The sequence below is a fragment of the Hyperoodon ampullatus genome (genome assembly GCF_949752795.1).
Source record: "Hyperoodon ampullatus genome assembly, chromosome: 3".
NCBI lineage: Eukaryota > Metazoa > Chordata > Mammalia > Artiodactyla > Ziphiidae > Hyperoodon > Hyperoodon ampullatus.
In genome coordinates, this window is record NC_136916.1 from 58,506,797 (window position 1) to 58,650,975 (window position 144,179).

The 144,179-nt window shown below is 47.2% G+C and overlaps 1 protein-coding gene across 1 annotated transcript; it reads left to right on the top strand.

Moving 5' to 3' along the window:
• Positions 1-33,664: 33,664 nt before the first annotated feature.
• Positions 33,665-102,629, top strand: CORO2B (coronin 2B; the record flags this gene model as incomplete). Its single annotated transcript, XM_079700843.1, has 11 exons — positions 33,665-33,865; positions 77,451-77,567; positions 90,084-90,233; positions 90,914-91,078; positions 92,980-93,096; positions 93,228-93,332; positions 93,869-93,965; positions 97,416-97,528; positions 97,857-97,947; positions 98,154-98,293; positions 102,498-102,629. 11 exons carry the CDS (start codon positions 33,665-33,667, stop codon positions 102,627-102,629), a joined length of 1,428 nt encoding a protein of 475 aa, XP_079556969.1.
• Positions 102,630-144,179: the final 41,550 nt, after the last annotated feature.

A 144,179-nucleotide genomic window follows, 5' to 3' on the forward strand; every position in this document is an offset into this window, starting at 1 on the left:
GGAGGGGTCCTGGATGACTCTCCACGGGCCACAGGGAGAAACAGCCAAGCCCAGGAGTCAAGGATGTGGCTGGAGGCTGCACTGGAAAGTGGCTGGGAGGATTTCAGGACAACCCCGGGGCCCTCTGAGGACAGCCTTCTTCTCCACCCCTGCACTGTGTGCTGGGGTGGGGCTGGTTCCAGGGCCCCAGTGAGCCCTTTATCCACTGCCCTCAGCTCTGACTGGAGCACATTGTGTCCTGGCTGCGCCCCTCACAGCCTCTTAGTGACGGGCCTGTTGTCCAAGATGGGCCCGCGGCTGGTCCAGGCCTGTGCCCATGTATTATGCATCAGCAGCTCAGACAAAGCTTCTGTGTGTGGGAGCCGGTGGGATGGGGGCTTGCCCCCTACAGAGTCCTGTTTACCAGGCACTGCATGCCCAGAGGATGGGACGGTGGGCGTGCTGCATGCAGGAGATGGGCTCTGCAGCGGGGACTCTGAGCGGAGAGAGAGGTGAGGCGTCGTGGACACCACGGCCGGCCTTCCTGGCTGAAGCAGGATCGATGGCTCACTGCAAGTTCAGGGCAGTCAGGGAAACGGTCCCCCCTCCCTCCACCGCCCAGCGCTCCCAGATCTGCTCAGAACGCACTGTTTGGTCATTAACAGAGGCTCTCTGGCTAACCCTGGCTCCAGTCAGCCAGTAATTCCCTGGGGCACCTGTGGTGTGGCCTGAGCGCCTCAGGCACCCAAGCGACGGGACTAATGGGGACCTTCCTAACCAGGGTGGACAGAAAGTTGGTCATTCCCCCGGACGGGGAGCCTCTTGAGGGGTGCAGGCGGGTCTTGCTCCTCTGGAGCCCCTAACTTGGGGACCTGGTATGGGGCAACCATACAGTAGATGTTTGTGGAATGAGAAAGGGTCACAAAGTAGATGTTTGTGGAATGAGAAAGGGTTTTCGAGCCTTTGTAATGGGTCCATTCCTGAGCCAGAGGCTGTGGTCCGGCTCAGAGGAACAGGAGAAGGAAGATGGATAGCCTTCCCTCCTAGATGCTTCCTGCCTGATGGAAGACAGACTTCCCCCAGAGGAGGAGGGCGGAGGAGGCTGCCATTTATAGAGCCCCTTCTGCAGGCCAGACCTGCCAGTGGTTGTCACGCAGGCTCACTCCCTCCACCCAGTGGCCCTGGCCAGCAAACCCTTTTCTCCCTTCTGTGCTGGAAGAACCCTTTTTCCACTGCCCTGCACTCTGCCTGGAGCGCATTGTGTCCTGCCTTGGGTCGGTTGAGCGTCGTGCCCTGGTGTAGATTGCGCAAGGGCTGACTCTACAGCTTGTGCTTCAGTACCGAACAGTATAATTGTGGGTCTAACTGGGTTGCTGTTGGGGATATGACTAATCAGAATTATCTCAGGGGCCTTTCAAAATAATATTCATGCCTCTTCTCTACCATCCCAGATTCTGATATACATTTATTAGGAGGAGGACAGTTAAGAACCTTGGGCAGGATGCGTGTAGCTTGAAAAAGCTCTCAGTTGCCCTAGTTCCTTCTCAGACAGGCATGTAGCCTTATTTTCAGTGTTATTTATAGGTTTCAGAATTTTACTGTGACTCCTACAGAAGGGAAGTCTTTGCTCAAGGTCACCCAGCCCCCACCAGGGTCTCTTGCTGCCTGGCCTGCTGGCCTTTCTGCCATGCCACACTCCCTTGAAAGCCGGTGGCTGCCCTGGATCCAGATTCAAATGCCTGCTGGATGCTGTGAGCAATTGTGCACATCTTCCAGGCCATAGCCCGAGTGATTCTGACAGGCTGTGAGTGCAGCTGTTGGCACGTGGGCCCCAACACGCACAGGGAGTCCTGCACCGCAGTCTTCACTGAGAGCCCTGGGTGCCTGGACCCAGTGTCACCCAGCGGCCCAAGATCAGGGTCTTACCTCCTGGGCGCTCATGGTCTCTGGGGAAAGATAGGCCGGCACGCAAGGAGTGATGACACGGTGTGCTGAAGTGCACTCAGTTCTGGAACTAAAGTCACACAGGCAGACTAATTCCAACCGTGTGGATCTGAGAAGGCTTTGGAATTGGGGTTTTGAAGGGAGGATGTGAGGAAAGCAAGTCTGAGGGGAGAGCGCTGTGTGTGTGTGTGTGTGCGCACACGTGTGTGCACGCACACACACATGTATGCATGAAAGTGTGTGCTTACGTGTGTGTGTGTGTGTGTTCATTCTCAGCAAACCCTGTGGTCCCAGGTGACGGGATGGACAAAACGGATGTCTCCGTTGATGGACAAAAGGGTTAACGAGGTAAAGAAACAGAATCCAATCCATGAAGGATTTTGAGTGTTTTGCGGGGCTTGGACTTTCTTCTCTTGGTGTAGGACATTGAAGGTGTTAGAGCAGGAGAAGATATGGTCAGAGGTGTTTTGTTTTTGTTTGGAAGAAATCTCTGAGGACAGAATAAAGGGTTTCGAGGAAGAGGGAAGAAGGGCAAGAACTAAAGTTTATACGCACTTACCAGGTTCTTAACTTACCTCGTCTCCTTTCATTCTCCCAAGAATCATGGAAGTGGAGCAGTAATTGTGGTTACCAGATGAGAATCCACAGCCCTGAGGGGTTAAGAAAATGGCCCAGGAATTGTTGGGATTGAGTAACAGCCGGGTCTGTTTGCCTCCAAGTCCATGCTTTCCAAAGACATCGGCTCTCTCTGGCTCTACAGAGCAGGACAGGGTGCTGTCCTGGCACAGGTGGCCCTAGGGGACTGGCAGCTGGGGATGGGCCGCAACGCAGGGGCAGCGCGGGAGGAGAGGGGCATGTCGGCCACTGCAGCCTCTTGCCTCTGCAGATCATGCAGTTGGGCCTGACATCGCCTCTCACTCTTGAAAGGGACCTTCTGTGTTTTTCCAAACATCTTTCTGTTGAATACATCATTTGTCCTCTCTTCGTTCTTGGTCTGGGAACCAAGGGACTTGGCTAGTCCCAGCTCTGCCCCTAGTCTGCTGTGTGACTTTGAGAAAGTCACTTGCCCTCACTGGGCCTCCATGCTCCCACCTGTGAAATGTATGTGCATGTGCATGTCTGTAACTGTGTGTGTGTGTGTGTGTGCATGTGAGTATGTGCATGCATGTGTATGTGGATAAGCATGTGCTTGTGTGTGTTCTTTCTCAGCAAACTTGATGTGAAGAGCAGGACCAGATCAACTCTAGGCCTTTCCTCACTGTGTTCTCTCCCTGTGGGATGGGTGCTGCTGGCATCATCACTCCCATCTTATAGAAGATGAAAATGGAGTCTTGTGAGGGGGTCCTGGGTAAGCAGGGACTAAGCCACACTGTTCTTTTCCCAGCATCCTTGATTTTGAAATCCCCACTGGGTAACTGCAATCCTGCTGGATGGACCCTGTGCCTGAATGGGGCCCCCAGAAATTGTGACTGAACATGGGGGTTTACAGTTGAATCTCGGGCACCTGGAATACCCTAGTAAACACACTGTTCTGGATTACTAGATTTTCAGTTCACTTCAGTTGGTGTTTACTGAGTACCTACTATGTGCCAGGCTCTGTGCTAACTGCTGGGGACACAGAGGTGAACCTGACTTGGTTCCTGCCCTCCACGAACCCACAGATAGTGCTGCGGCTTCCAGACATTTTTTGGCTGTGACTTCTAGTAAGAAAATCATTTTGTGTTGTGACCAAGCACATACACACATATATATGTTATATATACAAAACTAAATACAAAGTCATGCCATGCATGCTGATATTTTCTAGTCTTTTCTTCCCTTCTCTTTTCTTTTTCTGTGACAGTAGCAATCTACCACTTGGTTTCTATAACCTACTAGTAGGAGGTAACCCTCCAGGGTGAGAAACACAGCTGAGTGTTGCACATAATGCATGTATTGTATTGCATATAAATTATGTGCTGTGGGAAAAGAGAGCAAGGAATGGGTTCTTTTGATTGGGAAGATCAGGGGAAGCCCCTGGTTCAAGTGGCACTTGAGCTGCATCTGGATGAATGATAGGATTTCAGTCAACAAAGAAAGGGGAAAGGCAGCCAGAGCGAAGCCACAGCAAGAGCACAGGCCAGGAGATACGAGAGGGCCCTGCAGAAGAGCTAACGGCATGTGAGCAGTGCCTTTCCAGGGTCATCACACTCGGTTCTCAGAATTACCCCATGAGACAGCTCTTTATGTCTTCATGTTAAGGATGAGGAAATTGAGTCTGAGGGAAGTTATGTGTCTTGTCTGGGGTTACATGGCTTCTAAGTGGTAGAGCCAAGATTTGACTCAGGCAGTTTCACTGAGATCCAAATGTGAGGTTCCCAGAGGTTTGACCCTAAAGATACTTTGGGGCTAGTTCATGATGGTGCATGAATACAAGCCTGAAAGTTTTAAATTTCATTCTGGAGGTAAGAGGAAAACATTATACATTTTTGAGAAAGGGAAGTGATCTGATCAAAGTTGTATTTGGGGGAAGAGCACAGTGGCATCAGCACAGGAGCTGGGCTCAAAGAGAGGCAAGGACACCTGTCAGGAGAAGGGAGCAGCATCTTTCTGCCGAGGTCAGCAGCCTCAGAGACCAGCACATCATATTTATCTCAGGGATACAGATGAGGACATTGCTTATATATACCATGCTTATAAGAATGAAAGGAGAATGAATCATGTTTCCATTTTTACCTTGGCTTCTAGGAAGCTCAGAGCTCCAATCTGTGGTACTCTTCCAGGGACCATTCAAGAATTCCAGTAAGCCTTTTATGTATTCATTTTGCCTTGCCTTAGTTCTCCTACCCTGACTTTCCTATAATCTGAATTTTGTCACCTACTTAATTTTTAATCCCACTATAATATATACATATAGGTATAATGCCTTAGAGCAAACTTTAAATAAAATACAAGTAAAGCACACTGAAGCAACTGGAAAACAGTTTTTCACAAACAAGATTGGAATCTTCTGGAAAGTGGGTATTATCTTACCATCTCCTAGGGCTTCTGTTCCAGGGCTGGGTGCCAGGTGGGTGCATCACACAGATGTAAACCTTGGGCTGTTGGGGCTGGAAAGAGCCTGAAGGATCCTCTCTCTGTGTTTCTTAAAGAATGGACATGGACCACTAGTGATGCACAAGATGGTTTCAGTGGGACCTGGATGAACATGGTTTGGTTTAATTGTCACATATTTATGTAATGTGTATTAGAAACAAATGTAGTTAACACATCAAACCAGTTTTTTTTTTAAAGAAACTGCTTTTTATTTATTTGTTTGTTTGTTTTTGGTTGTGTTGGGTCTTCGTTTCTGTGCAAGGGCCTTCTCTAGTTGCGGCAAGCAGGGGCCACTCTTCATCGCAGTGCGCGGGCCTTTCACTGTCGCGACCTCTCTTGTTGTGGAGCGCAGGCCCCAGACGCGCAGGCTCAGTAGTTGTGGCTCACGGGCCTAGTTGCTCCGCAACATGTGGGATCTTCCCAGACCAGGGCTCGAACCCGTGTCCCCTGCATTGGCAGGCAGAGTCTCAACCACTACACCACCAGGGAAGCCCCAAACCAGTTTTGTCATGTATGAAATTGCTTAGAATGAGGCTCAAGCAGATGCTCAAATTTTAGAAAGAGTCAATTTAAACAAAATTTTGTTTTGTTTAACCAAACAAAATATGGTTCAGGTGATTTGTAGAGATGGTGAAAACGTGTTGACAGGGGTTCACAAATTATGAAGTTTGGAAAGCACTGATTCAGCTGAACCCCCCCATCTGACAAGTGATGAAGCCGAGGCCCAGATAGGACCTTGCCTGTGGGTCTTGTAGGAGATTAGAAGCCACAGGAGTGAAGAGAGCCTTCCTCTTCCAACCTCATCTGGCCCCGCATCTTGGTTTTAAATAATTTTCGTATTTCCAAAGTGCCTGCTGTCTTTTACTCACTCATCCCCTTTTACCCCAGCCCTGTAGGGCAGATGAACCCGGGGTTGTTTCTCCTGGTTTGCAGATGAGCAAACTGAGGCCCAGAGATGGGGTGGGCCTGCCATCACCCAGCCAGCTGTGGCAGGACCAGGGTTAGAGGATTTCTAGGTCATCCTGCCGTGTGTGTCAGGCAAGGTTGGGTGGGGAGCCAGTGTCTGTGATGAAATCCCCCAACAAATGGTAGAAAGTCGGCTGGGTGAAAGCAAGGCAGTCTACTGGCCGGACTCCACTTAGGAGCCGTGTGAACGGTACATCCCGATGCCACGCCATCCACTTCTGGGAAGTTACTGCTTTCTGAACGAGCCGCAGATGTTCTCCTCGCCTGCTCACTAATGGGCTTGTTACTCAGCTCCATGTGGGTGGATTATATCAGCAGTGAAAAGTCTCCACTGTATGACCACTGCTAACCCTGCCAGTGCCCTGTGTGGGGACCTTCCTGGCCATTAGTAATGAAACCACAGTGTTGACTGGGCATCTTTGCAGTGCCAGGCCCTGCGCTCACAGATGGACTTGCACTGTGAATCAGACACTGCCCCGGCCCCAAGGCACTCACAGTCTGGCAAGGGAGGCAGACATGTAAACAACGAGCCAGAGAACACTGCAGTAAGTACTGGAATGGAGGACTGGAACAAGTGTTATAGAGGGAGCACGGAGGAGGGATGATCAGAGAGGGATCAAAGAGGCTTTGCTGAGCAGGAGAATAGGGTTTGCCAGGAGAAGAGAAAGCATTCCTGATAAGGCAGAGGCCCAGAGGTGACCAGGAAGGGTCCAGTTTGTGATGTACGGTTGAGGAAGGCAGTAATAGAGATGAATTGCAAAGGTGGGTTGGAACCATTCGCAAGCTGGGGTCCATGTGCTGCTCATGCCCCAGCAGGAGTCCACTGCTGGCTGGGGTTCCACACTTGCATGAACCTGGAGACCAGTGCATGTGCACTTGAGTTGAAAATGTGCCTTTGGGCTCATGACCTACCTTCCCAATGGGCAGGTTTGCTCAGTTGGCTCTGCCATCAAGGTTGGGATGTCAGCTGCGCTGGAATCAGCCTTGTGAGAACCAGTTGAGTTTGCTTTGGTTTGGTTGTTGTTTTGTGTTAGGAAGGCAGTGTGGCTCAAGAGGACAGGTTTTGGAGCAAGACAGAGCTGAGCTTTGCACCCAGCTCCCACCAACCATGTGACCTTGGGCAAGTCATTTTACTTTCTGATTCTTGGTTTTTCATCTTTAAAATGGGGATAATGAGCCCTTCCTCTTAGGAGTGAGAATTGAATGAGACCAGGTCGGCGGCGGACTTGGCCAAAGCCTGGTTTTCAGTGAGCGCTCAGTACTTCAGCTGCTGCCGTTGTTAGTGGTGATGGTGACAACTGCTCGGTGAGTGGCTGTGTGTGCCAAGTGGAGTAAGTGTGTGTGGACATGAGTGTGGTTTGAGGCCGTGCATCTGGGTGGAGTCTGTAACCACAGCATGAGGATGCCAGGGCTGGTTTTACATTCACTTGAATGTGAATTGGCTAGAGAAGGCAGGTGGTGGCTGAAGGATTTGGGATGGAATTCATGAACATAAGTTGGAAGGACTCTCGAGGTGTCATCCAGTTCAACCTGAACCTGATGTGTGAGTCTCATCTCTTACACCTGTGCCAGGTGACCTTCCAGTTTAATTGCCTCCAGTGATGGGGAACTCCGCACTTCCCAACATGACCCATTCTGTCATTGGACATCACTGACTACTCATTAGGAACAAAAGCAGCTCGTCCCTATGGAGTACCTTCAGAGTCACAGGATACATCCCCACACTTCATTCATTCATTCATATTTGCTAAGCACCTAATATTTCCAGGCACTATTCTAAATCCTGGGGATGCCTCAGGGGAACAAAGCAGACTCAGTCTCTGTCCTCATGGAATTTTCAGTTTTACCTTACCTCACAATACCCCTGTGAGGCTGGCAGGGCAGGGTTTAGAATTATTCCCATTTCACAGACTGAGAAACTGAGGATGGTGGTGGTAATGGTGACAGTTAAAATTTATAGAGGCCTAGAACGTGTCAGGTGCTTTTTATATTTTATGGAATCTAATCTTCACATCAACTCTATGAGGTAAACACTATTAATGACATCCCCATTTTATAGATGAGGAAACTGAGGCTCAGAGAAGTGATGTTACTTGCTTAGGGTCATGCAGCAAGGATATGGCTCTATTCTTTTCACCTTCACCCCATGCCTCTGGAATTGAGGCCCCAAGACTTTCCAGAGTGGCAGAGCTGGGGTGAGAACTGAAGCAGCTAGACAGAGACTGTGGGCCCTTTGCAGCACTGTTGGAAGGTCACGTGGGAATGCTGGCAGTATCCAACATGTGCAAGCTGCCAGGAATGACCTCCAGCCTTTCCCACTAATTGCCCTGTTTATCCCGCCTCCTCAGTTCCACCCCGTCCCCCGCTAAAGAAACAGAAGTGGGTGAGGCCATCTTGGACAATGTCCAGGAGTCATCTTGGGCATCCTGGTGGGAGAGGCCAAGGGCAGCCTTCAGCTTCCTTTGCTCTGGAGATCCTGCAGGGCTTCTCCATGCCAGCACCTAGGCTCCTGATGCTCCTGGGAGCAGCAGATACAGGCAGCTAGGGCCGGGTGCAATCACTGCTTGCTGGATCACAGCTCCTGGGTAACTCCGGTTCGTGCCACTTGCTAGGAATGAGATGGGAGATGGGCACCTTGAGCAGTCCACCCCCTCAGCATGATTTCAGCAGCTGCTCTGAGCCTGGGCACAGGGAACACAGACAGGTTTATTGACAGCTGGATTGAGAGGAAACCCTTTCTGATTACTCCCTCTCTGCTCAGCCCTCCTCAGTTCATCCTCCAGTGGGAAGGAGGATTTCGAGCCAGAAGGACAGAGGGATGGAAAGAGAGGAGAGCTGGACTCAAAGCACCAGGGTCACAGGTCCTGCCCCTGCCCCATCTTGGCAGGCAACCTAACCTCTCTGTTTCCTCATCTAATAAATGGGGATAAATCAAGCCAGCCAGCTGCCTGGATTAGATGAGGTCATCCATGTCAGGGCGTTCTGTAAGCTTGAAGCATCCTGCCGAGGTTGGATATTAGAATCAACAGAGAACACAGTTACTAACACAAATAATAATGATGCGCAGAGCATCAGTGTCTTTGAAAGGTACCATTCATTGTTTTCCCCAGCCTGGAACTCCTATTGGGAACTACTGTCTGTAGGGCCTAAAACCAATATATCATGTATCTCAAATATTATATGCTGAACACACCTGAGGGACTTTCTAAACATCAGAGTGGCAGGTTCCTGGGGTCTGACTTCAGAGATTCTAATTCAGTGGCTCTTAGTTTGGGCCAAGAGTCTCTTGTTTTTAGCTCCAGTGCTAGCGGCTGAAAGCTACACCTGTCCAAAGTGGGGACATTATAGGACAAGTGGGGACAAGCAGCAGCATTCCCAGGGACCCTTTCTTCATGCTACACTACAAGGCTCCTTGCAGTGAGTATGCAGAGAACGTCACCGCAGGGGCAAAGGGACCCAGGTCTGCTCCGTCCACCAAACAGGGCTTAGGGATCTCTCACTGGAAGCTTTCTTTTTTTGCAAGTTTCTGTATTGAGAACTAGGACAAAAATTCCTTTCGGTAATTTTTTTAAAGGCCAGGTTTGTTGAGGTATAATTTACAGCAGTAATAGTCATCCTTTTTAGTGTACAGTTCCGTGCGTTTCAACAGCTGCATACAGCATGTAACCACCATCAAAATCATGATATAGCATGTTGCCGTCACCCCCCTACAAAATTCCCTTCCGCCCTTTTGTAGTCAACTCCTCCTAGGACCCAGCACCTGGCCATGCCACCAATCTGTTTTCTGTCTTTATAGTTTTGTCTTTTCTAGAATATCATATACATGCATACCTTGGAGATATTGCTGTTCTAGAACACTGCAATAAAACAAATATCACAGTAAAGCGAGCCACACAAAGTTTTGGGTTTCTCAGTGCATACAAAAGTTATGTCTACACTATAATGTAGTCTATACACACTTAATAGTGTGTAATATAGCATTATGTCTAAAAAACAATGTACATATCTTAATTGAAAAATACAAAACAAAAAAATTACAATAGTAACATCAAAGATCACTGATCACAGGGACTTCCCTGGTGGTCCAGTGGTTAAAACTCTGCACTTCCAATGCAGGGAGCAAGGGTTCGATCCCTGGTCGGGGACCTAGGATCCCACATGCTGCACAGCACAGCCAGAAAATAAAAAATTTTTAAAAAGGGTCACTGATCACAGACCACCGAATACAATAATAATGAAAAAGTTTGAAATACTGTGAGAATTACCAAAATGGGACACAGAGACACAAAGTGAGCAAATGCTGTTGGAACACTGGTGCCAATAGACCTGCTTGATGCAGGCTTGCCACAGACCTTCAATTTGTAAAAAATGTAACATCTGCGAAGCACAGTAAAATGAGGTCTGCCCACAAGTGGAATCACTCAGGCAGCCTTGTGTCTGGCTTGTTTCACACAACGTAATGTATTTGAGATTCATCCATGGCATTGGGGGTGTCAGTAGTTCTTTCCTTTTTATTGCTGAGTAGTAGTCCATCGTGTGGAGGTGCCACAGTGTATCCTCTTGGTAATTTAATTGTCCCCAGCTATTGTCCAAAAATGCTGTCTAACAAGAAATGCAGTTTGTTTGATTCACATATAGATCTTTCAGAACTGGCTGCTTCGAAAGTCAAAGTAGACTCATTCTTCAGCAATTTTCTTTTAACTTTATTTATTTTTTGGCTGCACCGGGTAGCATGCGGGATCCCAATTCCCCGACCAGGGATCAAACCCATGTCCCCTGCAGTGGAAGCATGGAGCCCTAACCTCTGGACTGCCAGGGAATTCCCAGCAATATTTTTTTAATTACCTACAGCATACCTCTACCAGAGCTCAGCGTTTAAGTGTCTACAAGATGCAGACAAGAACCATGATGAAGGAGGTGGCTTGGGCAGGACTGGAACAACCCACTTAGCCCCTGAAGGAGCAACAGTGGAAATGTGGGCCCAGAGGGACCAGATCTTCTGATTTCTGGTGTTTCAAGAAAAGCAAGAAATCCAGATTTTTTATGGGACATATCCTGATTTTTTTAATGTTGGCAACCAATTCAGAACATTTTGAATCACTGCGCTGGCCCTTGAGCCTCACATCTGTGGGCCAGCTTGAGTCTGTGGATCTTGTGGCTTGTGCTAGCTAAGTGCTGGGGTTGCAGAGAGGAAGGGTTCTTGCCCCAAGGTCATATACTAGTGGGAGAAACCAGACTTGTAGACCTACAAGTGTAGAAACTACACACTGGGGTAAGGGCTTCATGAGCCATGTGAAAAGATGTTTTGAGAAGACAGTACTGTACCTAGTCCCTGGGACTATGAGGAAAGGCTCCCCAGATGAGGTGACCTTGAATGAGTAAGAGTTTGCCTACCAGGAGGGACAGACCATTCGGAAGGCTGAGCATGGGTAGGGGGTGTGGCATGGAAGAGGCTGGACCCTGCAGAGAATGGCTGGTCAGCGGGTCTGGGCAGGCACTGTGGGCACAGGAGTTGATTCATGGTCCATTCCTTTCAAGGACTTGACCCTGAGATGCTGTATTTTCAAACCAGGAAGTTGGCACTGCCCCTGGATTGTTTTGCTCTTGGAACATACTCTACCAAAGGCCTAACTGGCCATTGTCCTGGAAGTCTGGCTGCACCCTTTGGAGGACAAGCTGTGGCCTCATTTCCGGCAGCTTACCCCTTTCCCTGGGAGGCCCAGGGCTCTAGGGCCCTCCGCCCTTCCCCACCAGATATGCTCGGCGGATCAAAGGTACACAAGGGCCCTGCAAGTTATACCATCAAAGCCCGTTCCTAGGAAGGGTGAAGACCAAATTGTACAAACATGTAAATAATGGGAAAAAAATAGCACCAATCCCCAGGGGGTTGGAATTAATGTCATTATGCCTTAAGGATGGAAACACTGAGGGGGGAAGTTTCAGTGCCCCAGAGAAAGTCGAAAAACCTCTCGAGACTACTCCAGACTCATTCATATCCCAGCGCCTTCTCTGGCTGCAGGTAGGGGGCCTGGTGCCATGACTGGGTTGAGTTTTGCTCTTTTGCCTCCCCTGGGCCCTTTGGGGAGGAGTGATGTGGACAAAAAGAAGACAGCGGCCTGGAAGATACAGATACAGGACTGCCGGCCTTTGAGTGAGAGGACGAGGTAGCGAGATCTAGCCAGGGCCCCCGTGAGAATCACTGCCTTTACAGCAGCGGCTCTTAGTTCTCACTGAGGGGGCCTCTTAAAAATACAGATGCCCAGATCCCATCATCAACATTCCGTCTCCTTGGCTGGGGTGGCCCAGGCATCAATACTTATGAAAAAAAGACCTCCTCAGGTGAATTTAAGGTGCTGCAAGGGCTGAGAACCACTGCTTCAGAGAGTGGCCTGGAGGTCTGACCAGAGGCTGGGGCCGTATCCCTAGCTTCCCAGCTGCCAGTCTCGCTGTGGAAGTTCAGATTTGAAGAGCAGGTAAGAGGTGCGTATCATCGAGCCCCTCAGCAATTACTCATGAGAGTGGTGAGGGCTCTGAGCACCGACCCTGGAGCCAGACTCCTGGGTCTAACCTCTAGTCCCACCACTGCTGACTGTGGGACCTTAGCAAGCGACTTGCCTTCTCTCTGCCTCCATTCCTGCATCTGCAAAATGGGTACAATAATGTCAGCCTAAAAAGGATAATACTAAGTTAATTCGTGTAAATTTCTTCTCACAGTGCCTGGCACATAATAAGCACTGAATAAATGTTATTTGTTAAGTTACTTATTACTTATTAATTTTTATTTTTGCTTATTTGTTTTACTTTCATTTTGTATATTCATTATTATTTTTGCCCTGTGTGGGTTTCATATGGGAGATCTGGAGATGACTAAGGCACCATCCTAACCCTCAGGGAATTAATTTAGAGGCAAGATCTGAACACAGGAAAGGCAGTGCACCAGGGTGGAGCACCTTGCTCTAAGCGCTGCGAAGGGACCTGCAGTGTGGACAGACCCTAAGAAGAAAGAGCATGTTGGTGGGGAGGGCACAGGAACTGTGTGGGAGAGATGGGTGGGACTCCAGGACACAGAGAGAAGAAGCCAGGAGGCCCCTTGGGCCGTCTTGGGGTTGGGAGGGGCGGTAACCACGTGCCTGGGACGAGATGAGTCTGGCTGTAGCAGTTAGTGGGAGGGGAGACCCAGAGTGATGGTTTGGTGAGAGGCACCGGGGCAGGTCTGGTCATTGTCTTCAGGGCGGGATGGGATGACGTGAGGAGGAAGTGTGCAGGAGGTAGAGGGGCCTGGACAGACCCCCAGCCCGAGGGGATGACTGGGTGCTGGCCGAAGCCAGGGCGGGGAAGGAAAGGCGGCCCAGGGTGACACTGCCCTCCTCCCGGTGAGGCCGAGCCCTTGTTGTTGGGAACAGAGGCCGTCATCCCCCATGTCCCCCCAACATTCCCCCAGGCCCTCATGTTTTTCACTTCTCAGGCCAACTCGGGGTCTCAACAACCACACAGTTAGTTGCTCTGCAATGATGAGGCCACAGGAGAGAAAGGCCCCAAGCGGGCAGGAGCTGTGTCTTATTCATTCACTATTCAATTAACAAGCATTCATTAAGCCTCTACTGTACAGAAGGCCCTGTGGGGGATACAGATATTACAGACCTGGTCCCTGCTCTCCAGAATCCTATAGTCAAAAAGACATTTGGCCTCTGTGCTGTGAATCTAAAACAGTAGGCAAAATATGGGTGGGGCTGGGTTAGAAATATAAAGTGATACAGGAGCAGAGAGGAAAGGGGTTGATCCGACTGGGAGATCTAGATAGGCTTCCTGGAGGAAGGGGCATTTGCACTGGGCCTCAGAGATGGTCTTAGGCGTCTTAGTTATCATTTGCTGAGTTGGATCTTGCAGGGGCAGCTTGGTCTCCCTCCATCTGCTTCCCTATCCCACAGGCCCCTGGGTGCCCCCTGCTTACCCACACCACCCAGCCTCCCCCTGTTGGAGGCAACTTGATTTGCTGTGTGTCTGAGGTACCACCAGTTCGATGAGGCTTGGTGCCGAGGGAGTTTATTCATCCTCTCCTTTGTACCCCAGATCTTCTCTCCCTGCCCCCAAACTGGAAACCCAGCAGGAAACCTTCTCCAAAGAGTGCCAAGAATCCCACCCACCACCAAAACACAGCAACATCAGCGCTAGGGGGAGGGAGAAGAAGAAAGGGCTGCTTGATTTTGGTGGGCACTTTGCATATATTAGTAATAATGATGATGAACATTCAACAATAATGCTACATTAGCATAATGACCGTATATTGAGTGCCTTCTGTGTGCCAAGCACTCTGCATGTGTTTTCTCATTTAGTTCCCACAATAGGCATCGATGCCCCACAGCCTACTTGTTAAGCACACACCCAGTGGAGCCAGAAGGCCTGGGTTTGAATCCCTGCTGTACCTCTTCCTGAGGTGACCTTGGGCAAGTTACTGAACCCCTGTACCTCAGTTTCCTCTCCTGCAATTAGGGGAAGATACTAGTACCTACCTCACTGGGGTGTTCTGAGGATGAATTAATATTGTGATATGCTTAGAACTACAGTACCTGGCACACAGCAAGTCCTACACATTGTCCAAAACATTAAAACCTGCAACATATCGCTTTACCCATGTTATAGACAAAGAAACAGGAACTGCTGAGTCAAAGGATTTTACAGTAGCTGCATGTATTGATCACATAGTATGTGTCAGGTGATGATGTAAGCATTTTACATGCATTTTCTCAGTTAATCCTCACATCAAACCCATGAGGAAGCACCACTATTATCTCCACTTGACCTGCAGACAAGGCCCTGAGAAGTAAAGCAACTTATCCGTGACAGTAGCTTGTTAGTGGTAGAGAAGGGCCTCTAACCAGGGTGGGATGCTAACACAAGGACCCCTGTGTCTCCAGCGACAGCTGTGTGATTCACCTCCAGACAGGACAGGGAGGAATGAATTGGAACTGGGTGGCAGAGGTGCTATGACTTTAACTTGTGTTAGCAGAGGGGAGCCCTGCAGGGAGTGCTGAGTGAGCCACGGGATTGTGCTGGGGAGTACTGCACAATCTTGGTCTTGGTGTTCTGTAAAGTTATTGCCCCTGGAACTGGGACGCTCCATAACGAAAAGTTCTAGGGTGGTCAGTGTCCGAGAATAGCATTTAGGTCAGAAACACAGGAGGCTGATTGGAGAGGCTCCATGCATGACCGCCACAGACAGTTGTGTGTGTTGTGCCCGGCACAAGGGCACCCGGCAAAGGAGCACCTGGGGCTGCAGTCCAGCCCGTGTTCCACTTATCATGCTATGGGCTCTAGCCTGGAGCTGTGTCTGCCCAGAAAAAGAGACATCTTTGTCTATTCTCACCAAAGCACCATACAGACTGGGGTGGTCCTGACTTCATGGATTTTGTCAGTATAGAGAAACTGTATCTGCAGAGGTGAGACTTCAGAGGCCAGATGCTGCCAGTGGGTTGGCACTCAGGGAACCGGAGTGACCTGGGAGGCCTGAAGCAGAGAACCCATCCTGGGCCAGGACTGGGATGCAATGATGTGTGTGAAAAGGTTGAGCACCCAGCAACTTCAAGGGCTTTGTGATGTGCTCATGAAGTGGACGGGGGACCAGCAGAAGGGTCAGTGATGGGAGCATCCTCGGTGGGATCGGATCAGGCACATTGGGATGGGGCTGAAGAAGATGCTAATTGAGAACCCTGACCCTGTGACCGTGACCCCAACTCACAGTGGAATCAAGGAGATTGGGCTCTTGAACCAGCTGTGTGTGTGTGTGTGTGTGTGTGTGTGTGTGTGTGTGTAACATGAGAGAAAGCAGAAGGTACTTCAGAAACCAAGAACCCCATAAGGATAATGGGAGGGTCCCCTGCCAAAGGCACCCCCGCCCTTTAGGAGCTGCTCGGCATCTTTGTTTTGTCACCGCGTTGCCATCATGTTGGAAGGGAAAGGCAGGGTGCTGGTGTTTGCTCATTACCCCCCAGGCACTGTGCCAGATGTTTAACATACATAACCTCATTTTCATCTTCACCCCTCTTCCTCATGGTTTCTGTAGTAATGACAGCATTCAGTGGAATAAAGAAAAAGAGGGGGGATGGGGGAAACCTCTTTTCAAGCCTTAACGGTGTTGCTGGGGAGGTGCCGTGTGTTGTGGTTGTGTAGCAACGGGCAGTATGAATCTGATTATCGCTTTTTTCCCCCAGCGGTCGTCATTATTAACCCCTGAGCTGTGCAACTTTTCCCACAAGTGCACAGAAGACAGAGGGGGCTGCATCAGACCACCCGGAGGAACTCCACTGGGAGAGGAGAGAAAACCTGGAAAGGGAATGGAGGGACCTTGGTTTCCTTTGCCTTCTGGCAGGGGTGGGCGTGCCAGGCATGAGTGGGGCTGTGTGGTATCCAGGTCTCCTCATAATCTCTAGGTTCTTGGCTGTGGGAGCAAGAGCCTCTGAGACATGGAGACCTCATGGAGGCAGGTCACGGGCAATGGCCAAAGACCGAGACATCTGCTACCCCTGCCCTTTGCTTCATCTCCATCAGTGGGGATGCTTTTGGCTGTAAGTAACAAAAGTCAATCAAGAATGACTCAAGCTGTAGGCATATTTATGATTTATTGAACAAGAGGCGTGGAGGGAGGAGGTCTAGGGTTGGTTTTGTGGCTCAGCAGTGTCATTAAGAACTCAGGCTTTTTCTATTCTTCTGGTCTGCCTCTTCATCATGTTAGCTTTTGATCATGGGCTTGTCACCTCATGGGCCCAAGATGGCTGCCACAGCTCCAGGCTTTACATTCTCAATGCAAACAAAGGCTGGGAGCAGTGTATCAGCCAGTTTGTCAAGAAAGAGTTTTTTCTTATGTCTCTCTTCTTTTATTAATGAGAAAATAACTTTCCCATAAGTCCCCCACAAAACTGGGTCATAGGTTCTCTCCTAAGTGTGAGGGATGCTGGGACAGTGAGTATCCCTCCTGTAGTGGAGGTGGGTGGAAAGGGGTGGGGATGGCTGGTATGTAGCCAGTCAGGACATCTGCCACACCTCCCTTTTCCAAGCACTTGTCCCATTGCTCCCAGGGAACACCCAGATGGCAGAGTCACGGAACGGTTAAAGTTGTGCTTGGCTCCCTCCCTCCAACCCCTCAAAAGCCAGTCACTTACCCGACAATTGGCTATTGGCTATATGTGCATGACACTCTGAAAGAGACCAAGAGGCTGGAAACTGCCCAGAGAAGTAGGTATTGTTTTTCTCCATTTTTACAGTTGGGAATGCAAGTTCTGAAAAGCTAATGAACTTGTCCAAAGTATGGTACGTCCCTAGTAAGCAGTGGTACTAGGATTTAAACCCAGGTCTGTCTGATTTTAGAGTTCCTGCTCTTTCCAGGCTTCAAAGCTGGCATGGGGGCCCAGCTTACAGCCTTCTTGAGCCTTCTTTTTGCATGTAAAGAGAACAGATCAGACCATGAAGTGTACACCGAGTGCCCACTGGGAGCTGCAGCTAGGAGATGCTGCAGGTGCTTAGGAAGGGCGAGTCCCCAGGGACAGGGTGGTCAGAGACCCACTGGAGCCAATTCATTAGCCTCTTGACACCACCAACCACACCAGAGAAAGTCCTGACACACCCTTGCAAGGGGAGTCACTTCTCTTGAGCTGCCAGGGAAAAGACGCTTCCACTTGCCAGTGTAGACACTCGTCAGTGTAGACTGGTGGCTGGAATGGCCGAGCGCAGCTGCCCTAGGAGGGCCACATGTTGTCCCTCTGCATTGATGGAGTGAGATCTCTGTTGGTTGCTAGAAACAGACTCTCTCTGTTGACCATTACTAATGGAAGACAAGAGAGTGACCAGCAGGCAGGCTCCCCAGCTCCCAGGGCAGCCACAAGACATGGCATCAGAAGCCTGGGGTGACGTTTCAGAGCTACAAGTGCACGGGATCCCCCTGGTTATCTTGTTGTCTGCTCAAGCGTGGCCTCTGTGGTTGTGATGGGAGCTCTCTCACCCTGCCTCCTGCTTCTGAGGCCACTTTTTCATTGTGAAGGGACTCGCAGGCAACCCCGCCCCCGCATTGCATAACTCCAGGGGGCGCCATTCACTTGGTCAAGCTGTGCAGTGCACAGCCTTCATGGCTTTACGTGGCGGCCCTGACAACTTGGGTGTGCAAAGAATATACAGTCTTTTTTTTTTTTAATTGAGGCATGGTTGATTTACAATGTGTTAGTTTCAGGTGTACAGCAAAGTGATTCAGTTACACACAAACACACACACACACACACACACACACACACACATACACATATTCTTTTTCAGATTCTTTTCCATTATAGGTTATTATAAGATACTGAATATAGTTCCCTGTGCTATGTAGTAGGTACTCGTTGTTTATTTTATATGTAGTAGTGTGTAAGAAGGTACAGCTTCTTTATTTTCTCTAAAGCTGATCTGATCTCATTTAGGAGCCCTACCTCGAAGGGTCACAGTGATAAAACACATTCATTCCTGTCCAGTGGAGTTGATCTGATTCAGTGATTTACACAGTCTTGTGATGTAAAGACTCAGCCACTTTGGGCTAATTTGGCTTCTGCTTGAGTGACTCCAAAGGCTCATCTTTCAGAGCTCCTCCTCTTCCGGCTCTTTTGTAAACTGGCATCTGGGGATGTAGACAGCCAGGGTGTCGGGGGAGGGAGACCTCTGGCTCTGTGCCGGTCCTCAGACATGTCCTAGCTGATGTCCACTGAGGTGTGGCTGGTCTGTCCCATCCCAGGGCGTTCTTTGCCACTGAAGTCTGCTGTGGACAAACTCATGGTCCATTTTCCCTTGGCCCTGATGGCAGGGTCCATCCCCCGCTGGGCCTTTGTCTCACTATTCATCTTGCCCCAGGCCTGTCTTCCCCACAGCCTCTGCTACAGCGCGCTTGCCTCTCACCGTGGCAGACTCCTGGTGGCCTGTGGCTCTTAGATCTTCCATGTCCTCCTCTGGGATGTGTCGGGCCTGACTGCTGGGTTCTCTCCACCAGCCAAGAGCTGAAGGAGGCTCAAGAGTGCGTGCCCGGTCCTCTCTGTCTGACCATTCCCCTTGGCCATCTTAATTCTGAGAGGCCACCTCTTATTTGGCCCAGGGCCATCTTGGAGTAGTGGTCTCTCTCCTTCTAGAATCCCAGTCAAGAAGTTGGAGAGAAATGCCTCTACCCTTTGCCCTCGGCACCACCCTCAACCTACGGAGCACCACCCCGCTGAGATTCTGGCCCAGAGTATGGAAAACCAGGGCACACGTCTGAACCTGCACTTCCCTCTCTGTTTCCTTCCCATTCTCAGTCTTTCCGTCAGCAAGGAGTGGGCTTTCCCCTCCCTCTGGTGTCTGACCAGGACTTCTCTGCTATCTGGTCAGCCAGGTGACATCCTTCATTTGCTATCAGGGGGAGATGGGAGTCAAGAAGAGCCTCTTAAGTCTTGACTCTTAAGACTGCTGTGTAGCTCAAATCCCATACTGGATGTCAGAACCTGAATTGTTCATATTCCTGCTTGAACAGTCCTAACCCTTTCTGGGTGAACAGGTGCCATTAAGAGGAAGAGAGGGAAGGTCCACGGTTAGAAAGTGCTAAAGAGTAAAAAGCACAGCGACATATCTAGAAAGTAAAAATGATGCTCTTCACACTTCTCTCTGCCCTCCTCTCCATGCCCTTCTCTCTGTTACCAACCACAGCCTCACATAGCTCACATTTAAACCCCAAGCCAGTCACCACTGAGTGTGGGTCCCTCCTACTGGGCAGAGCTCTGGAGCTGAGCTGGAGGTCCCCTGGGAACACAACACAGCCACCTAGAAGGAGCTGTGTCCCTTGTGAGTTTGGGGAACAGAGGCTGTGCTAGGGGAATTGGCCAAAGATCCAGGAAGAGTCCGCTTTCCTTGCCGGGTCCTAAATTAACTAGTAGATTCTTTTCATAATGCAGTCAGTGAAAGGTAGAACATCGTGAGACAGTCATCGGTCAGAGGGTTTTTCAAACAAAAGCCACACACACACACACACACACACACGCATCCCTTGCGGACAGTGCAGAGTAATCAATGCAGAGTTTGTCCTTGAATAAGCTTTGTGCATGTGGCCTGGTGTCTGCTCACTGCCCCTTCTTGTACCCAAGATGATTGACAGTAACATAAAGGTTTTCAACCTTTCCTTTCTCATTTGAGCACTGAGAGATGGGCTGGCTTCCTCTGTTCTCTACAGAGATACTGCAGCCCTCCCCTGTTGCAATTTAGATAAGTTATCTCTTGGGAAGGAGAAGGCCCAAGCCACATTACACATTCCCCCAGGGACTGTTTAGCAGCCCATCTTTCCTGCATTTCCAGGCAACAGGGAGCCAAGTTCCTGGTCCATGAGGTGGATGGTCTGAGGGTCCCCTGCGTACAGGGACCAACAAGTAGGAGGGCTCCTCTGCAGTGCCCTGGGGAGGCCCATGGGATTCCACCTGTGGGCAGCTCCAATCACCCTCTTTCCTGGGGAGCACACTTGGCACATCGTTTTAGGAGATTTCATTGACACGGAGTAGCATCAGCCCATTCTAGGCCTGACCGTAAACGTACAAGCCCTGCAGTGCCCCAGCTCGGGGATTCCCAGGTGATCTGATCCCGTTGTGGGAAGGACCCCTGCATGGAGGTTGCACCCACCATGTGCCAGGGGCTGGGCCAGGTGCTGTCAATATGGGATCCCAGCTCATCCTGAGAGTCAGGCAGGGCGTTTCACGGGGGAGGAGCCTGAGGGGTGGCAGCTGGGGCTGGTGTGTCCCCAGCTCGCCCTTTAGCCTCAACTATCAAACAACCGTTTTTTAAAAAAAGTTGCTTAGCTTCGCCTACCAAGGGACCAGAGGGCCTTGAAGGAGGATGTGAGAAGTAGAGACTGCAGTGGAAAGAGAGTGGACCTGGGAATCAGCCATCTTGGGCTGAATTCCGCCAGCCCTTATTCATCAGTTACTCCAGGCCTGGTCTTGTGCTGGACAGTCCAGGAACGCAGAATAAAGCCCTCTAGGAATGCGTAGCTCTTTGACTGGCTTGCTGTACGGCAGGGCGGCTGTCAAGGGCCAATGATAGGGCCTATACCACTTTGTAAGGTACAAATTGATTTATATAATAATTTTTATAATAACAATAGTAGTTCACAAAGCACTTTCACACACGTTATTATTTCATTGGCGCCTCACAACTGCCCTAGGAAAAAGGTGTGAATTATATCCATTTTACAGATGGGCAAACTGAAACTCAGAGAGGTAAAGGGACTTCTGAAAGGTGAGAGCACTAGGGCTTCAAAGGATACAGTGCCCCTTGCAGTACAGCTCAGGGACTTAGCTTCACATCACCTGGCGACTTGTTAGAAACGCATGTTCCCAGGCCCGCAGACTTCCTGAATCAGAAACTCTGGAGGTGAGGCCTAGCGATCTGTGTTTTAACAAGCCCATGGGGTGATTCTGGTGCACGCAGATTCTGCAGGTTCTCCTTCAGTCCTGGGTGGGGCCTGGGATTCTGCATTTCTAACCAGCTCCCAGATGATGCCAGTGCTACTGGTCCACAGACAGTACACTGAATAACAGGGATCACCTGGGGAGCTTGGTTCAAATGCAGAGTCCCCAGCCCACTCCCAGAGAGTGTGATCCTGCAGGCCTGAAGTGGGGCCCAGGAACCTGAATTTGCACAAACACCCCAGATCATGCCTGGGGCTCACACTCTGAGGATCCCTGCTCTGGAGTTCAAGCTTGCAGGCATCCACCCCAGCCTCATTTTCAAAGGTTTTCCTCCTCCACTCCCCACCTCCACTGGCCCTGAACCACCCATCTGATCTCCTGCCAAACTGTGGGTTAAGGGGTGCGAGTGGGAGGCCATCCCTGAGCCAGTGGGGCCCTCAGTTCCTCAAAATAGGTCAGGAGTCTGGCACAGACCAGGCGCAGTGGCTGCAAATAGAAACCATCTGTTGGGCCTGTGCTTTGGGCTCCACCGCCCCCTCCCTCTCTGGGCAGAGGAGTACAGAACTCAGAATCCCAGTAGAAGGCGGGTACTTCCCTGGGTGGGGCCTGCCCACCCCAGACAGTCCCCCCAGGTCTACCTGCAGAGGAGAGGTGGCAGCATCATGTCCTGTCCCCTCACCCCCCATCCCTTTATCCCCCGCCCTCCCACAAGGAGGCTTGCAGGGTGGCTTGGTCATCAGGTGACCTTCCTGTGTGACCTTGGACAAGTCACTTCCTCTTTCTGGGCCTAAGTCTGTGAAATGAAAGGCTAGATTTTAGTGGACCCAAGGGTCCTCTTCTGCGCTGGCAGGCTATGGTTCTATGAAAGCCTTTTTGTGTTAGGACCACATGTAAGAAAAGTTGGGCCCATAGGGAGGCAGATATTTCCTTCTCCTTGCTTTCTGCCCAGGTGGGATCTTACAAATTGGGATCTGGTCCTGCAGATCCCTATAAGGGGATGAGCGAGGTTTATGATGTGGGAAGACCAAGGGAGTTTTTAGAGGCTTTAAGGGGAAGTGACAGGGTCACTCTCCTTCTTCCTGTCCTCTTATTCCTTTACTCATTCACATATTTAGTAAACATTCATCAATACTATATTAAGCCTAATGGTAAGGCCTGGAAAAATGGAGAAGAATGAGACATAGTTGCTGCCCTCACTAACATCCAGTGCGATTGGGGAGCAAACATGTAAAGTAAGAGACCCTGGTGTCAGGTCGGAGTTCAGATCCCGGTTACTCCACTTAAGTGACTTTGAACAAGCCCAGTTTCATCTGTAAATGGGGATAATAGTTGTATCTTTACCTCGGGGTTATTATAAGGATTACAGGATGTAATGAATGTAAAACGTTTGGGTCACAGTAAGCGCTTAATAAATGTAGGCTATCATTAGTGTGATGAGCCAGAAAAAGGGAACACAGGACAGAATCTGGGGACTTCAGAATCTGGCAACTGCCCAGCTCAGGAGCCATCTCAGGGGAGATGGGAAGCTCTCCTGAAGAGCTTGGAGCGGAGGAGGCTGGCAGCCTTCTCCTCACGTGTCCAGTCCTGCTCAGTAGAACAGGAAAGGCTGCAGGGATTCAGGGCAGAAGCCTGCTCCAGGAATAGACTCCATATCTGGCTGGACTTGCGTCGGGTGATGGGCAGAGTGCAGCATCCATGGGTGCCAGATCTGAATCCTCCATCTGCAGTCTGTTGAGAAGGTGCCATCCCAACCGTGTTCATTTGCGCTTGACTTTGATCTACTCCCTGATGGTGTAAGGGAGGCAAGATGGAACATGACAAAGGGGAGGAATCCCCATTTCATGGTTGAGAAGACTGAGGGGCTTGCCCAAGAGACTCTGTGAGTTGGCGTGGAACCTAAGAATTCCACATCTGCTAAGGATGGAGAGAAAGTCAGTGGGGTGACTCCAGATCCTGACCTTCTGTGGTCCCTGTGCATCCCAGCCAGGAGCTCCCAGGTGTGGACGTTGAGTTGGATTCTTTTCCTCTAGGATGTGACTTTGGGGGGCTAATTGATATTCTACCAGCACCATGCAATAGAACTGTCTGCAATGATGGGAATGATTTGTAATCTGTGCTGTTCAATATGGTAGTGGGTCAGTGGGTCAGCTTCCTCCATCCTGTGTCCCTGCTGAGATCAGCTATGCCACGGGGTACAGGGACTTCAGAGGAAGACCCTCGAGGGACTCCTGGATCCCTGGAGGCCCAAACCCAGCGGATTCTGCAGTCAGAGAGCATTTAAGCGAGAACACTTGCGGTCCAGCTTCTTCATGCTGGGTATTTCTTGAATGGCTACAAGATCTTCTCAGAAGTCCTGGTAGCCGCTGAGAACTCAGTAAGACCATTACATGGCAGAGCTAGAGGGTGGGCCATCTGGCCCAAATACCTCCTGTGAGAGAAGAAGGAGGGATCTGCCTGAGGGTCCCTAGTGAGTTAGTGGCTGAGCCAGCTGGAACGTGGGTTTCTGGCCCCTTTCCTCCCACCAGAGGTTCTCAAATTGGGTTCCACGGTGCAGTCCCAGGACCATTGCTTGAAGGTACTCCCAGTTTCCTGCTAGATTTGAATGCAAACATCTCCAACTTTGCCCATTTTACATTTTGGAGTTATGAGTAATATTTTATTTAGAGAAAGTGGTCTGCTAAAAAGATCCTAGCCTTTCATTTCACAGAGGAGGAAACTGAAGTGAAGAGTCCATTAGTAATTACTGCCTGACCTGACGCGCTTCTCAAGACCCCGGGCTGATCCACTTCTGCTCCCTTCAGTTTGGGAACATGCGCTGTATCCCTCCCATGTGTCCAGCCCTGGGCTCTGGAAAGCAGGGCTGCCTAAGAGTTGGAGGAGGACCAGTTGACTAGCGATCGCTCATGAACCCAGAATGTTGTGGGAGAATTCACTGGAGATACTGATGATAGTATCTGTCGTTCAGCACACTTTTTGCAAAGCCCCTGTCCCCAGTGTTCTCTTGTCCCATCCTGATAGGGATTCTAAGGCGTAGGTGTGGCTGATACCCACATTTCACCAAAAAGGACACCAAGCCTAGAGAAAGAAGATGCCTTATCCCAGGTCACACAGGTAGTGAACCAAACAAGACTAAAAATGTCAGCCTTTCTCTGATAGCACGTGGACAGGGAATGGCTCTCTCACAGATCCTGGCAGGCTGCCCCATGAGAACAAGTGTCCAGTATCCACCAGGGCAGATCCTGAGGCCTCCTGCGCTCCCCAGCTGACAGCTCTCCCCAAGGATGTAGCCATGAGCTCCCCGCATCACCTGAGTCAGAGACGGGAACAAAAACTGCCCTCATACATTTTTTTGTGTTCCGGTTACAGGACTGAGTTTTAGCCATCGTCATCTAGAAAGTGCACCCGCTGGCCACAATAAATCATTTTTAGGATTGGAGGACAGGATGCAATTTGTCTCCACCTGGAGTGTACACAGAGATTATCTCAGAGAAGAAAAAAGCCTGCTTCCATTTCTTAAGAGGCTATAAGGGCCGTTCAGCTGCAAAATGAACACTTCCTCCTTCCGGGCCCTCCCCCTCTCAGAGGGAGACCAGGATGGCCCTGGGCCCAGGGAGAGGCCGCCAGGGAGCAGGCCCAGCAGCCACGCACATCTGGAGGCCAGAGCCTTTCCCTCCCTCTTCCTGACCCTCGGCCCAGCTCAGCCCCCTCCTTCTCCTGCCAGAGCTTGGCCCTCCCCTAGTAAACACTTAATTGAGGTCAGAGTCTCTCCCTTACAGGAGAAGAGGGGAGGGTAGAACTAGTGTGTGATGAGCACGCCCTCCCCACCCCACCTCCGTGCCAGATACCTTGCCAGGCATTTAGCATTTGGTCACTTCATTGCATCCGGTGAGCTGGATAACGTTATTCAAATTTTACAGGTGAAGAAACTGATGCTCAGAGAAGTTGAGTAACTAGTCTGAAGTCACACAGCTAGCAAATAACAGCCAAGATAGAAACCTTTGGATTCTTTCTGACTCCTCCAACCCCTGCTTCCTATACAGTTTCTTTACACTTTTGTGTAGTGCCCTGTACTGTATGGAACAAGTAGGGAGGAGTAAGAGCTTGGGTGGAGAGGCTGAAAGAGGAGAGATGTGTACTATGTTGGAAAGAACAGTAAACCAAGAGTCAGAATTTCCTTTTTTTTTGTTTTAGCCTTCTATCCAAATATCTCATTTAATTCTTATTACAACTTATTGGGCAGTTAACATAATTGTTTCCATCTTATAGCTACAGAAGCAGAGATTGAGATCAGTTTAGAAACTTGACCAGAGGGACTTTGCCATTAAGTGGTAGAACAAGGACCTGAGACCACCCAAGTCTTTTTTTGTTTTGTTTGGTTTTTCAACATTATTTTATTTTATTTATTTATTTTATCATTTACTTTTTACTTTTTTATTTTTTATTTTCATTTATTTATTTAATACAGCAGGTTCTTATTAGTTATCTATTTTATAAATATTAGTATATGTATGTCAATCCTAACCTCCCAATTCATCACCGCCCACCCCACCACTTTCCCCACTTGGTGTCCATACGTTTGTTCTCTACATCTGTGTCTCTATTTCTGCCTTGCAAACCGGTTCATCTGTACCATTTTTCTAGATTCCACATATATGAGTTAATATACGATATCTATTTTTCTCTTTCTGACTTACTTCACTCTGTGTGACAGTCTCTAGGTCCTTCCATGTCTCTACAAATGACCCAGTTTTGTTCCTTTTTATGGCTGAGTAATATTCCATTGTATATATGTACCATTCATCTGTCGATGGATATTTAGGTTGCTTCCATGACCTGACTATTGTAAATAGTGCTACAAGGAACATTGGGCTGCATGTGTCTTTTTGAATTATGGTTTTCTCTGGATATATGCACAGTAGTGGGAGTGCTGGGTCATATGGTAATTCTATTTTTAGTTTTTTAAGGAACCTCCATACTGTTCTCCATAGTGGCTGTATCAATTTACATTCCCACCAACAGTGCAGGAGGGTTCCCTTTTCTCCACACCCTCTCCAGTATTTGTTGTTTGTAGATTTTCTGATGATGCCCATTCTAACTGGTGTGAGGTGATACCTCATTGTAGTTTTGATTTGCATTTCTCTAATAATTAGTAATGTTGAGCAGGTGTTCATGTGCTTCTTGGCCATCTGTATGTCTTCTTTGGAGAAATGTCTATTTAGGTCTTCTGCCCATTTTTGGATTGGGTTGTTGTTTGTTTTTTTGATATTGAGCTGCATGAGCTGTTGGTGCATTTTGGAGATTAATCCTTTGTTAGTTGCTTCATTTGCAAATATTTTCTCCCATTCTGAGGGTTGTCTTTTCATCTTGTTTATAGTTTCCTTTGCTGTGCAAAAGCTTTTAAGTTTCATTAGGTCCCATTTGTTTATTTTTGTTTTTATTTCCATTTCTCTAGAAGGTGGGTCAAAAAAGATCTTGCTGTGATTTATGTCAAAGAGTGTTCTTCCTATGTTTTCCTCTATGAGTTTTATAGTGTCTGGTCTTACATTTAGGTCTTTAATTTTGAGTTTGTTTTTGTGTATGGTGTTAGGGAGTGTTCTAATTTCATTCTTTTACATGTAGCTGTCCAGTTTTCCCAGCACCACTTATTGAAGAGGCTGTCTTTTCTCCATTCTGTATCCTTGCCTCCTTTGTCATAGATTAGTTGACCATAGGTGCATGGGTTTATCTCTGGGCTTTCTATCCTGTTCCATTGATCTATATTTGTTTTTGTGCTGGTACCATATTGTCTTGATTACTGTAGCTTTGTAGTGCAGTCTGAAGCCAGGGAGTCTGATTCCTCCAGCTCCGTTTTTTTCCCTCAAGATTGCTTTGGCTATTCAGGGTCTTTTGTGTCTCCATACAAATTTTAAGATCTTTTTTGTTCTAGTTCTGTAAAAAATGCCATTGGTAATTTGATAGGGATTGCATTGAATCTGTAGATTGCTTTCACTCAAGTCTTTTTAAGAGTCAGGACGTCTTGACTGAGGTCTTGTCTCTGCCACTTTCACCGCTTGTGACTTTGGGCCAGTCTCTCAACCTCTCTGAGCCTCAAATTAGTCACATATGTACCAAATATTTTCAGTGGGATTGTAGTATCTGTCCAGCTCTGCCCACTGGACAGCTGCAGCTGGGGGCAAATGAGGTGATGTTGAGGTGGCAGCTGGGGAGCGTCATGGAATTGGTCACCTTGCTGATACTGTGCTGTCAGTGGTAAGGGACTCATTAAGCCCAGCCTGAAGGGTGTACTGAGTTCAAGAGGCCTTGGCATCCCGGTGACAAGGAGGCCAGAGGAGATGAGGCTGCGTGACCGGAAGGACAAACACTACAAGGAAGGGCTTGGGCCCAGAAGCCCTAATGGGGTAAGAGTAAGGACTAGGCCCTCATCCTGTGGCCAGGAGTGGGGTATCAGCTCAAAACTCAAAACTTCAGTAAACTGAAGTCACAGCCCTGGGGGGAGGTTCACCCTATCGCCTCCAAGGAACTGGGCAGTTGTGCCTGAACTTGGCCCTTGCCCTCCCACCATACCAAGAGATTATTCAACCAGGGTCACTGGGAGGCTCCTATAGACAGGAATCCAGCGCCAGGCCTGGGGTGGAGGGCGGCTGTGCAGGGGCCAGAAGGAGTTGGATGATCGCCTAACTTACAGTCTAGTAACAGGAGACAGAAAACATGCGTACCTTGAAATAAGTGACCGTGCAGTAATCAGCAATGTGGGAAGGCCTAGGGGGAGATGGCAGTTGCCACGAGAGCCGTTGTCCTTCCTTGTCACAGCAACCCAGCCGGGGAGGCATTACGATCCCTGTTTTACAGACAAGAAATGTCGCTGGCCAGGGTGTCCTGTTTGTTGCTCTCTGACCCCAGCACGCCTCTCGTTGCAACACACTGTTTTTAATAAAGTAGAGGAACTCTATTATTTGGAGGCTGGAAGGCCATCTAGTCCCATCTGTTGTTCCACACTGCCCTTAACCCAGAGATCATCCACCTCAATCTTGAACCCTTCCAGGGATGGGAAGCTCATTACCTATCATGATAACTTCCTTTTCCATCTCAGGCAGCTCTAACCATTAAGAAAGTCCTTCCTTTTAGGGAGCTCAAATGTGTCTCAGTCTTGTGCTGATTGCTCCTGTAAGGTTCCTAGAGAGTGTCATAGCCTCACTAGAACTAGCAGGGAGGAATCCACCAGGATCTGAGCTGGGCTTGAGGGCAAGGGGCAGAGGGCCAGATTTCCAGGTGACCTCTTGGCTGCCACACTGATTTCCCTGTGAGGTCTGGGTGGCTCTTTCAGTCCCAGCCTCAGCGTGGCCTCCTCTCTCTGCAGAATAGGGAGGAGGCTTTTCTGTTCCCTGCCTGCACACCCGTGCATCTGACCTCAGAATGAAGTCAGCCCCTTGGTAAGCACAGGAGGAAAGGTCAGAACTCTGGGGCCTCCAGATGCTCCACTTCGGCCCACAGTGTGTGCCGGTGCCTGATCTGGCCTCCCAGGTCCTCCAGCTGTCTGTCCACCACCCTCCAGAGCAAACACTTGTCACTGGCCAGCTGGCCCCCTCACTGCCGCCAGCCAGGCCAGATACATGTTCACAAGTTCCCTCTGTCCCTTCCTCCCTATCCTCACCCCGCCCAAGCCAGGGAGTAACAACAGGGGCATCTTTAATGTGAATTGAATCAAGCCTTTACATCTGACTCCTAAAGTTTATAGGGAATCCAGGAATGACTTTTTTTTTTTTTTTTTTTGCGGTACGCGGGCCTCTCACTGCTGTGGCCTCTCCCGTTGCGGAGCACAGGCTCCGGACGTGCAGGCTCAGCGGCCATGGCTCACGGGCCTAGCAGCTCCGCGGCATGTGGGATCCTCCCGGACCGGGGCACGAAACCATGTCCCCTGCATCGGCAGGCGGACTCTCAACCACTGCGCCACCAGGGAAGCCCCAGGAATGAATTTGAAGAGACCACAAAGCAACATCAGACAAATCGCTAGAACATTTTCTTTTTTTATTTTATTTTTGGCTGCATTGGGTCTTCGTTGCTGCATGCGGGCTTTCTCTAGTTGCAGTGAGCGGGGGGCTACTCTTCGCTGTGGTGCACGAGCTTCTCGTTGCGGTGGTTTCTCTTGTTGCGGAGCACGGGCTCTAGGCGCGCGGGCTCAGTAGTTGTGGCTCACGGGCTCTAGAGCACAGGCTCAGTAGTTGTGGCACACGGCTTAGTTGCTCTGCAGCACGTGGAATCTTCCCAGACCAGGGCTCGAACCCGTGTCCCCTGCATTGGCAGGCGGATTCTTAACCACTGCACCACCAGGGAAGCTCCTAGAACATTTTCTAAGACAACTGATTTGATGTCTTTAAGAAGTCAGTGTCACTAAAAAAAAAAAAAAAGTGATGGGAGTGTTCTAGATTTAAAGGAGTCAAAAGAGAGATCACAACCAAATGAAATACATGGGAGCAACACAGCTCCCAATCCTGGTTCAAAATATGGAATAGCTGTAAAAAGGCATTTTGAAGAATTTTGAATATTAGCTGGGTTTTAGACGGTATTGAAGAATTGTTGTTAATTTTCTTAGAGGTGGTAGTAGTGATGTGTTCAGGTAGGAAATCATCCTCCTTTGTAGGAAATGTGTGCTGACATAATAAAGGGGCAGGAGTCATCATGTTGGCAACTTCCTTTCAAACAATTCCACAAAACTAAAAAAACCGAAAGAAGTAGGTACATAAAGGAACATGGCAACATGTTAATGATGATGAACCCAGGTGGTGGGTGATTGTTGTACCACGCTCTCAACTATTTTTGCATTTTGAAGTATTTTATAATAAGAAGTTGGAGAGAACATAATATGGTCTGCAGAGTCAGAACAGGTTCCAGTGAATCCTGTGCTTGCTCACTGTCTGAACTTGGTCTGGGTCTGTTTCCCACCCTGTGCAACAAGGACAGTCATAGTTCCCACCTCGCAGGGGATTGTGCACAGTGCCCGGTGCTCTCTCAGTGTCCCGTGCTGGCAGATGGCCCCTTCTCCATGAAGCCCACCCTGACCCCCCCTTCCCTGACCTCTCACTACCATAAACTTGTCAAGCATCCATTTCATCTCCTCCGTTGGCTTGTAAGATATTTGAAAGTGGAGTCCGTGTCTGATGCTTTCCAGACACCTCTCAGAAGACTGGGCCCACGGGAGCAGCAGTGATATCTTTGTTTTTTGTTTTTTGGGGTTTTTTTTTGCGGTACGCGGGCCTCTCACTGTTGTGGCCTCTCCCGTTGCGGAGCACAGGCTCCGGACGCGCAGGCTCAGCGGTCATGGCTTACGGGCCCAGCCGCTCCGCAGCATGCAGGATCCTCCCGGACCGGGGCACGAACCCGTGTCCCCTGCATCGGCAGGTGGACTCTCAACCACTGCGCTACCAGGGAAGCCCAGCAGTGATATCTTATCTTGAATGAGACCTTGTACCTACATATCTCATTTTGACTCTTAAAGTAACCAGATAAAGTCAGGAATTATGAGTCTCATTTTAGAATATCTCAGGGAGGCAAAGTGTCTTTCCAAGGCTAGTAGGAGTTCGAATGGGGAGTGAAAACCCAGGACTGCAGACTCCTGGTCCAGCGCTCTGCCAGGCATACTTACTGTGGCTTCATGAGGGGTGAAGGTTCAGGCCCAGTGATAAGGGCCCCCTGGCCTCCTTCCCCCAGCCCTTCCAAAGGTCCAGCGGAGAGGTCAGCCCCAGCCTACCAGCCAGTGGGGAGAGGTCAGCGCCGGGCTTGCTGAGAGACGCTCTCTGTTTTTCCTAGGATGCAGGCTGGGGCTGATATCCACAGAGTTCTCTCTGCTGGACCTTTGGGAGGGCAGTCAGATTCAAGTCAGGCCCTGAAGGCTAAGGTTGGGCTGGACAGAGAAGAGAGCGAAGGCATTCCAGGCCAGAACTGCACCAACAAGGAACAAGAGGTTGGAATGAGCAGGCTCACCACCTCCTTTCTCTTCAGGGGGAACTGTGGAATCTAGAATGTTCTACCTGAAAGAGACAGAGTGATTTCCAATACTTCCATATCAGACAGAATTTCTGCCGGGGCCATGTACCACCCAGACTATATTTTTCATGCTGTAGTTTTCTTTGAATTAATTCATTATTTTTAAACCTAGCTTTCTTAGCACTAATACCTGTGAAATCATGGACTTGGCATGCAAGTTATATTTTTTCTAATGCAAATTAAAAATAAATATGTAACTACTAAAATTTAAAACTTCATCTCTGTACCATGTAAAGGAACCATGAGTGACCACCTGGGACCACACTCGGGGCATCACTGATGTAATCCTGATGAGGAATCGGTCAGAAGAGGATTGTCTGAGGTCACACAGCCAGAAATGACCAACCAGGCTCCCGTCCGGTGCACTTGCCTCTCCAGCGGGACTTTGTTCTGAATAGTCTTGGGCAGAACTCGGCAGAGAGGGGAGGAGGCAGGAGGGAAAGGGGTACAGTGTGGGCAGAGGCTGGGAGGTGGGGAGGAGTGGAGAATAGCGCGCTGGCCCTGCGGCGTGGAGAGTGGCCTGGAGGAGTGGAGAAGGGGGGTGGAGGCCCAGAGAGCTGGCCGGAAGAGGGCTTGCCTGAAGAATCCCTGGGATTCTCCTCATTGGAACTGAACTTCTTCCTTCAATACAGAGGCCTTTGTGGCTGAGCTCCTGGCTTTATTTAAATCAGATGCAAAGTTTTGTTTTCAGTCAAATTCCCAGGGTTGGTTTCCTGATGCTATGGTGGTATTTCCTTTTGTTTTCCTCCCCTTGGAAGTTTCATCTGAAGAAATTTCTGTCCTGAGATGGGGTGGGAGACTCAAGGCATATCAGGAGATTTGGCAGGAAGGGGAGAGGATGGATAATGGCAAAGTCGGGCCAGAAGGATGTTCATTTAATAAAGCGCTTATTGAGCGCCTACTGAATGCCAGGCCCCGGCTGGGAACTTGCCATTGCTCATTGAGCTTGGATGCATGTCTGCCAGGAGAGCACCTACTTGGGCTCCATCTGCCATGGCGCACATTCGTAGGGCTTCCCCATAGGAGGCGCCATCCTACAACAAAGCTGAACTCCACGGTGGGCTGCCCATCCTGTCCTCCACACACCCACACATGCACATCTGTGTATCTGTGTTCTCCACTGTGCACAGCATGGGACACTCATGCAGTAGGGGCCAGTTGGTCAGTCGGTTGGACCCTGTGTCATGGTTGGTGGGTGGTGAGGGGTAGGGAGGGGTACCATTCCATTCTCTAGAACAGGGGCTCTCAAACTTCGGTGTATTTCTGTCTCACTGGGGCAGGGAAGCTGGATTAAAATGCCTCTTTCTGGGTCCCATTCCCAAAATAATGGATTTAGTAGGTCTGGATTGGGACCCAGGAATCAACATTTCTAACAAATGATGTGGGAGGCTGAGAAACCTCCCCCATCCCAGATGATTTTGATACAGGTGATCTGTGGGCCACACACTGAGAAACCTTGCTCCAAAGGCTAATCTGGCATAAGAAAGAGTCTCAGATTTCCAATCAGGAGACCTGTGTTCATGACCTTACTCATTAGCTGTGTGGCCTTGGACAAGTCACTTTACCTCTCTGGGCCTGGTGGTGATGATGATGATGATGATGATGATGATGATACTTATAATGATGATGGTGATGATGTATAGGACTAAGAGATTTCTGAGGGTGCACTTGTGGGTTAGAAGCCCTAGAGAGAATCAGAGGAGCGTATGATAATGGGTGGTCATTTGCCTTGCTGCACGTAAGGGGCTGTCTTCCTCCCCCGCCCCTCATCATTAGAAGTGTTCTCTCTCTTTGTGAACAACCAGCCTCCTCTGTCTGCACGTCCCATACTAAATTAAGCACAGTTTCTGACACGCAAGAGGCAGCCCAGACATGTTATTGGATGGATGGTCTGCTCTATCACATGGCACGTCCCTTGAGAGTGAAAGGATCCTCCATCCTTTCTGGAAGGTGGTGTGGACGTGTATACTGAAAGCAGGAAGTGTGTGGATGCCCTCATGCCAGTCTTTGCCCTTGCGGGACTTTATTGAAAGAGTAAGTCCTCCAGCACGGGGCCGGGCACCCGATTCTTGGAGATTCCTTCCCCTCTCCCCGCATCCTGAGGGCAGATGCTGGGCCTTCCTCACCTCCTGCATCCCTGAGACCTCCCGCACGTGCCCAGTTCAGCCCTTCGGGAAGCAGTTCCCGGCCTGACCCTTGTCTCTTCTGGCCTCTCACAGATGTCCTGGCGTCCGCAATACCGCAGCTCCAAGTTCCGGAACGTCTATGGGAAGGTGGCCAACCGGGAGCACTGCTTCGACGGGATCCCCATCACCAAGAATGTGCATGATAACCATTTTTGTGCCGTCAATGCCCGCTTCCTGGCCATTGTCACTGAGAGCGCGGGAGGTGGCTCCTTCCTCGTCATCCCCCTGGAACAGGTAGGCACCCCTACCTCCGTAGGCCTGATTGCAGCCCCAGGGTGGAGAGAAGCCCTGCTTGGTCTCTGTTGGGCCTGTTGCCCCTGTTTCTCTCTGACCTCCACCTTTTACTTTCTCATTGTGTGTCCAGTGGCTGTGCCTTCCCCAAGGCTTTCCCCAGTGGTCACCAGAGCAAGTGTAGGTGGGGGACCTGAGGAATATCCAAGGAGAGAACAAGTACATCCAGGAGACCTGAGATCTGTTCCCAGAACTTCCCCAACTTGGACAAGTCACTTGCTTTGGGGTACATGGGGTTCCCATTAACCCCAAGGGATCGGATCATCTGATCTCCAAGGCCAGACCCAGCTCTACAATTCTGCGTCCTGGGTGTCCCTTTGGTTTGGAGCTGGAGGGGATAAAGACCCAGCATAGTCACATTGGGTGTCTGCAAAAATGACACACTCATTAAAAACAACATTTCAAACTCTTCATTGAGGGACTAGAAATAATTTACTTTCTCCCTCATCCCCCACCTCCTCTCTAAAAGCTTCTTCCCTTCTGTGGCTGCCTTCGAGAATATAGCAAATTAAATGTGCAGAGCCTGGATCACGAAATTTTGAAGCTTTGCCATTCAGGCAGAGTCCCCGGAGGCCCGTGGGAGGTCACGTGCCTCAAGGAAAGTGCCCGCTGTCAGTCCCGCTTGTTTATGGCTGAGCTCTCCCTCCCTGGCCTGACTCATCACTCCCACCCTCCACCAAACACTCGGGGAGAGGAGGAGGTACATGCCCAAGGAAGCCTCGAAACCCTCCGTCAGCTGGTGGTGGAGGATGGATTTTTCCAGTCTCACCTGCCCACAGTGGGGGAGCACAGTTTTGGGAAAGCCTTAGGCCAGACCCTCCCTTCCACTAAAGGGGGCAGCTGCAGTGACAGGGACTCAGAGCCTGATGCACAGAGAGGTCGGAGGAGCTGTGGACTCGGGAGCAGGAAGTCTAGGTTCTATTCGGGCTCTGCCACTCACCAGGAGCGTGACCTCGGGCATGTCACTTACCCCTCTGTACCTTATTTTCTGTAATGGTAAAGTGGGCATCTTGAATCCCCTTCCACCTACATAGCGATGTTGGCATCAAGGAGGGTAATGGACAGAAAGCTCTCTGAGAACCAAACTACATGGTAAAGATGTTTTGGTGCTTTCTTGGAGTGTCATCAGCTCTGCTTGTCAACTTTGCAGATGCCCACAACAGCTCTATCTCATTGGGAAGGATTCTGAAATGTAGCTTGCCTCCCCTCCTGAACCAGGTGGGCTCAGATATCTGTCCACTTGGGAACCAGCTTAGCTCCAGCTGCAGCAGGCAGGCCTACAGGTCCCCAGCAATGCATGGGCTGGTTCTTACTGGGGCTCAAGCCCATTGCCGGCACCCTGCCATGATCCACTACATGGATTACAAAGGTCAACAGTCAATGCCTCACACCATAACAAAAATTTAATTCCAGATGGATTGAAGATCTAAATATTAAGAAATGAAAAGCTGCAAGTGTATTAGAGGGAAATGGAGAGTATTTTTAAAACCATGCAACAAGGAAAGGCTTCCTAAGCCAGATGAGAATCTATAAAACCATAAAGGAAATGATTAATAGATTAGAATAAATTTAGAATAAAAGTTTTAAAGGCAGTTTTTATACTCTAGTGAGACATGTAAGCAAAATTAAAAGGCAAGCCAATATTTGCAATGTATGACAGACAAAAGATGCTTGTCCAGAATAAATAAAGAGTTAAGAAAAATCAATAAGAAAAAGGACCCAATAGAAAATGGGCAAGGGATATGAATAAGCAATCATACAAGACAAAATATAACTTTTAGACTACTAAGTAGAAAAAGATTTAAAAGAATCATAATCTTTGGTTTTGCCAAAGATGTCAGAGGGCAGGCACTCACATACACTCTCAGGACATTTGGTATATTTACATCTTACTCTTGGTGAGGTGTAAATGGAGGTAACTTGTTAATATCTATTAACATTTTAAGATGCGTGTCCATTGACCCAGCAATTCCACTTCTAGGAGTCTATTCTACAGAAATACTCTCAAGTATATATTTTTGAAAGTCTGCAGCATTTTTGTACTCAACTTTTTTACAAACATCAATTTTTTATTGTTTCCTACCTACAGAAATAAAATTTCTCTCTCAAATTGCTTAAAGTTTCTAAACTCCTCTCAGTTTCTGTAATGGTACCAAAGAGTTTCATACCATCCGTAGCACTGCTCTAGAATATGATCAGCTTTTATAACCACTTCATAGACAGCAGAGAAAAAAGGACTCTTTACAGGGCGTAAGTCTTGCTCTCTATGGAAACATATGTATCTGTACACGTATATATATATTCAACGTGCACATAGCCTTTCAACTTTATTTGTTCACATCCTGTGATACATTTTGTTTAATTTGATTAATAATAGACTAATAGTGATGGCTCACCCTTCCAGTTGGTTTCTGTTGTTTTCTGTCGTTCCAGGAACTTTTCACTTTATGTAGGTACTCGATGATTTGTGCAGCACTTTTATAGTAGTGAAAATTGGAAGCAACCCATTTCAATAAGGAAATGGATGAATAAATTAGGGGCCATCCACAGAAAGGGGTGCTATGCAGTCACCACAGGTAATGGTGTAGAGTAGTTGTTCTCAAGTGTTCAGCCTCAGAATCACTTTACACTCTTAAACATTTTTGAGAACCCCAAAGAGCTTTTGCTTATATGGCTATATCTATTAATATTTAGCATATTCAAAATAAAAATGAAGGAATTTCAGGGAATTCCCTGGCAGTCCAGTGGTTAGGATTCTGCACTTTCACTGCCGAGGGCCCGTATTCAATCCCTGGTTGGGGAAATAAGATCCCACAAGCCGCAAAAAAGAAAAAAAAAAAAAAAGGAATTTCAAAAATATGCATTTGTTAATTCACCTAATAATAAACCCATTTTACGTACTCCCAAAAAACATATTTTTATGAAAAATAATTATATTTTCCAAAAAAAATTAATGAGAAGAATGACATTTGCAAATCTCTTTAAATTAGGCTGGCTTAATAAAAGATGGCTGGATTTGCATATCTGCTTCTACATTCAGCCTGTTGCAATATCACACATCATACAGCCTCTGGAAAACTCCAGTGTACAGTCCTGAGAGAATGAGTGAAAAGGCAAATAATGTCTTGTATTATTATGAAAATAGTTTTAACCCAACGGACTCCCTGAAAAAGTCTTGGGGATCTCCAAGGGTTCCCATACAGTACTTTTAGAACCACTGATGCAGGGGAATATTTAATGAGAGAAAAATTTATCACCCACTGTTAACTGAGGGAAAAAAAAGGTAAAATCTGATTAATCCCGTTGAAAAATATCTATCTAGCCATCCACCTATTTGGAAAAGACACCTAATTTTTTTTTTTTTTTTTTTTGGCTGCGTTGGGTCTTGGTTGCTGCATGTAGGCTTTCTTTAGTTGTGGCGAGCAGGGGCTACTCTTTGTTGCGGTGTGCGAGCTTCTCATTGCAGTTGCTTGTCTTGTTGCAGAGCATGGGCTGTAGGTGTGTGGGCTTCAGTAGTTGCAGCACATGGGCTCAGTAGTTGTGGCACACGGAACCAGTTGCTCCGCAGAATGTGGGATCTTCCCAGACCAGGTATCGAACCCGTGACCCCTGCATTGGCAAGCGGATTCTTTTTTTTTTTTAATGCTTATTTTATTTATTTATTTATTAAAACATCTTTATTGGAGTAAAGTTGCTTTACAATGGTGTGTTAGTTTCTGCTTTATAACAAAGTGAATCAGTTATACATATACATATGTCCTCATATCTCTTCCCTCTGGCATCTTCCTCCCTATCCCACTGCTCTAGGTGGTCACAAAGCACAGAGCTGATCTCCCTGTGCTATGTGGCTGCTTCCCACTAGCTATCTATTTTACGTTTGATAGTGTATATATGTCCATGCCACTCTCTCACTTTGTCCCAGCTTACCTTTCCCCCTCCCCGTATCCTTAAGTCCATTCTCTACTAGGTCTGTGTCTTTATTCTCGTCTTGCCCCTAGGTTCTTCATAACCATTTTTTTTTTTTAGATTCCATATATATGTGTTAGCATACGGTATTCGTTTTTCTCTTTCTGACTTACTTCACTCTGTAGGACAGACTCTAGATCCATCCACCTCACTACAAATAACTCAATTTCGTTTCCTTTTATGGCTGAGTAACATTCCATTGTAGATATGTGCCACATCTTCTTTATCCATTCATCTGTTGATGGACACTTAGATTGCTTCCATGTCCTGGCTATTGTAAATAGTGCTGCAATGAACATTTTGGTACATGACTCTTTTTGAATTATGGTTTTCTCAGGGTATATGCCCAGTAGTGGGATTGCTGGGTCATATGGTAGTTCTATTTGTAGTTTTTTAAGGAACCTCCATACTGTTCTCCATAGTGGCTGTATCAATTTACATTCCCACTAACAGTGAGGGAAGGTTGCCTTTTCTCCACACCCTCTCCAGCATTTATTGTTTGTAGATTTTTTGATGATGGCCATTCTGACTGGTGTGAGATGATATCTCATTGTAGTTTTGATTTGCATTTCTCTAATGATTAATGATGTTGAGCATTCTTTCATGTGTTTGTTGGCAATCTGTATATCTTCTTTGGAGAAATGTCTATTTAGGTCTTCTGCCCATTTTTGGATTAGGTTGTTTGTTTTTTTGATATTGAGCTGCATGAGCTGCTTGTAAATTTTGGAGATTAATCCTTTGTCAGTTGCTTCATTTGCAAATATTTTCTCCCATTCTGAGGGTTGTCTTTTCGTCTTGTTTATGGTTTCCTTTGCTGTGCAAAAGCTTTTAACTTTCATTAAGTCCCATTTGTTTATTTTTGTTTTTATTTCCATTTCCCTAGGAGGTGGGTCAAAAAGGATCTTGCCGTGATTTATATCATAGAGTGTTCTGCCTCTGTTTTCCTCTAAGAGTTTGATAGTGTCTGGCCTTACATTTAGGTCTTTAATCCGTTTTGAGTTTATTTTTGTGTATGGTGTTAGGGAGTGTTCTAATTTCATTCTTTTACATGTAGCTGTCCAGTTTTCCTAACACCACTTATTGAAGAGGCTGTCTTTTCTCCACTATATATTCTTGCCTCCTTTGTCAAAGATAAGGTGACCATATGTGTGTGGGTTTATCTCTGGGCTTTCTATCCTGTTCCATTGATCTATCTTTCTGTTTTTGTGCCAGTACCATACTGTCTTGATTACTGTAGCTTTATAGTATAGTCTGAAGTCAGGGAGTCTGATTCCTCCAGCTCCGTTTTTCTTTCTCAAGATTGCTTTGGCTATTCGGGGTCTTTTGTGTTTCCATACAAATTGTGAAATTTTTTGTTCTAGTTCTGTGAAAAATGCCAGTGTAGTTTGATAGGGATTGCATTGAATCTGTAGATTGCTTTGGGTAGTATAGTCATTTTCACAATGTTGATTCTTCCAATTCAAGGACATGGTATATCTCTCCATCTGTTTGTATCATCTTTAATTTCTTTCATCAGTGTCTTATAATTTTCTGCATACAGGTCTTTTGTCTCCTTAGGTAGGTTTATTCCTAGATACTTTGTTCTTTTTGTTGCAGTGGTAAATGGGAGTGTTTTCTTAATTTCACTTTCAGATTTTTCATCATTAGTGTATAGGAATGCCAGAGATTTCTGTGCATTAATTCTGTATCCTGCTACTTTACCAAATTCATTGATTAGCTCTAGTAGGTTTTTTGTTTTTTTTTTTCTTTTGCGGTACGCGGGGCTCACTGCTGTGGCCTCTCCCGTTGCGGAGCACAGGCTCTGGATGCGCAGGCTCAGCGACCATGGTTCACGGGCCTAGCCGCTCCGCGGCATATGGGATCTTCCTGGACCGGGGCACGAACCCGTGTCCCCCGCATCGGCAGGCGGACTCTCAACCACTGCGCCACCAGGGAAGCCCCCTCTAGTAGTTTTCTGGTAGCATCTTTAGGATTCTCTATGTATAGTATCATGTCATCTGCAAACAGTGACAGCTTTACTTCTTCTTTTACAATTTGGATTCCTTTTATTTCCTTTTCTTCTCTGAAGCTGTGGCTAGAACTTCCAAAACTATGTTGAATAATAGTGGTGAGAGTGGGCAACCTTGTCTTTTTCCTGATCTTAGTGGAAATGTTTTCAGTTTTTCACCATTGAGGACGATGTTGGCTGTGGGTTTGTCATATATGGCCCTTATTATGTTGAGGTAAGTTCCCTCTATGCCTACTTTCTGGAGTGTTTTTATCATAAATAGGTGTTGTATTTTGTCGAAAGCTTTTTCTGCATTTATTGAGATGATCATATGGTTTTAATCCTTCAATTTGTTAATATGGTGTATCACATTGATTGATTTGCGTATATTGAAGAATCCAGAATTGCATCCCTGGGATAAACCCCACTTGATCATGGTGTATGATCCTTTTAATGTGCTGCTGGATTCTGTTTGCTAGTATTTTGTTGAGGATTTTTGCATCTATGTTCATCAGTGATATTTGCCTGTAGTTTTCTTTCTTTGTGACATCTTTGTCTGGTTTTGGTATCAGGGTGATGGTGGCCTCGTAGAATGAGTTTGGGAGTGTTCCTCCCTCTGCTATATTTTGGAAGAGTTTGAGAAGGATAGGTGTTAGCTTTTCTCTAAATGTTTGATAGAATTCGGCAGGCAGATTCTTAACCACTGCGCCACTAGGGAAGTCCCACACTTAATGTTAAAAGTGGTTATCTCTGAGTATTGGGATCATGAGTGCTCTTTGATTTTCTTCTTTTTCCTTAACTATATTATCTAAAATTTTTTTAGATGAACACTTAATGTTTTATACTTTAGAAAAAAAAAGAAATAAAAGCAATTTGTTGACGTGAAGAGAGAACCTGTGAGGTTTCAGAGAACACATAACCCAGAGTAGGGGCTCAGTTCAGCACTCATTTGATGTATGTGACAAATGTTTCCTTCCAGAGGAACACGTGCTTCTGAGCTGGCTGGAAAAAATGCTAGCAAGATACAAGTACCCAGAGTGAGGGTGAAGGGCTGGAGGGTAGGGGCAAGGCAGCTCCTGGATCTGAACAGTTCCTTTAGTCTGAGGCAGGACCCTGATGTCTGAGACTCTGTGGAACAGGGTCCTGCCCCCAGTGAGGGGCTGCTTAGGAATCAGGCTGACTCTTGCCTTCCCCTGCTGCCTCGGCCAAGGCTGTCAGGCTTCTGCCCTCTGTGGTCAGGGCTGAGCACACTGTTGTGGGCTGGCTGGTCTTGGGGATAGAGAGGGGCAGCAACAAACAGCAATAACAATAATGCCAAGTTCAGGACCCTCATTGTCTGTCAGCAGGAGAGATGAACTGTTCCATGTTGGTCGGTTTTCTAGGAAGAAGGTTATATTATTTTAGCTCCAGTTTTTTTTTTTTTTTTCCCTCCATTTAGATAGAAATCTCTCTAAAAACAGTTTCCTGTATTATTCAACACAAACACAGGAGAGATTTTGGCCATATCTTGGTGAGTCCTAATCATTACTTAGAGCGTTACTCATGAGCTGTGAACTCATGGTGGCACACTTTTGTGCCTGCACTGCTTGGGTCCAGACTCTTTTCCTGAGCAACCAGAAGGCCACAGAACACTGTCTGCTTTTGTAGTTCTTTTCTGAATTTTTGGCCGTCTACTGTCAAATGTCCTTCCCATTCCTTTCTTGCTTCTCTGAGAGGTTTGGGGCAGATGAGAATAGCAAGCCTGGCACCCCCAAATCCATGCCCTGAGGCCGAGCCTGAGGCTGCCTTTTCCAAGAGCTTTTCTTCCTTTGTTCAGTTTCCCTTAAAGCCAGCTTGCCTGAGACTTCAATATTTGTGATTAAAAACTTTTCCACAGGGTAGGAAGCATGCCCACAACAACTACAAGCAATGATGATGCCTTGCCTTTGTACAGCAATCCAGTCCAAGAAACTCCGTCTTCATCAGTCCTCTTGGGGCCTTTGGTAGAACCATCCCCATTTCGGAAACAGGCTGCAGAGCCGCCAGAAACCAGTTCACTTGTTTCTGAACCCGCGACTCTTTCCACTGCCCGCGACGCTGGGGGATGGATAAGTTCTGGCTGGGCCGGCAGATCTCGAAGGAGTGGATTTGTCTTTCCTGGGGCTCTTGTTCAGGCTGCTGTTGTGAAGGCCCGAGCCGCTTTTTTCCCTGGTTAACATTCAGCCGCCAGCTCTCTCCTCTCTGGAGTGGAATGTTAAGCTGCAGATGGGGGAGCAATCAGCACCCTGATTGCCTGGCACAGCTGGAGGGGCCTTATGAATATTCCAGAGACCAGGCGCGGTGCCCAGAGGCCTGATTAATGACTTGGGCCTCCCCAGGTACACGGCCCCTTTCCTGCTGCACTCCATCAGGGCCGCCTGCCTGCCGCGTCCACATCCAGGCCACAAGAAGGCCGAAGCTGGAAGCCGAGCCTGGCATGCCTAAGCTTTAGCCAGCTACCTACTACCTCCCTGGCACCTGGGAGAAAGGAAAGAAACCTGGCGTGGACATCAGGGGTCTGGGTTTTCCCCGTCACCCAGCAGTCCTCAGCCCTGGTTGTCCACTAGAATCACCTGGGGAGCTTTTGAGGGTCTAACATACCAGCTCTTTTTGAATCTTACCTCAAGTCCCATGATGAAAGTACAGTTATTTCTCCCATTTTATAGATGAAAAAACAGAGCCTTGGAGAAGTCAAGTGACTCCTTGGAGACTGTACAGCACACAAGTGGCAGAATTTAAGGCCAGGGCTCCCCCAGCCACATGCCAGCCCACTTTACAGAGGGTTAGGGAAAGGCGTGTCTCCAGATGTGCCTGTATTATTATTACTGTCATTTGAATGTCTCCACATGTCCAAGGGTTTCCTTGAACATTAAGTCAGCCAGTACTTTATGAGCTCCTGTGATGTGCTGATGCCTCATGTGTCCATCTTTTCTGGAAGCCATGAGAGCAGATATTTCCTAGACGGTGGGGAAGCTTCCTCTCTGAAGGATGGAAGCAACAATTTTAGTCAGCAAGGAGAGGTGAGGGAAGGCGTCCTGGAACAGGGGACCACACAAGAGAGCGTTACTCCTTCAGTCATGGGGCGTGCACTGGGCACCCAGCCCCGTGCCAGGCACTGGGGACCCAAGTAGCATCAGACCTTGTCTCTGAAATGTGCAGGGGGCATCCCATTGGTGGACCAGGCAGCGGGGAGTTCCCTATAGGGTCTTGCCCATGTCTTGTTCAAGGAACCAACTCCATGGTGCATGGAGGGAGCTATGGAACAGGTCCATCTTAACTGCTTCCTGCCAGCAGTTAAAAATGATGGGCATTATTGCATTCTCCAGAAACTGGAGTCCCTGGTTCATTTACATTCAGATTTAGCTTCATATAATGCAGATAACCCAATTCTGGGATTGGGATGCTGAACTTGGTCTCCAGAGAAGGGTCACTCCTACTCCCTGTGTACGCCTTATGGCCTCCACTTTCCCCCCTTCATGTCTGCTTAGTCTCAACAACCTGGTGGTGGAACATTTACCCCTGGGTCTTGGGGCTGGGATGCTGTATTGTCCTCTCCCAACCCAATCAGTGTGGCCTCCTCTTGCTTCTTCCCCTGTGGTATTCAAGGGTAAAGGCCTAACCAGGGCTGAGCAGTTGCTCCTGGTCTCCCCAGCCCTGCAGAGGTGGGTGGTGGAGCTGGGCTCCAGCAGAAATGGTAGCAAAATTCCACAAGGCATCTCAGTAAGGAGAGCAGAGCCCTGGAACAGGAGAGCAGCACAGGACGGGGCTAAGAGATCAGGATCTAAAAGCAAGCAGACCTTGCTGGAATCTCTGCCTTGCCACTTAGTTACTGTGTGACCTTGGGTGAGTCACTTAACCTTCCTGTGCCCTAGTTTTCCTATCTGCAAAATGATGGGGTTGGACCACATGATCTCTAGAGTTCAATTTAGCTCTCACAATTCGGTTCCCTTCGACATCATCTTATGCAAATAGGTCCTCATTCGTGTGCTGGTAGGCACTGTGAAGAGTATAAGAATGGCTCCTTCTCGGGCTTCCCTGGTGGCGCAGTGGTTGAGAGTCCGCCTGCCGATGCAGGGGACACGGGTTCGTGCCCTGGTCCGGGAAGATCCCACATGCCGCAGAGCGGCTGGGCCCGTGAGCCATGGCCGCTGAGCCTGCGCGTCCGGAGCCTGTGCTCTGCAACGGGAGAGGCCACAGCAGTGAGAGGCCCGCGTACTGCAAAAAAAAAAAAAAAAAAAAAGAATGGCTCCTTCTCATCCCTCAAGGCCCAACTCAGATGAGGCCAGCTCCATGAAGCTTTCCCCATCCCAATACCCATCGGAGGCATTTTGTGTCTATCGCTTAGAGTGCTGTCTACATGCTTACTTCTTTTCTAGGTGGTTAGTCCATCCATCTGTCCATCCACCCACCCACTCGTCCATTCATCTATCCAGCTATCCATCCCCTCACCTATCCATCCATCTACCCACCTACCCACTCACTCACCCATCCATCTTATAAATGTTTATTGAGTACCTGCTCTTTCAATCGCAGTTCTAGAATTGGGGATGCCGCAGTAAATAAGACCAATCTCCATCTGCATGGAGCTTGCAGTCCAGTTAGCTGCCTTGATTAGACTGAGAGCCCCTGAGAGTGGGGGACATGTCTGATTTGTACAGGGCCTGCACAAAGTAGGTGCTCAGCAGCTGGGCACTGGGCTGACATGAGGCCAGGTCCCAGAGGCACCGTGCCACATCTCCCCAGCCAGAGTTTTCCTCTTTGCTGGTCCTGGGAGCCCCTCCCCTCCAGGCTCCAGGGACAATGTGGTATCCTACAGGGGCTTCCTGGACTGAAGGGGGGCTGCACCCTCCCCTTAAAGCCCTTAGAACAGTATTGCCCTACCTAGCTGCTCTGGAACAAACCCAGATGTTGGCAGACCTGTTAGCTCCATGGCTCACAGTACGTTTGAGGCCTAATATTAAAAGGAGGAGGGGAAAAGTGCCCAGCTCAGTGCTGAAGACTGTAATCAAACCAGGCTTCTTTGCTCACCCAGAGCCTTAGCTTCCACTCCAGATTTCTGTAACACTCCCTCCCCATCACTCCCCACAGTCAGCACTGGGCCTCTCAATCCTCTCTCCCATAAGAAAGTCCCAGATCGTCATCCCTGCTCCCCTCTGCAGAGAGGTCTCCCCTCTCCTGAGGAATTCAGAGAGCCTTTTCCAAATCCATTTTTCAGATCTTCCCTCAATCGTTCTTTGTTCTTCAGGCTGCCTTCTGCTTGGTGCAATTTGCATCTCAAAGCCTGTGACAGCATGCGTGTGTATATATACAGTAAGTGACTTTGGGAAAGGGGGAGAAGGCACTGGAAAGAGAGAGAAGTCTCAACTGCATTGCATTTGTCTGAGGCCTGAGATTGACAGCCTTGCTGGGTGTTCTTCCCTTTTTTGGAAGAACATTTTCTTACATTTGAAAAAATGAAGGCAAGCTTCTCAGCAGAAGGGGAAGTGTCACCCCCTGGTTTTATTCCTCAGTTATGGGATGAGGTGCTGTCTCTGGATTGGAGGTACATGGGCCAGGGATACAGCCTGGCTGGTAGGTATCCTGGGGAGTCAAAGAGTCCATCCCTCTGCCTCAGGGCCCGGGCCTCTGCTAGCTTCATTCTTCTCTTTCCTAACAGAGCCAGTGAATCTGGAAGTAATAGGGCCTGGTCCCCTAGGACTGTGAACTCCGGCCATGCGCCCTCACTCTGACCGCAGGTGCCATCCTGGATTCCAAACCAGCTTGACCGTTAGCTTGCTCTGCTCCCCGTTTTCCCTCTAACGGAGACCCCGGTACCTTTAGAAATCAAAGCTCCATCCCTTAGCTGGAAACCCCTGGGCATGTTACCTCTCTGTGCCTCACTTTCTCTGTTTGTGAAATAATAATGGTACTTGTTTCCCAGGTGCTGCGATGATTAAATAAGGTGCTGTATCAAGCACTTAGCACATAACCTGGCATGGAGTGTGTGCTCGGTAACTAGAAACTATCGTGATGCCGAGGGCTTTGCCCATCCCCTCCCCTTCCTCAGTCCACTCAGGCCCAGAAATAGCCCTTGGGCACCTGCGCCCACAGTCAGCAAGGGGGGAGGCTTGTCTTTGGCCTTCCTACCAGACAACCCCCTGAGCATTCCTAACAGTGAGCTGCCACCCTGCCCTAGGAAGGCGCCCAGAGCCCTCCAGAGGGGCACACGGATGTAATGTACCAGGCTGAGTACCCGGAGGAAGGGAATTAGGGGAGGGGACTTGCCCGCTTTGGGGCCCAATCATGTACCTCTAAGTCAGCCTGCCTGCTTGTCTGGAGGCCTCCTCTCTGCCAGGGTTAAAAGAGATAAGGCATGCATATCGTGTCTGGTATACAGCCAGTGCTCAATAAACCTGCTCTGTACTGCTTCTATTATTACAGCTACTATAATAAGCTCCAGGTTGGTGGTGGGGAAGGGAACTGGGAACAGGGGCTCTCTGGAATCCAGCTGGCTCGGATGCGAGGCACAGGCCTGTTGGGTGGGCATGGGTGTGAGATTCTGTGCCCTGAGCCTGAGGCCACATGATCCTCACAGCCCACACCCACCCCTCCAATGCCCCAATTCCAGTCTTACATGGTCACTATTCCAAGCACCTTGCTGTACCCAGGAGAAATCCTGGCCCCAAGGAGAAGGGTCTTATCCAACTGTCTACAGCATGCGTGAACGCCTTCAGTGCCCTTACCCAGGAATCCTTGCACTCAGCTGCTCCTGAGTCCAGAATCGGACCTACTGAGGTGTTGGTGATGACAGTGGCTTCCTTTACCAGGGGATTTTTCACTTGGTTAAGGTTGCGATGAGTTTTAAGGAGACCAAACGCTTGAGACCCAAAGGATTGTGTTGCTAACAGTGCAGTTTCACAGACAGTAGGGGGAGCTGTCCACACAGGGCAGCCATCCCGTGCCCTGTCCTGTCAGGCCTGAGGCTGTAGTTTCAGAAGCTCCCTCCTCCTTGGTCCATGGACTCCCACACTTCAGGGAGCAGAAGTGGTGTAGGGTTCAGGAGGGGCACAGGAAGTGGAACTAAGGTGGACTAGCTTGAAGCAGAGCATCTCGCTGGGGGCCAGTGGGGCCCTGAGGCCTTGGCCAAGACCCCTACTATTTGGTCATCTTTTGGCAGCTTCCAGAACAATGAGTATGTGTTAGCCTCAGAAACTCCAGGTCTGATTTAGTCCTTAGGCAGTTTCCTGTTCAGGATAGCTTTCCTCAAGTCCCTCCCCAACCTCCATCCCCATCCCAAGGCTCTTAAAGGGCCAGGCCACCTTGATTGGGAGGTAGGATGGGGTGAGATAGGTCACAGCACTCAGCCTCTTAAGGCAAGAGACTGCTGGGTGGCATCAGCTAGCATGATGCTAGGCTGTCCTCCCCACTTTCCATTCTATTCAGCCAAGACCTTGATTTTAGTTACTAAGCAACCTATGCCTAAGTTTCCAAGTGGGTCATCCCTCAAGAGAACACCAGAGGGGGAAGGTATGGGTGGCAGTGCTTAGAACTCTGCATTTTATAGATGGAGACACTGATGCCCAGAGAGGTCAATGGACTTGGTCAAGGTTGCACAGCTAGTTACAGCCCCATGTGTCAGATGATCAGTTCGGGCAGCAGACCCTCAGGATCCCATTCCTCCACCACCACCGCCACCAAGAGAAGCACCCAGGCAGTAGCAGCAACACCTTAGGGACTTTTTGTGAGAGGCTCCCATCTACCCAGACAGGGAAGCCATATGCCCAATGAGGAGGCATGAAGGCTCTGGCCTTTGTCTATCTGGATTCAAGTCCCAGCTCTACCATTTACTAGCCATGTACTTTGAGCAAGTGACCTAAGTCTTCTGTGCCTCTGTTTTCTCATCTGCAAAATGGGAGAAATACTAGTCTCAACCCCAAGGGCATTCTGAGGATTCAGTGAGGTGTTACATAAAGCCTGGAAGGATGCCTGTCACAGAGCAAGCCTCTCTCTGTGTGTGGGCTTCCCCACTTGGGACACCAGCCAGCCCTGCCCCCACCCCCAGGCTTACTCCTTTATCTCAAGGGAGTTCAGCCTCAATTTTGTCAGTCTTATGAGGTTATAGATCTAGTACAAAAGTTTTCAAACTTTAATTTTCAACCTTGGAACAATTTGTTCAAATAAAACAGGTTCTTAACTTCTGAGGGCAGTAGGCGTAGTTTAGAAAAGCTTATGGACCCATTTACATAACAAAGTTTTTAAGTACATAAAATAAAATATACAGGATTACAAAGGAAACCAATTACGTTGAAATTTAGTTATCAAAATATATACCAGAATTGTGATATAGTAGTCAGTGTGCTTTTATATTAATGCATTAAATAACATGATCAAGTAGACAGCATAATCAGTACTGTAATTTCAAAGCAGTGATGAGCATAAACAATATTTGAGATAGCAGTAACAGGGTAAGGAGATCTGAAAATATCTATGACGTCTATTGATGAAAAAGTTACAGGTTCAGCTAATGCTTCTGTGGTCTGTTACTTCATTTATAAACAGAGGACATACTAATTTTCATATAGAAGCTAGTGAAAATATAGATGTGATTTTCCTCCTAGCCAAGCTCATAGACCTCTTAAAGGGTCTATGGACCCAGGTTGAAGACCGCTGAAATAAAACTGCAGGCAGATTATAATTGTCTGAAATCAAGACAAGCAGAATTGCTCTGGTGGAAGCTTAGTGTGGAGGGGGCAATGCAACCTGCCTGAGCACCCCTGTGAGGCACCCCAAATCCTACGCTTTGCTGGCAGTGGGGAAGCCTGACTTCTCTGCCTGGTTCTTTGTAACCTTGGGCAAGTCCCATTGCCTTTCTGGGCCTCAGTTTCCCCATCTGTGAAATGAGATGTCGAACCCATTGTCGTTTGAGGTCTTTCTGTCCAGCTCTCACGTTCTGGTAGTCTGTGTTTCTCCTCCCCTGGAGACAAAGGCCTCAGAAGCATGTGTCTGCGGGAGCCCTGGACCAGGGAGAGCGAACAGCTGGGGCCAGGCTGGCCAGCTCCCAATTGTTCAAGAGAGGAGGAGGAGGATATGCATGGTTCTCTCCAAAGTGACAGCTGGGTGAGCCTGGCTGGGGGCTTCATCCTCGCCTGCCATCTGTGCCTCCTTCCTGCAGTCGGTGGAGGGGTGGGGGTGGGAGGGGTGGGGGGGATGGGGGGGCGGCAGTTGGGAGTTGTGGATGGGGCCCCAGGCCAAATAGCAACCTGGGTGGGAGGGGGAGGGGCTGCCTGAGAAAGAGCCAGGGAAGAGCCCGGTTGCTTGCTCTTGGGTGCTTAACTCTTTCCATCCTCCCTTTTCCCACCGTCTCTTCCAGAGTTCTGGAGAGGGGAAGAGAGATACACAGCCGTGGTCCCAGTAGGCTACTTCATGGCTGTGTGACCTTGGACAAGTTACTTAACCTTTCTGAGCTTTACTTTCCTCCTCTGTCTAATAGACAGAATTCCTAAGACTCCTCATTGGGATGGGAACAAAGTTTAAATAACACAGGGTAGATCAAGTACCCCAACACAGTCCTGACAGTGGTAGGCACTTCCCTGTGGGCTCAGTGCTACCAGCCATCCCAGAGGGCTTGCACCTGAGACAGTGAAAGCCCCTGCTGCTTGGAATGTAACACTGAGGCTGTGGTGAGGCTGGACATAAAGGTCTATAAGTGCTGTCACCTCCCCAGGCATGAGAGACTTGACTTTCTCTCCTCCACACCTTTGCTCTAGCTCTTCCCCACTCTGGGTGGCCCTTTCTCACCAATATTCACATACAGAAAATCTTACCTACTTAGAATAACATCTATTTACAGGTATTTCTTTTCAGATAGGTAAAAATCTTCATATAGTTTAAACTTCAAAAGCAAAGGACATACAATGAAAAGCGTGCCTCTCATACTTAGCTTCCACTTACTCAGTTTGTCTACCAGGAGGCAACCAGTGCTCAGTTTCTCAAATGTCTTTCCTGAAATATGTATATATATTCACACACACATATTCCTTTTTACACAATGACAGCACAGTACTTATGTTGTTCTCTATGTATCTTGCTTTTTTGTGTGTAATTATATATATTGGAGATCTTTCCACATCAAATACAGAAAGTTTCCTCATCCATTTTTACAGCTACACAGTGTTCCCTTGTTTGGACACACCATCATTTGTTGAGCCACATATTGCCCGCTGATGAGTATCTAGATTGTTTCCAAACTTCACTATCACAAACAGTGCTGCAGAGAAGAATTGTGGACATGCCTTGTTTCATATATCTGTAGAATAAATTCCTAGAAGTTGAACTGATGGTTCTAGAGGTATGTACTTTCTCCCAGGAAACACACACACACACACACACACACACACACACACAGGAGAATTTCTTCCTGACATTGTAGTAGGCAAAGATTGTTCAGTAGGACACAAAAAACAATAATTATAAAAACAACTGATAAATTGGACCTTATCAAAATTAAAAAACATTTGCTCATCAAAAGATACCATGAAGAAAGCGAAAAGGCAAACCACAGACATAGGGGCAATGTTTGCAATGCATATACCTGAGGAATTTAAAAATGGTAAAAAAAAAGGGGCGTGTGCAAGACTTAAATGGGCATTGCATGAAAGTGGACCTCCAAATGGCCAATAAGCCTATGAAAAGGTACTACTTTCTCAGAGTAGTTTTAATTAGCATATTTTTATCAAGACTGAGGCTGAAACTCTCTTTATTTGTTTAACACCTATTTGCACTTCATTTTTGTATAAATTGTTTATCTCCATGCAGTGCCCGTTGTTGCTCACTAGGAAAATGCAAATCAAACAATGAGTTATATTACTATACACCCACCAGAATGGCCAAAATTTGAAAGACTGACAATGTTAAGTGTTGATGAGGAGCAACTGGAACTCTCATACTTTGCTGGTGGGAGTGTAAAATGTTACAGCCACTTTGGAAAACTGTTCTGCAGTGTCTAATAAAGTTAAGCAAATGTCCATCCTATGACCAAGCAATCCCATTCATAGGCTTATACCCAAGAAAAATGAGTACATATATCCACAAAAAAAAAAAAAAAGACTTGTAGAAGGATGTCCATAGCAGCTTTTTTCATAATAGCCCTAAACTAGAAACAACCCAAACCTCCCTCAGCCGGATAAACAAATTGTGAAAGATTTATAAAATAAAACAGTACACAGCAGTAAAAAAGAATAACTCCTAATACCCACAGCAGCAATGATGGATCTTTAAAACATGTTGAGCAGAAGAAGCCAGACACAAAACAGTACACACTGTATGATTTCATTTATGCAAAGTTCAGAAATAGGCAAAATTGATCTGTGATGTTGGAAATCAGAATAGTGGTTGCATTTTGAGTTGGCATGAGGAAACTTTTAGGGTGATAGAAGTCTTGACTGCAGTAGTAGTTACGTGAGTATGTACTTATGTACAGATTTAAGAAGTTATATAGCTGAGATCTCAGTATTTTATTGGATATAAATACACCATAGTTAAAATTTTCAGGTTGGGGGGAAAAGGTATGTGCTTTTGAAATTTTGATAGACATTGACAAAATTGTCTTTCACTGAGGTTGTAACAATTTATATTCTCACCAGCAAAGTATACATTTCCCTACCCCCTTGAAAATGGAATATTACCATACTTTAAAAATTTTTGCCAAGATGGTGAGTGGGAAACTTTCTCAGAGTAGCTTCAATGAATATCTTATCAAAAATGAGGTTGATATATCTTTATACATTTAAAATCTATTTGCATTTCCTCTTTGTGTGAATTGTCTATCCATATCCTTTACCCATTTTTTCTATAGGATGACTGATTCCTTTCTTATTGATTTTAAAAGTTCTTTATATATTAGGGAAATTAGCCCCTTTTTTTAGGATCTGAGTTGCAAATATATCTTTCAAATGGCGCTTTTTGCACTGGAGATTTCCTCTTTGAAATTTCAAGAAGTCTAATTTACCAGTCTTTTGTCTTTGCTGGATCTTGGACCATGGTTAGAAAGTCCTTTCCTTCTCTGAGGTTATAAAGTAGTCTTCCTACCAGGCCTTCCAATACTTTGATAATTTCATTTTTATATTTAAATCTTTGCTTCATTTGAAGTTTATCTTGGTGTAAAGTATGAGGTATACATTCAACTTAATTTTTTTCCAGGTGGTTATCCAGTTGTCTTAATACCGCTTAATGAAAAATCCATCTTTCCTCTGCTGATTTGAAATGCAGTTTTTACTACACTCTACATTTCTGCATGTATTTGGGTTTATTTATGGACTGTCCATTCTTTTCTACAGATCTGTCTCTCTATTCATGTACCAGTACCACAATGCTGTGTTACTAAGGCTTTATAATGTGTTTTAATATTAGTAAGGCTAGTCATCATTCATCATGATCTTTTCTCAAATGTTAGCTGACCCTTCTTGCCTGTTTATTTTAGTATTTAATTTTGGAATCTGCTTATATAGATACAAAAAACCCTCTTATTTTTACGAGGACTATGTTCAATTCATAGAATAAATTAAAGAGAGTGGACAGCCTTATAATGTTGAGTTCATCTATGAACATAGTTTACTTGTTCTAGTCTCTTGTGGCCTTTTGTAGTGTGTTAAAATTTTTCCTAGATCTTATACATTAGGTCTTACACATAGATCTTATACATTTCTTGTTACACATATTTAGCTTTTCTCCTTGCTATAGTAAATTTTTTATCCCACCATGTTCCTAAATTTGCTGATAGTTTACAGTAGTTTTTCAGTGGTTCTCTTGGGTTGTCTAGGGGTGCTATCTTATCATTTGTGAGTAGTGATAATTTTACCTATTTATTTATAATTTTTATACCTCTAGTATCTTTTTCTTTTCTAATTACTTTGGCTAGTACCTCCAGGAAAGTGTTAAATAATAGTGGTGTCTTATTCCTAACTTTGATGGCAAAATGTCAAATGTTTATCCATTAGATACTTTGGGTTGGGAAAGATAGCTTTTTTCTGCCAACATTTTATTAATGCAACTTTTCAAACATATGTCAAAGTTTAAATAGTTCTGCAGTGAACACCACCTAGATTCTACCATTAACAGCTTACTCTACTTGCCAAAACTGGGTGCCCCATTCGTTTGAGGTAGGGAAGGGGCTTCAGACAGAGAATTCCTTGGGGATATTCTGTGCCACTGGCACAAGACCTGGCATATGCCAAGTCATCAGATGATGCTCAGACGTACTGAAAGTGAAGTAGAAGGGAGCTGAGATTTTAGGACATGAGTTGGGTGGGGTGATGCTCATGTGAAAGGCAAAGGATGACAGCCTCCCCTATCCCCCAGTGTTCGAACTTACCGGACCCAGGGAGGGGGTGATAGCATTTCCAAGAGACAGTCTCTTTCCTGACAGCTGGTGGGAATTTCCTTTCTTCCTTTCTTTCTCCAACCCCTGCTCCTGCCCAGCTAACCCCTCCTGTCTGAGCCGAGACAAAGAAAGGGAAATGGCCTGAGAAGGTGCCTCCCTTCTCCCTGAGTGAGCTCTTCCTGGACAGCTGGAGTGGTCAGCAAGGCGGGGGAGGGGAGTGCTGAGGATTGGGGGATGGGTAAGGAAGGGGCCAAAGGAGCTTTGTGTCTCTCTTAACTCCATGGTGGACAGGAGGCCTCTGCATTGTCATTTTTAATGTATACTATTGCAGTCACCCCCTTGAGATAAATATATATATTTATAAAAGTAGTACACAGCTTTATGGTCAGAAGACTCGGCTCCAAATCTTGGCACTGCCAGAAACTAGCTGTGTGACCTTGGGCGAGTTACAACTCTCACCTTCTCCTCAGGGTCATGAGAGGCTCCACAGTCACAATGAAGTGCCAGTCTGCACGGCAAGCAGGCACTGCAGTCCCTCTCTCCAGCCTCGCCCCTCCTGGATCTCCCCTCACTCTCCCGGGGCCACCCCGACTCTGAAAGTTCCCAAGCCTTCCTCTCCCTTTCCGGATTAAGTTCACACCTACCTGGCTCCACCGAATGTCCCACCCCTCCTTCGGGATTCACCCCCTCCTCCATACCAACCCTGAGGCGTCCTGGTCTTTCCCACCTCCATGCCCTTCCCCCTCCCCTTCACATGGAGGAACCCTGCCTATCCTTTCCGTACAGCTTCAGGGCACCGCCTTGGGGAAAGCTCTCAGAGCTGCCTTGCTTCTCCCTCTGATCTACCAGTTGGTTCTGCTCACACCCGTCCCTCCCACTCGGAGGGTCTCCGTCTGTTTTCACACCTGTTCCTGCTACTACCTCCTGGGCCCCTTGAGGCCAGGGACAATTCCCACTCAACCTTGAATTCCCAACAGCCAGGGTTCCACCAGGATACTAGACCGAGATCTTTTTGGATGAGGAAACCTCTTGAGGCTCAGAGTGGTGAAAGGTTTTAGCCAAAGCCCCAAGTCTGCCTGACTACAGATCTTTGAAATTAAACCCGTGGACAAGGGATGTGATGGACAAGACAGAGGCTTCTGGCAGATCCCAGCCCAGCTGCCCACAGCCATCCCCCTATGTGGAGAATCAGCCAGCTTGGGTGTCTGGAAGCAGTATCCGGTGAACCAGCTTTGCACTGGGCTTCTCTGCTCACCTATGTACTCCTTCTCAGCCTCAGTTTGCCTCATCTGTGAGATGGGAGAGTACACTAAAGCCTGGGGTAATGTGGCATTGACTCACGCTGCAAGAATGCAGAAAGAGCTAGTTCTATATTTGTGGGGAGGCAGTTGCTAAAAAGGGAGAGACTTCAGACCGGTTAGGTCTGTCTCTATAAAAAGAATTAGAATATGTGTCCATGAAGTCATAGGCTTTGGGGCTAGAATCCTGACTCAGCTACTTCCCAGCTGAGCTATAGACCCTAAAACCTTGGTCTTCTTATTTATAAACTGGAAGTAATAAATCCTACCTGAGGGAGGGTGGGAGGGAGACGCAAGAGGGAGGGGATATAGGGATGTACGTATATGTATAGCTGATTCACTTTGTTATACAGCAGAAACTAATACAACAATGTAAAGCAATTATACTCCAATAAAGATGTTAAAATAAATAAATAAATCCTACCTGGCAGGGTTGTTATGAGAACAATAATCACTCACACCTGTTGAGCACGTGCAGTGGGCCAGGGACTGTTTCTTGTCTTACTGAATGCTCACAGCAACCCTGTGAAACAAAGGCTGCCCCATTTTACAGATGAGGAAACTGAGGCACAGGAAAGTGACGTAACATATCTAAAGTCACTCAGCTGCAAAATGATAGAACCAGAAGAAAATAAGATGATGTAGGCCAAGAGGTTAGCAGGTTAGTAGTACCTGGCACATAGGAAGCCTCAGTCAGCGAGATGGCCTGGGTCGTCTGCCCCCGCAACCCCCGAATACCCAGACTTGGCAATCTGCAGGCATGGCTGGGGATGGGAGGAGAGAGCAACAAGGGGAGCTACAGGAGATCAGAGAACCTTCTGGATCATGCATACAGTGCAGACAGGGCGCACAGACGAGGTCCCTGTTCTCAGGAGCTGTGTGGGCCAGTCACAGACAATACAAGGACACAAACTATAAACAAGAAAACATTCCAGTCTGTAAGATTATTTCAGATAGGGATAAGTGCTGTGAAAACAACAACAACTCAGTAATGCAGTAGAGACTTAGGAGGAATATATAAGATCAGATGGTTAAGAAAGATCTCTCTGAAAACTTGGATGGGAAGGAGCCAGTCATGTAAAGACCACAGAGAAAGGTGTCTTAGCCAGAGGGAACAGCATGTGCTAAGGCCCAAGATAGAAAAGAAGGCTGATGTAGGGGGAGCATCGGGCATGAGCAGGAGAGCAGTGGGAGATGCAGCTGGAGAGATAGGCAGGGCTAGATTACCCAGAACTCTAGAGATCTTATGAAGGAGTTAGGATTTTCACCTAGGTGCGGAGGGAAGCCTTTGGAGGATTTCAAGCTCAAGCTTGCCTCTTACTTGAGCTGGCAAAGAAATACACATAATAATAGATCCCTTAGGAAGCCTGAGCCAGGACTCTGACCTTGAGAAGCGAGATACCTTGTTTACACTTGGACAATAGCTTATTTGCATCTGAGTGTTTGAAATCTATACAGGTACCTTTGCCAACTTACAGATGGGTGGACTCCCTAATGGGAATCTTGACAGGGCCTCTCTCTGTCCAGGGCAAAGTTGGTATAGGTGTGAGGAGTGTGGTAGATTATTCTGGCCTAGTGGGTAGAACATATTCTCTGAAAGCAATTGCCGTGCTTTGCATAAACACAGGAGTGGGCCAGGGCCAGGAGAGCTAACAAGAGGAACCCATTCCCGTGACTGCCCCTGACTTCTGGTGTATCACTGGGTGGCCCCACTTTGAGAGCTATGAGCAAAGCTATCTCTGAGCTAACTATGATTCTGTGCCCCTGGGCCAGGAATAAATCCGAACTTACTGGAAAGATCATCCCAAGGGTGGTTCTTTGGGTTCAACAAAGAAATCCCTAACAGTTTCCTGCTAATAAAAAGATTATTTATAGATAACCAACTAGATATGGAACTGGATAGGGACCAAGAGACAAAGTAAAAATATTTAGAATCATTCGTTTTTGTAGATGGATCAACAGTGAAAAGGAACACTAAATGTAAAGAAGGATTAATACAAACAGCTCTTATTAAGAAAAAGATAAACATCCCATGAAAAAAATTTGCATAACTCATATGAGGTAATTCACAAGTAAAGAAATGCAGATGTCCAATGAGCAAATGGAGACATAATCAACCCTACTAGACATCAAAGATTTGCAAATAAAAACAATAAGATCTTATTTTCTTCATCTAAAAATAAGCAAATTAAAGATATTACAACATCCTGTGCTATCAGAGGTGCAAGGAATGGTCTTGAGTTGTTGATGGGAATATAAATTAGTACAGCTTTTTTCAAGGGCATTTAAAAATGCATAAGAAAAGCATTTTTTTTAGTGCAGTCTCATTAATCCAACATTTTCACATACAGGAATTTATCCTTATAAAAATATTACAAATGTGTGCAAAGATTCCACTGCGTTGACCATAACCTTTTTTTTTTTTTTTTAGATTTATTTTATTTATTTATTTATTTTTGGCTGAGTTGGGTCTTCGTTGCTGCGCGCGGGCTTTCTCTAGTTGCGGCGAGCAGGGGCTACTCTTCGTTGCCGAGCCAGGGCTTCTCATTGAGGTGGCTTCTCTTGCCGCGGAGCACGGGCTCTAGGCGCGTGGGCTTCAGTAGTTGTGGCTCACGGGCTCTAGAGCGCAGGCTCAGACGTTGTGGCGCACGGGCTTAGTTGCTCCGCGGCATGTGGGATCTTCCCGGACCAGGGCTCGAACCCGTGTCCCCTGCATTGGCAGGCGGATTCTTAACCACTGCGCCACCAGGGAAGCCCCGACCATAACCTTTTTAAAGTGTTGGAAATTATGAACTTCTTGTTGATCCAAAAGTAGGGGATTGCTTTATGTACTGTGGTACAGCCATACTATGAAATAAAATACAGCCAATAAAAATGGTGATGTCAAAGAATATTTAATGGCACAGGAAAAAACAAAACTCTCCAGCTGGGTATAAAATGGAGCTGATATTCACCAGGTCATAATAGCAGTTATCCCTCATCTGTATTCCCCAACTCTTCTTTTTCTTTTTTTTTTTTAACTACTTTTTTTTTTTTAAGTGAGGAGGGGGCCTCTGAAAAGTCAGGGATTAGAGTTCATACTGGGTACCCAAGAAAGTTCACACATCAGTTTCACTCCTCATTGGCTGTGGACCCACATGTAGGTGAACGTCTCACCCACATGGCTTAGCTCTTCTGTGCCTCAGTTTCTCATGTTAAAATCTGAGGTGATAATGCCTGTTCTGCCTGTCTCATGACAAATGGAAACTATGTCTGTATTCGTTTCTACTATTGCATAGCAAATTACCCCCAAACTTGGCTGGGAAGTTCTGGCTCAGGATCTCTCATGAGGTATGCAGTTAAGCTGTCGGCTGGGGCCACAGTCATCTGAAGGCTCAGCTGGGGGAACTTGTTTCCAAGCTCACTCATATGGCTGATGGTGGGAGGCCTTACTGCCTCACCACCCAGGCCTCTCCACAGGCTAAGTGTCCTCACTCATGGCAGCTGGCCTCCTCTGACTTGTGATCCAAGAGAGGAAGCTAGCCCAAGGCAGAAACCACAAGCTTTTGTAGCTCTCACTGCATTCTTTAGCATCACACACAATGACGCTGGTGCAACGTGGGAGGGTACAGTGTGTACACCAGGAGGTGGAGATTGCAGGGGGCCATCCTGGAGGCTGCCTCTCACCACATCCCAGGGTTAAAGGGCTTCACAGGGAGATGTAGTGTTCCAAGGCTGTGGGGGGGGGGAGCTGTGCATCAACTCACAAAATTCTGATTATGCCTGACTTTTGGGGGAGCCCTGGAGAGCCTGAGGGGGCGTCCACAGGGATAGTGAACAGGAACGAAAGGCCCCGATTCCACTTGTTCACTGAGTGCAGCTTGGGGAAGACTCACACCAAAAATAATAGTGATTATCCCTGAGGATAGTAGAATAACTGGGTGATTTGGAGTTGGGGTTTGCGTGTGTATGTGTATGCTTTTGGGGTGTTTTCAAGTTGTCTTCTTTGAGTATGGGTAACTTTTGAAATTAAAACAAAAACGTCTTAAGGACAGTGAGTCCATCCAACTCTCAAAAGAAACCATAAATCATACAGTGGCTGAGCTTTGGAAGTGAGAAGAAAAGGCAGCATGAGAACCAGGAAGAATCCTGGTCCAGGATGAGAGGCCTGGGGAGAGGTGGAAAGGGAACGAGAAAAATCGAGGCACTTCCGGATTATGAAGTGGGGACCTGCCACCCTTGAACCTGTCCTCTCCTCTCCCCACCAAATGTCCAGGCGTTATAGGTGGAATGGTGAGAGCCAGGGGTATGAGCTCAGTGACTCTCAAGCAGCCCCCTGCGTGGCAGTTGGGTCAGTGCACTTAGTGGAAGGTGTCAGGTGTGGCTGGGGCTGAAGATGAGCTCAGGTGGAAGTGGGTGAGTGTGCAGCAGCCAAAACAACCCAAATCCTAAGGAAAAGGTCTAAGAATAGGTTGTAGCTTGGAGGGTGGTAAAGCAGTGCTATGAGTACTGGAAACCCCCCAAGAATGGGGTGCACACTTCTGCCCTTCAGTGGTCACTGTGAAAGGGATGTCGTTTGGAATGTCAGAATTGGAAGGAGACTTAGATTGATCAGAATCCACCCCATTAAGCAAGCTCAGTGTCCATCGACAGGTGAATGGATAAAGAAGATGTGGCACATATATACAATGGAATATTACTCAGCCATAAAAAATGAAATTGAGTTCTTTGTAGTGAGGTGGATGGACCTAGAGTCTGTCATACAGAGTGAAGTAAGTCAGAAAGAGAAAAACAAATACCATATGCTAACACATATATATGGAATCTAGAAGAAAAAAAAAAAAAGGTCCTGAAGAACCTAGGGGCAGGACAGGAATAAAGATACAGACATAGAGAACGGACTTGAGGACACGGGGAGAGGGAAGGGTAAGCTGGAACGAAGTGAGAGAGTGGCATGGACTTATATATACCACCAAATGTAAAATTGATCGCTAGTGGGAAGCAGCCGCATAGCGCAGGGAGACCAGCTCCGTGCTTTGTGACCACCTAGAGGGGTGGGATAGGGAGGGTGGGAGGGAGGAGATATGGGAACATATGTATATGTATAGCTGATTCACTTTGTTATAAGGCAGAAAGTAACACCATTATAAAGCAGTTATACTCCAATAAAGATGTTAAGGGTTTCCCTGGTGACGCAGTGGTTGAGAGTCCGCCTGCTGATGCAGGGGACACGGGTTTGTGCCCCGGTCCGGGAAGATCCCACATGCCGTGGAGTGGCTGGGCCCGTGAGCCATGGCCGCTGAGCTTGCGTGTCCGGAGTCTGTGCTCCGCAACGGGAGAGGCCACAACAGTGAGAGGCCCGCGTACCACAAAAAAAAAAAAAAAAAAAGAATCTGCCCCATTGTCTCATAGGTAAGAAGTAAAAACCCAGAGAAGGAAAGTGTCTTGCCAAAAGTCACACAGCACTGCAGGTGGCCAACTAGGTACAGGACTCCAACTCCCAAGAACTGGCAGATTAAAAAAGTGCTTGACTTTTTCTGTGTGGCCCACAAGCAAAGCTAGGTGCTCATGGTGAGAGTTACAAGAAGGCAGATTTTCATCTCAATATAAAGAAGAATGTTCTAGTGAGTATATCACAGTAGTAAGCTACAGTTGCCTGGAAGCATTCAAGCCAAGGCAGGAGTGTGTCTCAGGAACCAGAGCCTTAGGAAGAGAGAGCTGGCGTGCTAAATTTCCTCTCACCGTCTAGAATTCTGGATGCAGCTGAGAGCAGCGCAGCTACCGCCCTCTGCTGGTGGAATGGCAGTAGCACAGCTTCCCCTGATTGTCCACTATGCCATTCGTCTGGTTCAGGGAGGCTTTCCAGACAGGAAGCAACCATTTGGGGTCTGAGAGCTCCCTGCTGAGGGGACTTCAGGAAGACAGTAGATGTATAGCCCCTGCACATATGTACCAGAAAGGCGGGCAAGGTCAGCAGAATGCCCCACCAGTCTCTGTGACGTGGAGGGAAGCCAGTAAACTGCACACAAGTAACTGACGTGTGCCCTGTGTCTTCTCGGGGTGACCTTACTGCCCCCTTCTGGAGCATGGCCTCCCAAACTGACAGGGCCGGGACTGGGGACTGACCTGGGCGTCTGGAAACCTGGGTGTGGCCCTGGGCATAGCATCACCTACTGTTCCCTGGGTGACCTTGAATAAGTGGCCTGGCCTCTGTGGGCCTCACACTGATGGTGAGAAGCTCATGGATAGGGGTGCCTCTGTGAGACACAGCATGAACAACACCAAACTCAGTGGTGCCCAATGACCTCATCAGGCAAGGTCTGAGGTTGAGAGTTCATAAGAATAATAATATGATAATTGACCCAGCCACCTTATTCTTTCTCTTTTTCTCCCCGTCTCCACCATTTCCACTAGTGCCCTCATGCTCTTTCCCCTGAGTTCTGCCTCTAGGAAAGTTCCCAAAGCTCATTCAGAATGTGTTGGCAATGACCAACAACATCTCCCACCACTGTGCCCTGCTCAGTTGTGTCTATATGTTAAGAGCAGCAAGGTGTAGACCCAAAGGAATGAATCCCTAATGGTGGAATTTCAGATCTGAGTCAACTGGAGAATCAGAGTTCTTTTTATAAGGCAGAAAGATCTTACAGTCAAGAAAGAAGAAGGAAATCTTTCCCCCTCCCTTTTGTGCTGGTCAGACCACAAGCTGGAAGAACAGTATTGTTCTCAGCTCCATGAGCCGTACTTTAATTGGGAAATAGAGCAGAAGGTAATCTGAAGAAGGCAGCCATGATGGCGAAAATACTTCTGATCCAGCATGAATTGGAGTGTTTGTATCCCCCTTCAGTCTGCTCTGGAGTTCCCTTTCCAGCGTCTGCTTTTTTGCTTTGCTGTCAGTCCTTTGTGAGGATTTCACAGTAACTGAAGGGAAACAAGCTTGTGTTAATTCCCCTTCCTCAGTGAGTTCAACCTCTGCTTGGGCCTGCAGATCTGTCCCTTCCTCTAGCTTACCTTCCCAGGGAAAGCATAAGCTTCTGAGGGCAGGAACAGCATCTTCTAGACACAGGCAGGGGTGCCTTGGTGTCTGGAAAGAGCTGGGGACTTGGGGGAAGGGTGTGTAATCCTAGATTGTAGTTTCAGCTCTGACACTTTTTTCCTGACTCACCTTGAGCAAGTCAGTTAACCTTTCTGAGCCTCAGTTCTCTCATCTCTAAAATTAGGGGAGTGGTGAGACTCAAGTAAGATGTTAGTAAACATGTTTGTAAACCATAAAACCAAGGTCATCGATAGAATAATACACACACACATATACCCAGCACCTGTTGTCATCTGTAAAATGTCATCTGTAAAATGAAGGTTATAGCAAGTTAATATATGTTTAAAGTGCTTAGAAAACACGAATACATAGCAGGTGTTCAGTAAATGTTAGCCATTATTACATCACCTGGAAAGAATTCACTCACTCATCCAATTTTTACTGAGCCCCTACTATGTGCCAGGCACTGTTGGAAGCAGTGGGGATCCAGCAGAGAACAAAACAGACAAAATTCTGACCTTTGTGGAACCTACATTGTAGTGGAGGAGGCAGACAATTAAGTACATCATAGAGTGTAATAGAAGGTGACTAAGGCTAGGGAGAAAGATAAATTAGGGAAGCTGACAGAGATATGGGAGGATGGAGGGTAGTTACAACTTTAAATAGGGTGGTCAGGGAATTTGATTGGCTCGACACTCGAATTAGATGTTCATCCTGGTCCAATCAGCTGAATGTATGTGTGTGTTGGGAAGGTGGGGGCGGCGGGCAGATTAGGGAATCCGATTGGCTCAGCTTGAATTAGACGTTCATTCTGATCCAGTCAGCTGTGTGTGTGTGTGTGTGTGTGTGTGTGTGTTGGGGATGGTTAACACGACTTCGAGCCTCAGCATCTATGAAGGTCGTAGTGAGGGAGTTGTTATGAGCTGTGTAGATACTCCAAGAGAGGACGCTGAATTCAAGTGGAACCTCTTCTTCCTCGTCCTGGCCCACCTTGGCCTTCAGCTAGCTGAAGATCATTGTCTTCAGTTGTCAGGACTGAGGTGACAGAGGGTGACTACCTGTCCCCTCTCCTCCTCCTGAGCCTTCCTCCTGCTTCCATGGCTGAGTGGCTAGGTCTCCTCTACTGTCACGTCAAGAGCAGATCCTGATCCTCTGGCTCAGCTGGCCACAGGGTCTCTGCAACTGTATAAAGACGTGAGGCTGGATGGCGCCAGGGCTTCCTCCCCTTCCCAAGCAGAGTTCAGGCTCCATGAAAAGCCCTTGCCTCCTGGGGCCCAGCGAGGCCCAGAGCCTTGGCCAAGGAGACTGATCGTGGCCTTCTGTAACAGACGAGAGCCCCCCTTTGCACCCCAAGTGCCACTGTCCCTTCCTGACTAAGGCTTAACATGCACTCGGCATCCCCAGGAGAGTTGCTCAGCACCCATGCCGCTGCCGCTAGCTCATTCTGCAACACGGGTGGGTTAGCCCCTCACTACCCAATCTGGGGAGACCACCAAGCCAGGCATGGCCTAGTGCTCCACAGTGCGGAGTGTGGCCTCTGGAGGACCAGGAAGCCCCAATTTCTACACCGATGGGAGCCCTCTCTGCCCCTTCCCCACACAGAGCCCCCAGGAGGTGGCCATGGGGCCACCAGGCAACCTGAGTGTGCCAGGGATCGGCAGGTGGGCCAGGGCCAGGCTCAGAGGAGCGGCCCACACCGTCTCCCATGGGGAGCCTCCAGACACACAGGCACTACGCACCCCACCCCCGGCCTTCATGGCTGTGTCCCCTAGTGCCCAACACAGGCCAAGCCTCATGTCCCATTTATGTTTTGAGAATTAGAGTAGCCCCAGGTCACTGGAAACATAATGGATCTGGCTAGAGGCCAGGTGGCAGGCATACCAGGGGATGTATTCCCCTCCCTGCCCCCCCTGACAGCCCATCTCGGCTTGACAGTAGGAGCTAATCCCTGCCCTGGCCCTCCAGGTGAGTGAGGGAGGGTGTGGGCCTTCCTGGAAATGTCACCTGCTTCCCACTCATGCATTCATTCAATAAATATTTATCAGTAGAGTTACTATGTGCCTGGCACTGTGCTAGGTGTTGGGGATACAGCAGTTAAGAAAATCACATATTGTCATGGAGCTGGCCTTCGGAGGAGGGATTTCTTCTCTAGGTGGCCAGTGCCAAACCCAGGAAGGGTCCTTGTCTGTATCTGATGAGCGTATGGGTGGAGGTTCAACTTATAACCATAGACCATCAGAGCTGGAAGGGCCCTGATATTTCAGTTCTGTTCACCAGCCACTTCTGGGCATCTGTTCAGGGGCTGTGCTAGGTCTGGGGTGTGAAGATGGGTTACACACACGCCCACCCTTGGAGAGCTCACCGTCGGGTGGGGAGACAGAGCCGTGAGACACTGAGCACAGGGCAGGGGAGGGTGTGCTCCTGGGGGCAGTTGCTGTGCAGAACACAGGGGCGGAGGGGGCACTCAAACCCTCATTTTGCAGATGATAATGATAGCTTATATTGATTGAATGCTTATTTGATGCCAGACGCTGTACCCAGTGAGCTTATGTTTATTGTGTCACGAGGAAACTGAAGCCCAGGAGGAAGGAACTTGCTCAGTCACTCATCGGTGAGAGCAGAGCTGAAACTGGACCCTGGAGCTTCAGAGCCTGAAGTGCTGCAATAGGTTCCTTCTCCCACCAGCCCCAGCCCCAGCCCCTGAGGATCACCAGCCTCTGCAGATTCAGCAGGGAGAGGGCTTGGGAGAGGAAGGGGCATCTAAGGACTGGGCTGCTCACTTGCTATTTAAAGGGCATATTCAAGGCCATTGAGGTCCCAGGGCCATTGCCTTAGAGGTGGTACAGCTCTTTCTCTGGCCTCTTAGATGTCCCTGATGGAGCAAGGCTGAGGGTCTGAGCCAGAGGGCCCCTGCTCTGCCCATGCATTTCACAGCTTCCATGGGGCAGTGGCAGCCCAGGGCTGAGTCTGCGTGGTGTCTAAGCAAGGAAGACGGTGGGTGTTGGGCCTCGACAGAGTCCGCATGCTCTTGATGGATGGTGGGTTCGCTCAGTCGACAATCCCAAAGAGATAAGGCAGAGGAGTGGCCCAGCTCGGGAGAATGTGGATGATACCCTGTGACCGCTCCCACTGCTGACAAAAGTAGCATCTGTGCAACTGGCAGTATGTGTTTGAGGAATCATTTGATCTTGGATATAAACTTGACATTGTATTTGTGGCCAGAGGGCATAAGAAGCATGTCTTATACTTCTTAGGTTTCACTTGTATCCCACACTCTGCTGAGAACCCTCCGTGATTATCTCATTTAAGATGAAGGTACTGATAATCTCTTGGGAAAGACAAACAACAACCATGAAACAAAGCAAACAACACAAGGCAGTGCTAGATGAAGAAGCAGGGCAGCATCATGGCTAAGCCCAGAGCACCACAGAAGGCTGCACACTGTGTGAATGGGACCCCCTTGAACTGTGCAGTGTACAACCCATGCAACTGTACAGGGGACCTGATTAGGTCCACAGTTTATGGCATCATTAATTCATTCAAGAAAAATTTACTGAGAGCCTGCCATCAGTCAGGCATGATTCCAGACGCTGGGGTTACAGCAGAGAACTAGACCAAGCACCACACCTCATGTAGCTTACATTCTAATTCAAAAGTCACACAGACTGAAGCTTGAATCCTGGCCTTGCACTGTGTTAATTAATTTCACTGAGCTTCAGTTTCTTCATCTGTAAAATGGACACAATGATATGTACTTCATACAGTTATCATGGTAAATAATTGAAGTAACACTTGGTTTCAGGCCTGACATGTAGAAGACCCTCAGTGAATGACTGCCAGTATTATCACAAATGGTGGGTTATGGGGAGAAAGGCTTGTGAAAGCAAAGGAAAAGGGAAATCACAAGATGTGGAGAAGTCAGATGAGACATCTTAGCAGGAGCAGGAGTCAGGGTGCCTCTGGAAAGATGATTAAGGTTTGCAGAGGCCCAGGTCCTTCCAAGGGTGGGTGTCGTGAGGAAGGTGGTGAGGCTCTCATGGGACAGTTTGGGGACCATGTTTTCCCAATCCCAAGGGTTAGGAAATACATGATCTGGCAAAGAAGTTCTGTGTTTCTTCTAGATGTGAGAAGCAGTCTGAGAAAAAAAACGTGGTCATCAAAATATTGGGATTTAGGGAGATTTCAGTATTTTATAAGGACCTGAGACACAGCATTTAAAATTGAGAAGTATGACCCCAATAGAGTTGAGCAAACTGGCTGCAAAGGTTGGGGGAGGGTGGGGAACAGGGCGTGTGGGTCCCTCAAAGGCCAAGCAGACGAGCTGGATCTGATGAGGTAGGGATAAGGGCGCCGACCCAGTCAAGATCCCTGACTAGCCACAGAAGTCGCCCCTGGCCTTTCTGAGCAGAAGGGGGTTTGGGGCCTTCACAGATTCAAGGAGCTGGGGGCAGTGGAGAATTGGACTTGGAACACAGGTGAGCACCAAGTCAGCTCCTGGGGGCCCAGGGGAAGTTAAATCAGTCCTTGGCCATCCCGGGTGGAAGGTCTGATTGGCCAAGCCAGGCTACGTGTCCCTCCTTGGCCAGCAGAGGACCCCGGGTAGGAGGAGCCCCATTTCAGCTCTCGCGATGGGAGGTAAGGCACTGCATCCCATCAATACAGCACACAGTGGGAGAGTCCCCCCAAATCAGGAAGGGGGCTTGGATACCCAACTGCCAAAATTCCTACAAATGGTTCCAACCGTGGAAGGTTCTGGAGGAGTTGCATAATGCAAGTGATCATTATAGAGCGCCAAAGTCACACTGGGGTTTGGGAAGAGGCAAGCGCGGAGGAGAGCAGTTGGGACAGTGCTGAAGTGCCTCCGCGGGGCGTGAGCATGGTGGGCCTGGAGAAGGGGCAAATGTGTAGGCATTTGTGAGGATTAATTTATCAGAGACCTCTGGGAATCGACTCTGAATGCGGAGAGGTACTGCGATCTCAGAGGCTTAGCAAACAGCTGTCAGAGCTCTAGGGGGTCATGTGGCCCTAGGCAAACATTCAGACTTCATCTCATTTCCCACTCTGATCACCAAGGATGGCAGGGCTCAGGAGGGATGCAGTGGCAGTGAGCTATTAGCAATGCCTGCTGTAGAGCCTGAAGCCTGAGGGGTGGCAAGTGTACCCTGTGTTTGTTCTCACTAGCCCTCCAGAATGTCTCCACTTTGCAGAGGGAGAAACTGAGACACAGAGACTTGTCCCAGGCCACCCAGCCAGTGAGCAGCAGAGCTGAGATGAGCCCAGGGCCCCTGACTCCCGGGCTGCTGACCTGTCCGCTGGGAACAGAGCTTTAGTGATGTTCCCCGAACCCCAGGCGGGCTGGCAGAGAATAATGGCCCCAAATGAGTTTCCTTTCATTCTGCAGGAGAAGTAAGTATGTGAGGAGGTTGCAGGAAGGGCTTCAGGCGGGAGGGTCCACCTTTCTCTCCTTTTCCCTGGGCCAGGTGGCAAATGGAAAGAGGGATTTTTATCCTCTTGACTCTGCGGCAGGGGAGAAGGGCAGGGCTGGTGTTGACAGCCTGGAGGTGGTGCGAGCACTCTTTCGCTTTTGCTTCTCTGCCACAGCCAGAAATCTGCTTTTCTACCCATTGTAAAAGAAAAACTATGGCTTCCCCCACAATTTTCATAGATGCTGCTATGTATTTTTTGCCAATTCTTTCACACTTCCAACAGCTATGGATTTTGGCTCACTCCCCTCCTTCCCCACTGTGGGACACTGGGACATGATGGGGTGACTTGGGTGTGAGGGACTCTCCTTCTCTCTGTGGTCCCCAGCCCCATTATACTTAGGCCCATGGGGTAGAGTCCAGACTCCTTCATGAGACCAGCAAGTTCCTGAACCCTCTGATCTGGGCCTTTCTCTATGGCCTTTCTCTCTACTTATTTGGCTTTCCAAGATATTCCTCAGCCTTTGCAGGGGCTGGTCCTTCTGGGTCCTAAGCATTCCCCACGCCGTCCCTGGCTGTGTGCTATCAATCCTTCGGGCCTTCCACACCTCCTCTGGGAAGGCTTTCTGGATTTCAGAGCCTCAAGTACTTGCCCCTCTCCTGTGCTCTGGCATTTCCCCCACCAAAGCACAGCCCACCCTGTACTTTGTCCAGCTCTTTGTCTGCTCTTTGCCTGTCTCCCCTGTGAGCAGCCAGGGCTAGAAATCCACACCCCCAGGACACCCCATCAAAAACTACCCCCCATGCAGATTCATCAGGCACACTGAGTTTGGAATTTTCTTATTTTCTTCATGTGTTTTAGCACAGAGTTTTATAAGAAGGGGCCAGTAATCAGGAAAACACAGGGGCCAGCATGAGCTCTGAGGTCCCAGGCAGGCCTCTCCCCAGCACGCGCACGCGTGCGCACACACACACACACACTCATGCATCCACTGTTCCTCAACTTCTTCCTATCCCAGCCTCAAGGAGTCTGTTATCTCTTCTGCTGAGCTCTGCAACAGGACACTGCCCAGGACCAAGGACAAAGGTGGCCCCATCACACTTCTTCCTGGAGCCTGGGAAAACCAAGTTCATCTTCAAGTGCTCAGATACCAGGAGAAACAGAATTCCTTACATCTCTTCCTCAAACAAACTCCCCTGCCCCTGGGGACCCACTCCCACACTCTTCCCCAGTACATACGCACGCACACACGCATGCACACACGCACATACACACTAGGGATTCCGACTGGAAAAACCAGCAAACCCTTTCCAGCTTGAAAAACACAAAGATAAAAGACTAGGGGGAAAAATCAAAACAGGAAGTCATGAAGTTGGGAGGCTTCCTGAGGTCTCGCCGTGAACTTCTGTCTGACTGGGTGACTGACTTCAGAGCATCACAACCTTTGTTGCACATGCTGCCATTTGACTGTGAACCTACCCCGAAGCTCAGCCCTAGATCTAGAATTTCTCAAGGTCAGAAGAGCAGGATCCAGAATTATCTCCCGGCATGAGGAAGATAGAGGGATGTGTCTGTTCCCTGGATGATATTTTCTGGGTGACGAAAATGGACGTGCACAAGAAGGGAAGGGAGTCTGGTCTCAGGGAACAGCGTGAGTAGAGACCCAGAGGTAGGAAACAGGGTGACAGTCATTCACCCAGCTTGAGTTCTTGCTATGAGCTGGCACTGCAGGATGCCCTGAAGATGCCTGGGCCAAGGTCACTGTCTTCGTGGTGCTCACAGCCTGGTGGCAGGGATGAACCAGGAACCAAAGGTCATCTAGGTGGCGGGAGCATTGGAGGCTAGGGGCGTGTGTATAGTCATGTGTGTGTCGTGCAGTGGGGTGGGCTGTTACGTCAAAGTGGGGTCAGGCTGGGACCACAGTAGCTCTGATGTCTCATAAGGAGTTTGGCTTTTAAAGTCGAGATAGTTGGGAGCCATTGAAAGTTTCAGAGTGGAATAGTTATTGCAGCAGAGCTGTATGCTAGAAGAATTAGGCAACAGTACGTAAGATGGATTGGAGAGAATTGCAGAGGGCAGACACTAGAGGCAAGGGGACAAATCAGTGGACCCACTTCAGAAATCCTGCAAGACAGTCCTGGGAGCTCAAGCATGAATAAAGCCCTCTACCCAAAATAGATCTCCTAGAGGACTGCCCAGGAGTCTGAAAACCCAAGAGAGTCCACTTCTGGGCCAAATGGCTATCTCTAAAGGCTCCTGTAAACATGCACATAGATGACCCACAAGGAGAAATGGACTGACCCATTATCCCCCCAGTGTCCTCCTTAGAAGGCTCCCATTTATGATATACATTATTTCAGATTAACGGGCTGAAGACAGCAGGCCACTAAAGTGTGGGACATGAGCCCAGTAAGTTCTGATTGGGATGGAGGGAGGGAAGGAGTGCAGTCAGAGGCCTGGGCAGAAGTGGCGTGGAGAGAAGCTTGTATGGAGGGGGGCTGTGTATAAATGTGTGAGCGTGCGTGCCTATGTGTGCAGCTGTGTTGGGGACCATCGCTGGCAGATTGGGCACACCCTGGGGTGACAGCAACCCTCACCTTGGACGAAGGACACCCAGTATTTAGGAACATGAAACACCCCTCTCACCCCTGCTGAGAAGGCCACAGTGGTACTCAGAGTTCTGAAGCTGCACAAACTCGTTCTAATGTCACTGCGACGTGGGGTGACCGGAAACTCAAGTTTCCTCGAGTCACCCCTTCCCTGGGCAGTAATAATTAGATAATGCATGTGTAAGGGCTTTGTGAAGTGTCAAGGGCTGTGAGCTGGAGGGTGAGGCCTCCTTCACACCCTGGAGGCTTGGACACAGGGGGCCTGACTTTGCCCAGACCTTTGGAGAGAAGGACTACAGTGCCCATTGTATAATAACTCTCTCATTTAATGTCAACTTCCATCCAGAGGAGAGAAGACGGCAGGCAGCCTACCTGGATGGTCTGGGATGCGTGGGGCAGCACGTGGAAGAGGGAGTGTGATGACGGAGGCAGAGGGGTGGGGATCCCCAAACATCTGTCACGCGGAAGCTTGGGGTGCCACCATCAGCTCACCCATCTCCTGTGTCTGGGTTATCCATTGCCCTGGGGCTTCCTTTAAATTGTACAACACCTGACGTGACTGTTTATCTTCCTATTCGCTTTATCTGGGCCTGCATTAAACACGCAATACTGTTTTTTGATTTCTCACCCCACCCCCTGCACCTACATCGAGTAACACTGACAGTCTCCTCCCCTGTCCTAGAATGAATGAGTGCAGGTGCTTCCCTGAGGCCCCAGCAGAATATGGAGCCTTTAGGGAAGTGGTTCCCAAACTTCACTGCCCAATGGAATCACTTGGAAATCTTAAAAAAAAAAAATACTGATGCCTGGCTGACCACTCCCAGACACTGTGATTAAATTGATATGGAGTACCCATCGGGGCACTGGGGTTTTTAAAACTTCCCAGGTGATTCTAAAACAAAAGCAAAGTTTGAGAACCACTAGGGGGATGGGGGAGACGGAGTGGGGGAATGAGTCTTCAGGAGCAAGTATAACGGTCTTCACAGCTGAGTTGCCTGCCAGCCCCTTCTGAGAACCTTATGAGAAATTCTGAGGCCCTACTTCTGATGTATGACTTTCCCCCCTAATTTATCAAGTCTCTCACATTCTGAAATAGGAGGGCAGCATAGCCAGACAACAGCCAGTGCAAACTGCAACTCCTCCCAGCCCAGCTGCATCACCTTTGGCAAATCATGGCCCAGAGCTTGGTTTTCTCATCCATAAAATGGATTGTTACAGGAGGGTTGTAAGGATTTACTAAAACTTTAAAAAAAATTTTATTTTATATTGGAGCATAGTTGATTAACACTGTTGTGTTAGTTTCAGGTGACAACAAAGTGATTCAGTTATACATATACACGTATCTATTCTTTTTCAAATTATTTTCCCATTTAGGTTATTACAGAATATTGAGCAGAGTTCCCTGTGCTATACAGTAGGTCCTTGCTGGATTTAATAAAACTTTGTTTCAGACTTAAATACAATGATGTATACAAATTGCTGAGCACAAGGCACTTTTGAAGCACTTGTCAAATGGTCCTTTATCACCATCGTCTTTTTTGTTATCATTAGTATTTCCATCCCGTGACTTGACGTGCATCCCTAACTTCTGTCCTGGTACGCCAGAAGCAAGGCCCTCCAGTTGCAGGTGTGCCTGGCTTCATACAGTAAAAAGGGCAGCCACGAAGAAGCAGAGAGGGCATTAGCCCAGAGTCTAGGAATCTGGGAAGCCCAGAGAGGCTAAGGGCCATGTTCAAGGTCATTCAGCTGGTGAGGTGAATTGGGACTAGGCCTAGAAACCCTACCTCTTGCTCAGTCTGTTCTTTCTGCCTCACTAAGCTGATACCCCAGGTAAGAAAACATTTTGCTTCTGTGTACAGAATTCAGCTTTGCAGCCATGGGAAATCCTAGGAAGCTGAAGCTGTAGTGCAGGTTGTTTTGAAAATATCTCATCCTCAGTCAGTTCACTGGGTTCAGATAAAGCCTGGACTGAGGCCCAGGGCACACGCCGTTCCCCTGGCAGCCTGCTGGGTGAGCCATACCTACCAACCCGCCAGGGCAGGGCCTGGCCTGCCCTGCCCACACGCACGCCACACACACGCACTCTAAAACCTATTTTCAATTAGTTATATAATTTTACTCAGTTTCAAGGATCTTATTTTCCCCTAAACTATCTGCATCGTAGTAAGGGAGTAAAGAAGCCTGTATAAGCAGATACATCTGTGTTCCACAGAAGCTTCTGGAACATAGATCTGGTCGACCCAAGTCTGCATCTCATTTCTTTAAGACCTGTTGGACCAAAACCGGAGAGGAATAGTTTTCAATCAAAACTGTGGTGATCACCTCCCACCTGGGGTACCAAAAACAAAAACAAAATAAAAAATTATGGTGAGTGTGTATGTGTGTGTTTTAAATAACATCTATATCTTTAATAGAAATTGTAAATGTTCATTGGGGAAGAATTAGAAACCACATATACAACTAGCCGGAGATTGCAACTCTTAATTTTTTTTTAATTATTATTATTTTTTTATTTGGTTGCACCAGGTCTTAGTTGTGGCAGGCAGGCTCCCCAGTTGTGGCATGCGAACTCCCAGTTGTGGCATGCGATCTCCCAGTTGCAGCATGCATGCAGGACCCAGTTCCCCCACCAGGAATCAAATCTGGGCCCCCTGCATTGGGAGCACAGAGTCTCAACAACTGCACCACCAGGGAAGTCCTGCCACTATTAAATTTTGATGTATTTTTCTTTTAATAGCTAAGGATCATTTTGCATATATAACTTGATTCTGACTATTTCACTTACCATTAGAGCTTGAGCAATTCCCATGTCATTAAATATTTTTTGAAAATATGATTTAAATTACCTCATAATATTCCATTATATTGGTATTCTATAATTCGTTTTGGCAATGCCCCATTGTTGAGCATTTATTATTGTTCCCTATTATAAATAACATGGCACTGAGTGTCTTAGTATGCTTCCCTGTTGACTGGGATAAATTCCCAAAGTGGAGTTATTGCTCAAAGGCTATGAACCTTTTAAAAGTCTTTGAGACCCTGTCAAATGGATCTGCGGGAAAGTTGCCATGCTTCGCACTCCCCTGCACCCTGTTGAGAGGCCATGTCCCAGCACCCCCCAACTCTGTCTTTGGCAGCTCAGCTGTGTTTGACATGCAGCCTGATCCCCAGCACTGGGCTTCTCCTTGAGAAGACTTGGGGTACATAACAACGGCCATCCAACATTTGACATTGAAAGTCTGTCCCAGTGAAGGGGGATTGGATTTGTCCTGTGAGGCCTCCAGGATAAGGCCCATCCTAACAGCATGAAGATCTCCCTAATGATTATAGATGCTGTGTAACAGGCATCCTGACCCCACCCCATACAGCAAGGTCTGTGCCCCAGCTCTGTTGAGACTCAAGCTCTCTTTGAGGTTCAAACACCAGCTGGCAGGTTAGACCCCAGGACCCCTGAGAAGCCTCCCACTGGGACAATTCTGTGAGCTGACCATCTCAACAGTGATTCTAAAGTTATAAAACAGTGCAAAACCTTGACTCCGCTCCGGAGAAGCTCTTTACACATCTGTTTTCTCAGATGTAAGGTGGGGTTGTTATGAGGATTAAATTTGATGATATCTGTAAATCAATATAAATTTGACTGTATTAATATATTAATAATAGCTATTAGTGTTGGCTTGAGCCCAAGTATGAGAAGGCAGTATTGGGTAGCAGTAAAGAACCAGATTCGGATTTGGTCTCTAGTCACACCCCTATCTGGAAAGTAGAACAGAAAACAGAAGCATTTGGAGGGTCTGGGGAGAGGATTGTTCACATTTATTTAAATTCAGAAAAAAAAAATTTCAGAACAAGCTTCCTTTAGAACACCTATACATGCACTTTATTGGTTTGTTCTTTAATTTTCATGTCTATCAGAGTAATAATTGTGCAGAGTTCATGAAGTCTAATAGTACTGCAAGGCCTATAGCACTACAAGGGAGGGTTGGCTTATACCAGGTCATGAGAGCTTACTGTTACATTTTTAGGAGTTTTGCAAGCCAGTTTTTAAACACGACCATTATTAAAAATTAAATTATGCAACTTTCAATTAAATGAATGATGTTAAAAACAGAGGTACTAATGTTAAAAACTTATTCCTTACTAACTATCTTACTACTATCTGGTGTGCTACTGTGAGTCTCTTTTTTTTTTTTTTTTTTTTGCGGTATGTGGGCCTCTCACTGTTGTGGCCTCTCCCGTTGCGGAGCACAGGCTCCGGACACGCAGGCTCAATGGCCATGGCTCATGGGCCAAGCCGCTCCGCGGCATGTGGGATCCTCCCAGACCGGGGCACGAACCCGTGTCCCCTGCATCGGCAGGCGGACTCTCAACCACTGCGCCACCAGGGAAGCCCTGTGAGTCTCTTTTAACTCTACTTTTGGTGAGATCACCTTGGTAGCTTGAAGTTAGGCACAGTGGGCATTTGCCACTGAAATTGGCGAATGTTCCAAACCATGGCCTTTTTTTCCCTGGAAAACCAGTTGTTAAACATTTACCAGCACACCAGGGACTGTACCCTCGATCCCTATCCTACTTTGCTACACCCCTCGTTTCCCACTCCCTAAAGGTAGCTGCTTCCAATGTTTTGAGCTGTTTCTTTTTGTACTTCTCCTCGTATTTCTTAGTTACATGCTTTCACGGCTATGTCTAGTTTTTTAAATCTTAGACATTGTCTATTGACTTCCTATTATGGAAGATGAGGATCTGGCTGTCTACCAGCTCTGTCTCCCCTCTTAACTGTACACACACACATTTTTCCTACCTCTGCCTTCCCAGTATATTATAGCACAACTCGTGTTTAAATAAATATTCAGGATTTACATTATTACCACGATGTAAACATTGTACACAAGTCATTATCACTATGATTGTATTAGCTTTCTTATACAGCTCTTTTCCTGGAGTTAATAACTGCATTTTAAAAGTTGCATGGTTTCTCTATAAAACTGTGGCTTTCGTACTTTTCTTCTTAGCAATGAAACTTGTCTTGCAAACAAAATTTTGGGAATTTCTTGGCAGTCCAGTTGTTAGGGCTCAGCACTTTCACTGCCATGGGCCCAGGTTCAATCCCTGGTCAGGAAACTAAGATCCCACAAAGCTGCACGGCACGGCGAAAAGAAAATTTTTTTTATATGAACTCTATAAAATGGGAAAATCAAAGCTGCCAGGTTGAAAGGAGGTCCCTCCCCTTGAGGATGTTGCATATAGCAGAGCAGGTTGTGCACTGCACATGACCATGAGCAACAGTATGATTCAGTCATGAAAATCATCATTACACACCCCTTTGGGGAAGGCATTCACAGAGGTCCACCTGTAAGGATACATTACGTCGGAATCATCCGCTATTAATTCCCTTCCTGATGCAGGGCCCTGACCTCTCCCCATTCTGAATCCATTCCAGTGATGTGGCTTCACCTGTCCCTCCAGGACATCACCTGCAGGCTGCTGACCAGAAGCTGCTGCTAGCTGATGGCCACCTGTTGACTGATTCAGATCTGCCTGGTTGCCAAAAGCTTAATGCAGATAGCTTTACTCAGGGGCCACTCAGGGCAGCCTTTGGGACCAGATATAAAGAGAGGAGGCTGTGTCAGAGAGCAAGTGAGCTGTGGAAGCAGACAATGCAGGGCCCGTCTGCCTGTGGACGTCAGAGCTGGAGAGAGGGGAGCTGGCTAGCAATAAGCAGTAGGATTCAGCTCAGCTTTGAGGGCCATACCTGTGTGGGAATCCTAGCTTTGCTTTTAGCTGGGTAACCTTGGACAAGTGGCTTAACCTTTCTGGGCCTTAATTTTCTCATGTGTAATTCCCAGGGTTTTGTGAGAGTTACAGAAGCTGCTGTGTAACCCTAATAAATCCCAGGGCCACATGTGGCTTGGTCTCTGCTCAAGAGTCTCAACTAAAGAAACGTAGTCCAACAGCCTAAAAGTCATTGAAAAAGATATTCCAATTCGAATTGCATCCCTCATGGAATGTCAAAGGGGATCCCATCCTTAACTGAGAGCAATACACCCCCAATCCTTTTCCTCCAGCCTCTGATTTCCACCAGTGTACAGTGTCAGTGAAGTTCTTCTAAGTACAACCTCCAAGGCCTTTTGCCTCTCTCTTTCTCTGCCTCATTCCTCACCCTCCATACCACTGCCATTTTCTCTAGTTTTTTTTTTTTTCCTCTACGCACCTTGCCATTGCGGTATCACAAAAAGTCAAATGATGTGGAGATGAGCTGATAGACATACAGGCAAGAAGTGGCTGGGGAAGAGGTTATGGCAGAATGCACTCTGAAAGAACTCTTGCCCATCACACTGGTGAAGTAGTGATATAAGGCACATGTAGCAGGGGCTTGGCAAAAACTGGTTGTCTTCCTCCTTATTCAGTTGAAGAACCTAAAGGACGGTGAGGTTTGACCTGCCTCAGGTGCCTCTGACCACCTAACCACTGTTAGCAGATGGGCAGTGACTGGAAAAACCCTCCCTATTTCCTCCACACCCCACAAAGCTAATATTAAAAAGACCTGGGAATGGAGACACAGCCTCTGCCTGCAATTTCCCCTCCCTTCCCTGCTGCCTTTATAGACAACTAAGCATGGAACTACCCCTTACCCCCCCACCCTTTGTTCCATCTTTTGTGGACTTCAACCCCCCTGCAGGATGTCTTTCAAGTCATGTACTGAGCACCCACTGTGTGCCAGGCTTGTAAGGAGCTGGAGATTCAGAGACAAGGAAGCCTGTCCTCAGTTGCTCATAGACAGATAGAAACAGACTGCAATTCTGCATGATGGTGCCTATAATAGAGGGAAGCACAGGATGCCCTGAGCTCACAGAGGAGTTCTTAATCCATTGAGGGATCAGGGGAAACTTCCTGGAGGAAGTGTCGTCTAACCTGTAGGATAATAACTAGTATTGTATATTGAGCATTCACTGTGATGACAACCTCCACACTAAGTACTTTGCTAAGCACATTAGCTCATTTAATCTTCACAATACTAATGAGGAACCTCTCTCATGACAGCTGCACTCTCAAGCTTTCCAGCTGATTTTGTATCCATGTGTCTGAAAATAAAGTTGCTGAAGCCTTAAAAAGAAAGAAAGAAAGAAAAAAAATGAGGAAACTGAGGCTCATTGACTTTCCAAAGGCCACCAGGCTAAAAAGTGGCAGAGCTGTGATTCAAACACAGGCCTCTGTGGCTCCAAAGACTATGCTTTCAGCCACAGGGCACTGGGTACAGGTGTTTTAAGATGCACACTGAACAAGCATGCCGCGTCTGGGAATGGCACCGCTCACATCCCAGGCAGGATAACATATGAGAGTGTATGGGTGGACCCTGAGATTCAGGCCTCTCCGCTCATTCCCGGAGCAGCAGGAAAGAGCCTCCTCTTGATCCAAACCTGGCTGTGTCATCCGCCCTGAGAGGCAGCGGGGAGTACAGGCACATGGCCCAGTAACTACCAGGGCTGCTGCCCACCAGGCTTTGGTTGTTCAGGTGGATAGGTACACCTTAACTTTAAACATTTTTACTTGAGGAAGGGGCACCTTTCTCTAAGTTGCACACAGGTCTCGTGTGGACACATATGGCCCCACCCACCACCCTGCTGTGGGACCCTCCCCATGACCATTCGGTGTTGGGAGATTGCAGCCACAGAGCAATATGGCTCAGCCGGATGCAGGGACCCAAAGACATTAGTGGGCCCTCAAGGACCTTCTGGTCCAGTATAGAAGCCCAGGATAAAGGCTCTTCTTTCAAGTCACCCCAGGGTCATCAAACTAATTCCCTTCTCTCTCTCTCTCTCTCTCTCTCTCTCTCTCTCTCTCTCTCCCTCTCCTCTGCAGACGGGCAGGATTGAACCCAACTACCCCAAGGTCTGTGGTCACCAGGGCAACGTGCTGGACATCAAGTGGAACCCCTTCATCGACAACATCATTGCCTCGTGCTCGGAGGACACGTCGGTGAGCAGGAGGGGTGCTCCCTGGGGAGGGTGGGTGCATGGGGACACCTCCCTGCTTCTTCTTGGAGGCCTTCCTCCCTAAATTCCCTCCTTCTCCCTTCTTTGCCCTTCGTCTTGTTCTCTTGGTCATCCCTCCAGCTAGCCCCAGGATGGGGAGTTAGGAAGAGGACAGAGGGAGCGAATCCATGGACTATTTGTGCCTTTAGCATGATTTCATTTGGAGGTGTTGACTTTGTAGGTGAGAATGAGAAAAAAAAGACTAAGTGTGTGATTTGGCACTCATCTGTAGTCTCAAAAGGAGAAGGATAGGAAGAGGAATATGGACAAGGAGGAAGGGGGAAAAGGGAAGAAATGGATGAGCCATGAGGAAAAGAGGCCCTGGTCTTGAAGGCTGGGCAAGTGTACCATCTAGTTTTGTCCTCTGTGAGCCACGGTTTTAGGGAAGGACACTGGGCTGAGAATTGTCATGACTTATCCAAGGACCCAAAATGGTGGCCCAGGATTTGAACACCATGTGTTCCACCACTTAATGGGGAGAGAGAAGAAATAGGAGAAGGGAAATGAAGAGGAGGGAACAGAGGGGAGATGGAGGGAAAGGGAAGAGGGAACAGGTAGGAAGGATGAGATAGAGGGAAGAAAGGCGGCAGAGAGTTTGAAGAGGGGAGTTGAAGAATCCAGGGAGAGTAAAATGTGAAGCCGCTGTCTGGCCACCCTTTCCCCAGGCTCTGCTGACTTTCATACGTGGAGGTAGAGTCAGGTGTTGGCAGCAGGCTCCGTGTTTCTGGAGAGGGGCCCCATGCCTTTCCTTAGTTGCCCTTAAGCAATGTCAACACCCCAGCCTGGAAGCAAGAGGGGATTTCAGAGCCTCAGCTGAGCTGGTGAGGAGGGGCTGCTCCAGCCCCTGGTGTTCCCGGGTGAAGGAAGATCAGGCCTCAAGCATCTCTCTAGTGCCCACTGGCATAGCCTGGGTGCAGGTCGTAGACTCCCCGGATATTGGAACTAGAAGGAACTTTGGAGCTCATGTCTCCTGTCTTTCCAGACCAGCCTGAGAGCTCCTGAGAGTAGAGGCCATGGCCTTTTTGGTTCTGAATCCCAAGCATCCAGCACAGAGCCTAGTACATGGTAAATACATAGTAGATATTCAATGGAATGGATACCTGGATGGATGGATGGATGGATGGAGAGATGGATGGAGAGATGGCTAGATGAGTGACTAGATGAATGGATTTTTGGATGGATGATTACATTGATGGATAGAAGACTGAATGGATGGATAATGGATAGATAGTTGAATGGAAGGAGGAAGGATGATTGGATGAATAGATGACTGGATGAAGTGAATGGATAGATGGATAGAATGGAAAGATAAATGAATGCATGAGAGAATGAATATAGCTCAACTAATGAATGAGATTCACAGTAAATAGTCTCCATTGGTTAATAAATTAGGGGGTATGGAGGAGGTCAGCTGGCACAGTACCTAATAAAAGGGAGTGGTGGGGAGGGGCTAAAAGAATGGGCTTGACCAACTCCTGAAGGTCAAAGCCCTGAGTCAACCCAAGAGGATTCCTAAGAGCAGCATCACCAAGGGCAGGGCCCATGTGAGCAGGGAGGGCAAGAACTTGCGATGGGCACGATCCATCAGGTTTGGCTACTTTCTTCAACAGACGGAGACAGTGACCAGGGGTCAGAGAACCGACAGGCCAGAGGATGAGCACAGGGTGATGGAGCCCAGGACAAGTGAGGAAACCCAGAGGGCAACGAGGACACTGGTTGCTTCCTGGGCTGAGAAGGAGGCAGCTGGAGTTGGTGGGGGCTGGAGAGCTCAGTGGTCAGTATAGGTTAGGACTGGGCTCAGTGGGAGAGAGGGCACTTGGAGGTGCTGTCCATTGTTCTCTTCTGGGTGCAGGGAGTCCAAGGAGTGTCAGCGACCACAGCCCGCTCTGTCCCTGCTTGTGCTGAAGTGTTGATCCACTGTCACTGGTCATTGAAGAGCAAACACCCCTGAAACTCAGGGCTGCCTTACACTGACTTCTCCAGCCACTCTGGGCTGGACACTCTATACGCCATTAGCCCTCATTGCCACCCTGTGCGACAGGCATTGCCACCCCAAGCTGAGGGCTGGGGTCAGGTCACAGAACTAAAGAGTAGGGGACTGCTGGCCCCAGAGCCCACGCTCTTCCTGATCTATGAAGTCTTGTGATGACACGAATCCACAGAGTCCATGTTGGAAGCCTCAGGCCCCTCCTAGTGTCTCGTATTTCACCGGGGAGCCAGCTGGGAAGGAGAAGGACAGTGTCCATCTGGGTGTGGGGGGACAGGTTAGGCTGGGCTCTCAGAGTTGCTGGCTGTCCTGGCTCCACCTCAGGTCTGAACTTCCTGAATCAGGGTGAGGGTGGGAGGGGTCACTCACCCTGATGGCCCTGCCGGGTTCTAGTTCAGCACCTTATTTCACCTGAGTCAGGTGCCACGTCCTGCAGGACCCAAACTAATAAACCAGACACCCATGCTGTGTGCTCAAGAAAAGCATAGGGCCCAGCCCTGACCACATGAGCCAAGCGGCTCTCTTCAGCTTCACACACACTGGACCACAGTGTGCCTGCCTAGGATGCTGGCTTCAATGACAGCTTGACTGTGGACTCTGCTGGACCTGAGATTGAATCTCAGCTTCACCATTTACTAGCTGGGTGACCAAGGGCATGTTATGTACCCTCTCTGAGCCTCAGTGTTGCTCCTCTTTTTATAGCAATAATACTGGTACATCCCTTAGGCAGTTGCTATGAGGATGCAAGGAGGTCTGTGCCTAGCACTATGCCTGCAGGTCTCAGGAAGCAGAGTGAAGTCATTGCATCCACAGAAGGTCAAACAGAGGGCTATGTGCACAGGGAGGACAGAGGAATTACTTTTGGCCGAGGTACAGGCAGGGTAGAGGGGGTTAGAGGGCTGAATAGACCCTGGAGAAGCAGGACTTTGACAGCAGAGAAAATGTTCTAGGAGGCCCAGGAAAGGACATAGGCAAAGGCCTGGAGGGAGTATGTCTTAGTCTACTTGGGCTGCTATAACAAAGTACCACAGACTGAGTGGCTTTTAAACAACAGAAATGTATTGCTCGTGGTTCTGGAGGCTTGAAGTCTGAGATCAGTGTACACCATGGTCAGGTAAGGGCTCTCTTCTCATTGTGTCCTCATATAGTGGAAGGGGTGGAGCTCTGTGGGGTCTCTTTTATAAGGTCACTAATCCCATTAATGAGGGCCCCACCCTCATGACCTATTGCCCACCCCCAAAGGCCCCACCTCCTAATACCATCAGCTTTGGGGGTTAGGATTTCAACATATGAATTTGGGGGCAAGACAAACATTCAGACCATAGCAGAGTTCATATGGTGTGCTTGGAAGACGGGGTCATCTGGTGTGGCTGGGGTCCTGGGGTGGTGACCAGGGAGGGGAGTGGGCAGGAGGGGCGGCTGCAAAGGGAGGTTGGGAGCAGAGAGAGAAGGCTTGGGACACCAGGGTGAGCAGCTGAACTTTGAAGTGAGACTTGTGCTTCTCAAGCCATCCGAACATGAGCCAGGACACCATGTATGCAGTGTGGAGACATTGCACGCTCTGGGGGCCAGGGAAGGGGCTGGGGGGTGGTCACAGGGGCTTTGTGGAGGAAGTGGAGCCCAGGCAACCTGGGCAAATGCTGGAATATGGCTCAGCAGAGAGAAGGGGAGCACCCAAGAGAAGGGTATGGCTTGGGTACATGTCAGGGTGTAAAGAGAAAGGACACCGGGCTTAAGGGCACAGGGAGAGAGAGGATGGCCCGGAGCCACTGATCCAGGGAGAAGGGGATAATGTCATAGATCAGCGAGGAACTAAGCTCTTGCTCTGGCTGCCAGTCCAGCTGCCCAGAAAGAAGCAGCCGCTCACAACCCTCGCTTTGCCCCTCAGGTCTCCGCCCCTCCCCAGCCGCAGGGCCAAGGATCTTGGCATTGGAGTCAGCACCACCCTGACACCCGGAGGCTGGAACCATGCCCCTCCTGGAGAAGGGCACACTGAGGGCCCAGGGGAAGCCCCTGCCCAAGGTCACACAGGGAGTCACATCCCAGACAGGGCTGGAACCCAGGTCTTCTAACTCCCAGCCAGCACCCTGAGCACCTACCCACAGCCCTAGTTTTAAGTGAGGAAACTGAGGCTCGGAGTCTGGAAGGGCTGACAGTTCAGATCCATCCAACACTCAGTGTTTCGATCTCAGCATACTCTCTGTGCAAATCCCGTGTGGAGCACCAAGAGCACATGGAGCCGGGCATCCTCACACAGGTCCTGGGAGGGGGGCTGTAAAGGCAGAGGACCAGTGGCCCCCAAGGTTGGCGAGGAGGCCAGTCAGCGCTGCCAGGACCCCTCTGACTGACCTTCCCGCCTCTGCCAAAGCCCCCTCCACGGGCAGGCCTCCCTCGAGCCTCTCCAGACCACATGGTCAACTTACTGCACATCAGACATGACACCCAGAACCAAGGTTAAGAGGTCAGTCAGCACACCTACTATGTGCCAACAAGCACTGTGATACACAACAGGGCTAGGGAGGGAGTCAGACCCAAGGGGCCCATAGAGATGCCGTTTGCAGCACGCCAGGCCCACGTATCCCGGCAGGCCCTGCACACCCGCTGCCACCCCTCCCCCGCCCTCTACTTGTCTCACAACATTCAGAGGACACTGAAGGGATCTAGCCAGCCTCCACCCCCTCCCAGCTCCTTTTCCATATCCCCATCCCTTGAAAAATCTCCAGTGATGTCCATCCCCCATGTCCCTCAGGATCAGCCTCCCCTTCCCCCAGCCTCCCCTCCCCGACAGCGTGAGGAGGTCCTCAGGAGTCTAACCCCATCCTTCCAGGGAGCCAACGGAACATACCCAAGCCCTTTCCCAAGGGGCTCCCATCCTGAGGGAGAGATGGGGGCTGTAACTCTCCCTGGCATCTGGCAGAATCCAGTTCTTTCCGCTGCTGGGTGATGTCACCTATTGTTGAAGGGCTGTGCTTTTTATAGCTTCTGCCGCAGCTAGGGAGGGCGGCTGGCAGGCGGTAGGGAAGGGCGCTATGGGTTTCCAAGCCTCGTGCTCCCAGCCCTTCTCCAGCAGCCACAGAGAGAGGTTTCTGACATCTCAAGGAGAGGAGAGAGTGATCCCAGAGGGAGGAGGAGGAGGGAGGCAGGCCCCTCTCCCAGGCTCAGCATCTTTCCTTTCCCTTCTGTTCCTCTGCTTCTCCATCCAGCAGCTGCCCTCACCCCCAGGAGAGGTGATGCTCCTCCCAGAGGAACCTGGGGGTGGGCTGGGGCAGGATGTGAACCCTGCTGGAAGCAGCCGGAAGCCACCCACCACCCTGCTCCTACACACACACACACACGCGCACACACACGAGCTTGAGAACCACCTCTCTGAGGTGAAAGGGAGCAACACACTCGGAAGGACAGCAGCCCCGAGAGGCCTTACCAATGCACTTGGCAACTGCAGAGACACTACCAGTGTGCAGGTGTGGCTCAGTCGTTAGGGAGCCAGGCTCCGGAGGCCATAGGCCTAGGTTCAAATCCTGACCCTGCCACTTCCTGTGTCTGTGATCTTGAAACAGTCCTGCTATAAAATGGGGACCATATTGGGCTTATCATGAGAACAAAATGAATATAGTGTTTCTTGGCTACCAAGAACTCCATAACCATTAATGTGGGGACCAAAGAGTTTAGGTAACCTGCCCCAGTGAGGGCTGGCCGGCGGGTTGGAAGAGAGAGACACAGTGCTCTTTCCACTATATCTCACTCTTTGCTTCTTGAGGCCCCACATAGGCCTTCCATCACTGGTTTCCAAAAAAGACTAAGCTGAATGCTAAGCCTTAAAATGTAGGAAGGAAATCCCCACCAGGTCTGTCTTCCCATTCAGAACTAAAGGGGTGATTTGCCATCTATCTAGCTCGCCACCAGCCAGAGCAAGGGCTAGTCTGCTTCCTTACACGTGACTCATTGCTGAATCTGCTAATGGTCCGAAGGTTTCTGGGCTTCTCAGCTTCTTCCGTTGGTTTGTTCATTTAACAAGTATGTCTTAGGTGCCTATTGTATTCCAGGCACTGTTCCTCACCCTAGAGATAGGGCAGTGAATTTAAAGACCCCACCCCTGTATGGAGGAGTTGACCGTCAGTGGGAGGCCTTGAAGATTGTCTGTGACCCAAATGGGATAATTTTTAGATTATTGAGGCCAGGGAGTGGCACCTCTTTTTTGGAATACATGAGCAGAAAGACAGACCATGCCCTCCCCAGGTTGTCAGAGTCCATCCAGGAAAGAAGGAAGGGATTGGGCAGGGGCAGGTGTTCAGAAGAGAGAAACAGGGCAGTTTGCCTGATTCAAATCCTGAGTTTGAATCCCAGCTCCCCACTTCCTGGCTGTGCAACCTGGGCAAGTTTCCTAACCTCTTTGTGCCTCATTTCCTTACCTGTGTAAGAATAGTCATTAATAATAATAATAATAATAATAATAGGTAGCACATATCCTTTCATGTGTCCAGCCTCACATGTACCATTTCATTTAATCTGCTGGCAGCTACCTCACAAGACTCTCAGCAGTAGATGCTCAATCGTGCTTCCTTCTGGGCCCTCAGGTGGCCTCTCTCACCTCCCTCTCTTAGGAGTGATTTGTTTCCCATGTTGGGAAACAGTTAGGTGGTCAGAAGATATCAACATTAAGGAAGACTTTGAGGTTCTACCTCTTGTTTAGGTGAGTGAACGGTAAACTCAGTTTCTAGTAGTAAACAGAATAGTTGGCAAGAAAGGAGGAGGTGGGAGTTCCAAGACCCTCTGGGCAAGACCCTCACGGTTTCTTCTCGCTGCAGAAGAGACATGAGAGTTGCTCTGATCTCAGCCCCCGGCAGTGTTTCTGTGGATTTGTTGGATGGAAATCCTAGGGCCAATGGCTGTGGAATGTAGTACAGCTAAATTGGATGCCATCAGAGGGCAGTAACCATATCTTATACTCGCCTATTCCTCCCGCACTACTCCAAACGGGGTTGTTTTTGAAGTAAATACTAAGGAGTTGGAATCCATATCTTCTCCCAGCTACTTAGGACCACTGTGAACTCCAACTCCTTCTCTTAGCTCCTATACCCCAGATACAGATGACAAGTACTGTTTGTTTGCTGTAGCTGTGTAACAAGCAATTCCCCTAACCATAGCATTCTTTCCCTTAGAACAGTGTTGTCAGAGGGGCTGCGTAGGCCCTCACTAGGCCCTGGCCCTAAGTCACTAGCAGCCACAATCCTCAATGTATCAGACCCAGCCAGACACCTTCCTAATCACATAATAATTTTAAAGAGGAAATGTATTTGCATTCCATAAAATGGAGGCAGACTTCATACCACATTCATTGACTACACAGGGGGCCACAAAGCACAGATGAAAAATAGAAATCACATCTAAAATCTGACCTATCTAAAACTTGTATATAATCCTTAATTAATATTAAGCAAGCATTGTTAAGTATTACTAAGAGTGCTTAGTAATCTGCTTCGTAGGGTATATATTTAGCCTTCATAACAACTATAACGTAGGTGTAATTATTCTTACAGTTGGGAAGACTGACGTTCAGAGAGGCTAATAAGTTGGCTGAAGTCTCACAGCCGATAAGGTCAGAGCCTGGATTCGAAGGGAGCTTGTAAGGCCACAAAGCTCTCACTTTCTTGGCCCAGTTGCTCCCTCACCCATGCTCAGGGACACTTGGTTTTGCAGCTTTATAAACTGTCCCTTTCAGCCGCCTTGGCTTAGCCTTGTCTGCACGTGTCTGCTGTCAACCCCACAAGACTGTGAGCTACTTGAGACCAAGGACTGGCCCCCGCTGGCCAACACTGTGACCCAGGGAGGGGGTAGGCATATTTCGTTGGATTGACTGGAACTGAATTTAACTAAACAGGGCTCTGACCCAGGGACCTATGAAAGGGACAGTCCCAGGCACAGCTGGCTTGCTGGAGAAAGCGCTTTTGCCACTTCTCCCCTCCGCTTCCTTCCAGAAATCCCGTCTGGCAGACTCTATTTGGTTTCCTGTTGAATTGAAGTAACCTCTCTGAGAGCAACCTCTGAACAGATCTGTAGCGCTCCTCCCACACCCATCCACTCTTTGTTCCCAGCAAATCCCTTGAATATCTAGGGACTAGAATTCCTTTTCCAGCTACTTAGGCCCACTGTGAACTCCAGCTCCTCCTCTGAGCTCCTGTTGTGCGTGCTGCCAACTGTTAGCTGTAGTGGCGGATCAAACGGAGCTAGTCTCTTCCCCCCGGTGATAACATTCAGTGATGTCAAAAGCAGAGAAGTTTGGAAGATTAATACTGTCTCAGTGTGCAGAAGAGAAAACTGGGGCCCAGGGAGAGAAGTGGCTGGAATCAAATGGAGTTATGAGACAAGACGCCTCTCTCCTTCTCTGTGGGACATTTTCCATTTGAGACCCAACTCTAGCAGTTATTGGTGAAAACAGCTCTTGGCTTCCCCCCTGCAGCCCTTCATTCCTCTGGACTTGGCGCCAGTCCAGGGGCTGTGCCTGGTCACAGACAGTGCCTGCCCTCTCCATCCCCTTGGCTTAGCCCCTCGGTTCCTAGGCAGAGCTGTCACGCCAACAAATCAGCTCCTATGGCTAGAAAGCCTCAGACTCACAAGGACCCTGAAGCTCAGTTTAGCTCAACCCACACACCTCTAAAAGGTACGTACCTCTCAATTCATCATCTGGATGAGGAGCCTGAACCTCAGAGAGGTTAACTGGCTTGTCCAAGGTCATCTAGCTGGTCAGTGGGATTAGAGCCTGAGTGGACCCGCCCTTCACAGCTTCCCCCCGTGTCTCTACCTTACCCTGCATGTGATGCCATCCAGGGATGCCTCCGTTAGCTGGCTCCTCGGGAATTAGGCTGTTCTGGAAAAAGGCTTCCTTCTGAGCCTCAGCCTGAGCAGGATTCCCTGGGACGTCAGTAACCAAGGATGACACACATGGCCTCTGGCCTCCTCTGCCACCTGCTAGCCTGCCCCACACCAGCCGGGCTGACCCTCCAGCAGTTTCTCTGCCCACTGTGCCTGAACCCACACACGGGGTCATTTTTCTGTCTCATCCTTCCCCACATTCCCAGCCCGTCTTTTCAAATGTGGGTCACATCCCCTCTTGTAATAACCCTGTGCCTCCTGACCCTCCCACCCCGTCACCACCAAGACCGGATTCAGGGCCCCCAGCTCTGTGCTCCTGTAGGTTCTCTGCCATGTGCGCTCAAGAGCAGGCATGGGGCAAGCTCAGCGCCCCTCCCATTGGCTCATTATCCCACGGCCTGTCTCATAAGAGGTGTGAGTGGAATGAATGAGACTCAACTTTCGGTTTCAAAGATTTTCTCAAAGCCCAGATTTTCTCCCCTCCCTAATCAACACTTATACACTGAATGACATAGATTCGCGTGTGTATGTACTTGTCTGGCCATAGACAAGATCCTTTGCCCGCAAATGCCTCCACGCTGGCCTGCCTTTCTGCTCCTTCAAGTTTCGTCCCCTTGACCCTGATAGCATCTCAAGCTTCCTGCTCAAGTGTAAACAAGTGTAGCCTATCAACATGGAAAAAGATGCCTGGTATTTCTAAGAATCAAAGACATGCAAATCCAAACAACAGGGAGATGGCATTTTTGATCTGATGGGCAAAAACCTGTTTTCGAAGGTATAGTTTTAGAGACATGGGTAAAGAAGTACTCTCAGACTCTGCTGGTAAAAACTGGGACAGCTTTTTTTTTTTTTTAGTTTTTTTTAAATTAAATTTAATTTTTTATTTTTGGCTGCGTTGGGTCTTTGTTGCTGTGCGCAGTCTTTCTCTAGTTGCAGTGAGCAGGGGCTATTCTTCATTGCAGTGTGCGGGCTTCTCATTGCGGTGGCTTCTCTTGTTGCAGAGCACAGGGTCTAGGCGCTCTAGCTGCATGGGCTCAGTAGTTGTGCGCACAGGCTTAGTTGCTCTGCAGCACCTGGTATCTTCCCGGACCAGGGCTCGAACCCGTGTTCCCTGCATTGGCAAGGGGATTCTTAACCACTGCGCCACCAGGGAAGTCCCTGGGACAGCTTTTGAGGACAATTTTACAGTAACTAAAAAAGTGAAACACTTCTAGGCATGTGTCCTACAGGAATACTCACAGCCATGCACAAACTTGTATGACAGGCCTGATCATCATAGAATGAATTGTAACAGTGAAAAAAAGTGGGCAGAGCCCAGGTGTCCATTAACAGAAGTTGATTAAATCCATCACGGCATGGCCACATAACAGCTGTCCCTCTGGCCACTTAAAAAGATAAAGTAGAGCCATGTGTAGTGTGGAAAAATGCCTACTAGCACTTGTTACATGAGAAAAGCAAGTTGCAGAAGTACATGTATCATAGCATACCTTTGGGTAAAAAAGAAAGAAATGTGGAGGATGGGGGAGGTATTGTATGTATGATGTGTATGTGTGTGTGTGTGTGTGTGTGTGTGTGTGTAACACAAGCATTAGTCTCTGCTCTTCAAGGGTCACCTTCCTGGAACATTTGGGGACAAGAAGAATGGGTGTCTTATTGGTGACTACTGAGTCATCTACCTTGGTCCCCACTCCACCCTCTCTGCCATTTCCAGATGAGACCTCATCTCAGAAGGCCCTCGCACAGGGCTCTCGGGGAAAGACCGTAGGGCATGCTGGGCCCCCTTTCCATCACCTCCCTCCCCCAGGCTCCTGCCACCAGGCAGGCTTATGTGAGTGTTGGGCTTTCCTGGAGAGCTGGAGCAACCACAGGAGATGATTCAGTGAGGACAGGAAAACCTCAAACTGTCCCCTAATTATAAACTTTTTCTCAAGTATGTTTTTGAAACTGAGAATGGTGCTCCTAAGGGTGACCCCTAATCCTTGACTGGACCTGGAGCCTCCCGTGGTCTACATGTGCCGAGCTGGGTCTTCAGGGGAACATACATGTGGGAAATACTCATTTCTACAGTCTGAGAGTAAAGCACCAAGAAGGGAAACCCACAAGGGAATTCCCTTAGAGGTACCCCCGGTTCCCAGCCTTGCTCCCCTGTCTTTGGGACTGCCTTTGGCTTTCTTTAACATGTTTTTCCTCTTTATTCATAGCCTTCAGAATTATCGTCAAATGGCTAATATTCCATATTGCTATGACATATTAAATTGTTTCCCTAATGTTGGTCACTTGGAGTATTTCTGAATTTTCTGTATTGTAATGAACATCTTCATGCATGGAGATTTGGGCTTATTTTGAATTTTAAGAGTGAAATTACTAGATCAAGGAATATAATACAAATGTCTCCATTGTTCCTACTAAAGATTGCCGAATTGCTTCCAAAACAGAGTTACTCTGATTTGTAATACTACCAACACCAACTGAATCTATAAGTTCCCGTATAATCTTGTCAATACTGTTTTTTTTTCTTTCAGTTGGCTATTTTAGAAGATTATAAATGGTATCTCAAAGCTGTCTTCCCTGTTTTTCTCCTTACTAGCAAGGGTGGAGTTCAGATTTTCAAAACGTTTGTGTTAAAGGTGTCCTAAGCTATAGTCACATGTTCTTTTTCTTCTCCACCCAGTTAGATCATGATGAATAGCATTAATGATGATGCTAACAATTATAACAAGAACTATAATTCCATAGGTCTTTAGAGCACTTTATAGTTTACAAACTTTTACAACCACTATCTTATTTTATTCTGCCAGTAGGCAAGGCAAGGCAAAGACTCCCCCCGCCCCGCTCCATTTATAGATGAAACAGTTGAAACTTGCAGGGTATGCTTGGCTTGAGAAACAGAAGCCTACCAGCGTTAACGTAAATAATCAGTGGGTTATTCAAAGATCGCAGAGAAATTGCTCAGTTTCTGTCTCTCTGGGGCCACATGATTGCTTCTCTCTGCTTCTCTCTTTGCTTCTTCTTCAGCTTCCATAAGACTGATAATAGCTGCATCCAGGCTCTGCATCCTTTCGGCTCAGGCTCCAGCATCTCATCGGTCTCTGCCCCTTGGTTCCTCATCTTTCAGGAGAGACTCTGGGCCTCCCAGTCTCCCAGATGGGTTTCCCTCTGATCAGGTGTCCATCCCGGGTGGGGAACGTAGTGAGGGACAGGCCGTGTGGTACAAACAGAGGCGCTGGGGCTGAAGGCACTATTAAAAGGGTGTGGAAGGGAAGCAGAGATAGGCTTTGAATACAGCACTTGCTAAAAGCTGCTCCATGTGTGATCCTCTGGGCCTGGCTAGACAATAACAATAACGATATGCCAGTAAGAACAGTCGCCAAGGTCTGCAGAGACTTCTTGGAGAAAACCCTCCCAAAGGCACAGTGGAGATGGTCTCTTTTCTCTCTAGCCACACCCTGCAACCTTCCCCCCCAGGCCTCAGTCGGGCTCTGCCCACCACCCTGGCCAGATCTTACTAGGCAGATCTCCGAAAGCCTGGTGTCTGAGGAAGAGGGCAGCAGGGGCTTCTCCTGGCCCTGCCCAGCCAACCGAGGCCCTCCTTCCCCTCTGCAGGTGCGGATCTGGGAGATCCCCGAGGGCGGGCTGAAGCGGAACATGACGGAGGCTCTTCTGGAGCTGCATGGGCACAGCCGGCGCGTGGGGCTGGTCGAGTGGCACCCTACCACCAACAACATCCTGTTCAGTGCTGGCTATGACTACAAGGTGGGCAGCCGGTGGGCACTGTGGCCAGAGCCAACTCGGCGGGAAAGTGGAGGGAGAGAGAAAGGCACTTTGGGGGGCCTGTAGGGAGCACTGTTACTTTCCCGAGCCTGTTAACCAGTATTGTCACATCCATTCATTCGCTCATTCAACAACACAGCTGAGCATCTTCTGTGCGCCTGTCATTCCTGGGGTTCACAGAGGCTGGAGGCATCTTTACTGCCTTCTCCGGCACTGATACATTGGAGAAGAATGCCCACTCCGTGCCCACACCCTCTACCTGGCTACTTCTTAACCAAGAAGTGGCTGCTGCCCTCCTAGTAGGAAAAAGAAGCATCCAAAGCTGCTGGTGGGGAGAATGGAGCCCCAGTCCCTACCCCCAGGTATGCCCTCAAAAGAGGTGTGCCAGCCAGTGGAACCTGGCCAGGAGCACTCACCCTTCTTGCTAGAAGCAGAAACTGAGCCCAGGCTGGGGCTGGGATCTGCCCAAGGATAGTTGTGGATTTGTGTGACAGGGACACATCAGCCTTTGATATAGAACCCACCGACACCATCCTGCATCCCAGCACATCCAACCCCGCCTGGGGCGTCTCTCCCAGGGCCATCGGGTGCAGACTGGGGACAGCCACCCCATGCCAGCAGCAGCAGGGCTGAGCCCGCCTCCTGTGTATCCGCCCTCCCAGGTCCTCATCTGGAACCTGGACGTGGGCGAACCGGTGAAGATGATAGACTGCCACTCGGACGTGATCCTCTGCATGTCCTTCAACACTGACGGCAGCCTGCTTACCACCACGTGCAAGGACAAGAAACTGCGTGTGATCGAGCCCCGCTCCGGCCGCGTTCTGCAGGTGAAGCCCCGCATCTTTCTCGAGGGGAAGGAAAGGTGTTGGGACCCAGGGCTCTGCTTTCAGCCAGCCCTGGAGGGAAAGGCTGTGCCAGCTCCCCTCTCCTGAGCACCTGGCCTGCACATCTGGGGGCCACCCCTCTGTTCTGGGCCCTTCTCCGCTCATAGGAGCCCTGCCTTGTTTTGGAAGCGGAGGGACCTCAGTAGCCTTCCCACAGACTCCACCCCTCTCCCCAGATGGGATTCTTCTGCCTGCTCTGGGGGCCAAACTGGTAACCCCCTTCAGCGCATGAATCCCTGGGTGTTGACCATCGTAGGCACAGGAGGAGGGGACTTTGGACTCACTGCCCAGCCACCTGCATGGGACGAGCCTGGAGTAAGTGGCTCAGGGTGCCAGTCCCAGGGACAGCTCCAAGAGGGGAGGTGGATGGTGAACTTAGCTCCAGTTTTGGTCTTTGACTCTGGGTCTTAACTCTGAGGAAGGGATTAGATGTCGTTTGGGAGTAAGAAATTTACATTTCTTGAGCACCTACTGTGTGCCAGTCATGGAGCTAGATAGGATGGAAAATTTGGATGAAATCTGAGGTTTACCTCCTAACACAAGAAAGATTGGTGCGTGACCTGGTTGTGTTTATCTTGGAAAAAGCCAATATTGCAGGACCAGAATGTCATCTACTACTACTACTACAAACAATAATCACCATAGTTATTAGTGTCATTAGTATTAGCCACCATTTACTCAGAGCTCATTGTGTGGCATGCACTGTGCCAGGGGCTCCCCATCGTCCCTTCATTTAATCCTCTGAGGTGGGTACTGTTACTCTTCCCATTTCCCACATGGAAACGCTGCCCCTTGGAGAGGGGCTGACCTGATTCTCACAGTTACAGGAGGAGCTAGAATTCAAACCCAGACAGTTGGACCCCAGAGCCCATGCCAAGCAGAAAAGATGTAAGAGAGCAGAGACCCCAACCTCCTTCTCACAGATGTGGACACATGCCCAGAGAGGGTGAGGGACTCCTCCAGGGTTACACTTTTTCAGCAGAACTTGGAACTAAAATCCAGGGCAAGTGACGCCAGCCCGGGTCTCTGCACTGCTCCACCAGCCTCTGGTTCCTGCCTCACGCTGACTCAGCCTGGCAAAGGGCCACCATATGTTAGGAGGAAAAGGAGGTGTCATGAGTCCAGAGGCAGGAGAGAAGGCAGAGGATGGCCCAGTTAGAAGGAGACCCCGGTGAAGTGAGTCACCCCGCAGTGAACCAGCATGAGTCCCCGGCCTCCTGAGCCTCGAGCTCCCCATCCTCAGAGAGTCCTTGCAATAGGTATTGTTGTGACAGTTCAGAGATGCCTTGGTGAGAGCACCTGGCACCCAGCCCAGCTCAGGCCCTGCCTGGGACTTGGTCCAGTTAGTTCCCTCCTTCCCCATCCCCCATCCGCTCTGGGACCTGGCAGCGAGGCCTGGTTTCTTGGTCCCCGGCCTCCATTGCCCCACAGCACCTGTAGTCGTTTCCTGTGGCTGCTGTGACAAACTACCACAAGCGGGGTGCCTTACAACAACAGAAATTGATCCTCTCACAGTTCTGGAGGCCGGAAGTCCGACTCCCTCCTGCGGCTCTAGGGGAGAAGCCTTCCTGGTCTCTTCCAGCTTCTGGTGGCTTCCTTGGCTTGTGGCCTCACCTCCAATCTCTGCCTCCGTGGTCACACTGCCTTCTCCTTTCTGCATCTGTGGAATCTCCCTTTACCTCCCTCTTCTAAATAAGGACACTTGTGATGGCATTTAGGGCCCCCGTGGATGACCCAGAGGTTCCGGGGATTAGGACATGGATGTACGTTTGGAGGCCACCAGGCAGCCCAGTCCAGTACCCTATTGTCTGGGGCCTGGCTCACCAGCTCTCTGTCCCTGCCAGGAGGCGAACTGCAAAAACCACAGAGTGAACCGGGTGGTCTTCCTGGGAAACATGAAGAGGCTTCTCACGACGGGGGTCTCCAGGTGGAACACGAGACAGATCGCCCTCTGGGACCAGGTCAGCCGCAGGGAGGCTGGAGCGGGTGGGGCAACATCAAAGCATTGTTACTCTGGGGGCTTTGCTGGGATTGGGGAAGGCGAGGTGCCATCCTGCCTGGATACGGGCTGATACTGGCCCCCGGCCCGCAGGAGGACCTGTCCATGCCCCTGATCGAGGAGGAAATCGATGGGCTCTCCGGCCTCCTGTTCCCCTTCTACGACGCTGACACACACATGCTCTACCTGGCTGGAAAGGTAGGAGAAGGTGGGGGAGGGACAGGGACAGCCTGTGGGAGACCCCTGCCCCCATTGGGCCCCTGCTCCTGCCCTACCTCCCAAGAAGAGCCTAACCTGTCTGCCCTTCCCCTGACCCAACATGGGTCAAAACCTACCCTCAAGTCGGACACTCATTCTGCTGAGGTGTCAGTGACTGAGAATTCCTTCAGGGGTGGATTGGAGTGGGGTTTTACTTGGGAATAAGGATCAGAGCCTGACGTGAATCATCCCTAATGATGGGATTGGAGGCACCTGCCAGGAGATCTTGTTAGAAAGTCTGTCAATAGGCCCATGACCGTGCACGCACACACACAGCACCCGATCTCCACCCCACCACCCCCAGCAAGTCTCCTACGGCAGCCCCACTGGGGGCCTAGAGGCCAGGCCTCCCTGGTCTTTTGACCACCTCGGAGGCATGGCAGAGGCTCTTTTCAGCAGCCCGCTGGACCAGGACCTGCTGAGCCCGCCCCTTCCTCTCTTCCTTCCTCACCTCCCTCCCCACACCCGGCCCCTAGGGAGACGGAAACATCAGGTACTACGAGATCAGCACTGAGAAGCCCTACCTGAGTTACCTCATGGAGTTCCGCTCCCCAGCTCCGCAGAAAGGCCTCGGTAAGGGGGTCCGGGGGCTCTCGCGGTTGTTAGGCTGTAGAAGGAGAGACTGGAATTTGGCTCTTGGGCCACCCTGCCCCCAAAATGAAAAGTCAGACTCAGAAGGCCACGGCTCATGGGCAGGTCAGAATAGAACCTCTGGGTGCTGCCCTGTGGAGGTCAGCCTGCCCTTCTTCAGCCAGCCTGAAGACCGGCTCCGTCAGCCCACGGCGCTTGGTGTCCTCCGCCATCTCTGGCCATCAGCAGCCTGCAGGGGTGTGGGCGGTACCTTCATTCCCATTTGCAGATGGGGAGGCCGAAGCCCATTGTTGTTCTGACATAGTGGGAGGAGGTTCAGTAACTAAAGGTCAGAACAGGGTCCAGCAGCATGTGCCTTCCTGAAGCCTCTGGGAAGTCAGGACCCTCAGTCCCCCAAAGCAGCTCTGTCCTTGCCTGAGAAGACAGGAGGAATTCCAGGGTGTCCCCCTCACTGCATCCCCAGGTTCTCAGGCAAATCCCATAGAGGGCTCCAGGATTGACGAGTGTAGCGAGTCCGTCCTTCACGCCCTGCACTCTCCCACCGCTAAAGCCTTACAATGAAATCTTCATGCCCAGTGACTCACACTGGCAGTGCATCCGATTCAGCATTCCCCCATTTGGGGTCCAAATCACCCAGGGGAAGGAATCTCTTCAGGGATCTGTTCCCTCCTCTCCTTAGAATTTGAGTCTGGCTTTGTCCCTCTGAGGATCTGGGATTATGGACACGGCCTGAGGGCCAGCTTCAGAGACATCAGGGCTGGAGGGGCCCAAGGACCCCTCTCAGGGACCAGCAGCAAAATGGAGGCCCAGAGATATGCCTGAGGTCCGAATGACCATTCCACTGACTTCACCCTTCCCCAGGGCTCTGTCATCCCCACCTCCCTCACTGTCACCCCATCATCAAATAGTATAACAAGCAACCTGGACTTTGGAGTCCAAGCTAGGTTTATATTCTGATTAAACTGTGTCCCTAACCCCTCTGAGTCCCAGTTTCCTCGTCTGTAAAATGGGGATAATTAAACCTACCTTGAAGGGCTGTTGTAAAGCTTAGAGATCATGTATACAGAACACCTGGCAGAGTACTTGTCTCCTTCTGTTCCTTCCTGTAGTCATTCAACAAACATGTACTGGGTACCAGCTGTGTGCCCGACTCTGGACTGTGCCAGACCCTGGACTAGTCCAGGAGTAAAGTGATAAATAAAACAGAACACAGCCTCACTCACATCCCACTGAGGGACAGACAGACAGTAAACAAATAAGTAAGGGAAATATTGGATGGTAGTAAGTTCTAAGAAGAGAATCAGATGGGGTAATAGAACAGAGAGTGACGGGGGCTGTTTTAGACCAGGTGGTCGGGGGAAGCCTTGCTGTGGAGGTGACATTTTAAACTGAGATCCGAAAGGCAGGAAAGGGGAAGAGTAGTGCCAGCAGAAAGAACAGTTAGTGCAAAGGCCCTGAGGCCAGAAAGAGCCTGGCATGTTCTAGGAGCAGAAGGGAGGGCAGTGTGGCTAAGCATAAACGTGCGGAAGATGGGTAAGTGTTAGGGGATTAAGCTGGAGAGGTGTGCAGGGGCCAGATCCCATGGGATGCATTAGACAGGGTATATTAGAGTTCTCCAGAGAAACAACCAAGTATATTTATAAAAGGGGAATTGCAAGGATTTGGTTCACGTGATTATGGAGGCTGAGAAGTCTCACAATCTTCCCTCTGCAAGTTGGAGGCCCAGGAAAGCCAGTGGTATAATCCAGCTCAAGTCTGAAGGCCTGAGACCCCAGGGAGCCGATGGTGTGAATCCCAGTCCGAGGGCAGGGGATGAGATGAGATGTCCCAGCTCAAGCAGCAAGGCAGAGAAAAAAGGGAAAATTCCTCCTTCCTCTGGCCTTTGTTCTGTTCAGTGCTGCGATGGATTGGAAGATGCCCACCCACATTGGGGAGGGCCATCTACTTTACTGGGCCCACCGACATTAACCATCACCCAGGGGAAGGAGTTGGGGTTTCACCGGGAACTCGTAGAATTTTCTTTTTCTTGGGTGGATGGGTAGGTGGGAGTGGGACAGTGTGATGTGATCTGAAAGGTTGGTTTAAGATTGCTCTGGCTTCTGTAGGGAGACTGGATCTTGAAAGGGCAGGAGGGAGGCAGAGAGACCAGTTAGGAGGCCACTGTGGACTTCTAGGCAAGAGAGGATGGTAACTAGGGGGATGGCGTGGGGATGAGGAGGTGAGGATGGATCCAGGAGATGTTTAGAAAGTTGGGTCAGCAGGACATGGGGAGGAGAGGAGGGAGGAGGGACTGAGGATAGCTATTTCTCCTTGTCCTCCTCACCTGTGGCCACTGTTGAGCATTTGCCACGAGCCAGGCACTTTTCGTAGGTTCCAAGTGGCTTTGTCACTCACCCCAGGCAGGTCACATAGCTCCTAAGTGGCAGAGCCAGGATTCAAACCCAAGTCTGCTGGCTCACTTGGTACCATGATGCCACTTCCCTCCAGCTCCTGGAATTCCCTTCTCTGGAAGAGCAGCCTTCTGCTCCAGCCGAGGAGAGGTAGAACCTTAACTCATATTCACATCATGGAGAAAGAAACTAATGTTATCTGTGCTCATCACTGCCGGGCAGTTAACAAGCATCTTCGCACTCAGTCCCCCGACCATCTCAGGAGGGGCCACTACTGGACTCCTCTAGGCAACCAGGGAAGCTGGAACTCAGAGAGCAGTGATTTGCCCAAGGACTCCCGGCCAGAAAGAGGGGAGAGTCGGGATTCAGACCCAGGATTCTGTCCCACCCCAAAGCTTGTGTTCCTAACCCCACACTGCACTGCTGCCCCAGCCAGTGTTCAGCTGATGCAGCTGGTTGGGATGTTGTATCTGGTGCCCACGCAGATATACATGCACACACGCACCCCTGTCGATCCTATAAGACACATGACGGAACGGCAGTCTTGGGCTGCGTTTAGACCTCTGGGGTGCACGGGGAAAGCTTTCTCCCTCCTTCTCTCTCTGAAGACTGGGGGCACAGAGGCTTCGGGAAACCAGTTCATTTCACAAGGTGATAGTCTCTCTGGCTTATACAGTGACAACACTGTGTGACCTCGGGCAAAAGCCCCTTCCCTTCTGACCCTCAAGAGTCTCATCTGTAAAAAGAATGGATTAGATTCAAATAGTTCTGCAGCCCCTTCCAGTTCTCAAATGCCCCAAATCTATAGCATGCCCCTTGGTGAGGCAGGTCCGGCCCACAGGGCTTATTTGAGAAGTTACCACCCAGAGACAGAGCCTGACTCAGGAAGCCCCCAGCCCCCTCCTGTCTACTGTATGGGTCATTGCCTCCAAACCTAGTGCCCTCCACCTGTGCCTTTCCCCTGGCCAAGGTCACCAGGAAGGAGGGGCACTGAGGGGGGATTCCCGGGACCCCATGTAGCCGTATGTATGCCTGTCCACAGGGGTTATGCCCAAGCACGGGCTGGATGTGTCTGCCTGCGAGGTGTTCCGATTCTACAAGCTGGTGACTCTCAAGGGCCTGATTGAGCCTATCTCCATGATCGTGCCCCGGAGGGTGAGTGGGGCTGGGCTGGCTCCAAAGGGCCCCTGGCATTGAAGCCTAGCTTTCTCGCCACTGACTGTAAGCCTGGCGGAGCCCGGAAGAAGGAGCCCTTTTCCTGTGGATGGGGGTGGGGGGTGGAGGCCGCTCCAAGGTGAGGACAGTTTGGCTGGCTACGGAAGGCAAGGTGGGAATTCCAAATGGGAGACACTGTGAGTACAAAGGCCGGAGGCAGGGCAGCAGGTATGCGGTTGGACGTCAGCAAAGAGGAGAATCTGACTGGAGAGCAGCGGCTTTCTCAGCAGCCCCCCATCTGTCCACTCTTCTGCTTCCCCCGCTGCAGTCGGATTCCTACCAGGAAGACATTTACCCCATGACGCCGGGCACAGAGCCAGCTCTGACCCCCGATGAGTGGCTGGGAGGCATCAACCGAGGTACCGCAAGGGGTGGGCTTCCCAGAAGAGGCTAGGAGACTGCAACCTTGGCATTCGGTCTAGCCCACCCCCTTCCCCTTGCATATCCTCCTCATTGAACTTGCCCTCATCCTCAGCCGACTGTCGGGCGTGGTGTTAAGTGAGAGCCACCATCACTTGACAGTCAATGGAATTGTCAGTGAGAACACATCCCTTGCCTTTCTTAGATCCTGTGCTGATGTCTTTGAAAGAAGGCTATAAGAAGTCCCCCAAAATGGTATTCAAGGCTCCCATCAAAGAAAAGAAGAGCGTTGTGGTCAACGGAATAGATTTATTAGAAAATGTCCCACCCAGGACAGAGAATGAGGTAAGGAATATAAGTTATTGCTGCCACACATCCTGGCAGAGCGAGACCTTTGCATTTCAATTATGGGCTTCAGGCCTTTAAGCTAGCTCCGTTCTGAGGCATTTTTCTTTCTCTGACAAATACCATAAGTAGCCTGCTGTTGGCTTCCATTGCCTCTGACCCCAATAACTAGAGGCTGGGCTATGGTAGGGATATTGATGCCCCTCAAACCCGCGAACCTAGAGTTATGTGTCCCCTCCTGAATCCATTTCAGAATGTTGCTGTCATCTGGAGTTATAAATTCCTGACTCATGGGGAAAGCCAGCCTCATGCATTACAGCACTGCTTTCCTCCCTGGAATGGCAGCAGCAGCAGGGTCTGATGATTTCCTGTTTTTGTGGAAGAGGCTGCGTGTTGATGAAAGTACTCTTTGTACCATTTGGAAAGGGAGCAGCTCATCAGGGGTGACTGGAGCTGGGCCTTGTCCACGCCCCCCAGAGGCCTCTCCTTCCAACCACACCCTTGGTCCCTGGCACCAGCGTAGTTCAGCTCAGCCAGGATTCACGGAATGCCCACTGTGTGCCAGGCACTGGGCTTGATGCAGCTGCGGTGGAGATGGCTGCAGGGACCCACCTGCATTTGGATCCTGGCTCTCTCATTTCTTGGCTGTGCCTGAACATGTTTCCTGACTTCCCTAAGTCCATTTCCTCACAGTAAAATGGGGATATGAAATGCTGGGAGCATTAAAGAGACCATTGCTAAGTATCTAGCTCTCTTCCTGCTCACATTAAATGCATAAAGAGGCTAACTGTATTAGCTCTCGATTACCATGTAACAAATTACTCCAAGACTTAGGGACTTAAACCCCAAACATTTATTATCTCATAGTATCTGTGGGTGCCCGCGGCTCGAGGTCTCTCATGAGGGTGTGAACCATCAGCCAGGGCTGCAGTCACATCTGAAGACTCACCTGTGGAAGGATCTGCTTCCAGGTTCACTCACTTGGTTGCTGGCAAGACTTATTTCCTCACAGGTCATTGGACTAAGGGTCTCAGTCCCTCAGGGGCTGTCAGCCAGATGCCTCCCTCAGGTCCTTGCTATATGGACCTCTCCATAGGGCTGCTCACAGCATGGCAGTGAGGAAGAGAGGGTGTCCAAGATGGAAGCCACAGTCTTTTTGTCAACTCCCCTTGCAAATGACATACCACCATGTCTGCCATATTCTATTCATTTGAAGCAAGTTACTAGGTCCCGTCTACCCATGAAAGGAAAGGATAACATGGGGCCATCTTACAGGATTTCTTGTCACACCAACTTATAATTATCACTGTTATTCATAAAAGTAAGACCATTCCTAACCTCTGGGACCTCACAGTCTTAAAGGTGAAACTGGCAGGTAAATTGATAATTGCTATAAAATATGTTTATGTGCCATTATAGAGGGATGTTCAGATTTCTAAGGCTGGATGAGACCGTGTGATCAATGGGATTTGCTTCAAAATAATCGCGAGGAGGGTGGTACAGGGGAAGTAGGTAAGAGTAAAGCCAAAGCAAGAGTGGTCACATGGGGACTTCCCTGGTGGTCCAGCAGTTAAGACTGTGCTTCCAGTGCAGGGGGTGCAGGTTCGATCCCTGGTCAGGGAACTAAGATCCCGCATGCAACGTGGAACGGCCAAAAAGTAAAAAAAAAAAAAAAGAAGAGTGCTTGCATGTTATTTGCTGAAATTGGATGATGGGTACTTGTTTTTGTTTTCCATTAAAAAAAATTTTTTTTTCTTTTAAGTACCTTGAGAAGGTAGACATAGTTGAATTGCTGCGATAGCCCAGGGCCATAACAAGAACCTGAAGTTGGTTCTAGTACTGGGTGTGGAGAAGGCAGGGTGGATAGCAGTTACAATGAGTAACCTTGAGCTATGGACTTGTCTGTATCAATCAGAATGGAGGACCTGGAGAAATATTTTAAAGGGTCTCTGAGCAGACAGCACAGGTGCCATAATCTCTCTACACTACAGCCTGGATACTTTGCTTGTTGGGAAAAAAAAATTTGCTCAGAGCCTGTTACTCTGGTTTTACCTACAATTTTAATCATCACAGAAGACTGGAAGCAACCAATGAGATAATGGGGCTGTGAACATTGGTCTAAGTGTGAAGAGACAACAGGTAGCTTGACACAGGGGAGAAGACATCATTGTACAGCTCTGTAATTTTACTAAAACTCACTGAATTGACTTAAAATGAGTGAAATTTATGGTACATGAATTACACTTAAGTAAATCTGTTTTTTAAACAAAAGTAGATCCAAAAAATTATACAAAGAAACTTTGAGAACTTGGAAGGCACAGGAGTGTGTAGAATCATTTAGTGCAGGGCAAACATCACAGCATCCCTCTGAACAGATGTAACCAGGACTGGTTTGTTGGTTAATGAAAAAAAAGTCAGTTAAAGGAAAGAATCACAAAAATTATATATATATATATATATATATATATATATATATATATATATATATATATATATATATATTTTTTTTTTTTTGTAGTACGTGGGCCTCTCACTGTTGTGGCCTCTCCCGTTGCGGAGCACAGGCTCCGGATGCGCAGGCTCAGCGGCCATGGCTCACAGGCCCAGCCGCTCCATGGCATGTGGGATCTTCCCGGACCAGGGCACGAACCCGTGTCCCCTGCATCGGCAGGCGGACTCTTAACCACTGTGCCACCAGGGAAGCCCTATATATATTCTTTAAACAATTTATTTTCATTTAAAATATAAAACATACACATTCATTCCACACGTTTTGATGTAGGACCAAGACCTTTTCTTTGAGGACGTCCCAGTTGGGATCTGCTATGTCTTTGTCAAATACACCACACTTTAACTCCAGTTTCCAGTTTCAGTTTCTTTTAAGTGGAACTTAAAATCAATCTGAAAACAAAGCTCTTGTTTTTTCAAAGCTTTCCCCAGTTGTTTTTTTTGTGTTTTTTTTTTTAATATTTATTTATTTGGCTGCTCCGGGTCTTAGTTATGGCATGTGGGATCTTCATCGCAGCATGTGAACTCTTAGTTGTGGTGTGTGGGATCTAGTTCCCTGACCAGGGATTGAACCCAGGCCCCCTGCATTGGGAGCGTGGAGTCTTAGCCACTGGACCACCAGGGAAGTCCCCCGGGTTTTTTTTTAAGACAGGTTTATTGAGGTGTAATTGACCTACAGTAAAATTCATCCTTTGTAGTGTACAGTTCCATGAGTTTTGACATATGCCTACAGCTGTGTGACCACTACCATACAATCAAGACATAGAATATTCCCCAACCTTTTATGTGTATATCATCCACACCTAATTCAGTAACAACTTTCTTAGCACCCCCTTCTTCAAGATTCTCGAATGCATTCAACTTAGTTTTTATAGAAACAGCAACTCTTTTTGTATTCCTATTTCATCCGTTTATGTCATATTTAATTAAACTGTGCAATCATCATACAAAAACAGATGCAACTCACAGTAGGCAGTTTGAGGACCAACACGACTGCTTGTTGGTAACTTTCAGCTCAAGTGTGTGGGGTCCTCCAGGAGCCTGTGGAGGCTGTGTTTCGCGGGCGTCAGTCAGTCTATTTTATGGAAGAAATGGAGAGGCTGGTTAATCCAGGGAGCCATCTAAGCGAGGGTCTGTCAGATTCCCATGCTTTGCTCATGGCCACTCCAGCAATGGCTGGTGCAGACTTTGGTGCACTGTGCTAGTCCCCTGTCAGCAGGAAAAAAAGCTGGATTCCATTCTGTATCCTGAGCTACGTTAAGAAGAGAAGGATGCAAAACATTTTAGAAAGCTTTCTATTCCAAGTGGTAGGTAAATGAAGTATACGGTTTGAAGCCCTGAAAGGGTGAGCTTGGGATATTGGAAAACTGGCCTGTGTGGACTCATCCCTTCTTCAGTGACCCTGGAGCAGTGCCCGAGGCGGGTCTGCATATGCCAGAGCTTTTCTTCTCTGCCTCACGGTGCGGGCTGGGGGTGGACGTGGGTGGGAGCCATGAGCTGAATCTGGAGAAGGGAGAGCGGCAGTGACCTGAGTCACCTGGGGCACCGGAACGGAGGAGGTGTGGGAGGCCTGGGCCAGGAGGACAGCGGCTGCAAGGGGCATGGGGGTGGAGTTGGGGGTCTGGATGCCCCCTCGAAATGTCACCTTCTCACCTGCTCTCTTTGGCTCACCGGCCCCCTCTCTCACCCACCCCAGCTCCTCCGGATGTTCTTCCGGCAGCAGGATGAGATTCGGAGGTTGAAAGAGGAGCTGGCCCAGAAGGACATCCGCATTCGGCAGCTACAGCTGGAACTGAAAAACTTGCGCAACAGCCCCAAGAACTGTTAGCTCCCCGGCTGAGCTGCTTTCTAAGCCGATCTCTCCGTTGTTTCTACTCGTCCCTTAACTTCCCCTTCTCCGGTGACCCCAGAGACAGAGCCAGGACTGGAGCTGGGGGAGTGCCTGAGGACCCCACCTGCCACCTCAAGAACTGGAAGCTGACCTTTGACCTCTCGACCTCATGCTAACAAAAGCCCCCAGCCTCTCCCGGAGACCCAGGCTGGCAGCCCCTTCCCCTGCCACCCCAGGAGCCTCGGCTTCCCCTTGGCTGGCAAAGACCTCGGACTCCCCGAGGGGTGCCCTCAATGGACCAGGGATCGGAGGGGGAAGCCTGGACCCCAGGAGACTTAGAGGTTGAACTTTTCCCCTGCAAAGGGGGCTGCAGGACATCTCCGTGCTCCCTGCTGGGGCTCACAGTGGCCCTGATGGACGCACAGTAAGGGCTGGATTGCCAGCATCAGCTGTTCTCCCTCCCATCCCCCACCTCCCTCTCCCCCGGCAGCCCTGGAAGCCCACTCACCTGACAAGGGTTGCGAGCAGCCCAACTCCTTCCTGTCTCTTGCCCCCTCTCTCTTATCTTCAGGGAATTAAGAGGATCGCTCGCCAAGGCCATAATGCCCCCTTGCTTTCCCCCGATGCTCTTCAAAGCTCTGGCAACACCCTTCTCCCATTGACTTTGTGAAGCAGGCAGGGTAGGGAATCGTGTCTCCATTTTACAAGTGACAGAACTGAGGGTTGCAATGGGGTAGTGACTTCACTAAGTCACCCAGCAGATGAACAGTGGACCCAGGCCCAGGACCAGTGGTGTGCAGACCTCAGGCCCAGACCCTTCCCACTGCATCAAGATGCCAATCCCACGGGGGCATCACCAGGGCCCAAGTCTCCGTGGAGGAGAGGACTGGGAGCCTCCCAGCACCAGTAGTGCCAATGTGTCTCACTGCCCAGTCGAGGCCCCTCACACTCAGTGCTCCTACGTCCTCCTGGCCCCCACCTTCTGCTCCCACCCCCCAGGGGACTCCCTCTGAGATGAGGCCTCTTCCTCCTGGAGGCTGAGGCTGAGAAGGGTGGAGCTGGCCCTGGGGAGGCCGAGCAGGGGCCTGATGGCTCTGAGGGCTGCTCTGCGTGCATGTCTCGGCCCTGCTCTCTCAGTCACGGTCAGCCTTACAGTTGTAGGATGACCACAGCCCCTCACGTGGGTGTAGCACTTTAAAGTTTACACAGCCCTTCGACACTTAGGATCCCATTTGAGCCTCATCTCAGCTCCCAGAGGAAGGGAGCATTCTCCCCACTTTGCAGATAAAGAAACCGAAAAGGAGCCCAAGGTCACAGGACCCTGGGAGATGCCACATTTCACTTGGTCTTCTACAATTTTCTTTTTTTCCTCTTTTTCTCCCTTCATTTGTCACTACCTACGGAGTCCATGAACACTGTTCTTAGAAAAGTCACAGTTTAGGGGTGAGGTCTGGCCTGGGCACCAAGAAGTGGGTGTCCACTCTTCTTTCTCATTAGCTAGGACCTACTAGATGCATTGTGCTCCACACTGCTTGTCCCACGGCTGCCCTGCAGAACATCCATCCACAGAGGCGGGGCTCCCTAAGCCCCCCCAGTGACCTGGGCAGGGAAAGCCCCCCTGACCCCTCGGGCTTTTCCTCCAAGAGCCTTCTACCCTCTCGGCCAGCTAAAGCAGGGTCTCCTCACCCCCCAGACCCCGCAGCTAGACTGTGTAAGCTTACATCTCCTCTTCCCCACACTTCTGAAGCTTTTTTTTCTTCCCCACTGACCTTTGTGGTCTTCTGTGATTATTTATGCTGCCTCCTGAGGATAGAATTGAAATAAAATGTTTTCAACTTATCAGACCCGGGCACGGCCAGCTCATTTCACCTGAGAGGTTCCTGCTCTTGGTCACCATGGTATCTTGATGGTCAGCTCCCCAGCCACAGCTCCTTTGCTTTAGTGGAACAACAAATCACATCTGTGTCTACAGATATAATTTCACACTTTCATCCATCTACAGCAAGGCTTCTGAACGTCAGCACTGTTGACGTATGGCGCTAGATAATTCTTTGCTCTGAGGGCTGTCCTGTGCCCTGTAAGCCATTTAGCAGCATCCCTGGCCTCCACCAGTCAGATGCCACAGCACCCCAAACCCAGTTGTGATAAACAAAAATGTCTCCAGGTATCACCCAGTGGCCCTTGGGGTGTCAGAATCGCCCCCAGTTGAGAACCACTGTTCCACAGTTATCCAGTAGGCATCTGCTATATGTCCAGCCCTGTGTTGGGGTCTGAAGGACACCAGTGTTTCACACTGGAATGGTGCTTCGCAGTTTACAAAGCACTATTCCACGTATTTGACTCGTTTGATCTTCACAGCTCTAGGTGCTATGTTCTAACTGTTCCCCTTTTCCAGAAGAGCAGTCAGGGTCAAGGTCATTTAGCGGGTATAACGGAGAAGACACACAGGGACGAGGATCTTCTGAGCCCAGAGCCAGAGGAGGCATGTGCTCCTGGTCCTCAGCCAGGCTCAGCGCTGGGCAGGGTGTCTTCTGGGCGGAGGGCTGGGGCCCGTCGTGAGACCAGGGGCTGCCAGGCTGCTGGGACACCCTCGCTCTCTCACCCAGCCAGAGTTGTCATGGAGCAGAGTTGTCAGGCTGCAAAGTGGACAGGCATGTGGCAATGTAGACAGCACAGGAAACTCAGAAGAGCCAGAGGAAAGCAATGAAAGCCTTAGAAAAAAAGGGCAGGGGAGGAAATGAGAAAAGGCAGTGGAAGAGTGGTGGGCAGGACACTGGGACAGGGAGGGTGTGGTCCAGGCCCAGCTCTGCCTCTGACAGGCTGTGTGACAAGAAGAAGTTCACTTCTCCTCTCTGGGCTTCACTTTCTCCATCTATAAAATGAGGGGATAGGGACTACCCTGACGGTCCAATGGTTAAGACTCCATGCTTCCAACGCAGAGGGCGCGGGTTCGATCCCTGGTCGGGGAACTAAGATCCCACGTGCCACGCAATGCAGAAAAAAAAAAAAGGTGGGGGAGATAGGAAAATTGGAGGGTCCATTCCTGGTCTAACACTTGAGTTTCCACTACACCAGCATTTGGAAGAATGGGACAGATCCCCAAGACCACCCATTGTCTAGCACGAGTGATACAAACAAGAAGTATATCAGGAGAAGGGAAGCAGCAGGGTGGCTTCCTACACGGCTTGGGTGCAGAAAAGTACTTTTGCTAAACATGAATTTGAAAAAGACACTCCTGGAGTTTCTGTTGTAGATCAGTTCACAGTCCTGGGCTTGAAAGAAATGCTAAGGTCATTGAGAGTTTGGCCTTCGTAAGCTCCTTCTCCGGGGATGCCAAGGAAGGTGGGTGGAGCTGGGTCCTTGACTGAGGCTTCCTCCCATCTGCGCCCAGGGGAGCAGGTGAATGCACAAGGTGATCTGTCTCATGTGTGCCTCTGTCCCACAGGACCCCCAATTCTGAGCCCAACTGGGCAGCTCTTTAATCATCACTTATTATGGCAGATTGTCCAAGGTCAGAGTCGAACGTGGTTTCTCTCCAGGCAGCCCATTTCCCAGCTGCATTTGTTGATGAACCCATCACTTGCTTGTTGGTTGTCCACGTGTCCTTTAGTTCTTCACGTACCAGGATGTACTCCATGCCTCATCTGTTATGCTGATCCTGCTGACAGTTACAGCCTTGCCCACCACGTTGCTTTGATTATTATAACCATATAGGAGAACAAGGCCCTCTAGCTCTTTGTACCCCTTCCCACTGCCATGTTCCCCACCAGGTGCTTGCTCCCTTCTTTTCTCCAGGTGAGAACATCTTAGGCTAAACTCCAGGCCCTTCTCTTGTATGGAGAGGTCCCTCTGGGGCATGCCTAGAATTCTTGTCTCACAACCCTCCACATACCAACACCTACCTGGGTTTTCAACTCAGCCTAACACACCCTGAGTGGCTGGATCTACTCAGTACTGGGCGCTGGAAACCCAGAGATGGGAAAGAGCCAGGCCTGCCCTTGAGGGGCTCCAACCAGTGGTCCATCTATGGGTATCGTGTCACCCAGCAGGAGGTGGAGCCCCTGGAGGCTGGGGTGAGTTCCACCCTCTGCCAGGTTCTGTGTGGAACAGGCAGCTGTTAGGGATTTGCTGACTCCCAGATTCCCTTCAGCCAGCCTCCCAAGAGCCCAAGATGGGCTTGGGCATTTTTAAACTCTCTCCTGGCGCTGGGCAGACATCCCAGACTGCCAGTGGACCGTGCAGAAAGTGGCTGCTTCTTCACTGTGGAAAATGCCTTCATATTGCAGACACCTCCATCACAAGGGCCCTGTCCCTTAGCCTTCCTGCTTGGAAGGGCTGCGCTGACAGGGCTGTCTGGGGCAGAAGCAGACACTCACCTTCACCCCAGGAAGCGTTACCAGATCCCTGTCCTCCACCCCTGCCCCTCCAGTCCACCAGCCCAGGGAGGGGGGATGCAGGCCCTTGGAGCAGGGAGGGGAAGAGGGCGATGTTGACAGAAGCCCCTCATTCTCTGTGCATGTGTGTTTCTCTTTGGGAACAACCTGCAGACTATCTTCCCTTAGAATTTTAATTCAGTAACAAACACCAATGCATCAGCCTTACTTTGAGAGAGAAGGTGAGCATCTACAGGGTCGGGTCTGCAGAGTTCTACGAAGCTCCTGTCCCAGAGCCCCTCCCTTATAGCTGGCTGTCCCATTGCCTGGATCCCCCCATAAGCACAGTCCTTTTGGGTTAAGCATTGCCCTTACTGCCAGAGCCCTACCTATACACATCCCCCTGGGATTGGGATGCTGACGTGAACAGGGTTGAAGGATCCAGGAAAGGAAACAAGGGGGCAATGAAAAAGGGCGGGCTCAAGTGGGAGGGGGGAGATGGAGACACTGAAGACAAAGATCTTGGATTTCAAGGTCACAGTGATTAAGGCAAGATTCAAAGACCAGGAAGCTTGCTAGGAGCTTGAATCCAGCCAGCAGGTGGCAGATTATGGCCTTCTTATCAAGCCCATTTTTTTGGAGCTGGGTCCCTTCTGTCACCTCCCACTTCACCCCAGAATGAATAACCCAACCATAGGCACGAGGGCCTCGTGGCAAAGCAGGCACACCGAAGGGCCAGCATCTGAAACGCCCCAAGTATCAGAGAAGGGAGGCTCAGAAAGGGGCAGCAGGACCCTCGCTGCCCCAGGTCAGCTCTCTCCAAGGAACGGCCAGAGGAGGGCGCTCACCTCACCTTCCTCTGAGGCTGCCTGTTCTGAAGAGCTGGAAAGAGGCTGGATGGGGGTTCCTGTCCCAGCCCAGCCCCTGACCTGCTCTGTGACCTTGAGCGGCTCCCCGCTCCCTGCCTTGCCCAAGGGACAATGGCGGGGAGGGGCCTGGTGAGTCTGCAATTCGAAGAGGCTGGGAGCTGAGGAGGTGGCGGAAGGAAGAGCCGGGAACATGAAGGGAGGGAAGAGAAGGTAGGGAAGGAGGAGAAGGGGTCTGAGCCAGACCTCTGCAGCCCGGTGGTCACAGCCTAGCCCGGGCCTGGTGCTCACCAGCTCTAGCCCCTCGCAGTCTCCAGGAAGTCGCCGATGAGAGAAACGGGAGCTGCGTCCCAGGCAGGGATACAGCCCGGGGCAGAGGAAGAAGGGTCTCGGCCAGACCACGGAAGCCCTGAATCCTTGCCCCGGGAGGCTGGACGCCACTCAGATGAAGCAGGAATGAACCCCTGCCTCTGGCTGATGCAAAGGGAAGGGATCAGGGGCGGCTCTGAAACAGGGAGCCAGGCGAGGGTGGTGGTTTAGTGGTGGGTGGGGGAGGAGATAGGGAAGGGGTGCCTAGGGCACTGGTCGGGGCGGACTTCAGGATGTTCATCTTAGGGGAGGGGGAGGGGAGGGGAGGAGGGGGGGAGGGGAGGGGAGGAGGGGAGGAGGGGAGGAGGGGGATGGGGAGAAGAGGGAGAGGAAAGGGGTCGTGCGAGGAGACCTCCCAGGAACGGATCCAGAGCTGGGATGGGAGATGAGTCACCCCCTGCCAACAGACCTAGGCACCTTGCTTTATACCTCTCTTAAACCGGCACCATCCCCAGCGGGGGACCTAGGACAGAGCTGGCTGCACCCTGCTTCACAAGTGACCTTCAGACTAGCTCACAGAGGAATGGCCGTTCTTAACTCCGTTGGGTTCTTTTTGTCACTAAAAGAACTGTCCACCTCTTGGGGCTGCTTGGCACTGTCCTGTGAAAGTCCCCCACCCACCCTAGGGTCTCCCACCCTAACCTGTCCCCCACCTGCCTCTCAGGATGCCTGACATTCACACATTTGTCCATCCTTTGGTGAAGTCATTTGTAATGATAATGAAAGTAGCTTATTTGTCTCTCTTTGCCTACTGGGAGGCAAATAGTTTCCATTCAAAAAACTATTTTATGAAATATTTATCAAGCGCCTTTTCTACATCAAGTATTATCCTAGGTGCTGGGACAAAAGAGATGAATAAGATATAGCTCTTGTTCTCAAAGAGATTCCACTCTAATTTATAATTAAAATTCACATGCAATGCAGAGAGGAATGTCTGGGAGGACCTAGAGGACTAACAGTGATTTTCTCAGGGTGATGGGATAACGGGTTAACTCTACCCTTTTTGAATATCTGCATTTTTCTACAATAAACAAATTTTTTCAATAAGAGAGGAAGGTTTTGGGTTTTTTTTTTTTTTTTTAAGATTTTAAACACATGTAATAGCATAGGATTGGCTACTACCTGTTTCCCTTGGGATGAAACCTCAGGCTTATTCTGCTCAGTTCACCAGGAATGGGAACTGGGGCTTTTCCTCCCATGTCGCCATGGCCCCTCTGGACCAGAAGAGATTGCCCACGTGGGTAGTTGGATGGGGTGAGCAACTCACGTATGGCCACGTGTCACTTCTGTTGGACACTTGACGGGAGGGAGCCTGATAGGGGACCTCTCCCCACCCCACCCCCAGCTCCCTGCCACCAAGATGCACAGCTCACATGGATTCCTGCACAAGCAAAGGTGACAACAGATTTTCACTGGGCTTTGGCTCAGCCTTCTCTGGATCCTCTTGATGGCGACTTGGCCTTCCCTGATCCCTCTAGGTCTGGTGCCACCCTAGAGGGACCTCCTCCTACCCTAGGACCCTAGGGTAGGACCTCCTCCTACCCTACCCCAGGTGTCCCCAGTCCCTAATCTTGCCTAAGGAGGAGCAGGGCGCACTGGCACTTCACCCATCCTCTTCCCAATCTACTGTTTGTGGCATAAAATCCGTGACCTGCTTCCTCTGGCATTGAGCCCCTTCTCCTCTTCAAATCAAAATCCTAGGCTGTCAAAACTCTATTGTCTCAGCCATGAATTTTTGAAAATATGTTTGGAAACTCAGAAGCTGAGTATTGATTGTTTTTTATATATTCCTGCTATCAGAATCCTAGTTTTCTCTCGGGCAGTGAATATCTCTGGCTGGGATGGGGAGAAGGGACATCAGGCACTACAAGATCAACAACTGTTGTTTACAAAATCCATCCGTTCACCCACCTCCCACCCCACTAACATGCATGTATGCATGCACGCACAGACACACACACACACAACTAGATCATTAAAATGGTCAGAGATTAAGATAATATAGAACTGGAGAAATTTAATTAATGACATGGAACTGGAGAACATAGTTCTTTTGCCAATTTTCAGTTAACATGTGCTGGACAATGACATTACATTAGGTGCCAGTGATATAAAACCGATGCAGATACACAAATTGCTGGCCTTGGGTTTATTGAGAGATGTAGATATATGAATGAGTAATTACAGTTCAGTGTAGTAAATGAAACAAGAGGGAAGGGGGCAGGGCACAACCTTTGAAAGAATGACATAGCCCAAGGACATGACATAAACTGATTAGAACCAAATGGGTCCAAGATGGCGGACAAGTCAACTTTTTCCACGAGACCTTGAGCCTCAGTATATGCTCACATCAGCAAGCTAAATGACACACCCACAGGCACCATGACAGTTCCAAGACTGACCCTAAGGATCAAAAAGTGGGCGGTGGCCCAATTCCTGGAAATCCCCACCCCTTCCTAAAATAGTTGGAATACCACTCCCACTCATTAGCCTATGAAATTACCCACTCCTATAAAAACTGACAACCCCATACCCTGGTGCCTTTCTCACCTTTTGAGATGGCCCACACTCTGTCTGTGGAGTGTGTTTCTCTCTAAATAAATCCACTTCTTACCTACCACTTTGCCTCTCACTGAATTCTTTCTGCGATAAAACATCGTTAAGTCCTTCATTAAATCCTGAAACCAGGTGTGTGATCTCAGTTGGAAGACTGTGGGTTTTGGCCGGTTTCAAGTCCCAGCTGCATGGGTTTGAGTCCCAATCAGGGTTTTGGCTGAGTTTGAGTCCTGGCTGCATGGGTTCGAGTCTCAATCAGGGTTTTGGCCAGGTTTGAGTCCCGGCCGTGTGGGTTCAAGTCCCAGTCAGGGCTTAGGCTGGGTTCAAGTCCCAGCATGTGAGTTCAAGTCCCAATCTGAAGTGCACGGTTTCAGCTGGTGACCACCAAGGGACAGTGGTAAGGTAAGAAAATGTTGAGAGTTAAGTCTTGGTCCTAAAGAGGCCAGTAGGATGCCACGAGCCAGGCATACAGGGGAAGATGCTCTGCCGACGTCTGCTCATTTTTGACTGGTGGGTCAACCCCGTATACTTATGCACATCCAACAGCAGGTCCAAGACAGGATTGTTCATCTCTATACTCTTCTCCTTGACTCTGAGGTTTTTCTTCTTCTTCTTCTATTCTTGTTCATTCCTGCTCTATTTCTTTCTTTCTTCTATTAAACCCAGAAGACCTGTGTGACCACCAAGGTGGACTTTTTATTGCTTTAACTCCCCTCCCTCTGACCCTTACAAGTGCTTACCCTTTATTCCCAACTTATAGCTAGACCAACTCCCACCCATCATCAACACAATTGGGGACATCTGTGCCATTTCTTTGTGAATTTTGGGGCACTAACACCTGTTTGGGAGACTACCTTGGAAGGGATAGCATCTAAAATTGTAAGTGCAAATCTTGACTAAATTGCACGGTGGATTTTGACTTAAGAGTGAAATTTTGGATAGCTCAGGAGTTAGAGACATTACCTCAGGCTTGTCTGAAATGGGTCAGGCTGCATCAGTCCCAACCAATACCCCTCTGGGCCATATACTCCAGGATTAGGAAAGATATGGACAACAGGAATTAAAAGGAAAAAACTTAGTAGGTTAGGTAATCAGGTTTGGCTACAATATGAGTTAGGACATTTAAAATGGAGTGAAGTACCCTATGTTCAAATTTTCATGGGCTTGTATCTACGCAATGGAACCCAAAAGGAATTTAAGGTGTGTGTAGCTCGGGAGGAATAACTCTAGGAAGGATACAGAGGACATTTTAACTGACTCACCCTACAAGTCCATGGATCCCGAACGAACATGGATCCCTCCTCCCCCAAGGTACAGACCCTTTTGCCTATGCATTTCATAGCCTAGTCTGCCCCAGACATCGGGCACAAAATTCAGAAAGCAACTGCTGGTCCTCAGACTCCAATGAATGATTTGTTCCAATTGGCTTATTTGGTTTTCAGTAATAGATATGGCCAAAAAGGTTGAATGCACCCAGAGAAATATGCAAAAGGCCCAAATGATTGCAGTGGCTTTGTCCACTCAGAGACCACTAAAGGGGAAGCTGGCTTTTCTGGGCCAATCTGGCCCTGGCAGACCACAAGGCCCACGGGTACCCATACAAGGCCAGTGTATGCTGTGTGGACAAAAGGGACACTGGAGGGAAGATTATGATTGATGTGCCCTTTACAAACAGCCAGGGCATTGGAAGAGAGAATGCCCCAGATGCCAGAGAGTGACGGGGACCCCTCAGCCATTGATGGTTTTGAAATCAGAAAACTAAAGGAGCCCAAGGCCGAAAGTGGCTCTGCCTAGAGATACATCTACATAACTAATTCTTGGGTGGTCACTGATGTCGCGGGCCACTTCATAGAATTTCTTATAGACACTGGTGCAACCTTCTTGGTCTTAACCCAAAGGATTGGAAACCTTAGCAGTCATAAGGAATACGTAATGGGGTCGTCAGGGAAGAGACAGGGGCACACTTTCCTGGAACTCCTTTTGTGCAAGATCAATGGCCAGCTGTTTTTACATTCCTTTCTGTTTGTGCCTGACTGTCCCATCCCTTTAATGGGAAGAGATTTATTAACTAAATTAGGGGTCACTCTGTTTCTCGAGGGGCAAGGGAACCATCCTCATCACCAAATGGTTCTAACAAAAAGCAAAAAGGAACAGATAAAATCTGAAACTAAAATAAAAGCCTTAGTAAATCCTGGAATATGGAATATCGAGGTTCCGGGCTTGGCCAAATATATCCAGCCAGTGATTATTAAGTAAAAAGGGTTATATAGTATCTAAATATAAGGTACAAATTTCTTAAACCTAGGGAATATCCTCAAAAATGTTTGTAAGTAGATTACCAAAATAGCAGGCCACTGGTCTGACTAAACTGACCATAGTGATATTCAGAGCCTGATAAGAATTTTGGAAGAGGCCTTCTCCCCTAAGCTAAATGAGGAAAAGTAAAACTTTCCAACATAGGTGAATGGGTATGTCAGTCTTTCAATATCATTGAGGTAACCACCCAATTCTTTGAAAAAGAAAACAAAACTGTCTTTGTTTCACAAATGTTGTCTTTAGGGGACCAGAGGTGTGGCTCCAAAAATAATACAAAGCCCACCAATCCTTTTACCACTCCCAAAACCTTCCCTATTTATCTGAAGAGGCTTGTAAGTATTAAACAAAGGGAAAACAAAGTCATCCTAGGAGGAACTTGCTTGTACCTTTAAGATACAAATGTCCTATCTGGTCTTCTCAGGAACCCTTATCTCTGCTATCATTTTTTTTTTTTTTTTTTTTTTTTTGCCGTAAGTGGGCCTCTCACTGTTGTGGCCTCTCCCGTTGCGGAGCACAGGCTCCGGACACGCAGGCTCAGCGGCCATGGCTCACGGGGCCAGCCGCTCCGCGGCATGTGGGATCCTCCCGGACCGGGGCACGAACCCGTGTCCCCTGCATCGGCAGGCAGACTCTCAACCACTGCGCCACCAGGGAAGTCCCTCTGCTATCTTTTTAAACAAACGAATGTTTAAAAAGTAATTTAGAACTTTACTTGTCAAGGATAAATAGAAATCTTAAGTGTCTTTTCTGTAAATGCTAGTAAAAAGGGTTTAGCCATCTAGGTAGGTGACCTTGATTTGTTCCATCTGCTAGAAGCCCAGTTTGAATCCAACCCCTTGTAACTGATGGCTTTTATGTTGTACCTGATTCAGGGCTGAAATTTTGAAATGGGAACTATGAGGCCTCTGTGTTTGTGTGTTCATATGTATCTATACATGTGTTGTAGGTGTATGATATTGCCAAATATGGATTCGTAAAAAACTCTACTTAATTGGCTTTAAAAAAATTAAGTGCTTATATAAATACTCAGAAATAGAAAATAATCTGGCCAGAATGAATTTCAGGTTCATGTCATCTGGAAAATATTCAGTACTAAACTGCTGTCTGGTATTGAATGTGGCTTAAGCTTGTTGGTTTTATTAACATAGACATGTAAGAGTCATCAATGTTAAGCATAATACTTCTAATAAAACTAAGTTTATTTTTTAAAAAAACTAAGTTTATTAGAGGTCAAATAAGACCTCTGTGTTACAAATTTGTCAACAAGAAAGGTAACTCAATGTGAAAAAACTTTTTTAAAAATTTATTTATTTATTTATTTTGGGGTGCATTGGGTCTTTGTTGCTGCGTGGGCTTTCTCTAGTTGCAGTGAGCAGAGGCTACTCTTCATTGCGGTGCACAGGCTTCTCATTACGGTGGCTTTTCTTGTTGCCGAGCACGGGCTCTAGGTGCGTGGGCTTCAGTAGTTGTGGCGCACGGGCCTAGTGCACAGGCTCAGTTGTTGTGGCACACGGGCTTAGCTGCTCCGCGGCCTGGGGGAGCTGCTCCGCGGCTCGAACACATTTCCCCTGCGTTGGCAGGCGGATTCTCAAACACTGAGCCACCAGGGAAGCCCGAAAAAAACTTTTAAAAAGAGTAAGATATGTATTTTTAGTAAAAGAAGGTGTGAAGAGTGAAAAATACTGAAAAGAGTTATACATGATCAGGATTTTCTAAGATTGGATTAAATTTAGTTGGGTAAATGGATTTTGTTGGGAGTGGGCTGGGACAAGACAGGATTTGGTTTCTCCCTCCAAAGTTTTCTTGAAATGCTGCTTTTAATAACAGATAGTATGAGTTTTTTGCCTGTAAGTGATCTGTATTTGTTTTTCAGATCTTTTGTAACTTTAGTTAAGTATTGTCTCACAGTGACCTATGATCTTATTTGACCAAGTGTTTTAAAACTTTTTGAAAACTTCCCAAATGTCAAATTTTAATTGTTTGTTTTGATTTCCAGCTAACTTTAGGGTACTTTAGAGGGCCCCTAGGTATCTTAAAAGAGAAATATTTAACTAGGATTATTTGGTATGTTAAATTAAATGTAATCATTCGTAATTCTGGTTATTGTAACCAAGTTTCTTTATCGATTACATTGTAATCAGATGTTTAACCATGCCTTTTAAGTCTTTTGTCATTTACAGATATTTTTGTACTCTGATGCTGTTACAAAAAGTGCTTCATCATCAGGGAGATTCATAGAAAGTCTATGGAAGCAGTTACAACCGTTCCACACCAAGATGATGGCTATGCGAGGATTCCAGCCCATACTGACTTAAAACAAGGAGCTGTCCTGCCCCAGGGGCCCCTAGATCTGGCATCCAGAGATGTTTACTCCCTGACAGGCAGGGTCGACGCCTCTACTCAGCCTTGAAGCAGTTACAGAAGACGGACCATCACCCTTCTGCTTCCCATAAGAATATGGGAGTAAAATCTCTGAGGGGGAAATGAAATAAGTGGCAAGGGGGCAGGGCACAACCTTTGAAAGAATGACATAGCCCAAGGACATGACATAAACTGATTAGAACCAAATGGGTCCAAGATGGCGGACAAGTCAACTTTTTCCACTAGACCTTGAGCCTCAGTATATGCTCACATCAGCAAGCTAAATGACACACCCACAGGCACCATGACAGTTCCAAGACTGACCCTAAGGATCAAAAAGTGGGCAGTGGCCCAATTCCTGGAAATCCCCGCCCCTTCCTAAAATAGCTGGAGTACCACTCCCACTCATTAGCCTATGAAATTACCCACTCCTATAAAAACTGACAACCCTATGCCCTGGTGCCTTTCTCACCTTCTGAGATGGCCCACACTCTGTCTGTGGAGTGTGTTTCTCTCTAAATAAATCCACTTCTTACCTACCACTTTGCCTCTCACTGAATTCTTTCTGCGATGAGACATCAAGAGCCTGAGCTTCATTAAGTCCTGAAACCAGGTGTGTGATCTCAGTTGGAAGACTGGGTTTTGGCCAGGTCCGAGTCCCAGCCATGTGGGTTCGAGTCCCAATCAGGGTTTTGGCCGGGTTCGAGTCCCAGCCGCATGAATTCTAGTCCCAATCTGGTTTTAGGCCAGGTTCAAGTCCCAATCTGAGGTGCACAGTTTCATAAGTACTATGTAGGAGCAATCAAAATACCACTTCATGGTGATAGGTAGTCTGAGTTTTATTTTTTATTTATTGAGATATAATTGACATATAAGATTGTGTAAGTTGAAGGTGCACAAGGAGTTGATTTGATACATTTGTGTATTGCAGTCTGATTACCACCATAGTGTTAGCTAACACTTCTATTACTTCACATAATTACCATTTCTTTTTTGTGGTGAGAACATTTAAGATCTACTCTTTTAGCAGTTTTAAAGTATACGATACTATATTTTTGACTATAATTACTAGGCAGTGCATTAGCTTCCCATCTTCTAGTTACAAGTTTGTACCCTTTGACCAGCATCTCCCCAAACCTGTGGTCCCCCCATTCGCTGGTAATCACCATTCTACTCTCTGTTTCTATGAGTTTAGCTTTTTTTAATTCCACATACAAGTGATATACAATATTTGCCTTTGTCTGGCTTATCTCACCTAGCACAATGCGCTCAAGGTCCATCCACATTGTCACAAATGGCAGGATTTCCTTCTTTCTAGTAATCCGAGTTCTTAAAGTGAAAGTAGTTTTCCACCAGAGAAGAGAGAGAGGCCTTCCAGTCGGGGAACAGCATGTGCGAATTCACAGAGGAAGGAAACAGCTGATTCTGACTCAGGTGAGTGAGGGGTCGAGGGGGGCGGGGGGAGCCCAAAGGGCCTCGACTTGCTGAAGATAAGGAGGAAGCCAGTGAGCAGACAGTCTGCAAAGGACCTTTTCCTCAGGCAATTTTCTGGAATGCACTAGGGAAAGCCTCAGGAGGTTTTTATGCATCAGACTGATCAGATGAAGTTTGCATTTGCGAGAAATCTATGGGGAGGATGTAAAAGAGAGTGAGACACTTAGGGCAAGAGGCTGGTGAGGATCTCCTGGGAGTACCCAGGTGAGATATGAAGGGAACTGACCTCGAGGATCAGGAGCAGTGGGGAGGGGGTTGGGGGGGTGGAGGCTGCAGTGTATGATAAAGTATCACACTGCGTTGCAGAGAGATCGGGGGAATGATTATTCTTAGTGGGTCATGAAGTCAATTTAATGCATTCCAACCAGCATTTTTGGTAGAAGAGAAAAGAATTAAGTAGAATAGAAAAGATATATTAGTGTGTATCATATGAAATAAGAGTAACTGTGCATGAAACTTTGTTCAGTGCTATACATGCATGTATTGCTCTGTGTGGGGGGGGAGGGGGAGCTGTGTACTGAGATGCAAGGTAAAATATGTGTTTTTCACTGTGGGTCGCAATCAAACAAGTTTGGAAGCCACTGATCTAGAACGCACTAATGGTGCAAAGCAGAGAGTAATTGCCATTGGGATTCCCAGAAGAGAAAGATTCAATCCACGTGTGGCTGTCAGGGATGGATTCCCAGAGAATTTTGAGGAGTGGAAAGTGGGCCTTGAAGGAGGATAGTGTATGGATGGGGGAGAAGTGGGAAAGGCATCCATGCCAGGGAGAAGGGGGTAATCTGGCTGGATTCCTCCTTAGCCTTAGCCTTTCCTAACAGCCTCAAGATAGTTATCTTGAGGAGGCTAACATTTCAGTCTCAGCACAGAAAAGCATCTGCTGACAGCATATCTTTCCCTCCAGCATTTATGTAAAACCCATCTGTCAAATAACCCATGTCTCTTTTGACCTTCTACACAGCGGCACTAAGTTCATTCTCAAAACAGCTTACGTGACTAACAAACAAGGGATGTTTTCAATTTTCATGAAAACTCTCAAGGGAAAGAGAATTGAATGAGCTGAGATCTGGGTTCAAGGTCTAGCCTAGAAGCTCATTCATCCAGTCACTTGTCATTTCTAAACCCTGTTTTTGCCCATCATAAAATGGGCTAATCAGAACTACCCAGCCTTTCATCCAAACTTGTGAGCATCAAATCAGATAACATAAGGGGTGCAAACCTAAATTACCAGGGATGCAGACAGGTTACTTTTCCCATTTGCCAAAAGACCCAACTAATGTCAGATCCTCTGAAAAATAAACATGATCTGGCAACCTTGTCATTGTTGTAGCGGATACAAGACGTTATTGTTTTATCAGCTGGCACCAGAGTTCTTTTTAGGGAAGGAAGTGTCTTTGTTTAGGAAAATACCTTGACAGACCCCTTGGGGATAGAAGGTGAGGCCCTAAGGACATGGGTGGGGAGGAAACAACAAAGATAGCTAAATATTCAATAGCTCTGCCTAAGAATTGAACAAGAATTTGGTGGGAATTCCCTGGCGGACCAGTGGTTAGGATTCCACGCTTCCACTGCAGGGGGCTGGGGTTCAATCCCTGGTTGGGGAACTAATATCCCACATGCCACACTGTGCGGCCAAAATAAAAAGAAGGAGAAGAATTTGGGGATGAGGAAGAACAAAGGAGAGATGAAAAGGGAAAACTAAGCAATCTGGTCAGATACTAATGCCCTATTCTGTGAAAAATTGGGGAAGATTTTTAAGAACAGAGAGATCTCTGGACTGCAATTCTGCAAACCAACCCTCTCTCCAGTGTAACCTATTCTCCAAATCTCCAATAAATGTCTATTACAAAGCTGCCTTTGTGGGAGCAGGGCTAGTGGGCAGCAAAGAGTACGGGCTGTGTTCAACTTTGGGGGCAATTCTGGGATAAAGGTGTGTCCACAAGACAGCAAAGAAAGAAATTTAGAGTCAGGTGACACTGAAAAACATAGGTCCAGGGAATTCACAGAAATCTTGGAGAAGGCCTGGGTTTTCCCTACCTTGTGAGATGGGGTTCAAACCAATCACATGTACAGTTGAGGTGTTAGGATTACCCCAGTAGGTATATGAAACCATTGACCATCCAACTCAATTACCACAATAAACATTTTTCCAGGCTTCTCTCTGGCTGAAGTCAGTATTATGTGGCCACTATTGATTGAACTTCAGTCATAATTTAAGAATCAACCACACAAGAGAGACCACAGCAGCTTTTTTCTTCTCTTTTTCTGACTGCATCCTGACCAATATACACTCCGGGCAGTACTAATCTAATGCAGATAGGTAATCCCTTTCTGAGCATCATCTATTACAGCTGCATGCTATTTAAAGCATTTCACCATCATCTCATTGAATACCAGGTCTTCCAAATAACTTTATGAAGCAGGAAAAGCCTGGGTTATCAACTCCACGTTAACAATAAGGAAACTGAGGCCCAAAGAATCAAAAAAAAAAAAAAAAAAAGAAAGAAAGAAAGAAAGAAAAAGAAAAAATTACATTTGTATTAGGTATGAGCGAGAATCTCAGATTTTAAGGAATGTTGGAGTCATAGATATAAATGCATGAAAAGTCAAACAACAACATTAAAGAAGTAGGAATAAATGTAAAAATAAATGTTGTAAGGGAGAGCGCAGTTAATTTCTGGAAGAATGATAGAGATCACAGGCATCCAACATCAAAGTCAGGCCAGCTCAACCTTCTCGTGACCCCACCCATTTCTTTCCATCTTCTTGGCCTCCCAAAGCCATCATTGTCTCCACCAGGATTACCATAATATCTTCCTTACTAGTCTCTCTGACTCTAGGTTTGTCACTATAATCAGTTCTCCAAAAAGAATCTTTATAACATGCAAATCTCACCCTATCACTCCCCTACTTAAACCCTTAGGGGCACCCCACTGCCCTAAAGTAGAAATTGTTTAACCTCATCTATACACAAATCTTTCTTGATCTGGTCCTCGTCTCTCTCAGGCCTCAGCTGTTGCCATTTGCTGCCTGAAACGCTGCTCCTTATAGACTGCTATATAATTAAATAAATATTTGGTCTCTGTGCTTTTCCCTGGCACAGAGCTCCTGAAATCCTTGGGATTTCCTGAGTGATAGGAGTGTCTTTTGTTATTCATAAGGAATCCCTTTCTATCCTAAGTTTATGCTAAAGAAGTGATTTAGGGCAGGGCCCCTAAATTGCCTCCAGATGGGGCTGGTTACCAGAAGGACCAGGTGATTAAAGCGTGAGAATTTCCCGCTGGGAGTTGGTGAGGAAACGCTGGAGGTTGAGATCTATAAAAACCCTTGAACAACAAGAGAGAGAGAGCACTTTGCAGTTGGTGAGCACGTCCGCATGCCGGGAGGATGGTGCACCCCAATTTCACAGAGAGAAGTTCCTCTGCTCGGGACCCTTCCTGATCTCTCCCTGTGTACTTCTTTATTATCAGCTGGTAAGTGTAAGTAAAGTGACTTCCTGAGTTTGGTGAGCTGATCTAGCAAATTATCAAACCCAAGGAGGGGGTCTAGGGAGCCCCTTATTTATAGCCAGTAGGTCAGAGGTTTGGGTGGCCTGAGACAACTGGTATCTGAAGTGGAGGTCGTCCTGTGGGACTGAGCCTTAAGCTGTAGGGTCTGCGCTAACTCTGGGTAGTTAGTTTCAGGGTGAATTGAATTGTTGAACACCCAACTGGTGTTAGAGAGTAGGTTGTTGTCCAAAAATGTGTCAGGTGGATACTTTTTGTTTTGCTTTTGTTACTGAACTGAAGTTCATGTGCCCAACACACAGTGAGGCCAAACAAACTGAAACGTCGGAGTTTGGAGCAGAGAAAGATTTATTGTAGGGCCAAGCAAAGAGACCAGGAGGCTTCTGCTCAAAAATCCCAAACTGCCTGATGGTTTTTGGGGAGAAGTTTTTATAGGCAAAATTTGAGGTGAGGGCTGCAGGGTGTGTGACTTTCTTCTGATTGGTTTGGTGGTGAGGTAACAGGGTGGTGTTCCAGGAATCTTGTGCCCAGCCTGAAGTTACTACCCTCCACCTGGTGGGGGGCCTGCAAAAGAACTCAAAGATATTGTTATGTATATTCCTTTTGGGGGAACTGGGACCCTGCCCCATTGCTGCACTATTGTTTCTTGGCTGATCCTCCTTTGTTTCTACATTCTCTTACTTCCCTGACAAGTAATTGTTTGAATCTGCTCTTTGGAACATAGGGAAGGTCCAGGAGGCTGAAGGAAACCTATTTCCAACAAACAAGTAACAGGGGGCACAGAAAGGATTTGTACCCAGGAGGGTCCCCACAGGGTGCTGCTTGGTTTCACTTTGTTTTCCTGATTTCATGAACTATTTTTCCAGGCACTCTTGCCTCCTGGCCTTTGTATGCCATGTCCCTTCTGCTTGCATCACTTTTTAAAAAAAATATTTATTTACTTATTTATTTACTTAGACTGTGCGGCATCTTTAGTCATGGCACGTGGACTTCTTAGTCGCAGCATGAATGAGGGATCTAGTTCCCTGACCAGGGATCAAACCCGGGCCCCCTGCTTTGGGAGAGTGGAGCCTTACCCACTGGACCACCAGGGAAGTCTCTGCTTGCATCACTCTTGCCCACTCTCCTGGTCTAGCTAATTTCATCTTATCCTTCAGGACTTGACTTTGATATCCCCTCCAAGAGGTTCTTCTTATCACTAGAATAGGTTAGAACCTACACCCTGCTATTTCATAGCATCCTTGATATCCTCATCCTAATGCTCATCACACTTCACCATTGTTACTTGTATAACTGTCTTCTCCAAGAGTGAAGGCAGCTCTGTAAGCTCATTGATGGGTGGACCGGATGGTCTGTCTTGCTTGCCTTCATTTCCAGCACCCAGCATAGTGCCTAGTGTGTTATAAATACTTAAGTGTATTGAGTTCAGAATGAATGAATGGATGCCGTAGGAACTTGGAGGGGAAAAAAAATTGAGGTGGTCAGGAAAGAGGTAGGCTAGGACTTGAATGACAAGTGGAGAAGCTTCCATAGTCACCCAGTACATCAGTGACAAACCATGGCTCCTTGCCTCCCCAGGGAGTGCCTGCAGAATGGAGGAAAGAGGATGAACTATGAGAGAAGAGCAGGCTCTAGTGCTGCCTCTGTGCCTCACCAAGTGACTTTGAGAGTGTCATTTACCCTCTCAGAGTCTGAGTTTCCTTATCTGTAAAATGGGGCCCCTACAGCCTACTGGTGGGTTTCTGTGAGGTTCGAGGAGGTCCAGAACGTGTAAGTCCTCAGCACAAAATGTACCTGACCAAACGCATGTGAATTTGTTTTCACACAGCATCCCCATCCAAGATTTCCCAAGCCACTGGCTGAAAGCCAGCCTGGGAAAAGCCAGCATCTCTAACCCCAGCTCCCTGGCCCTGAGCAAACCCACTTTGCCCAGTCTGATCAACAACAGGAGCTGGGCCATCTGCTCTGTCCACCCCAGAAACAGCAGACAGTACCCAGAGGCTTCCTCACACCAAGCTTTAGGAGTACCACCAGCCAGAGCCACTGACTTTAAGGGATTTACCTCCCACAAGGAGGCAGTATCTCTTCCCCTATTAATTTGAATAAAGAACTTTTTTTAAACTAAATTCTCAGGAATTTTAACCCTCTCTTTAATCTTCTTTGTTAGGCAAAAGGGCCCCCCCCAAATCCTCTGAGAAACAGAATCTATTAGGTGCCTGCAATGTCAGGGTTGTGCAGTATCCCCACTCTGCAAGGAGATTCCAAACTAATTAGGGTTGTGGTAGACCAAGCCATGCTCCCCCAAAGATAACCATGCCATTATCCTTGAAACCTATGAATATGTTTTGTTACATGGTAAGCAACTTTTCAGTTATAATCAAAGTTTTGGATCTTATGGTGATTATAGGGAGATATCCTGTATTACCTGGGTGGGGCCAATCCAGTCATGTGAGCCCTTAAAGGTAGAACACTTTATCTTGCTGGAATCAGAGATGAGGAAGAAGAGGAAGCTGGAGATTCAAAGCATGAGAGGGCAACCGACTATTGCTGGAGGGCTGGAGGCGGCACATGGAAAGCATGAGAAGAAATAAGGCAGCATGTAGAAGCAAAGACCAGCCCCCGGCTGACAGCAAGGAAACAGGGACCTCAGTCCTACAACCACAACAAACAGAATTCTATCAGCCACCTGAAGGAGTGTGGAAGTGGATTCTCCCCCAGAGCCTTCAGACAAGAGCCCAGTCCTGACACTTTAATTTCAGCCTTATGAAAACCATAAGCAGAGAAGTCAACCAAGCCTGCCTGGACTTCTGACCTACAGAAATGTGAGATAATAAGTGTGCTGTTTTAAGCCACTACACTTGTGGTGATTTGTTACCATAGCAACAGAAAACTAATACAGGGAGACAGGGCTTATGTCTTCGGGTCCTTCAACCTAGAGCTTAGCCTTAAGCTGCCACAGCTGTGAATTCCTGTGCATCTGAGCATGTCTGGAAAGTTGGAGGTTGTGGGTAGGCCATAGACAGGAAGATTGAAGTGGGGAGAATCATTTTCCATAAAGGTCAGGTCAGAGAGCCTCTCTCGGGAGAGATACCCAACCCACAGACTTGGTACAGGGACCCAGTTCTGAGAGCAGGGAACAAAAAAAGCCCCACCACACATGGAGGGTATTTAGAGCAGATGAGAGGAGGATGAGAGATCCTCCCTGTGGAAATTCTGGTCAGTGACCTTTGGCCCTCAGAAGGACAAATGGGAGAAAGGCAACCTACTGAGTTAAGGGCCTGGTGGACTAACTGGGAAGCACATAAGAGACCCACCTGGATATTCCCTAAGCTGGTTGAGAGAGATTTGAGAGCCTCTGGGATTCCTGCAATTCTGTGGGTAGAGACTGGGTCATAGAAACATTGTTTTATTCATGTTATTTATGATGCAGTTATACTTGCTGCCCTCCAAGCTGGTGTGGCCTAGAGAAACAGAGTGCCCCAAGGTCTATTAACCTCCAAGGGCAAGATAAGAGGCTTTACAGTGTCAAAGATGGAGCAGGGTGGAATGGGCAGGGGCATGGAGAGGGGATGGCTTGGTTGGACACAGCTGGGTGCAAACTCTTCCTCCAATTACTTGTGTAGCTTACTTTACCTTTCTGAGGTTGAGTTTCCAAACCTAAAAAATAGAATGATAAAGATGACTTTCATCACAAATGATTATGAAGAAACAATAGGTTACTGATCACTACAGCACATGATGAAAAATACATTCCATGCTATACTTCAATTCAAAGACCCTCATTTTTCCCATCTTAATTCTCCAATATTAGGGTGTGACTCATATTGGCCAGGCAGCAGTCCTGAGGTAGTTTTATTGCCTGCACTTACAAAATTAGTGTCAGTGGTTAGAAAGAAAATTCCAAAGACTACTGACTAGTGAAGTGTCCTTTTAAGAAGGGCTACCTCTTCAACCCACAGAGCACAGAGGATAACCTCATACAGAAAAACAGACAGTGATGATGCTGAACCATGGTGATTCAGAAGGGTTAGACTCTAAATGTGGACAAGTTTTAGGGATGCCAAAACCGATTTATTTTTCTTCTTTTTTTTGATGTGTAAAAGAGAGATGAATGCTAAAAACATAACTCTAAAAGAGTACTTTCAATAACTACAAAATTGAAAAAAATTCTAAGTGATAAAAAAAAAAAAAGCACTGATAAAATATGGGAATTATTTATTATGCCCAACTAACTTACACAGAAATCAAGGCTGAGAGAAGGCTTGCAGCAAATAGCAAGACTAAGAAGTGAAGGAAATACTCTCAGGCCTATGGCAGATGCCTGTTTGTTATGACTAGCATCTATTAACTATCCCCCAAATCCTTCACAGGAGTCAAAGAGGTGCAGCCTTTGGCCCATCAAAGATATTACACTTCAGTTTTGTCCACTGAGCATGTGTGTGCACACAAAATTCAAAAAATAGGAGTTGGGATGGGCGGAGTCAAGATGGAGGACTAGGAGGACACAGAATTCCCGTGTCCTCACAGCTAGGGCACCTAGCAGGCACCGGTGGGGGACCACAGACACTCAAGGGGACAGGAGGAACCCCTAGCGACTGGGTAGGACGTGGGGCACTGGGGGGAGTGAAGAGGGAGGAGAAGTGGAGGTGAGACAGGACTGGTGCCCCTGAAGGGCGGCTGGGGGGAGGGAAGGGATCCCACGCCTGAAGGGGGAAATTGGGGAACCACATGGAGGGCAGAGGATCAAAAGGGAGTGTGGCCACGTTTCCTCTGCCCACTTGGGCCCCCGGAGCCTGCTGAGATCCCGGGCATGATCCTCTGCCCACCGAGGCCCCCTCCAGACGCGCGGGTCCTGAGGGAGTGAGAGGGAGGGAAGGGGGAACAAAAGTAAAGGCCGGACCTCCGGGACCGGCACCCCTGAGGGGCAGCTGGAAGAGGGAAGGAATTCCTACAGCCTGCGGGACCCACCCACGGTTAGGTGTCCAGTGGCGATGGGGGAGAGTCTGGGGGAGACAGTGGGGAGGGGTATGAAGGAACGGAAGGGAACACGGCCAGCACTTTCCCTGTCCCCTTAGGCACCAGGAAGCCTGTTGGGCTCACTGGCCTAATGCTCTGCCCTCAGAGCCTCCCTCCTGCTGCACAAAGCCCAAGCCCCACCTCTACACTCGGAGACCCCCTCCCTCCAACTGCGCTGGGCCTGAACCCACCCACACACCCTCACTCAGGGCCCTACTGCCAAATTCCAGAACTCCACACTCCAGAGGCCCTCCTTTCCACATGCTGCCTCTCCCCTTCTGCGCAGGTCCTAAGCAGAGGCCCCGCCCCACATTCAAACGTCACCCCGCCACCCACCTAGGTCCCGGCTCACCCTAAACCCTGCCCCTGCCTAAGTTCCACCCCCCACCTAAACTCCGCTCCCGTAGCCAACTCCTTTTTTTTTCTTTTTTCCTCTTTTAGATTGGGGTTCTGTTTTACCTTGTTGATTCATAGTTGTATATTTTTATTATTCCTAATAAATCTTTTATTTTTCTAATTTTATTTTATTCTTTATACTTTGTTATTGTTCTCTCCTTTTAGCTTGTTCCCACCCCACCCCTCCTTTTTTTTTCTTTTTTCTGTTGTTTTATTTTACCTTGTTGCAGTTGTTTCACTTATAGTTTTATTTTTCCTAATATATCTTTCTAATTGTACTTATTTATTTTAAATGCTGGGCCTTCTTTTAATTAATTAATTTATTATTATTATTATTTTTTGGCTGCGTTGGTTCTTCGTTTCTGTGCAAGGGCTTTCTCTAGTTGTGGCAAGTGGGGGCCACTCTTCATTGCGGTGCGCAGGCCTCTCACTATCACGGCCTCTCTTGTTGCGGAGCACAGGCTCCAGACGCGCAGGCTCAGTAGTTGTGGCTCACGGTCCTAGTTGCTCTACGGCATGTGGAATCTTCCCAGACCAGGGCTCGAACCCATGTCCCCTGCATTAGCAGGCAGATTCTCAACCACTGCATCACCAGGGAAGCCCTATTTTGTTTTTTATTCTTTGTTATTGTACTGTTCACTTTTTTCTTTCTTTTTTTTTTTTTTTGCTGCACCACAAAGCTTGAGAGATCTTGGTTCCCAGGCCAGAGGTCAGGCCCGAGCTTCTGTGGTAGGAGCTCCGAGTTCAAACCGCTGGACTAACACAGAACCTCAGACCCCAGGGAATATTTATCAGAGTGAGGCCTCCTGGAGGTCCTCATCTCAGCACCAAAACCCAGCTCTATCCAACTGCCTGCAAACTCCAGGGCTGGACGTCTCAGGCCAAACAATCAGTAAGACAGGAATATAGCACCACCTACCAAAAAAAAAAAAGAAAAAAATGAAACAACAAAAAAATATGTTACAGACGAAGGAGAAAGGTAAAAACCTACAAGACCAAATAAATGTAGATGAAATAGGCAACCTACCTGAAAAAGAATTCAGAGTAATGATAGTGAAGATGACCCAAAATCTCAGAAAAAGAATGGAGAAAATACAAGAAATATTTAACAAGGATCTAGAAGAACTAAAGAGCAAACAAACAGTGATGAACAACACAGTTACTGAAATTAAAAATACTCTAGAAGGAATCAATAGTAGAATAACTGAGGCAGAAGAACAGATAAGTGAGCTGGAAGGTAAAATGGTGGAAATAACTGCCAGGGAGCAGAATAAAGAAAAAAGAACGAAAAGAATTGAGGACAGTCTCAGAGACCTCTGGGACAACATTAAATGCACCAACATTCGAATTATAGGGGGTCCAAAGAAGAAGAGAAAAAAAAAGGGTCTGAGAAAATATTTGAAGATATTATAGTCGAAAACATACCTAAAATGGGAAAGGAAATAGTCAATCAAATCCAGGAAGCACAGAGAGTACCATACAGGATAGACTCAAAGAGAAACAGGCCGAGACACATATTAATCAAACTATCAAAACTTAAACACAAAGAAAAGATATTAAAAGCAGCAAGGGAAAAGCAACAAATAACATAAAAGGGAATCCCCATAAGGTTAACAACTGATCTTTCAGCAGAAACTCTTCAAGCCAGAAGGGAGTGGCAGGACATATTTAAAGTGATGAAAGGGGAAAACCTACAACCAAGATGACTCTACCCAGCAAGGATCTCATTCAGATTTGACGGAGAAATTAAAACCTTTACAGACAAGCAAAAGCTAAGAGAATTCAGCACCACAAAATGAGCTTTAGAACAAATGGTAAAGGAACTTCTCTAGGCAAAAAACACAAGAGAAGGAAAAGACCTACAATAACAAACCCAAAACAATTAAGAAAATGGTAATAGGAACATACATATCGATAACTACCTTAAATGTAAATGGATTAAATGCTCCCACCAAAAGACACAGATTGGCTGAATGGATACAAAAACAAGACCCATATATATGCTGTCTACAAGAGACCCACTTCAGACCTAAGGACACATACAGACTGAAAGTGAGGGGATGGAAAGAGATATTCCATGCAAATGGAAATCAAAAGAAAGCTGGAGTAACAATTCTCATATCAGACAAAATAGACTTTAAAATAAAGACTATTACAAGAGACAAAGAAGGACACTACATAATGATCAAGGGATCATTCCAAGAAGAAGATACAGCAATTGTAAATATTTATGTACCCAACACAGGAGTACCTCAATACATAAGGCAAATTCTAACAGCCATAAAGCGGAAATCGACAGTAACTCAGAAAGAGTAGGGGATTCTAACACCCCACTTTCACCAATGACCAGATCATCCAAAATGAAAATAAATAAGGAAACACAAGCTTTAAATAACACATTTAACAAGATGGACTTAATTGATATTTATAGGACATTCCTCCAAAAAACAACAGAATGCACTTTCTTCTCAAGTGCTCATGGAACATTCTCCAGGATAGACCATATCTTGGGTCAAGCCTTGGTAAATTTAAGAAAATTGAAATCATATCAAGTATCTTTTCCAGCCACAACACTATGAGACTAGATTTCAATTACAGGGAAAAAAACTGTAAAAAATACAAACACATGGAAGCTAAACAATACACTACTAAATAACCAAGAGATCACTGAAGAAATCAAAGAGGAAATCAAAAAATACCTAGAAACAAATGACAATGAAAACACAACGACCCAGAACCTATGGGATGGAGCAAAAGCAGTTCTAAGAGGGAAGTTTATAGCTATACAAGTGTACCTTAAGAAACAAGAAACATCTCAAATAAAAAACCTAACCTTACACCTAAAGCAATTAGAGAAAGAAGAACAAAAAACCCCCCAAAAGTTAGCAGAAGGAAAGAAATCATAAAACTCAGATCAGAAATAAATGAAAAAGAAAGGAAGCACACAATAGCAAAGATCAATAAAACTAAAAGCTGGTTCTTTGAGAAGATAAAGTTTATAAACCATTAGCTGGACTCATTAAGAAAAAGAGGGAGAGGACTCAAATCAATAAAATTAGAAATGAAAAAGAAGAAGTTACAATGGACACCACAGAAATACAAAGCATCCTAAGAGACTACTACAAGGAACTCTATGCCAATAAAATGGACAACCTGGAAGAAATGGACAAATTCTTAGAAAGGTATAACCTTCCAAGACTGAACCAGGAGGAAATAGAAAATATGAACAGACCAATCACAAGGAATGAATTGAAACTGAGATTAAAATTCTTCCAACAAGCAAAAGCCCAGGGCCAGAGGGCTTCACAGGCGAATTCTAGCAAACATTCAGAGAAGAGCTAACACCTATCCTTCTCAAACTCTTCCAAAATATAGCAGAGGAAGGAACACTCCCAAACTCATTCTACAAGGCCACCATCAACCTGATACCAAAAGCAGACAAAGATGTCACAAAAAAAGAAAACTACAGGCCAATATCACTGATGAATATAGATGCAAAAATCCTCAACAAGGGCTTCCCTGGTGACGCAGTGGTTGAGAGTCTGCCTGCTGATGCAGGGGATACGGGTTCATGCCCCAGTCCAGGAAGATCCCACATGCCGCAGAGCAGCTAGGCTCGTGAGCCATGGCCGCTGAGCCTGGGCATCTGGAGACTGTGCTCCGCAACGGGGGAGGCCACAACAGTGAGAGGCCCGTGTTCTGCAAAAAAAAAAAAAAAAAAAAGAAAAATCCTCCACAAAATGCTAGCAAACAGAAACCAACAGCACATTAAAAGGATCATGCACTATGCTCAAGTGGGGTTTTTCCCAGGAATGCAAGGATTCTTCAATATTCTTCAATCATCAAGGTGATATACCATATTAACAAATTGAAGGATAAACACCATATGATCATCTCAATAGATGAAGAAAAAGCTTTTGACAAAATTCAACACCCATTTATGATAAAAACTCTCCAGAAAGTGGGCACAGAGGGAACCTACCTCAACATAATAAAGGCCATATATGACAAACCCACAGCCAACATCATTCTCAATGGTGAAAAACCAAAACAATTTCCACTAAGATCAGGAAAAAGCCAAGGTTGCCCACTTTCACCACTATTATTCAACATAGTTTTGGAAGTTTTAGCCACAGCAATCAGAGGAGAAAAAGAAATAAAAGGAATACAAATCAGAAAATAAGAATTAAAATTGTCACTGTTTGCAGATGACGTGATACTATACATAGAGAATCCTAAAGATGCTACCAGAAAACTAGTAGAGCTCATCAATGAATTCGGTAGAGTAGCAGGATACAAAATGAATGCACAGAAATCTCTTGCATTCCTATACACTAATGATGAAAAATCTGAGAGAAAGTAAGGAAACACTCCTATTGCAACAAAAAGAATAAAATACCTAGGAAAAAACCTACATAAGGAGACAAAAAGATCTGTATGCAGAAAACTAAGACACTGATGAAAGAAATTAAAGATGATACAAACAGATGGAGAGATATACCATGTTCTTGGATTGGAAGAATCAATATTTTGAAAATGACTATACTACCCAAAGCAATCTACAGATTCAGTGCAATCCCTATCAAACTACCGTTGGCATTTTTCAAAGAACTAGGACAAAAAATTGCACAGTTCGTATGGAAACACAAAAGACCCAAAATAGCCAAAGCAATACTGAGAAAGAAAAATGGAGCTGGAGGAATCAGGCTCCTTGACTTCAGACTATACTACAAAGCTACAGTAATCAAGACAGTATGGTACTGGCACAAAAACAGAAATATAGATCAATGGAACAGGATAGAAAGCCCAGAGAGAAACCCTCACACATATGGTCACCTTATCTTCGGTAAAGCAGGCAAGAGTATACAATGGAGAAAAGCCAGCCCCTTCAATAACTGGTGCAGGGAAAACTGGACAGCTACATGTAAAAGCCTGAAAGTAGAACACTTCGTAACACCATATGTAAAAATAAACTCAAAATGGATTAAATACCTAAATGTAAGGCCAGACACTATCAAACTCTTAGAGGAAAACATAGGCAGAACATTCTATGACATAAATCACAGCATGATCCTTTTTGACCCACCTCCTAGAGAAATGGAAATGAAAACAAAAATAAACAAATGGGACCTAATGAAACTTAAAAGCTTTTGCACAACAAAGGAAACCATAAATAATACGAAAAGACAACACTCAGAATGGGAGAAAGTATTTGCCAACGAAGCAACTGACATAGGATTAATCTGTAAAATATACAAGCAGCTCATGCAGCTCAATATCAAAAAAAAAAAACAACCCAATCCAAAAATGGACAGAAGACTTAAGCAGACATTTCTCCAAAGAAGATATCTAGATTGCCAACAAACACATGCAAAGATGCTCAACATCACTATTCATTAGAGAAATGCAAATCAAAACTAAAACGTGATATCACCTCACACTGGTCAGTATGGCCATCTTCAAAAAATCTACAAACAATAAATGCTGGAGAGGGTGTGGAGAAAAGGCAACCCTCTTGCACTGTTGGTGGGAATGTAAATTGATACAGCCACTATAGAGAACAGTATGGAGATTCTTTAAAAAACTAAAAATAGAACTACCATATGACCCAGCAATCCCACTACTGGGCATATACCCTGAGAATACCATAATTCAAAAGGAGTCATGTACCACAATGTTCATTGCAGCACTATTTACAATAGCCAGGACATGGAAGCAACCTAAGTGTCCATCAACAGATGAATGGATAAAGAAGATGTCGCACATATATACAATGGAATATTACTCAGCCATAAAAAGAAATGAAACTGACTTATTTGTAGTGAGGTGGATGGACCTAGAGTCGGTCATACAGAGTGAAGTAAGTCAGAAAGAGAAAAACAAATACCGTATGCTAACACATATATGGAATCTAAAGAAAAAAAAGGGGTTCTGATGAACCTAGGGGCAGGACAGGAATAAAGACACAGACGTAGCGAATGGACTTGAGGATGTGGGGAGGGGGAAGGGTAAGTTGGAACGAAGTGAGAGAGTAACGTTGACATATATACACTACCAAACGTAAAATAGATAGCTAGTAGGAAGCAGCCGCATAGTACATGGATATCAGCTCAGTGCTTTGCGACCACCTAGAGTGATGGGATAAGGAGGGTTGGAGGGAGACGCAAGAGGGAGGGGATATGGAGATATATGTATGCATATAGCTGATTCACTTTATTATACAGCAGAAACTAACACCACATTGTAAAGCAATTATTCTCCAATAAAGATGTTAAAAAAAAAAAAAAGGAGTTGGTTGAAAAATACAAAAAAAACCCCTAGATGTTGCAGAGCATTACAAAAGATTGGAGTTACTTTAAAGCAGGTCTATTGTGACCTAACTGATAAACCAAGAATGACACAGATTTAATGTGTGCAATTTTATGAGTTTGGACACATGCCCACACTTGTGAGATCTTTACCACAACCAAGGTAATAGACATACACATCACCTCCCAAAGTTTCCTTATGTCCCTTTGTTTGTTTGTGATAAGAACACTTAACACCCTCTTTTTTAAAAAATTAATTAATTTATTTATTTTTGGCTGAGTTGGGTCTTCGCTGCTGTGTGCGGGCTTTCTCTAGTTGCCGTGAGCGGGGGTTACTCTTCGTTGCAGTGCGCGGTCTTCTCATTGCGGTGGCTTCTCTTGTTGCGGAGCACAGGCTCTAGGCCTGTGGGCTTCAGTAGTTGTGGCACGTGGGCTCAGTAGTTGTGGCTCGTGGGCTCTAGAGGGCAGGCTCAGTAGTTGTGGCGCACAGGCTTAGTTGCTCCACGGCATGTGGGATCTTCCCGGACCAGGGCTCGAACCCATGTCCCCTGTATTGGCAGGCGGATTCTTAACCACTGCACCACCAGGGAAGTCTCACTTAACACCCTCTTAACAAACTTTGAACGAGGGACTAAAATCAGGCGCTGACTTCCAAGTACACTGTAGGTGACAAGGACAAATTTGAATAGGGAAGTTGTTGGTTCAGTGGGATGCTGGCCTCCAGGAAATGATGCAATCCAGGAAGTTATATATTTCACATAAAGACACAACCAGGAAGTGGTGCTTTAGTTCCAGTGGAAAGCACGGGAGGCATTGTGGTTGAGGCTGCACAGGGAGCTTCCTGAGCAAATGGCTTGGGGTTGGACGCTGAGCTTTGCAGGAGAATTGATGGCAGGTGCATAAAGGAGAAGAAAGGCAGGGAGGGATGCACCACCCCTTGGGGAGGAGGCAGACCCTGAGGGGGGCGCCCCATCCACAAGCATATTCTTGAAATGACACAGGATAAGGAAGCAGTATCCATAGTTGACCCCTTTCATCATGAAAGAAGAACAGCTGAAAAGAATAGATGTTTTGAATACTACCGTGAAGCAGAAGAAAACCAAGACAATGTTTTAGTTAAATAAGGAAAGTAAAGAAAAGGAAAGGAAGTACAAACCTCAAAGCACCAGTAGCAAATATCCACCAGGAAGATGAGCAGTTATGGGAAAGATCTCAAAGAAGACAGCAAATTCTGTCCTTTTTGTTGTAAAGCATCAAATATGACTTCTAGTTTTAGGGCTCCAACCATGGCCAGAGAGTGTGGATCCCTCTGACCTCGGGACACAAAGGGAGTTTACGAATTCAGAAACCATATCTGTTCCAGAAACCACTTCCAGTCACCTCCAAGACACCAGCACAGAATAGTAATGGGACAGTAAAACAGGGTTCCCAGGATACAGTGAAATCACATTTTTAGATCAACGAGAAAGGAGGCAGAACATTTTTCTCCTAAAGTTTTCCAAATGCCCCATACTCCAAAAAAAAAACTCTCAGCAGAAGTATGAAAGAGAAAAAAAGCTAACAATGAAAGAAAAGCTAAGATGAAGTTGGAAGGAGAGCTGACCACTTTAAGAAGTATGAAAAGGGTGACAAAAAGAAGAGAGGCATGAAAAATTAGGATCTCCTGATGGGAACTTTATCCAGAGCCTGAAGTGAGTGGAACAGCTTGGACCTCAGAGGGTTGGGTGGACTGGAAGAGATGCTTCCTGCTGAGAACCTCGGTAGCCTAGTTCTTTACAGGAAGATGAAACTTTAGTCCTCTTCTTGACTTTCCTGGTAGAGAACTGATTCCTTAAAAATTGCCTTTAGGGACTTCCTTGGTGGCACAGTGGTTAAGAATCTGCCTGCCAATGCAGAGGACATGGGTTTGATCCCTGGTCCGGCAAGATCCTACATGTCACAGAGCAGCTAAGTCCGTGTACCACAACTACTGAGCCTGTGCTCTAGAGCCCATGACCCACAACTACTGAAGCCTGCGTGCCTAGAGCCCATGCTCTGCAACAAGAGAACCCACTGCAATGAGAAGCCCACGCACCGCAATGAAGAGTAGCCCCTGCTGTGGAAGCGGAGAGTCCTACCCACTGGACCACCAGGGAATTCCCTCTCCTGAAATCATCAATGACTTTGCTCTGTGTGCTCAGACCTACTCCACCACCTCAGCCTAGACTGGACCTTTCAAAAAAAAAGTATTCCCTTTAGGATCATTCATAGACAGCCCCCCACTCCCGCACATCCTGGTGTAAAAGATCTTAAATTTTACTTTAATTGGTATCTGGTGAAAGAGAAATTCAAGTCAGCTCGGGAAGATTCCAGGGGGTCAAAAGAACTTAGAAATGGAGGAAACAATACAAAAAGTGCTAAAGGAAATTGAACTGTCTTGTAGTCATTTAAATACTATTAGTATTTGATAAGTGACTTTAGTAGATGATTGTGCTGAATCATTTCCCAAGTAATACAGTAGTACAGGTCAGTGCTATATTTCTCTGAATCTGGGTTGGTTCTTCTTCTTCTTTTTTTTTTTTTTTTTTAACTCACAAGGTCCGTAGTGTCCTTTTATACCCAATCATTTCTTGGTGTTTCTGATGACATTGGTGCAGGGATGAAGGAAAATTTTGTCTGGAATTAAATGACCTTCTAACAACAACAACAGGCTCAGTAAAAAGATTCAAATAATTTGGAAGTATACAAAGTGAAGTCCCTATCACTCGCTCACAATTGGGGATTTGGAGTAAATATCCTTAATTGTTTAATTATCCTTCTAGACCTTTTATTATCTGTCAGATTGATACATGACTACTGACATCTATTGGAATGTCCTCAGCCTGTGCTAACTGCCCTGCAGACTCCTTTTAAATTTTTTTAACAAGACAATACATTGTGGACATGTGTTAAGGTTGCCGTATGAAGATCTACTTCATTCTTTTTTTTTTTTTTTTTTTTGCGGTACGCAGGCCTCTCACTGTTGTGGTTTTTCCCGTTGCGGAGCACAGGCTCCGGACGCACAGGCTCAGCGGCCATGGCGCACGGTCCCAGCCGCTCTGCGGCATGTGGGATCTTCCCGGACCAGGACACGAACCCGTGTCCCCTGCATCGGCAGGCGGACTCTCAACCACTGCGCCACCAGGGAAGCCCTACTTCATTCTTTATCATGGTTACACTATTTCCCACAGTGTAAATTTATAACAATACATATATATATTTTATTGAAGTATAGTTGATTTACAACGTTGTGTTAGTTTTAGATGTACAGCAAAGTGCTTCAGATATGTATATATATATTCTTTTTCAGATTCTTTTCACTTGTAGGTTATTATAAAATATTGAGTATAGTTCCCTGTGCTATACAGTAGGTCCTTGTTGGTTATCTGTTTTATGTGTAGTAGTGTGTATATGTTAACCCCAAACTCCTAATTTATCCCCCCCCAATAATAATATTAACTAACTCACTTCGGAACGTCCAGGTTTCTCAATTTTTTTTTTCACTATTTCAAAAGAGTATATTTGTATCATGCTAAGAGCACAGACTAGAAGCAGGCTGCCTGGGCGCAGTCCTCTTTCTGCAGCTTTCCCCTCTGTCTCCAGTCTCCGTAACTGTAAAACGGGGAGAATTAGCCCTGCCTCATAGGACTGTGAGGCTTAAATGAGTTTATACTGTGGAGCACTTTGCACTATGTCTCCACGTCACACATTCTTGCTATAGTTATTCCATATGTCTTTGCAACTTGTGCTAGAATTTCTGTAAGATGGCTTTCTAGAGTGAGAATTTGCGAGATTAGACTGACCATTTAAACTGGAGCTTAGAATACCTGCCAAAATTTCAAATATGTGTGCTCTTTGACCCATCAATGCCAGTTCTGGAAATTTATCCTACAGATAGACTATCAGGCGTGCAAAATGACACGTCTGCAAGGTTATTCATTGCGGTATTGTTTGTAACAGCAATAGACTGGAAACTAATAGGAGACCAGTTAAATAATTTATGGCTCAACCACACAATGGATTACTATATAGCCACTTAAAAAAAAAAAGGAGAGGCTCTCTTTGCACCAATAAAGAATGATATCCAAGATGTATTTTTAAGTGAAAATAAGAGTGTAATAGCTAACACTTGTATCCCATATTTCATCAATTCTAAGATGTGCATGTTTTCACTTTGTGACATACTTGAAATGATGATGTGTTATAGTCAAAGGCATGTCATAATTTAATTGGATGCTTTTTTTCTTTCCTAGTCCATAAAATAATGGTGTGCCTTACATACATGGCATTTCGGACCTGAGGAAATACAGCCATGCTTACCCAGTGTGAGGCACTGTCCATTTCAATCTCACAACAACCCTGTGAGGGTAAGTACTATTATTTTCTACATTTCACATGTAAGGAAGTAAGATTTGATTTTGGGCAGTCTCACTCCAGAGCCCACGCACTTAGACTTCTGATACCACACCTTCCTATGGTGACAGGACCACATGTCACATATAGGTGGCTCACTGTGTGCCAGGCCCTGTCCTAAGTGCTTCATACATATATTTGCTCATCTAATCCTCAAATAACCATATGAGACAACCTTATTATACAGATGAGGAAACTGAGGCACTAAGAGGTTATGAAACTTGCTTAAAGTCACAGCTAATTTGTGGAAGAAATGGGGTTTAAACATGGGCAATCTGGCTTCAGAGATCATGCTCTTAATGCTACTTTTTGTGTAAAGAAGGGGGGGAGTTATGATATATTTCTTTTTGCAAAATATCTTAGAAGTAATTTAAAAAGTGATGCAAGTGTATCATCAGTAGGGTAGCACATAGGAAGTGAGTAATTGGAGGATGCAAAAGTTTTTATTGCACACCTTTAAAAATTCTTATTTATTTATTTATTTTTGGCTGTGTTGGGTCTTCGTTTCTGTGCGAGGGCTTTCTCTAGTTGTGGCAAGTGGGGGCCACTCTCCATCGCAGTGCGCAGGCCTCTCACTATCGTGGCCTCTCTTATTGCGGAGCACAGGCTCCAGATGCACAGGCTCAGTAGTTGTGGCTCACGGGCCTAGTTGTTCCGCGGCATGTGGGATCTTCCCAGACCAGGGCTCAAACCCGTGTCCCCTGCATTGGCAGGCAGATTCTCAACCACTGCGCCACCAGGGAAGCCCTTAAATTTTTAAATTTAATTTTATTTACTTATTTTATTGAGGTATAGTTGATTTATAATGTGTTTGTTTCAGGTGTAAAACAAAGTGATTCAGTTATATGTGTATATATATATGTATATATATATATATATTGTGTTGGCCAAAATGTTCGTACAGTTTTTCTGTAAGGTGGCTCTAGTAGCACTTAGTTGTCTTTAACTTCATTCGAAACAATTTTGTTAGATTGTATGTGACAGCTGTCATATCAGTGTGCCTTTAAAAAAAGACATCAAAATTGGTGAATTTTTGTGTAGCCATTTTAATATTGAAGATGGAAGAAAACAACATTTTCAGCATATTATGCTTTATTATTTCAAGAAAGGTAAAAACACAACTGAAACGCAATAGAAGATTTGTGCAGTATATGGAGAGGGTGCTGTGACTGACCAAACTTGTCAAAAGCGGGTTGCAAAGTTTTGTGCTGGAGATTTTGCGCTGGACGATTCTCCACGGTTGGGTAGACCAGTTGAAGTTGATAGTGATCAAATTGAGATGTTAATTGAGAACAATCAATATTGTACCACACAGGAGATAGCCGACATACTCAAAATATCCAAATCAAGCACTGAAAATCATTTGCAACAGCTTGGTTATGTGAATCAATTTGATGTTTGGTTTCCACAGAAGTTAAACGAAAAAAACCTTCTTGACAATATTTCTGCATGCGATTCTCTACTGAAATGTAATGAAAACGTTCTGTTTTTAAAACAAGTTGTGACAGGTGATGAAAAGTGGATACTGTACAACAATGTGGAATGGAAAACATCGTGGGGCAAGCGAAATGAACCACCACCAACTACACCGAAGGCTGGTCTTCATCCAAAGAAGGTGATGTTGTGTGTATGGTGGGATTGGAAGGGAGTCCTCTATTATGGGCTTCTTCTGGAAAACCAAATGATTAATTCCAACAAGTACTACTCCCAGTTAGACCAACTGAAAGCAGCACTCGACGAAAATGTCCGGAATTCGTCAACAGAAAATGCAGAATCTTGCATCAGGATAATCCAAGACCACATGTTTCTTTGATGACCAGGCAAAAACTGTTACAGCTTGCCTGGGAAGTTCTGATTCATCTGCTGTATTCACCAGACATTGCACCTTCGGATTTCCATTTATTTAGGTATTTACAAAATTCTCTTAATGGAAAAAATTTAAATTCCCTGGAAGACTGTAAAGGGCATCTGGAACAGTTCTTTGCTCAAGAAGATTAAAAGTTTTGGGAAGATGGAATTATGAAGTTGACTGAAAAATGGGAGAAGGTAGTGGAACAAAAAGGGTGAATATGTTCTTCAATAAAGTTCTTGGTGAAAATGAAAAATGGGTCTTTTATTTTTAGTTAAAAACTGAAGGTACTTTTTGGCCAGCCCAATATATATATTTTTCAGATTCTTTTCCATTATAGGTTTTTACAAGATATTGAATACAGTTCCCTGTACTATACAGCAAGTCCTTGTTGTTCATCTATTTTATATATAGTAGTTTGTGTCTGTTAATCTCAAACTCCCAATTTATCCCTTCTACTCTTTCCCCTTTGGTAACCATAAATTTGTTTTCTATGTCTGTGAGTCTATTTCTGTATTGTAAATGAGTTCATTTGTATCATTTTTTTAGAGTCCACATATAAGTGATATTGTATGATATTTGTCTTTCCCTTCTGACTTACTTCACTTAGGATGGTAATCTCTAGGTTCATCCATGTTGCTGCAAATAGCATTATTTCATTCTTTTTTTATGGCTGAGTAATATTTCATTGTGCATATATGCCACATCTTCTTTATCCATATAGCTGTTTATGCACATTTAGGTTGCTTCCTTTTGCTGGCTATTGTAAATAGTGCTGCTATGAACATTGGGGTGTATGTGTCTTTTTCTTTTTTAAAATTTTTATTGGAGTATAGTTGATTTACAATGTCATGTTAGTTTCAGGTGTACAGCAAACTGAATCAGTTATACATATATCCACTCTTTTTTAGATTCTTTTCCTGTAAAAACCATTACAGAGTATTGAGTAGAGTTCCCTGTGCTATACAGTAGGTCCTTATTAGTTATCTATTATACATATGCATATGTCTTTTCAAATTAGAGTTTTTGTCTTTTCCAGATATATGTCCAGGAATGGGATTGCTGGATCACATGGTAACTCTATTTTTAGTTTTTTAAGGAACCTCTGTGCTGGTCTCCATAGTGGCTGCACCAATTTACATTCTCACTGACAATGTAGGAGGGTTTCCTTTTCTTCACACCCTCTCCAGCATTTATTACTTGTAACCTTTTTGATGATGGCCATTCTGACTGGTGTGAGGTGATACCTCATTGTAGTTTTGATTTCCACTTCTCTAATAGCAATATTGAGCATCTTTTCACATACCTGTTGGCCATCTGTATATCCTCTTTGGAGAAATGTCTACTTAGGTTCTGCCCTTTTTTTTTTTTTAATTGAGCTGTATGAGCTGTTTGGATACTTTGGAAATTAATCCCTCCCTTGTCAGTCTCATCATTTGCAAATATTTTCTCCCATTCTATAGGTTTTCTTTTCATTTTGTTGATTGTTTCCTTTGCTGTGCAAAAACTTTTAAGTCTAATTAGGCCCCATTTGTTTATTCTTGCTTTTACTCTAGGAGATGGATCCAAAAAACTATTGCTGCAATTTATGTCAGAGAGTGTTCTGCCTATGTTTTCCCCTAGGAATTTTATAGTATCCTGTCTTACATTTAGGTCTTTAATCTGTTTTGAGTTTATTTTTGTATATAGTGTTAGAGAATGTTCTAATTTCATTCTTTTACATGTAGCTGTCCAGTTTCCCCAGCACCACTTATCAAAGAGACTGTCTTTTCTCCATTATATATTCTTGCCTCCTTTGTTGTAGATTAATTGACCATAGGTGTGTGGGTTTATTTCTGGGCTTTCTACCCTGTTCCATTGATCTGTGTCTGTCTTTGTGCCAGTACCATACTCTTTAATGACTGTAGCTTTGTAGTGTAGTCTGAAGTCCCAGAGCATGATTCCTCCAGCTCTGTTCTTTTTTCTCAGGATTGTTTTGGCTATTCAGAGTCTTTTGTGTTTCCACACAAATTTTAAAAGTATTCTAGTTCTGTGAAAAATGCCATTGGTAATTAGATAGGGATTGCATTAAATCTGTAGATTGCTTTATGTTATATGGTCATTTTAACAAGATTGATTCTTCCAATCCAAGAACATGGTATATCTTTCCATCTGTTTGTGTCAGCTTCAATTTGTTTCATCAGTGTCTTATAGTTTTCGGAGTACAGGTCTTTTGTCTCATTAGGTAGGTTTGATCATAGGTATTTTATTCTTATTGCACAGCTCTTTGTTTGATTTTTGACCCATGTGAGTGTATTACTTATTTAAACCGTAACAGAACAATTTAAACTTTGCTTCAAATTAATATGTCAGTGGTTTGAGAGAAGTGATCCTAAGTAATCAGTTAATGAGATTTCTGTACCCATTTGCTCTTTTAATATTTATCTTTTAAGCCTCAGAAGGATTCTGTTTTATTGTTTTTAAAGTAGCAATGGATAACAGATGAAAACCTCCATTAATTCTGATCACAAATACCATGATTTCAAGGCTTGAATCCCATCATAACACCTATATATGGCTCTGCCAGACCATGCCAATATGAAGATGATAACATATAACCCACACATAATTCCACCTTTCTCTTTCTTTTAAATAAATTTATTTATTTATTTTTGGCTGAGTTGGGTCTTCGTTGCTGTGCACAGGCTTTCTCTAATTGCGGTAAGCGGGGGCTACTCTTTGTTGTGGTGCGCAGGCTTTTCATTGCGTTGGCTTCTCTTGTTGCGAAGCATGGGCTCTAGGTGCGTGGGCTTCAGTAGTTGTGGCTCACGGGCTCTAGAGCGCAGGCTCAGTAGTTGTGGTGCATGGGCTTAGTTGCTCCGCAGCATGTGGGATCTTCCTGGACCAGGACTTGAACCCGTGTCCCCTGCATTGGCAGGTGGATTCTTAACCACTGTGCCACCAGGGAAGCCCTCCACCTTTCTCTTTGATCACAGTGCTGCCTCGGGCTGTCACCTCCAGTGAGTGAACAGTGGAATGGCGTGAACGTCAGTTGTGTTGTGGACTGATTTTTTTTTTTTTTGTCTTTTAACTCATGACAGTGTTCAATTTAGTAAGGCCATTAACTCTCCTGACATTTTCCTCTATTCTCCATAATTTGGAGGATATGAATTTTTTAAATATCTAGATTCACCTGAAAAAATCCCATCTTGAAGGACTGGAACTTGGTCCTTGGCCTGTATTTATATTACACAGTCGTGGCATCAGCTTTCAAGTGGATTTTGAGAAAGCTTTTGGCTTTCCAGAAAAGGTGATAAAATGTCTACTTTGTATTTGTATCTAGTTTGAGAATCTGCCTGCTATTACAGACATAAAGGACAAGATGTGATACATTTTAGTTTTGTTAAATGGTTTATTTGAATTGGTAGATCAGCATCCCAGCCTGATGTTTCATGAGGGTGGGTAGAAAGCAACCCTTCTAGTGTTGATTCTTCCAGGGTGCTGTTCCAACACAAGGGGAAAATACCTGGGCTCTGTTTCTTTCTAGATAAAAGCCCAAATAATCAGCTAATATGAATCCAGTCATCCTAGATCAGGGCATACTATACTCAAAGGACTCAGGACTCACCAGAGCCATCAAAAGAGAACTCTGTTAATGCCATTTTTAAGGAATCCTGGTAAGTTAAATGAAGAAATGTCTGAATGGGGCCATTTCTTCATAAAATGAAGAAATGTCTGAATGGGGCCACAAAAATTAAAGCATATTTTAAATATCTACATTTTAAAAATTGTCCATTTTAATACAAAATATCAGAAATAATAAAATTTACTATAATTGTGCTAATTAGAAGATAATTACAGAATTCATAAAAATATTAATTCACAACACAGAATCAGCAATGTGGTCCAATAATGGGCCACAAGTTTAAACTTCCTGGATAAGCCTCTTTCAGTTTTGTTTGCATGCCTCTGTGGTTATATGTATGGTTTCATTTGGAAAAAATATTAAAATTCTATATTTAAGATCTTTTGTGAATGTGAGGCCTGGGAGAATCCAGCAAAATTCTAGAGGTTGGGAGAATCATCACCATAAAATACAAATTAGGAGAAGATCTCTGACTGTAGTTCTGTTCTTTGGCATAAATTCTACAAGGATTGGTGTAAGTCAGCTTTGAATCAGGCATATCAAAGTTACTAGGATTCATTTCTTTTTTTTTTTTATTAATTTGTTCACCCACAAGAGAGCACATGGGGAGTAAAATAAGTAAATTCAGCAATGCTGCTTGGTCTTTGCAATTTTGGGTTCTTTTCACTATGGAAAACTAAAAGTTTACTCTATTTTTTAAAAGTATTTAACTAGAATTCTCATCATCTATTTTCCATTTTAAAGAAGCTCTTTAGAAAATATAACTCCTATGCAGATAGCAATCAAAAGAAAGCAGGAGTGGCTATATTAATATCAGATAAAGTAGACTTCAGAGCAAATAATTTTACCAGGGACAAAGAGGGACAGTGATAATGGGACCTATCTACCAAGAAAGTGTAACAATCCTAAATGTATATATACGAACAACAAAGCTGCAAAATATATGAAGCAAAAACTGATAGAGCTAAAAAAAAAAAAAAAAAACCGATAGAGCTGAGAGGAGAAATAGACAAATCCACACTTGGAGTTGAAGACTTCAATAGTACTTTCTCAACAAGTGACAGAGCTAGACAGAAAATCAGCAGGGATAAGAGGAAAACAACAACTGACAGGATTTCATTGACATTTTTAGGACATTCCACCCAAAAACAGCAAAATTACACATTCCTTCCAAGCCCTAACAGAATATACCAAGATATGCGAAGATAGACCATATCCTGGGCCATAAAACAAACCTCAACAAATTTAAGAATTAAAATCATAAAGAGTTTCTTCTTTGAACACAATGGAATCAAACTAGATATCAATAACAAAAAGATAACAGTGATATTTTTAAACAATTAGAAGCTAAACAGCACACTACTAACAAAAAATTCATGGATCAAAGAAGATGTCACAAGAGAAATAAAAAATACATTGTACAGCACAGGTGTAGAAGACTAACTTTTGGTTACCAAAAGGGAAAGAAGGGGGTGGTACGGATAAATTAGGATTATGGGATTAACAGATACAAACTACTATATATAAAACAGATAAGCAACAAGGATTTACTGTATAGCACAGGGAACTATATTCAATATCTTGTAATAACCTATAATGGAACATAATCTGAAAAAAAATATATAACTGAATCACTTTGCTGTACACCTGAAACTAACATAATATTGTAAATTGACTTTACCTAGATAAAAATTTTAAAAAATACATTGAACTGAATTCAAATAAAAATAAAATATATAGAAATTTGTGGAATGCAGTTACAGGAATGCTGAGAGGGAAATTTTAGCACTAAATGCATACATTAGAAAAGAGGGAAAAATCCCAGATCAACAATCTTAGCTCTCAAGAACCTCAAGAACCTAGAAAGAGACTAAAATAAACTCAATGCAAGAAGAAAGGAAATAATATGGACAAGAAGAGAAATCAATGGAATTGAAAACAGAAAAATCTATAGAAAAAAATCAATGAAACAAAGAGCTGGTTCTTTGAAAAGATTGATAAAATTGACAAAACTAGGAAGACAAAGCAAAAATGAGAGAAGGCATGAATACCAATATCAGGAATGAAATTGAGGTTATCAC